This window comes from Lissotriton helveticus, chromosome 1_1 (assembly GCF_964261635.1).
Source record: "Lissotriton helveticus chromosome 1_1, aLisHel1.1, whole genome shotgun sequence".
Classification (NCBI taxonomy): domain Eukaryota; kingdom Metazoa; phylum Chordata; class Amphibia; order Caudata; family Salamandridae; genus Lissotriton; species Lissotriton helveticus.
In genome coordinates, this window is record NC_136057.1 from 74,409,871 (window position 1) to 74,554,049 (window position 144,179).

General features: G+C 48.6%; 3 protein-coding genes across 8 annotated transcripts; 1 reads left to right on the forward strand and 2 right to left on the reverse strand.

The window, feature by feature from the left end:
• Window positions 1–2,103: 2,103 nt before the first annotated feature.
• LOC144830052 (uncharacterized) lies at window positions 2,104–60,251 on the reverse strand. Of its 3 annotated transcripts, XM_078688891.1 has the most exons (5): window positions 59,812–60,251; window positions 56,323–56,423; window positions 36,205–36,269; window positions 25,729–25,793; window positions 2,104–7,703 (listed from the first exon to the last, which is right to left on the reverse strand). In XM_078688891.1, exon 5 carries the CDS (start codon window positions 6,274–6,276, stop codon window positions 5,299–5,301), a length of 978 nt encoding a protein of 325 aa, XP_078545017.1. In that variant the 5' UTR covers window positions 6,277–7,703; window positions 25,729–25,793; window positions 36,205–36,269; window positions 56,323–56,423; window positions 59,812–60,251; the 3' UTR covers window positions 2,104–5,298. The 3 variants fall into 3 exon arrangements, with proteins under 3 accessions (XP_078545017.1, XP_078545008.1, XP_078545028.1); XM_078688882.1 differs by lacking the exon at window positions 56,323–56,423 and having other exon boundaries at window positions 59,812–60,239; XM_078688902.1 differs by lacking the exons at window positions 36,205–36,269; window positions 56,323–56,423; window positions 59,812–60,251 and adding an exon at window positions 29,573–29,641.
• Window positions 55,748–57,885, reverse strand: LOC144758539 (uncharacterized). The gene is made up of 2 exons (XM_078646433.1): window positions 57,133–57,885; window positions 55,748–56,092 (listed from the first exon to the last, which is right to left on the reverse strand). The coding sequence occupies exons 1-2, from the start codon at window positions 57,883–57,885 to the stop codon at window positions 55,748–55,750; spliced, it is 1,098 nt and encodes a 365-aa protein (XP_078502559.1).
• Window positions 60,252–60,791: 540 nt separating the features above from the next.
• Window positions 60,792–115,640, forward strand: LOC144830731 (uncharacterized). 4 transcript variants are annotated; one of them, XM_078688956.1, is made up of 5 exons: window positions 60,811–60,915; window positions 61,243–61,493; window positions 90,269–90,432; window positions 93,766–93,857; window positions 111,176–115,640. In XM_078688956.1, the coding sequence occupies exon 5, from the start codon at window positions 111,889–111,891 to the stop codon at window positions 113,410–113,412; it is 1,524 nt and encodes a 507-aa protein (XP_078545082.1). In that variant the 5' UTR covers window positions 60,811–60,915; window positions 61,243–61,493; window positions 90,269–90,432; window positions 93,766–93,857; window positions 111,176–111,888; the 3' UTR covers window positions 113,413–115,640. The 4 variants fall into 4 exon arrangements, with proteins under 4 accessions (XP_078545062.1, XP_078545071.1, XP_078545082.1 ...); XM_078688965.1 differs by lacking the exon at window positions 90,269–90,432 and having other exon boundaries at window positions 60,824–60,915; window positions 61,243–61,327; window positions 61,381–61,493; XM_078688936.1 differs by lacking the exon at window positions 90,269–90,432 and having other exon boundaries at window positions 60,792–60,972.
• The last annotated feature ends 28,539 nt before the right edge of the window (window positions 115,641–144,179 follow it).

The following is a 144,179-nucleotide window of genomic DNA, read 5'->3' on the forward strand; positions in this document are numbered from 1 at the left end:
AGACGTGACCTTTTCTCTCACAAGTTTTGCACATGGCCTTCCAGCCAGGGCAGTCTTTAACCCGTTGACTGTGGGGCGAATTTCACCGCTGTGCGGGCATATTAATGAGTGGGTGCAGTTCGGACAGCCCCTAGTCGTCCTCCGCACATGCCCACTGTGACGTTAGGGGGCCGTCCGACGCACGCAACGGGTTAAAGTTGGCGATATGGCCAGAGTTGCTACACCTGAAGCACTTCCTCTGAAAATTCTTTGTGTTAAACGGCTTTGAAGTGGTGTTCAATTTGGGTTTAACAAATCTATCCACCACCACCTTGACATTAATGTTCTCCTTTTTATCACCTGTACTGTCTTTGCGTATAATATCAACACACAGTTTTGAATGCCCATGACTTTTGGCTATGGTCAGCACTTCTTGAAGCGATGGTGTGTCTTTTTGCCACAGGGCATGTCTCGTTTTGTCGAGGGCGCATCCTAACATGAACTAATCTCTTAAGCGATCCTCTAAAGCGGCGGCAAAATTGCACGTGGAAACCAATTTGCGCAAGGATGGTATGTACTGTTCGACCGACTCATCCTGCCTTTGCATCCTTCTCCCGAAGTGATATCGTTCAAGGACAGTACTCACTTTGGGGAGGTGGTGCAAGTCCAACTTTTTGAAGCAGATCTCGTATTCATTAAGAGTGTCAGAGTCACTATCAGAGAGTTCAGGAAGGTGTTCAAAGAATTCTTGTCCCTAAGAGCACAAACAATGCATTAACCATGAGGCTTTCCTCTGCACTTAAGGAAGTGCCACAGACACGAGCATAATGTGTGAAAACCTTCTTCCACTTCAGCCACGAGAGAGGAGGAACTCCTGGAGATGCCAACAAGAAGGGAGGGGCAGTGACATTATGTATGATGTACGTACTATGTTTTGACTTAGTTACTACTTAAGGGTGAACTTCAGTGATCTGCTTACAGTGAGCAATATCCACAAGCCTTATAAACTGTGCGCATCAGCGAAACTGCGTGCAACTTCAGCAATTAAAATTTAGGCCAATGAGCGCAATCCCAGAAACTTAATTTGCTGTACGCATCAGCGGAACAATCAGCCCGATTACTGATGGCACATATTTATATAGTGAGGAGTCACTTCAGTCTGGTGCTCAATTACATGTGTAGATGTGAGTCTGGTGATGCCTGATAACTGAAAGGCACATATTTGTTTACCTACAATTTCATATATGTCTGATTTATTATTCCTATTACAGTGCCTTCTACCTTGAGAAGGCCCGTCGTAGACCAGTGTGTGGACAAAACCCATGCAGACAAATCAAGGACAAAGGGATTGGGACATGGTCTAGGGACATTGACAACAAATCCTACATCAAACCTCACGTTTAACTGATGGAGCGCTATGAGCGACCTGAAGCTTAATACTGAGAAAAAGTAACCTGGAGAATTGCTGCAAGTTCAAGTAAATTAAAAAAAACTAATAAAGAACTACATAATCACAACTGTGTGACCCGGAAGGCGATTATTTCTCAACATAGCCCTTCTTTGCGATCACCTTACAGTGCTCAAATTATCATCCGCACTAGAAGAAATGGGAGTCTGGGGTGTCTGGTCACAGAAGCTCATTTACATACAAAAGGGGGTGACAGCCTGTTCACAACGCACAGCACAACTTGTTTACGTAAAATGCTTGTACACAGAACAGGATAAAGTCTTGTGTTTTTTTCTCATTTTCTTTAATATATCCTGCACCTCGCTCTCTTCTTCTCTTTCTCTCATTTCATCATAAATTACCCAATTTCACTATTGCTTTATCAGCACGGCACAAGCCGGGGGATGGGGGGGGGGGTAGCCACAGTTTAAGGGGTTCCCCCACTATTATCTAGAAACGGGACTCAGTTCCACCTAGATCCTTAGTCTGCAACTGGTAATTGTTACTTTGTGCCCCAGCACTGGAGACACAGGCCTCTGAGTGTTTGTTTGTGCGAGTGGTGCAAGAGAGGAACAGAGAACTTGACAAAATTAGCCCTTCTATTGGTTAATACATTGTAAATGTGAAACAGTTTGGGGCTTAAGGGCTGGATAAAGAATAACGTCAGGAAACAAACGCAAATTAAAAGCACATTTTATTTATTCACTGAAAACGGTTTAAAAATGTAATTTCCAAGTTCCACATCTCCGTTTAAAAATATTTACACTTTCAGTCAATTCCGAGTTTAGTTACAAACTGATAGTGGGAAACACATATGATGTATAAAAACTATAACCGAAACATTATTTTTACATTATTTTATATTTCTTGTTTTGAAACTGAGTCTGCTGCGTACAGTGGCTCAATTCTGGTAAAAAGTTTGGTGAGTCACAAAATGAATAGGGAGAGCCAAGTCGGAGAGGAGCCAAGGGTCGCACTTAGTAATAAGGCCTGAGTCACGAGCTGATCCATCAACCGATAACAGTGTGTAAAAGATGCAGCAAACGTTACTTAAAACAAGGTATATGCTCTTTTATATCTGAAAATAGGTTATTTCTTGAACACCTGTGCTTCGCTTTAGTTCATTACAGATACTGCAGTGGCATTTGTTAATAGTAATACATACATTTTACCAATGAAGCTTCCATCTCCAGAGCTCTGACAACATGTCCACTCTGGGTGTGTTGGGTTTATACGTTTTATCACTAATCCGACAAGTTAGCTGAAAATACACCTGTTAGTCCCAGTATTGTTCTGTGTTGCTTTTACAGGTAGTGTGGTCAGGTGCGATTGAGTGTTTTTTTTTGTATCTCTTCTTCACCAAATAAAAATCTTTTAATCCACATTGTGCTGTCTCCCACTGTGTATCCTGGTACATCATGTCACTTTTCTATGTGTACGGAAGTGAACAATCACTGGAAACAAACACTTTTATAATTCTGCAAATACTGTTATCTGTTTTTCTTCTTTACTGCTAGACAGGTCTTCTATCATTGGTATTTTTAAGTCCCACATAATTTGAATTTTATATTTTTCCGTAATTCATTCCTCTCACAATAACTGCACTGTTCTGCTCTTGTCTATGTCCTCAGATGGGTCAATATTATTTTTGATGTTCTTAAATTCTTCCCGGAATCTCTGCATCTCTAGCATTATTTCCATGTGAGTTAAATGAAGGAGTGTATTCACTGAGGGCTGTGTGGGATCTAAAATTGACAAAAGCCCTTCTCACTTTCATTGCCCTTCTATGTTTTCCCCCTGTGTGTGTGTTCGCTGATGACTTTGAAGGTGTGATAACCGACTAAAGCAGTGTTTCCCAAACTGTGGTCCGCGGACCCCCAGGGGTCCGTGACACATTCCCAGGGGGTCCGTAGGCAAGAGTTTTAAAAGCAAAGACACTTTGTTGTATATTTAGCAGCCTTCCAGCAACAATAAAAGTGTCAAGAGAATGCCAGTGATTAATGTACCAGCTGGAGCTGAGGAGAGTTTTGTTCAGTGGTAACTTTGATTGAACTAATGTAGCACAGAGGGTTAATGTGCCTACTGCAAAGAACATGTATCATACATCTTAAAAAGCAGTATTTTTTGTGCATAGGTTCGTGGTTACTGCTTTTGTCACAGAAATTATTTTGTTACTGTGCACTTCATAAGTGACAATCATAATCTAGCATAGGGACCTATAAACTGTCATCAAAGAGCTGCTTGCAAACTGCATGGTACCAGATATTAACTTATATTTTTTCCCAGTTATTCATTATCCTGATGCTGCTAAAAAGATTTATTTGGGTGGAAATGCATTTTTAATGTTAAAGTCAGTGCTAGCCACTCTGTTATGTTCTGAATCCTGAGTTTGTGCTTTTCCAGACTAAGCACTCTTTAAGCATTTTATATACACACTGATTTACATGTATGATTCAATGTCTCTATATGTGTGTGATGTAAAGTGCTCTGACATCCTACAATGGTATGAGAGATGCTATAAAACAAATGAAATACATGTGACAGAGGGGCTATTACTTCAATATAAAATACTGATGCCAGATGTACGATCTGTTTTTATATGCGTGAACGGGTTCGCGAACCCGTTTATGCATGCAAAAACCTATTGAGCCATGTACATAGGCTATTTCGCGAGTCGCAATTTGTTTGCTACTCGCTAAATAGGTTTTGCAACTTGCTGTTTGGAAGGGGTATTCCCAACCAAATAGGGAGTCTCAAAACCATGTACAAATGTTTTGCGGTCGCAAAACAGTCACAATTACCACCTACTTCAAGTAGATGGTAATGCATTCGCAAATGGGAATGGGTCCCTAGGGGACCCCTTCCCCTTTGCAAATGGATGCAAAATTATTTTTTAAGGGCAGGCAGTGGTCACAGGGACCTCTGCCTGCCCTTAGAAAATGAAACAAACACGTTTAATTTTCTTTTTTATTTTAAATGCATTGTAAACAGTCTGCATTTTTGTTTTAAAACTGCTTTATTTAAAAGCAGTCCGAGACATGGTGGCCTGCAGAGCCCAGCAGACTACCATCCCTGGGAGGGCTGGCATTCCCAATGGGCTCGCAAATTGCGAGAGGCTCATTAATATTAATGAACCTCACAATTTGCGACCCCATTGAGAATCCCAAACAGTGTTAAACACACTGTTGTACATTTCATTTAGCGACTCGCAATTTGCCACTCGCAATGTGTCGCCAATTGCGAGGCGCTAAATGAAATGGTCGTACATCTGGCCCCAAAATCCTTAGTACCTTGAGTATTTGTTGTGTGTGCACACGTGTATTTTTTTCGAATTACTGTTTTCATTTTGAAATTTAACTCATACAAATTGCTTGGGGGTCCCCGGCTTCCAGTGGTGACTCAATGGGGGTCCTCAGGAGTCAAAAGTTTGGGAACCACTGGACTAAAGCACTTTGCTCATTCACTGCACTTGAATGGTTTTTCCCCTGTGTGTGTTCGCTGATGTCTTTGAAGGTGTGATAATTGACTAAAGCTCTTCACACATTCACTGCACTTGAATGGTTTTTCCCCTGTGTTTGTTCGATTATGACGTTGAAGGTGTGATAACAGACTAAAGCACTTTGCACATTCACTGCACTTGAATGGTTTTTCCCCTGTGTGTGTTCGCTGATGTATATGAAGGTGTGATAACCGACTAAAGCACTTTGCTCATTCACTGCACTTGAATGGTTTTTCCCCCGTGTGTATTCGCTGATGACTTTTTAGCTTTGATAATCGACTAAAGCTCTTCCCACATTCATTGCACTTGAATGGTTTTTCCCCTGTGTGTGTTCGCTGATGTCTTTGAAGGTGTGATAATTGACTAAAGCTCTTCACACATTCACTGCACTTGAATGGTTTTCCCCTGTGTGTGTTCGATTATGACGTTGAAGGTGTGATAACAGACTAAAGCACTTTGCACATTCACTGCACTTGAGTGGTTTTTCCCCTGTGTGTGTTCGCTGATGTATTTGAAGGTGTGATAACCGACTAAAGCACTTTGCACATTCACTGCACTTGAATGGTTTTTCTCCTGTGTGTATTCGCTGATGACTTTTTAGCTTTGATAATTGACTAAAGCTCTTCCCACATTCATTGCACTTGAATGGTGTTTCCCCTGTGTGTGTTCGCTGATGATGCCTTAATGCTGAAGAGCTGCAAAGACTACGGTCACATTCACTGCACTTGAATGGTTTTTCCCCCGTGTGTGTTCGATTATGACTTTTTAGGTCTGATAACTGGCTAAAGCACTTTGCACATTCACTGCACTTGAATGGTTTTTCCCCTGTGTGTGTTCGCTGATGTATTTGAAGGTGTGATAACCGACTAAAGCACTTTGCACATTCACTGCACTTGAATGGTTTTTCTCCTGTGTGTATTCGCTGATGACTTTTTAGCTTTGATAATTGACTAAAGCTCTTCCCACATTCATTGCACTTGAATGGTGTTTCCCCTGTGTGTGTTCGCTGATGATGCCTTAATGCTGAAGAGCTGCAAAGACTACGGTCACATTCACTGCACTTGAATGGTTTTTCCCCCGTGTGTGTTCGATTATGACTTTTTAGGTCTGATAACTGGCTAAAGCACTTTGCACATTCATTGCACTTGAATGGTTTTTCTCCTGTGTGAGTTCGCTGATGATCCCTTAATGCTGAAGAGTCGCAAAAACTACTGTCACATTCACTACAATGATACGGTTTTTCCCCCGTGTGTGTTCGCTGATGTGTTTGAAGGCTTGATAATTGACTAAAGATCTTCACACATTCACTGCACTTGAATGGCTTTTCTCCTGTGTGTGTTCGCTGATGCATTTGAAGGCTTGATAACTCACTAAAGCACTTTGTACATTCACTGCACTTGAATGGTTTTTCTCCCGTGTGTGTTCTCTGATGTCTTTGAAGGTGTGATACCCGACTAAAGCACTTTGTACATTCACAGCACTTGAATGGTTTTTCTCCTGTGTGAGTTCGCTGATGATACCTTAATGAAAACGAGACGCGAAAACTACTGTCACATTCATTACAATGATACGTTTTCCCCCGTGTGTGTTCGCTGATGTCTTTGAAGGTGTGATAACAGACTAAAGCTCTTCACACATTCACTGCATTTAAAAGGCTTTTCCCCTATGTGTGTTTGCTGATGACTTTGAAGGTATGATAACTGACTAAAGCACTTTTCGCATTCATTGCACTTGAATGGCTTTTCTCCTGTGTGTGTTCGCTGATGTTTTCGAAGGCTTGATAACTCACTAAAACACTTTGCACATTCATTGCACTTGAATGGTTTTCCCCTGTGTGTATTCGCTGATGTCTTTGTAGCTCTGATAATCGAGTAAAGCACTTTGCACATTCACTGCACTTGAATGGTTTTTGTCCTGTGTACGTGTGCTGATGAAGCTTGAGTAGTGATGACAAACTAAAGCTCGTGCTGCATGTGTATGATTCTTCTTTCTTGGTTAGTGTCTCTGGGTCGGGTATATATTTGTCTACATCCCATGACTGCATTTCCTGATGGGCGAACATGGCTGATAAAGCACTTGTGTTTTTCTCACACATTTAATATGTGTGCGGTATTTTACACGTTTGATTTCTGTTTTAACAATAAAATGCAATAGCCACCAAATATTTGCCACACTCCTAATACGTAAAATGTGTCTTTGTAGGCGATTGTGCCTTTAGATTGGATTATGGCTATGCACGCTTGTAGGTAAAGATGTATCTTCCTTCTGGACGGTGCAAATTGGGACAGTCTGTTGTATTATAGATAGACAAACTCCTCTTTCCTTTACCCGTCAATTGTCAGGCTCCACTCTGTTGTGCTCTTCTCTAGTTACTGTGGTTTAGCCAGAAAGAGTTTACAATTCTCCTAGAGCACGGAATGATGGCTTGTCATCAATTTAGAAAACAGAGCACTGTGGTAATCACATCATACCGATCCCATGATCAAAGCTGGTGTTAGGCACTTTTATAAAGGAGGCGGTTTGTTATTATTGTTGCCTTAATTTTCCTAAGGTCATTTCTTCGTCTTGTGGCGTGGAGGTGCACAGCTCAGACTCTTACAATCACTGAACTGCCCTTGATACTTCATCCAGGATCTGTCAGTTTGTGTGCAGGTTCCCCTGTCGCCGACTGCGCTGATGTTTTCCTGAATACTGTAGCTCATTATTTCTGCTATGATTGAAGATTTACAGCATTCGCTTCATTATTGATGGTCATTTCATACATTCAAGGCTTGTTTTCTGTTGGATGTAAAGATATTTCAAATTACTGAATTGAAATGGAATGAGATTTCACAATGTTTAACTAGTTGTAAGAGACATTTCGGGGGAGATTTACCAAATCTCCACACAATGCAGCGCAGCCCTCCCCCGCGAGGCTGCGCTGCGTGGCGCGACAGGAAGGGAACAGGAGAGCACCATATTTTCAAAGATATGGCTCTCTCCTTCCCTTTCCCTTGCGTCGGCACTGATTACAGCGGCCCTGCATCAAGCACACACCTTAGCACCAGAGCGCTAGGGTGTGTGTGTGTGAGTCCAGCATCGGTTTTGTACAGGAAGGACACCGTTCCTGTACAAAATACTATGTCAGACACGAGGGAAGGCTTTTCCCACTTTGTATGCATGTTGCGCAGTGCAGCACGCATGCAAAGTCAGAAAAGGAAACAGAAATTAATTCATTTCTCCTTCCTTGTGTCTTGTTTAAAAGGGTGCAGTTTTCTCACGCTAAACCCAATCTACTGAATTTGGTAAAATGGGTTTAGCATGAGAAATCTTGGGTGGTTGCACGGGAATGCCCATGCACCCCCCTTGGCAGGCCCCCATGGTGCAAAGTAACGTGAAGCAGTGCTATGCGCTGCTTCACATTACTTTTACATTATTTCCAGCGCTAAAAAAGTTTAGCGCTGGAAAGTAAATTAGGAAAAAAAGATTTTGCGCTTTTTTGTGCCACTTTTGTGATGCAAATACGGCGCAACATATTAGTATATCTCCCTCTTCTTCTTTACCGCCTTTAAAAATTAGCGAGAAATATTTCATCATACACAGATATTTAACTAAAGGTTCTGTTGATCAGGTGACATCTTATTAATGTCTGAAAAAGAGGTGATTTACCAGTGTTTACAGAGTAACTTAGCAAAGTAAAGGTGCTCACGGAGCACCCAAGTGCTTGAGGTTTTGCTTAAGATAGACGCATATGGTCAAGATTTCATTTAAACAACAATAGAGTTTAGAAAAAGAGCTGGATCAGGCTGGGCTGCAGAATTTCCAGTAACTCTTTACGAAGTATACATCAAAAGCAACTCCATTTACACACTTCTTCTCATTCTTTCCGATTCACTTAAGATCATCTCAAATGCCAACTCCTGTCTTTACTCGCTGTTCATAAGTCACCTTTGACACTTTCAACAGCTCCCTTGGTTCAAGCATTTCTGGTTCCTTCTAACCTGGAAGATTGGAACATTATTGTGGGTTGAGGGGGGTTGCCTATCGCCATAACATCTGTCCATCTCCCTGAAACTAGTGCCGCTTACAGAGCCTGGTTCTGGCCCTGGAAGACAACTTTAAAAAGCAAGTCTTTAGTTCTTCCTAAAGTAGATAAAGTTCTGTAAGATGCAGCTCCGTCCGGGGCTTTTGTGTAAAACAGAACGAGGGGTTCAATGTAAGGCCCATCCTTTACATTATAAGCGCAGATCAGGCAAACAAAAGTTGATTCATATCATTTAATATTCAATGAGATCAGTCATTTAGTACTTATAGAGAATCCATCACAACCAATAATTTACCTGACATATCCCCGCAGCAGATGTGCGCCTATTACTCGTTTTCCCCCCTTTTCCAACATTACATGGCATCTGGCATGACGTTGTCCTTTTGGGGCCCAGGATGCCATTTGTGACCGGATGGGCATTTGGAAGAGCGGGAGGAGGTGTCAGTTATCCACAGGTGATGCGGCATTTCTACCTTTCCAGATTTCTCATATTCAAGTTGACCTATCGAAGCAAAAGGAGGGGCAGAGCCCTATGATCCTCTAGAGCCTTGGCCGCTCACTAGAAAACGACGACAAAGGACAGGACTCTAACAGGCTAAACTGATTCAACACAAATATGAGGTCAATGTATTATTTATCGCCTTAATGGTCCAAAAGTCACTCTGGAATTAAATCAATACTATTCGAATAATCAATGTTCGATTCATAATAGAGGCATTGCTGTGCTGCAATAAAAGAAATCAGCGGCAACAATAGCTATTCTCACAACAAAGTGTACTTATTTCAAGTTTGGTTTGCATATTTTACAAGAAGGGGATAAAGCGACAACTGATAGACAACATTATAAAGCTTACCAACTTGCCTTATAAAGGTTACGGGTACTTTTAGAACAACACAAAGGTTAAGGAAAAGCCGAAGTATCAAGGTAGACAGTGTATCTGCAATGACGGACAATAACCCCTTATTAATAGTGACCACATACCAACCGTCTCCAGGTAGGAGCGCCTAATTACAAAAGACCTGCTAATACGGCGAACGACTACAGTGCATCAAACTGTGACTATGACATTGTTCTATCAAAACATTTGAATTCTGCGTTTGTTCTTCTCGTTAGGTCTTGATCCTGAAAGATATAGGCTGATGGGGTTCGGGCTTGTGCTTTATGAACGCTTCAGGACTTCGCGGAACGAATGTCACCCAAACATCGCACCATTTGAGGAGGCCATTGGGGTGAGAGTTGGTCGCGTAAAATGGAGAGCCACGATAAAAGAACTGTTCGAAGAAGCACTGGGTCACCAGCTTCTCAAAAGGGCATGATAGCTGTCCAGAGGGCCAGAGAGCTGGGTGGGGCCATCAATGTAAGCAATGGCCAGTAGCCGCCACGGCTAACTTGTAACTCCTGGGTCAGTTTGCCTGTGTGGTGGCAGCACAGTAAAAATATACAAGTCACTATTCATAGTGCACCAACCAGGATTCAAATTTGCGACCCTCCAGTTTGAGACAAAGACATCAGAAATTATAACACTAAGCCCAGTGCCCCAGGCGATCTGAACGGCATCGGAGTTGAGCCCATTTACGCACATGCAGGCCACAGGCTGTGTGTCCAGCAGCTTCATACGAGATCTCAAACTCCCTGACATACCAAGCCGCCTAAACGTTTCGATCATAAAAGGCTACTCCAGGGAGTCAAGTGCCTTATCGGCATCAGCCTACTTCATGTCCCGCCCTCCCGCAGTATTTAAATCGTGTCATTCCTAACAGCGCGCTGATTGCTACCATGCTGTTTTTTCTCTCCCCTGAGGCGGAAGCCGGGGGTTCTCTCAGCTACCTTGCTACTTTTATTTTCCACATTACTGTCATCACGATATTTTAAATCGCCGCATGTTCTCAAGTAGAGTACTTACTTGTTAGAACTTTTAGATCACTTGTTAGCCAGAAAATCGCCTTTACCGATTCCTGCGCAGCCGAGTAGGAGCTGGCGCAGAGAGATAGAAATAGGGCTTACCGCCACTGAAAGCCGCCATATTGAGAGGGGTAAGGGATTTACACTCTAGCAGCAGGACGCCTCCCACCCTCCTAAACACCCTATAAATTCCCTATGTCATCTCGTCCACGCAGCGGGCGGGCGCAGCGGGCGCGCCGGCGGCACCCCAAAGGCAAGCCCGTCTGCGCCCGTCCGTGCCCGACCGGGACCAGAGGCCACCCCCCCTGGTTGCCCCCAACCACTAAGGCTAGCTTATAATAAGGACTTTCTACTTCGATCCTGTCCTCCCATTCCCGATGGCTGCCTTCATCATTTCCCCCCTCTAGAAACCCCCCATGTATGTCCTCACTGTAAACTTGAGCTAATTGACCACCTCACCCAATTGGATTTTAAGGACTACCAAATGTTTCTCCTTAACTGTCGATCTCTGGCCAAGCATAGTCTGGAGATGTCGCTGTTGTTAGAGGAACATATGCCGGATGTGGTATTTTTAACTGACACCTGGCTTACCCAATATTCCCAGCCTGATATAGTGCAAGCCCTCATTCCCGGCTATCAGATAGCCCGGTTAGATCGACCACAAGGCAAAGGTGGAGGGCTGGCTATCATTTATAAAGACATTTACACATGTCGCTGCCTAACGGAATCCATTGCGGACTGTGAAAGTTTCCCTTTTGTCATTGAATTTACACCTAACAATAGCTTCGCTGGCATTCTTATTTACCGTCCTCCTGGTCTCATAAAAACCAGGAGGTTTTGACTGAATTAGTCACCTCCCCTCTCTAATTTTACCTTACTGGGAGATTTTAACATTCATTTTGATAACTTGCTAGACACCACTGCCATGGGAGTCACAACCAGTTTAGCTGCTATGCAACTAGATCAATTGGTGCCAGGACCTACACACAACAAGGGTCATCTTTTAGACCCAGTATTTACCATAGCAAAACTCTAAAGGTTGGCAATATGAGCCATCTTCCTTGGACTGATCATTTTTTAATTTCCTTAACTTGGTCCATTCCCAAAATTTTACCTTCTATCCCCCCTTCTCGTACCACCCGAAATTGGTCAAAGATCAAAACAGACGAATGGATGAGCAATCTTACTGCCACTAATCCGTCACTCTCTCTTGATCCTTACGCTAACAATGAGCTGTTTAACAACTGGATAACAAGCTCCTTGGACTCTGTACTTCCCTATCGAACCTCCGGTGCTAGAAGGAAACAAAAAACCGCCCCTTGGTACTCAGAAGATCTAAGGGGAAAAAAACGCCTCTGTAAAAGACTAGAGAGGAAGTGGCGCCTATCCTATGAGCCTACGGATAAAGCGACCTACAGAGAAGCAATTAGGAACTACAAAAACGAAATCAGAGATAAACAATCCATACATTATACGGAAAAGATTAAACTGGCAAAATCTAAGCCTAAAGAAATTTATCAGATTGTGAAAACACTGACCAGGTTGCTATCACCGTTATCAGATGATGACAACTCATCCTCTCGATGCGAGGAACTGGCCAATGCCTTTTTTCTAAAAGTAAACACAATCTATCTCTCCTTCTCTGACCCAGAAACTGATTTGTCTTTGCAAAAACCTAATCCATCGATTACATCAGCGGTCTCCCTCCATAAATACTCTCTGGACCACTTCCCAATGCTGCACCTTGACACCCTTGAGACCTTGATTAACCAAATCAAATCAGGCTCACCTTGTGACCCTGCCCCCCCCTGAGATGTTGACCCAAGTTAACGAAGTCATTCTTCCCAATCTAATGGTGCTGTTGAGTTCTTCCATTATGAGTAGGATAGTTCCACAGTCCTGGAAACAAGCCATGGTCCGAGCATTGTTAAAAAAAAACACCCTTGACCCAACTAATTTTAATAACTATCGCCCGATATCATTGCTTCCTTGGGCTACCAAGATCTTAGAGAAACACATCAACATCAGTGTAACCCAGTTCTTCGAGCATAACCATCTGCTCGACACCTCCCAGATTGGCTTTCGCCCAAAACACGGCACGGAGACAGCCCTGTTGGCAGTGACAGAAGAGACTAGGCGGATACTCGATCAGGGAGGGTCAGTGGCAGTGATCCTCCTTGACCTGAGTGCCGCCTTCGATACGGTCAACCATAAAATACTTCTGGACCGCCTCCTCGATATGGGAATCTCGGGAGAAGCCCTGGAGTGGTTCAGGTCTTTTCCATCAGACCGAACCTTCCAGGTCTTTGAAGGCACATCGGTCTCCTCGAAGAAGCCTCTGGGATGTGGGGTTCCGCAGGGCTCTTCATTGAGCCCTACGCTCTTTAACGCCTATGTGAGACCGCTGGCTGGAATAGTACGTCCGCATGGTATTAACATCATCACCTATGCGGACGATACCCAGCTAGTGGTCTCTCTTGCACAAAGGAGTACCCCACTACCGCAGTCCAACCTAACAACCTGTCTCGAGCATGTCAAGAGCTGGATGACTAAATCATGTCTGAAGCTCAACGATGATAAAACTGAGCTGATGCTTCTAGGCCCTCCAACTCTTTCCACCTTGGAGATGTCATGGCCTCTGAGCATGGGCACAGCTCCCACCCCTAGAGACAACATCAAAAGCCTGGGGGTGTGGATAGACAAATCGTTGACCTTCAACATGCAGGCAACTAAAGTCTCTGTGACCTGTTTTGGCCTCCTAAGGATGGTAAAGAAAATCCTACCACTTCTCCCCTTTGAGGCAAGACAGATAGTCATTCAGGGCTTAATTCAATCCCGTCTAGACTTTAACAATGCTCTGTACCCTGGGGCGCCGGAATACACCCTACAAAAATTACAACGCACTCAGAATTGTGCTGCTCGCACCTTACTTGGCACCCCCCGGAGAACTTCAATAAAAACTGGTCTAAGATCATTACACTGGCTCCCCATCAGGGAGAGAGTCAAGTTTAAATCTCTGTGCATTGCACATCAGGCGTACTGGAAATCAGGTCCAGAGATCAATCACCCGCTGGTATTGCCATATGAACCCTCAAAGTTCTACGATCTTCACATGCTTTTCTAGCCCAAATCCCAAGAATTCATAGAGCGAGGGCCGGAGGTCGTTCCTTCGCATATAAAGCCCCAAAAATATGGAATACTCTACCACTTCATCTTAGAGCAGATTCTAACCTTCTGAGTTTCCGTAAGAAAGTTAAAACTCTTCTGTTCAATCAATAGTGTTGACTCACTCCTTTTTTTCTTGAGCACTGATGGTAATTTTTAGCGCCTGGACGCCTCAGGGCAGCTGCTAGCGCTCTATAAATATGTTTTTCATTTCATTTCAGTTCATTTCACCTAATGCAGCACTGCGAATACCGTCTGTGTGAGAAAGTGGCTCTATATACGCTGGACCAAAGTAAGGTACAGGGTGGTGTATAGAATCCACAATCCCCAGAGGTATAACAGAGGTTAAAGTCAGGGCTGACCTTACTCTCTAAAGTGCTAGCTTGGTCAAGCAGTAAGGCAGTACCAGAGGACAGTGTAAAGCATATGTTGTACACACTCAGTCAGCAAAAGGTTTCACACACTCAAGGACTGATCTCCAGGCCAATTGTTTTGTATCAAAAGATATAGTTGTTTTATTTTTAGAACCAACAGGTGTCAAAATATACTTTTCTCAATATGAGTGATCTCAGGTAATTACTTTACAAAGAGGCAATAAACTTTGTAAACACAATAGGTACAGGGATTGCAGTAGGCAACACAATTCTAAACACAATTTAACATTGACCTCAATGTGTTCTTCTACATAAATGCAGCTGATTACTTTATTGATTACTTTTGTAACTTCAGGTCTGGATCCTAGATTCAGTCCTGAGGTCTAAGCTGAAAACAGTTTAGAAAAAACGTTTTAGTTATTGCAATGATTTTTAAAGAATATAACGGTATTTTAAAAGTTGACAGAAACTTTTCAGTGAAAAACTAGCAATGTTATCCAATGGAAGGAAATTCAAGTCACAGGTGAAGTAGGTTCTTGTTACTTTTGTAATCCAGGACTGTACTCCTAAGTTCAGTATTCGGGTCTCTACCTAAGACAGGTAAGTAATTACGTTTCAGTATTTGGTACGATTTTTAAGGAATATTTGTAATTTTCAAAAGTAGACAGAAGAAATTTCAGAGAAAAACAGTCAATGGTTTCCTATGGAAGAAAATTCAGGTTACTAGTAAACACGGTTAGGATTACTTTTGCGGTTCAGTACTGGGCTAAAAGGTACAGTACTGGCTTCTCTCCTGATCACAGGTGAGTACTTCAGAATTCGTTATTCGGCTGATTTTAGATGAATATTTTAAAGTTTCAAAACTTCACACTTAGAAAATCTTTCGAGTCAAACCAGTCAATGTTATCCAATAGAAGGAAAGTGAGTTATCGGTTTTCAGGTGAGTACTCGACTGGTGAAGTTAAGATTCTGGGCATAGACTCAGGGGTCCCCCAGGGTCAGGTAGGTACAGTTGGTACACCCTCAGCGGCACAGGGGCAGCCGGGTGCAGAGGTAGTTAGACTCAATCTTATCCCATGAGAGGCAGGGGGCCTTCGGTTGGTGGCTGCTGGCTAGCAGGCCACGCGGTTGTGGAAGCGAGCTCTGGGTTACTTGCTCAGGACAAATGGGGAAGTAGATAGGGACAAAGGTTGCACTGCCAGGGGCACTCAGGCGGCTGGTTGCAGGGTGCTTTTGGGCCGTCGGGCGCTCAATGTTATTCAATGGAGATCTTGAAAAGGGAGCAAAGGCTGCAGGCTCAGGGACAGAGGATCCCCTGGAGCGACCATCACTTGGAGGAGTAAGTTGGGATCTTGGAGGATAGGTAAGCACCCAGAAATTGGGCACAGGGGGCCGTGGGGCGCCGGGTGCAGGGGTGTCTTTTGAGGTCTGGGAATCTTACCACCTGCTGGTTTCGGTCGGCGGGGTCCTTTGTCCTGAGGCTGCAGGCGTCGTCTGGGTCGTCGAGGAGGGTCCTTGGGCACTGGATTCCAAGTCAGAATCGCCGGGGGGACGTCCTCGGGGTCTTAGTTCACTCCAGCACAGGCCAGGCTTGGCGGGTGCAGAGTATGCAGGGTTCGCGGTTCCGGATGCCAGGGCTTGTTACTTGCTTTGAGCAGTACCACGGCTCGTGGGAGACCCAGGTAGTCAGAGTCACAAGGCAGTCAGGTCCTCTGGGGTTTTTGAGGTTCCTGACCACTGGAGACGCCGAGGTTTAGCAGGAGCAGGTTCGAGGGTCGACAGGCCGGTAAGGCTGGGTCAAATCAGTTGGTGTCTTCCTCTTTTTAGCAGCTGCATGGCAGGTCTTCTTGTTTCTTGTTCTTCTTTCTTGTTTCATAATCTGGATCTGGGGAAGAAAGGCTCAGGGTGCCCCTAAATACTAAATTTAAGGGCATTACAGGTAGGGCAAGGGCAGGGACCAATGGGTCGCTGTCCTGGGGTGGGTACACCCCCTAGCCTGCTCCTCTCCTGTGGGAGGGGGGCAGGAGCCTAGCTGTGATTGGGCAGGTCTCCCCATCTTCAAGATGGCCGGAGCCCGGGGTCGTGCATCACCTCTCCTCTCCCACCTGAGGGGTGGAGTTGGCACAGGCTGGCACACCCCCGTTCCTGACGTAGGGTTTCCCACCAGTCTTCCCGCCAGAGTGTGGGTTAGAACTGGTGGGGGCCAGTTGCTCAGTACATCAAGTGGTCTGAAGAAGCACACAAAGGCAAAATGCCTTTGAAGCTTCCCCTGCCCATCCTGGGGGAGGAGGCTTGGTACCTCGTCCCAGGATGTGCATTGTTGCAGGCCCAGGAGAGCGGGGGCTCTCCACCCAGGGGTCCAGCAACATGTCTGCTGTGTGGCAGCCTAGGCAGCCTGTCAGACAAGACGTGGATTGTAGGTTAGGTTTCAGGCGGCATCTCTAAGATGCCCTCTGTAGTGCATTTTAGGTTTAAATTTCTTTTATTGGTCTCAGAGGAAAACAAATACAGTGCAATGCATTGTTGAGTCCATGTAAACATGCAAATGACAGACTGAAGTAACCACTGGGCATGAAGTTGCGCATACCCTGCAAGGGCTGTCAGGCCCCACAGATTTGACATTAAATCCCACACTGGCATCAGTTTTGGTTTAATGTGCTGAGAAGTTTGATATCAAACTTGTCAGTCCTCAGTGTAGCCATTATGGTGCTGTGGAGTTCGTAATGACAACCTCCCAGCACCATATACTCTTAATAGCATCACTACACTTACAGTGCCCAGGAATGGCTCTGGGTAATGTAGGGGCACAGGGCTCATGTACCTGTGCCCACACCATTCGCATAGGGCCCCCAGTAGAGGGGTGGCTGATGTATGCCAGGGCAGTGGGTGTGTGGGCATGGCACACAGGGATGTGTGCCATGTTGACTCTTTGTTTAGTTTTGCACCAGGACACTCAGCCTGCAAAGGCAGTGTGTGTGTGTGTGTGTGTGTGTGTGTGTGTGTGTGTGTGTCAGGGTACATGGCCCCTAAGGGTGGCACAATAAGTGCTGCAGCCCTTAGGGGTCTTCTCTGGTCACAATGCCCTGGGTACCTAGGGCACCATTTACTAGGGGCTGACATGTGGCCAGAGATGCCAATTGGGTTTAGGCTTTAGTACAGTTTGTAGGGAAGGAACACAGGCCATGGGCACCTGATTGGCAGGGACCCAGAGCACACCAAGGAAAAGTGCATCAGGTATCAGGTAAAAAGTGTGTGTGGGGGGGGGGGGTACTGCAACAGAAACTCACTTTCTCACAGTCCGTAGATGAACCGCTGTGGATTTATGTGGGACAAATCCCGACTGTACAGTGGAGACTATTTTCTCTAGTGGGAGGGATAGCCGAGTCGCATCACCTCAGACAGGAATTTATTATCACTGTTACTCAGTGGCAGAGGGCGATAAGAGGTACACTTACAGGGTCTTTCCAGGCTTAGGGGGCACCGATATGATTGCATCACTTATAGACGCAAGCGACACACCGCCCTTCAATGCCTCAACATACACCTCCAGCAGGTATGCATCTGGTATTTGTTTGTAAAACTCAACACCAGACCTTCAGATCCCGGTGCCTTTCCTCCTCCTAGGGCGTCTATAGCGGCAACAATCTGTGGCCCAGAGAGCGATGGCTTATGACGGGATATGAGAGCCAATTTATATAGCGCTGCACAGCTAGTTCAGGAAAGAAGTGTCCTGGCGCTAATATGAGCACATAAGTATCAAAATCCCACAGCCCCTGAACACAAGCAGAAAGGTTTTGATGTATTTCCTGAAAGAACCTATGTTTTCTTGGGTGCACAGGGCAGGTGGGACGGCACTCCATTCCAGGTACCTGCAGTCACCACAGGCAGAGAGCAGCCATCTATTCTGATTTTCCTAAACTTAGAGACTTTACGCAGCAAAGCACGGTGGGATCTCACCCCTCAGGCAGCTGATACCAGGCAAAGAGCGAGGACATATATGAATGAACCCCCTGATTGTAGAGCGTTTATGACATAAAGTGCTTTAAATTGACATCTCTTCAGGACAGGAAGCCGGTGCAATTTGACCCGTTTGTTGGAGATCAACGTTGAATTTTTTATCCTCAGAACCAACCCAGCTGCTGTTTTTGTAGCAGCAGCAATCTACGAAGGCGATACGTATAAAGAGATGCAGAAATTCCTTCTCGATAGAATCAGAACCAGAACCAGGTCCTTCCTAGATGAAGCCGGGATGAACGGAAGTATTTTTCTGATAACTTTCAGCAGTCAGAAGCCTGTAGAGCAGGTGATTGTAAAGTATCCTTTTAAGGACGGATGTGAATCCACCCTAACTCCCAGGTTAATGACCAGATGGAATGTGGTGGACAGAGATCCCAACGACACTGGCCCCACCCTTGTGCCGTGAGGCTCCGGACCCAAATATCACTATTTCCGTTTTTTTACTGTTCAGCGTCAGGGATTTGAGCTCATCCAATCATCAACTTCCTGGCGACAGCTTTTGAAATTACTGGGCATTTTATCTGTATTTAATTCTAATCTAATGCTTTGTGTATATTCGAGTAGAGGTGATATCGAATGACTCGTTCAGGCTGGCCAAGTTGGCCATGTAAAGACTGAAAAGACTGTGGCTCAAAACAAGTCCCAGGGGGGCTCCTGTGGTGATCGTCTGAGGGGCTGAAGTTAGCTGATGCCACCCCTTGGGTCAGATCTTTCAAAGAGGATAATAACCAAGCAGGCACTTTCCCCTAAGACCAACCATCCCAAATCTCTGTAGTAAAGTGGAGTGGGGGGTGGTGTCAAAGGCTGCAGCCAGATCTAATCAATCAGAACCCCCACCTCTCTACCCCTTTACATAATGCCTCTAATATCCCACGTGGCTTTAGCCAACACAGTCTCTGCAGAGAGCTCTGTTGGAGCCCTGGATGGACTTTGTGCAGAGTGGGTGGGACTCAATGTATTTGGTGAGCTGCTTGTTGACCCTGGCCTCAGTTACTTTGGTGAACATCAAGGAACAGAGAGACAGGCCAATCCTTAGAGTTAGAACTGCTGTGACTACTGAAGCAGACATCTGGAAGTAATGTTGGGTGAAACACTATGAATGGCTGCACGTTGAGGTGCGACGGACAGCAAGAACAAGAAGGTTGGGCAGGGATGTGTCCCAGCGTAGTTACGAGAGCCTGCGATGAACCCAAACATTCCATCCATCATTTATCTTATTCCTAAATACGACAGGTGTGCATAGATGCGGGTCCCTTGCTCGCTGCACCGCTGGAATCAAGCCACACCCAACAGTCAGGGCTCAGACGTGGTCCCGTGCTTGCTGCACCGCTGGAATCAAGCTGCAGCCTACAGACAGGGCCCAGATGTGGGTCCCGTGCTCGCTGCACCACTGGAATCAACCTGCACCCTACAGTCAGGGCCCAGATGTGGGTCCCGTGCTTGCTGCACCGCTGGAATCAAGCTGCACCCCACAGTCAGGGCCCAGATGTGGGTCCCGTGCTCGCTGCACCTCTGGAATAAAGTCGCACCCTACAGTGGAGGCCCAGATAGGCTGAAACCAGTCTTGGGTTGCTTCTGTTCCGGTTCAGAAAGGATCTGGACTGGCTCTTCAGCTGGAATGCTCCTATTGGAAGGAGTCTAAAGGTGGCATTGTGGCCAAAAAACAGTTGATCTCCCACTCTGACTTGGCCTGGTTGGGACCAGGAGGTGAGCCGGAGTCTAGTGAGCACTAGCATGTGGGCAGGGCTTGTTATAGACCAGGATGTGAGCCGGAGTCTAGTGAGGACAAGGACGTGAGCCAGGGCCTGGTGGACCAGGACGTGAGCCAGCGCCTTGTGAGGACCAGGCCATGAGCCAGGGACTTGTGAGGACCAGGATGTGAGCCGGCGCCTGGTGGACCAGGAGGTGACCCGGAGACTGGTGAGGACCAGGACATTAGCCTATCACATTAGTGTGGAATCGGGCATCCATCCGCCCACTACTTAAGAAACCATCGCTGGATGTCACCGACCCTAATAGTTATAGGCCAATTGCTAGATTGCCTCTGCCGGCAAAACTGATAAAAAAAATTATGAACTCCCAACACTGTTCCTTTCTGCGTAACTCGAAGGGTCTAGATCCGGCCCAACATGGGTTTAGGGAAGGTCACAGCACCGTGACCGCCCTGATTAAGTCCACAGAGGAGGTCCGGAAGGTGCTTGACGATGGGGGCCAAGCAGTGCTGATCCTACTGGATCTGTCAGCGGCCTTCGATACGGTTCACCATGCTATCCTCCCTTAGCCCCACTTTATTTAATATTTGTGTATATTGCCCCAGTGATTCGTTCCTTCAGGTTCGAGTTAACATCCTACGCAGATGATACCCAGATTGTGGTCTCGGTGCTTCCAGGGAAAGAATTGGGGGTGGCAGCTAGGTTTCAGGACTGCATGTCTGCAGTCAGTTCCTGGATGGCAAAAAGCTGCTTAAAATTAAATTCCTCCAAGACCGAGGTGCTCATTTTCGGGTCGAACACAAATCTTTGGAGCTCCAAATGGTGGCCTACAGATATGGGCCCTCCGCCACCTCCAGCTCAAAAGGTGAAGAATCTTGGAGTCATTAAAGACAACCAACTGACCTTCAAACCCCATGTCAAGGCGCTGACCACTTCCATACATTGGATTCTGAAAACCATCAGGAAGGTTCTTCCATTTCACAAACTTCAGGTCCTACAAAATGCATCTGCCCGCCTGATCGGGGGCCTGTCCAAGTTTTCATCAGTCACTAAGGAATTGGAGAGGTTGCATTGGCTCCCGATGCCGAAAAGGATTTTATTCAAAACCCTCTGCATTGTCTTCAAGGCACTGCATGGCTTGGGCCCGGTGTTTCTTCAGGATCATTTCCAGTGGTACAGACCTGGGAGACAACTGAGGTCTGCCACTATGGGACTGATTAAAACAACTCGGATCAAGAAGGCACGCTGGGGGGGCAGGAGCTTTGTGGGGGGAGCAGCAAAGGCATGGAACTCCCTCGTCTTGACCCTCAAACTAAATACAAACTTGTTAGCCTTCAGGAAAAACCTTAAAACATGGCTCTTTACCCTCTAGCCCGGGATTCTGAGCCTCAGGGAGTTACCACTTTCAGCGCCAGGACACCGATCGGTATTTGTGCGCTCTATAAGTGTTATAAATAAATAAATAAATAAATTAGCCGAAGTATGTTGAGGACCAGGATGCTGAGCCGGGGGTCTGGTGGACCAGGATACTGAGCCAGCTCTCGCTCCCTTTGTGAGGCCAGACTAAACACCCGGTTCGTCCTCTCTTGCAGGACCAGGCACGGGCCAGCACAGTGATCCAAGGACACCAGAGCCTGGGGCGCTGGACTTGCACCCCCAGTTTTTCATTGTATTTCTCCCTGAAACAGATAAAACTTTGTGTACTCTCCTCGAGAGAGATCCACGTTATCTCTGATCTCACTGGACTCACAATCTGCTGAAAGAGGTTGAGAATGAGAGTCCTTGCACATTAACTGTTCTACTCTTCTCTGCCACGTTGCCCAGCGAGGTACCAAATATTTCTGTAGAGTGATGCCCCAAATATTCATGCCTGTACTTTCATATAATTGTTTTTTATTTATTTTTTTATTTTTTTAAAACAAGGGGGACCCAATTGGTAGCTGTGGACCATGGGTATTAGTTATTACAAAGAACAAAAGGTCCAAAGCTTAAAAAGAGAGCATAATTCTATTGTATAGACCACAATAGGCTACTATACGTTTTCCTTGCCCTGCCGGGCAGGGAGTTTTATTATAGGTTAATTCAAATCTTTTTGGTTTTTAAATACATTTTTACAACAAACAATTTTCGCTGTGAGGCATAGTCTTGCGCTATTCATAAAAGGTTGAAAATAGAAGGAAAGAAATAAAGGAAATAAGAGAGAAATACTTCAGGCAACAGAGAAGTGAGCGGTCTGGGCACTGTAAGGATCAAAAGATATAACAATGTTTCCCAGAGCAGAACATACATACAATAATACCAATGGTCAACAGTACGTCTGCTAAGAAAGGTCGACGTTTCGATCCCGCGCTCTAATTAAATGGGATCATCATCAGGACTTTAACAAAATAATTGCCTGGATAGAACACTAAATGCGCCTTGGTGAGGGCTGTGTAAGAACAACAGGAGTAAACCCATAGACCACGTCGGGATGGGTGTGAAGTATGAACAATAACAATTCCCAACAGGTTTCAATTTGAGACAGTTAAGTAATGTATGCAGTCTGCATTACATAAGCAAGAAACAAAACAAGGAGGCTCATATGGTTTGAAAGCTTGTTATTCACCATATTAAAGGAGGGTGTTACACATGGAAATACAGTTAAGCAGCACTGTACAGAGAGAATCATGTGACAACCCTAGGGCACTTGGTGAGTGAAGAATATATAATTAGTGAGAAGTGAAGACGCAAGTGCTAAAGGTGAACAGCGTGAACGGCGCAATGTGACAAGAAAGTAATACAATGATGGCTCCGCAGGGTTAAGTTAAATTCACTTAAATCGTTGAACAAACAGTTTTACAGGAGCACAAAACGTAAAGATGCGCTCTAAAATTGCGCTGTGATGTCGACGGCGTTTCGATCCCTGTGAGTCGGGATCATCATCAGGACAGGGTTGTCGATGTCAGGCAGTGTAGATCACGTCGTGTAGATCCCGTGAGTCACTGGACGCCCAGGCAGGGTCCGAAATTGCGGCGTCTGGATGCGAAGTGTGAAGTCGAGGGCTGGTCCGATTGGGCAGCGCCTGAATCAAGCAAGGCGGCCAAGGGCGTAGAGGGCTCTCGATATCTGGGCGGCTCGCGATTAGTGCTGTTGGTTCCTCGCCGATTAGGTCTCAGGCGCCCCAATCCTCGAGGAACCAACAGCCAGATCAGCTTGCATCGGGACACTGTTCCCAAATTCGCGGAACGATTAATTGGTATCAACCGTCAACCCCTGACACCTAACTCCTGAGGGACCACGAGCACGACCATTGAGCAATCTGCAATTTGCGGATCGACTTCACCATATTGACCGCTATTTGATTGAAACCCCTTTTCCCGCTCACCAGAGAAACAGGAGATACGAGTGCCAGAACTACACGTACCGCACTCCGGTGCCCGTGGCAGCCCCCTATGCCCCAGTCGGGAGCCACACATATCGCTCGCAGAACACAACGTGTTCTTGACGACCAGCCCTCACCAAGGCGCATTTAGTGTTCTATCCAGGCAATTATTTTGTTAAAGTCCTGATGATGATCCCATTTCGCCGTATCGAAATGTCGACCTTTCTTAGCAGACGTACTGTTGACCATTGGTATTATTGTATGTATTTTCTGCTCTGGGAAACAGTGTTATATCTTTTGATCCTTACAACGCCCAGACAGCTCACTTCTCTGTTGTCTGAAGTATTTCTCTCTTATTTCCTTTATTTCTTTCCTTCTATTTTCAACCTTTTATGAATGGCGCAGGACTGTGCTTCACAGTGAAAATTGTTTGTTGTAAAAATGTATTTAAAAACCAAAAAGATTTGAATTAACCTATAATAAAACTCCCTGCCCGGCTGGGCAAGGAAAACGTATAGTAGCCTATTGTGGTCTATACAATAGAATTACGCTATCTTTTTAAGCAATGTACTTTCATATAATACATAAGTGCATTCTGGGGGTTGTAGTATCCATTACTTCACTAAAGACAGTGGTTTAAAAAAGAAACTCCATGCTTGGAGGAGATGTGTGCCTTTGTCATGAGCCATCTGGGGCTCAATAATAACTCCGGATACTTTTCAAAAACTCAGATTATGAGCGCTTAAAATAAAATTATATGTCTGAAAAGAGTATCTCTGGGCGGTGAGAGCAGCGGCTGAGGCATTCCACACTCCTCCTACCCAGAGGACAAGTCTCTCCTCCTACCCCAACATAGCAGGTTTCATAACAACACAGGACAGACCTCACCTCCTTTGCATCACCCCACTAGGACAAGACAGGCCTCTCCTCCTAGCCGCGTAGGACAGGCTTCACCTCCTCTGCATTCCCCTGGACAGGCCTCAGCTCCTCTGCACCCCTGGACAGGATTCGTCTCCTCTGCATCCCCTGGACAGGCCTCACCTCCTCTGCGCCCCCTTGGACAGGCCTCACCTCCACTGTAACCCCTGGACAGGCCTCGCCTCATTTGCACCCCTGGACAGGCTTCATCTCCTCTGCACCCCCTTGACAGGCATCATTTTCCCTGTACCCCCTGGACAGGCATCACTTCATCTTCACCCCCTGGACAAGCCTCACCTCCTCTGAACTCCCCTGGACAGGCCTCACCTGCTCTGCATCCCTTCGACAGGCCTCATCTCAACTGCACCCCCTGTGCACACCTCACCTCCTCTGCACCCCCCTGGACAGGCCTCAACTCCTCTGCACACCCTGGACAGACATCGCCTCCTCTGCACCCCTTGGACAGGCCTCACCTCCTCTGCACCCCCTGCACACACCTCACCTCCTCTGCACCCCCATGGACAGGCCTCACTTCCTCTGCACACCCTGGACAGGCCTCAACTACTCTGCACACCCTGGACAGGCCTCGCCTCCTCTGCACCCGCTTGGACAGGCCTCACCTCCACTGCACCCCCAGCCCAGGACAGGCCTCAACTCCTTTGTACTCCCCTGGACAGGCCTCACTTCCTCTGCACCCCTTTGGACAGGATTCACCTCCTCTGCACCCCCTTGGGCAGGCCTCACCTCCTCTGCACCCCCTTGACAGGCCTCACCTCGTCTGCACCCCTCCTGGATAGGCTGCACCCCCAGCCCAGGACAGGCCTCAACTCCTCTGCACCCCCTGAACAGGTCTCACCCCTCTCAGCACAGTACAGGTCTCACCTCTTCTGTACCCCCTGGACAGGTGTCAGGGTGCAGGAAAAAGGAATCAAAGCTCTTCTTTGTTCCGCAGTATCTTCCATTGAACCAGCATTGCAAAGATTACCCGCTCGCAAACGGTCGCGGGTGATTATAGTGTGGAAACGGGCATTCTCCCCTGTACTACCAACAGGGAGGACCGTGGTGCAAGTTGCTGGTCTAGTCCTGAGCTCGTGTACACAGGCGCGAGGTCTAGACTAGCTGGGAAGTGCGCCGGTTGATTTTAGAACCGAGGCACTTCACCAACTGATTTTCAGAGATTAGTCATGTTCTTTCTGTAGTCTAGTTAGATAGAAATAGTGCAGTTTTGTGCCAGGCTTAGGCGCAGGTTAGAGCGCTTCAGTGCGTCGGTTAGTTAGTAATTTAGAACTAGAGAGAAATACAAATGTAAAGAGAAGAATTAATACTTACCCATTGAATACTTCAGTTCCTGATTTCTTCGTTGCTTGATTGACGGCGGAGGCTCCAGAAGGTTCCTAAGTGAGAAGTAAGAAAAATTCAGAAGATAAGAAAGTAAGGCACAGAGTGAATGAACGAATGAGTGAAAAAGAATAAATTAACTCACAGAGTTAAAGAGTGCTAAAATGTTGTTTATAATGCAGGTTACCAAATAATAAAATACTTATATTAAAGAATAGAAGAGGAGCAAATGCCATAGGCACTCTGGGTGAGGAAATATATATATATATATTATAGAGAGACAGAGAGCAAGAAAGTGGAGAAGGAACTGAAGGAAATTAGCAATGGTGTGCTTTTCTGTTACAGCGATTTCCACTCATGCTTGAAGATAGAGAGGGAGTAAGAAAGGCATAAAATGGAGTACGGCAGAAAGGAAGAAGAAGAGTGGAAGAGCCAGAAGGTCAGGAAGTCTCTTCTCTGTCCCATTCCCCTTTCTCCCGGCTGGGTTCACACAGAAACTAGTTAACTCTTCAGTTGGTGGCTGTGGGAAAACATGGGGTGGAATTTGGAAAATCTCATCGTTCTGCTCCTGGGAGTGTCGGCACTGTGAGTAACCACGACCCTTGACAGAGCGAAGTGCCCACGTCAATACTCGCCCGAGCAGAATGGCTGAAGAGTTTGATTTAAAACATTTAGGAAATATTCTTAAGGAGATTCAAGAAGAGTTAATAGCAGTCAGAGAGGAAAATAAGGTAATCAAATTTGAAATGAAGGCCCACATTTTCTTAACTCAGTGCTCGTTGTACTTCATGTGTCGGCCCACTGTCTTCCCAGTACACAATCTCGTATAGCATTCATCTTGTCGTATCTCAATGGGGACGCAGCCTGTGGTCAATGCCCCTGGTCACCCAAGACTCACCAATTTTATATTACTTTGAGGAGTTCAAGAAAGAGTTTTTGCGACTTTTTGATCGTCGGAAGGTGGCACAGGCTACGAATAATGAATTACTGGAGTTGAGGCAAGGGAATCGAGAGCTTGTCTTCACCTGGCCCAATTTAACAAACTTGTTGTAGAAACTGAATGGCCGGAGGCCAAAAGGGCAGCCTTGTTCTATCGGGGTTTGAAAGATGACTTAAAGGATGCTTTGTCACTGATCCCAAATCGCCCTACAGAAGTTTCAGCTTTGATTGATCTCATTTTAGAGATAGACTATCGACTAATGGAAAGAAGGGGTGAAAGATGACGTGAATTTCGGCCCAGTGTACCACGCTTTGACCGGGTCAGAGCAGAGGTTGTTAAATCTTGTGATAGAGAACATGGAGTCGAACCTATGCAAATTGGAACTATTAGAGGCCCCCTTTCCAAAGAAGAGAAAGAAAAGCGTCGACAGAATAATCTATGGCTTTATTGTGGTATTAGTGGACATTTTGTAAAGGAATGTCCCAAGAAGCCAAAAACATTCAAGAAGGAAAACTCTCTGCACCACCAGTAGAAGGAGTTGGGCTGGTGGTTGCTAACAAGGATATAATTCGAATTTCTCATCAAGTGGCCAATACTCTACAATCTTCCACTCCACACCTCATTCTGACGATGACCCTAAGGTTTCGAGACAGAGTTCTTTCAGGAGTGGCCATGATGCTGGACTCCGGTGCTACGGGGAACTTTTGTGACCTCAATATGCCTCGAAAATTGGTCTGACGGCATTACCTAAAAAGAGAAGTGAGGCAGTTAGGGCTGTTGGCGGTAAAAATTCATCTTCCAGCCCAATAACCAGTCACACGGAAGTTGTGGAACTTGTTTCTGTCGAAGTTCAAAAGGAGGAGATTCAATTTAACTTGATTGATGCTCCTCAGTTTGGAATCATCCTGGGTTTGTCTTGGTTAACTGAACACAACCCAACAATTAACTGGAGTGATCGAACCGTGAAGTTTAACTCAAGTTATTGTTTGGAAAAATGCTTCGGAGAAAAGCGGAAAGAGCAAGATGGAAATCCAGCAGCTTTATTAAGCAAGCAAAAGATGAGGGTGTGTGCGGTTCAAACTGTGAGTCTTACGGTAGAACATCAAGTGTTTGCTGAAGTTTTCAGTGAATCGGAATCAAAGAAGTTGCCCCCACATCGGTCGTATGACTGCAAAATCGATTTGGATCCTGGATCTAATCTTCCTTGTAGCCGAATGTATGCGCTTACTGAAGCTGAAAACCGTCATCTTAAATTTTACATTCAGAAATACAGAGAAAACAGGTTCATACGACCATCATAGTCCCCGGTTTCTTCACCATTATTTTTCTTTCCGAAACGTGACAGAGATCTGAGAATGTGTATAGATTATCGTACCTTGAACAAGATTACAATAAAGAATCGTTATCCTCTTCCCTTGATTTCAGTTCTTCTAGATCATGGGTACTCACAAACTTTCTCTCGGGGGGCAAATTTATAGTGTGGTTTGTGGCCAAGGGCCGCTCCTGAGGGGGCGGGGGCAGTGGGGGAGGGGGGCGTGTCTAAAGAAAAAAAAACTGAGACCATGAGGTTGAACACAGGTCCCGGCAGCGGACGCTTTCGTCCACTGAGTCACCAGACCCAGCACACACACACACGCACACCTCTCTCTCTCTCGCCCCCTTACTCTGACTGTCTATCTCCCTCTCTCTCTCCCTCCCTTTGTCTCCCTCTGTCTCCCTCCCTCTGTCTCTCTCTCTCTCTCTCCCTCTCTCTGCCTCCCTCCCTCCCTCTGTCTCCCTCCCTCTGTCTCCCTCCCTCTGTCTCTGTCTGTCTCCCTCCCTCCCTCTGTCTAACTCCCTCTCTCTGTCTCCCTCTGCCTGTCACCCTCTTTCAACCTCACTCTGTCTATCATCCTCTGTCTCCCTCCCTGTCCCCTTCTCTCAGTTTCCTTCCCTCTGTCTCCTTCCCTCTGTCTCACTCCCTCTGTCTCACTCCCTCTGTCTCCCTCTCCCTGTCTCCCTCTCCCTGTCTCCCTCTCCCTGTCTACCTCCTTCCTCTGTCTCCCTCCCTCTGTCTCCCTTCTCCCTCTGTCTTAAAGTCCTTGCACATTAACTGTTCTACTCTTCTCTGCCACGATGCCCCAGGAGGTACCAAATATTTCCGTAGAGTGATTCCCAGAATATTCATGCCTGTCCTTTCATATAATACATAAGTGCATTCTTGGGGTTGTAGTATCCGTTACATTACTAAAGACAGTGGTTTAAAAAATAAACTCCATACTTGATGGAGATGTGTGCTTTTGTCATGAGCCATCTGGGGCTCAATAATAACTCGGGGTACTTTTCAAAAACTCGGATTATGAGCTCTTAAAATCAAATTATACGTCTGGAAAGGAGTATCTCTGGGCGGTGAGAGCAGCGGCTGAGGCATTCCATACTCCTCCTACCCAGAGGACAAGCCAGGGCAGGCTTCTCCTCCTACCCCAACATGGCAGGTTTCATAACAGCACAGGACAGGCCTCACCTCCTTTGAATCACCCCACTAGGACAAGACAGGTCTCTCCTCCTACCCGCACAGGACAGGCTTCACCTCCTCTGCATTCCCCTGGACAGACCTCAGCTCCTCTGCACCCCTGGACAGGATTCGCCTCCGCTGCACCCCCTGGACAGGCCTCATCTCCTCTTCACCCCCTTGGACAGGCCTCACCTCCACTGTAACCCCAGGACAGGCCTCACCTCATTTGCACCCTGTTGTAGTCTCTATGCTTCTCCTGCCTCTCACCATGGAATGTGGAATCTGGAATCATGCATTGCATGCAGTGGGTTCCAGATTCCCTTCATTCCGACCTGGCGGTTGCTGAGGCAGGAGGCTCAATACTTATCCCAAACTGAATAAACTCTACCTTTATTACTTACCTGTTTCCTGGAGTACTCTTCATCTACAATATTTTGGCGACGATCCTGCGAACCCTGTGAGCTGCCACCTCTGTCATCGCGTCTTCTCCACGGACGATGTTCTTGAAGCTGGCATTGCGACTTGGCACTCTCCCTTGAACCTGCCACCCATCTTCGAACTTCCTGATGATGACAATTGTACCGTGAGTTTTTTTTTGCTGTTTTTCCTGATTGGAAGAACTAAATAGCGCTTTGCCCGTCAACGGTCACTCGCGGCCTGCCCGAGTTCTAGTTGCCAAGCGACATAAACATTGCACGCATTCTTGCTCGCGCTCGGACTTCTCTGTTGTGCACGCACGACATCATTCAGCGCGCATGACGTAATCACGCATCAATGAGCAATCAGCACGCACGGCGGCCATTTTAAAATTTTGCCAACCACGGAAGATTACAATTGCCAACCACGTCGCAAAGCCATAACTCAACTGCTACAATCTGAACCGGAAGCGGTACAAAATACGCCCTATACTCGAAAACGACAGAATTTTGATCAAATGTACGAAAACTGAGAATATGGTATACAATTAAGACGGTTATATATAAATAAAAAAAAAAAATTTTTTTTTTTTTTTTTTCATTGGTTCCACCAGTTCCCAAACTTACAATTTTTATATTGCACTCCTACAGGAACTGTTTCATCAGATTCAGCAGTCATATATTAAACTTACCTATCTGACTGAACATACACAAAATTTTTATCCTGCCTCAGCCTAATTCCGCATTACTCTATACTTCTTACTACAATGGCCACCACAGCGAATTCCACAATTGCACCTCCTCCATTTTTGGCCGAAGGAGATACACCGATCTTAGAATGGGAAGAATGGATTGGTGTCTTCGAGAATTATCTAGAGGCCATAGATGGCCTTAGATTCCCATTATCACGGAAAAAAGCAATATTATTAAATTCATTAGGCAAAAGTGGTCAACATGCATTTAAGTTTTTGCCTGAATTACGTGGTGCTGATGGTGAGCTAGTCGATAATCCATATATGGAAGCGAAAATGAGACTTGAGAAATACTTCGGAAAGAAAGTGAACATTGTTATGCAGAGACACAAGTTTTACACGATGCACCAAAAAGATAAAGAATCCGTTGATCAAATGGTTACACGACTTAGGGAACTATCTCTTAAATGTGATTTTGGACCCATGACTGATCAGATGATCAGAGACCAGTTAATCGTCCAATGCAAGAACAAAAGGATGCAGCAAAAACTTTGGGCTGCAAAGAATCCTAGTTTGACGGAAGCCATAGCCATTGCGAAAGTAGTGGAAGAAGCCGACAAATGCATGGAAGAAATGCACAACTTAGATATGAACAAGGATGATTCCATATGTGTTGTGAACAGAATGGATAAGAATTTCACTTCCACGGATGTTAAGCCTAAGAACTTAGTTTCAACTGATGCTAAACCCAAATTCACTAATTTTAAACAGAGAAACAGAAATACTAGTTCAGTTGGAAGAAGCAAATTTATGGGTTGTTTTCGATGCGGCAGCATGACACATGCAGCCGATTTTGCAGGATGTTTTGCCAGAGACAAAACCTGCATGAAATGTGGAAGGAAAGGCCATATTAGCAAGGCCTGCAGGTCGCCTTCTGTGAACAAGGTTGCCTTTGTAGATGATGAATATGTTCCCAATGAAATGTCTTTATGCATTGAAGGTTGTGATGATATGGGAACGTGTTTATGTATTGGTCTCCAGAGACCTAAAGCCAATTTCAAAGTAAATGGGGCTACCATAACGCTACTTGTGGACCCGGGATCTATGCATTCTATATTTCCCATGTCTTTATTCAAAAAACACTGGCCTGATATGACACTCCAAGTAAGTGACATAATTCCCAAAGGGTATAGTGGACAAATTATTAACATCAAGGGTGTTATGGATGCCTCATTCACATTTAAGGGCAGAAATTCTTATGGTAAAGTGTACATTTCGGATGACGGTCCAGCAATTTTAGGCTGGATACAACAGTACGATTTACACATTATTTTAGACCCGCGTTCTACTGAAAGTGTTTTAGTAATTGATGAATGTCATAGTATTGACTTTATTTTAGATAAATTTGCTGATGTCTTTCGCACAGATTTGGGCAAGTTGAGTGGTTACATGCATGTCATTAAACTAAAAAAAGATGCCTCTCCTGTTAGACACGCTCTCAGGAGAATACCCATTGCTATTCGCAAGGAAGTGAAAGACATGTTAGATGACATAAAAAAACAGGACATTATAGAACCTGTAGAAGTCTCAGAATGGCTTTCGCCTGTCGTCATTCCTTGTTTGGAAGCATGAAGCAAGTTCATTATTTTCAAGATGATGTTTTAGTGACAGGGATTAACGAATCTGAACACAACGATAACTTAACCAAGGTGTTGCATATCTTTTCTGATGCGGGTCTCACCCTTAGGAAAGATAAATGCCAGTTTATGTTAACGGAAATAGATTACCTAGGTTACACTATATCACATGCTGGTGTCAAACCCAAGGAAGATTTATTGAAAGCCATCAGATGTGCTCCCATTCCCTTGAACAAAGAACAGTTGAAATCATTTCTGGGGCTAGTGGAATATTATTCTAAGTTTGTCCACAATTTTTCTCACAAGACTGAAGCGTTGAGATTACTCCTCAAGAAAGGTGTTCAATTTGACTGGGGTCCTCTACAATCTGATTCCTTTGAAACGATCAAGTTGGAGATCGTCAATGCAGGTATTCTCTCCACATATGAACCAGGCAGAGATACGTTTGTAACCGTAGATGCAAGTGCTTATGGCATTGGTGCTGTACTTTCTCAAAAGAAGGGTGACACAGAGAAAACAGTAGCTTTCGCTTCACGCACCTTAACAATTTCAGAACGCAATTATGCGGTCATAGAACGTGAAGCGTTGGCTGCTGTTTGGGGTGTGTCGCACTTTCGTACTTATGTATGGGGCTCACACTTTTCACTGAGAACAGACCACAAGCCCCTTCTCAAAATACTTTCACCTGGGGGAGCGAGTAAAGGTTCTCCTCGGCTCATGAGGTTTGCTGCAAGGTTACAGGAGTATGATTTTTCTCTGCAGCACATCTCTGGTTGGAAGAACGTTCAAGCAGATTGCTTGTCCCGACTCCCTGTAGATTGTGGGGAATCATATGACTTTGATGATGAGACTGTGTGCTTGGTTGATGATTTCTGTGATGTTTGCTCAAATGGTTTTGATTCTATTTCTAGAGAAGAGTGGCATCATGCTGTTTTAGCTGATTCTGATTTTGCTGAATTGGTTAGTGCCATCCGGTTGGGGTGGAAACGTGAGGGTGACATTAAATCTTCTTTACGCAGTTTCATACAGGTACAGGAGGAACTTAGCGTAGGTAGCTCCGATGACTTTGTTTTACGAGGTGAAAGATTTGTACCTCCTACTCCACTAAAGAAGAGATTATTTACTTTGGCACATGAAGGTCACCTCGGTCAGAGTATGACTAGTAAACGTCTCAAGACCAACTTTTGGTGGCCAGGTCTAGATGATGATGTAAGGCGTTGGGTGGAGAACTGTATGATGTGTAAGGAGAGTGAAAAAAGATTAAAAGTACATTCACGTCCTTTAGGGTCTATCTCTAGCTGCGAAGATTTACCTTGGAGCAAAGTTTGTTTGGACTTTATCGGTCCTATGGACTACTTATCTGCTGAGTGTCGGTTTGCAACAGTCCTAGTGGATGCATGTTCTCGTTGGTTGAGTGTTGAGTTCATGAAGAATATAACCACGGAAAGTGTGATTGGGTATCTCAGGTCGGTTTTTATGAAAGAAAGTTTTCCGTGCGTATTGTTAACAGACAACGGTACACAATTGACGTCCTCTTCCATGCAAACTTTTCTTTCCAACCATGGTATTAGACACATGCATACGTCCTTATATAACCCACAGGGGAACGGCATTGTGGAGCGCATGAACAGACTTATTAAGGGCGTTATTCAACTGGCTTTGCAAGGTAAACGGAATGTTCGTACCGCTGTGGAGGAAGCTGTATGGTCCTACAATACCACAGTTCATAGTGTGACTAATAAAGTTCCCTTTGTGACCATGCGAGGTAGAATTCCCAAGACTAAGATGATTCCTCAGTGGTTGTTAGAACTTAAGTCTCAGGGGTTTGAGTGCCCCCCTAATGCTAATTCCATACAGGACAAATGTTCCTTCAAAGGGAAGGTTGGTAAAGTTGATGTTGGTGATTATGTTAAAATTAAGTTAGGCAGAAAGGAGTCTGGAGCAAACAAGTTTTCTGATCCATTCAAAGTCAGAGAGGTACACAAGTGGCATGTTGTACTTGAGAATGGCCAGAGTTGGAATTTTAGAAGGATTGCTCTGTTTGCGAAAGAGAGTGGTGGTGTTGCTAAGAATGACTCAGGTGATTCTGAGAATTCTTCCTGTTCAAATGGTCCTGGTGTCACGACTATTCCCAAATCCGTCCCTAGTGGATCAGGGCGAGTTAACGAGCAGGTCAGTCTGCCTGCACAAGCAGATCCTCGTTCCCTAAGACAACGTAATACTCCCAGGAAGTTTGATAACTTTGTGTTGTATTAATTCTTAAGCTATCTTTATTCCTTACTTCCATTTGCTCTTCTTGTTTGATTATTACATGATACACTGTAAAGTAGGATTGAGCAATGTATATTCATGTAGTACAAGTTTTATTCTTTTATGTATAATGATTTTGTTTCATTCTTTATTAATATTAATAATCCCATTACTTGGTTAATTTCATTGCTTAGTTGCGTGAATTTCACATGATCGTTTTATGTTTTTGATTTGTAATTATATGACTCATACTTTGTTCATTAAGAAGAGAAGATATGTTGTAGTCTCTATGCTTCTCCTGCCTCTCACCATGGAATGTGGAATCTGGAATCATGCATTGCATGCAGTGGGTTCCAGATTCCCTTCATTCCGACCTGGCGGTTGCTGAGGCAGGAGGCTCAATACTTATCCCAAACTGAATAAACTCTACCTTTATTACTTACCTGTTTCCTGGAGTACTCTTCATCTACAATACACCCCTGGACAGGCCTCACCTCCTCTGCACCCCTGGACAGGCCTCACCTCATCTACACCCCCTAGACAGGACTCACCTCCTCTGTACCCCCTGGACAGGCCTCACCTCCTCTGCACCCCTGGATAGGCCACACCTCCTCTGAATCCCTTGGACAGGACTCACCTCCACTGTATCCCCTGGACAGGCCTCACCTCCAATGTAACCCCTGGATAGGCCTCACCTCCTTTGCATCGCCCTCACCAGGACAAGACGGGCCTCGCCTCTTCTGCACCCCCCTGGACAGGCTTTACCTACTCTGTACCCCCTGGACATGCCTCACCTCCTCTGCACCCACTGGAAGGCCCCACTTCCACTGCACCTCTCAGGACAGGCATCACTTCCTCTGCACACCCTCTGGACAGGCTTCACCTCCTCTGCACCCCCTGGACAGGCATCACTTCATCTTCACCCCTGGACAGGCCTCACCTGCTCTGCACTCCCCTGGACAGGCCTCACCTGCTCTGCATCCCTTGGACAGGCCTCATCTCAACTGCGCCGCCTGTACACACCTCACCTCCTCTGCAGCCCCCTGGACAGGCCTCAACTCCTCTGCACACCCTGGACAGGCCTTACCTCATCTGCACCCCTTGGACAGGCCTCCCCTCCTCTGCGCCCCCTTCACACACCTCATCTCCTCTGCACCCCCATGGACAGGCCTCACTTCCTCTGCACCCCTTGGACAGGCCTCAACTCCTCTGCACACCCTGGACAGGCCTCACCTTCTCTGCACCCGCTTGGAGAGGCCTCACGCCTCCGCACCCCTGGAGAGGCCTCACCTCCACTGCACCCCCAGCCCAGGACAGGCCTCAACTCCTTTGTACTCGCCTGGACAGGCCTCACCTCCTCTGTACCCGCTTGGACAGGACTCACCTCCTCTGCACCCCCTTGGGCAGGCCTCACCTCCTCTGCACCCCCTTGACAGGCCTCACCTCGTCTGCACCCCTCCTGGATAGGCTGCACCACCACTGCACCCCCAGCCCAGGACAGGCCTCAACTCCTCTGCACCCCCTGAACAGGTCTCACCTCCTCAGCACAGTACAGGCCTCACCTCTTCTGCACCCCCTGGACAGGTGTCAGGGTGCAGGAAAAGGAATCAAAGCTCTTCTTCGTCTCGCGGTATCTGTCTTTGAACCGGCATTGCAAAAATCACCCGCTCGCAAAAGGTCGCGGGTGATTCTAGCACGGACCCGGGCATTCTCCCCTGTACTACCAACAGGGAAGACAGCGGTGCAAGTTGCCGGCCTAGTCCTGCGCTCCTGGACACAGGTGCGAGGTCTAGACAAGCTGTGAAGTGCGCCGGTTGATTTTAGAACCAAGGCACTTCACCAACTGATTTTCAGAGATTAGTCACGTTCTTTCGGTAGTCTAGTTTGATAGAAATAGTGCAGTTTTGTGCCAGGCTTAGGCGCAGGTTAGAGTGCTTCGGTGCGTCGGTTAGTTAGTTTGGTAATTTAGAACTAGAGAGAAATACCAATTTAAAGTAAATAGGAAAAAAGAAATATAAAGAGAAGAATTAATACTTACCCATTGAATACTTCGGATCCTGATTTCTTCATTGCTCGGTTGACAGCGGAGGCTCCAGAAGGTTCCTAAGGGAGAAGTAAGAAGAATTCAGATAAGAAAGTAAGGCAGAGATTGAATGAACGAATGAGTGAAAAAGAATAAATTAACTCACAGAGTTAAAGGGTGCTAAAATGTTGTTTATAATGAAGGTTACCAAAGAATAAAGTACTTATATTAAAGAATAGAAGAGGAGCAAATGCCACAGGCACTCTGGGTAAGGACACATATATATATATTTATTTATTTAATGCAATTTAAATAGCGCGAACATTACCTGAAGGTGTCAGAGCGCTTTACATAAGAACCAGTAGCGATACATAAGGACTTGGAATTACATGAGTTACATAAAAGATACACCCAGAAAAAAATTGCAAATGTACAAGATGTAGAGTCACACACGGAAGAGATAAACACAGAAAAAACTGCAAACGTAGAAGTTGCAAGTCACTCAAGGAAGAGATACAAATGGATATACTCTAAGAGTCACATAGGAATGGTAGAGACTACAAAGGTCTACTGCACATACTAGTGATTAGAGTTATCTCTATATACATAGGGAAGGGATACAAATGGATAAACTTTAAGAGTCACATAGGAATGGTAGAGAGTGCAAAGGTCTACTGCACATGCTAGTGATTAGAGTTATCTCTATATACATAGGGAAGGGATACGAATGGATATACTCTAAGAGTCACATAGGAATGGTAGAGAGTACAGGTCTACTACATATACTAGTGGTTAGAGTTATCTCTATATACATAAATATACAAATAGTAGATTTTCTCAGGTCAAGACCCAAAAAACCAGGAGAGCAGAGTTCCATTAAGGAGGGGGGACGTAGTCTCAGCACCAAGAGAGGGTGGGAGGGATGCAAGGGAATGGAGAAAAGGCAAATCATAGGATCGTCAAAGGGGAAACGAGGGACAAAGGGTTAAAGGACGAGGGAATGGACAAGATGGCGGGTCAGGGTCCAGAGAAAAGCGGCCGAGAACAGCAGCAAAATGGCGGGCAGGACAAGAGTAAAGAAGTCCATGAGAGTGACCCAGTTAGTATGAATCAAAGTGCCAGAAGAAGTCCAGGGGGGTACACAGTCCAAAAATCAAATTAGTAATGGTGTGTTTTTCTGTTACAGCGATTTCCATCAATCAATCAATCAATCAATCAATCATAGGCATTTATACCGCGCACTACTCACCCGGAGGGTCTCAAGGCGCTAGGGGGGGGGGGGGGTCCGCTACTGCTCGAACAGCCAGGTCTTGAAGATAGAGAGGGAGTAAGAACGGCATAAAATGGAGTACAGCAGAAAGGAAGAAGTAGAGTGGAAGAGCCAGAAGGTCAGGCAGTCTCTTCTCTGTCCCATGCCCCTTTCTCCCGGCTGGGTTCGCACGGCCACTAGTTAACTCTTCAGTTGGTGGCTGTGGGAAAACCAGTGGTGGAATTTGAAAAATCTCATGTTCTGCTCCTGGGAGTGTTGGCACTGTGAGTAAACACAACCCTTGACAACAGGCCTCCCCTGCATCCCCTGGACAGGCCTCACCTCATCTGCACCTCCTTGGACAGGATTCACCTCCTCTGCACCCCATTGGACAGGCTCACCTCCTCTTCTCCCCCTGGACATGCTCACCTCCTCTTCTCCCCAGGACAGGCTTCACCTCCTCTGCACCCCTGGACAGGCCTCAACAACTCTGGACCCCTTGGACAGGCCTAACCTCCTCTGCACCCCATGGATATGCCTTATGTTGGACCCGGCCCCACGGCGAGGTCCTAACCCTCCCGCATGGCGGGCCCAGGACGACAACGGCCCTTCATCAGACCCCGGGCGCCCATTGGCCCGACCTTACACGAACTACCAACAAGAGCAACCCCCCGGACACACCATCGCCCTCCTCCCCTGGAACATGGCGGACCCAGCATATCCCCAACCCTACCGGCCCGACTCCATCCTGGGCCCATCACGTTACGAGCACGAGGCCTCGTCCGACTCCATCTTGGACCACCACGTCCCGAGCACGTGGCCTCGGCCCCGGCCAAGGCCCCAGCGAAGCCCCGACATCGAGGCACCAAGATCCCCCCGGGTGGTAGAGTGGCCACTCAACAGATCCTAGAGGAGGGAAGTTTCGATGGCCCTCTAGTCGTCCCCGGACGCCTGGTATCAATCGCCCTCCGGCCTCCCTGGGCGCTGGCTCCACCCCCCTGCTGGGTGTCTGGACACCATCATCCCGGCCCCTCTGACCCCAGGCGAGAGGGTCCGGACATCAAAGGACTCCAGTCCTATATCTGGGCCAGCCCCGGAGTAGGACGGCAGTTGTATCCTGGAGTCGAGAGCCCTGCTGACGCTGTCGCGGCAGACCCCGAGACGAACTCCTTTTCCCCTGAAACCTGCAACCATCTTTGGAGCCTGCTGGCGCTACCGCGGTCCATCTTGAGCTGACCCATCTTTGGAGCCTGCTGGCGCTGCCGCGGCCCATCCTAACTGAACCATCCTTGGAGCCTGCTGGCGCTGCCGCGGTCCATCTTAGCTGAACCATCCTTGGAGCCTGCTGGCGCTGCCGCGGTCCATCTAAGCTGAACCATCTTTGGACCCTGCTGGCGCTGCCGCGGCCCAGATTCGCTGAACCATCTTTAGGGCCTGCTGGCGCTGCCGCGGCCCATCCTCTTGGAACCCCCCGGCTCGAGGATTGAGAGCTGTGCGCAGGGTATACCTTCCGTCCTCAGGACCAAGACTATCCCGCTACCCTGTCCCCCATTTACGAGACTTTTCAGATCCCTCGATCTGCCTGTCCCTATCGCTGAAGACAAACAACCTTTTATTCTTGATAAAAGCCTAAAGAACTTATCCTCCTGTGTGGTGTCCATTTGTAGTGGTGTGATTGCTCTGCTGTACGAACCTAGGAGAGGACCCTCACCCAGGAGGCCTCTCGCTAACGCTCGGCTACTTCTCGATGGAGGGGTGGACCTAGGGGTGGTCAGTCAGACATCTTCTGCCTCCCCCGGGGCCGCCTTTCTAACAGTGGTGTCAGGCGGTGCGATCCGAGCCAAAGCAATTCGTACAGAGAGTGAGTCAACCGCTACCGAGAAAAACACACCGCGAGCATGACTACTCAAGAAACCAGACCGACTGCAGAATTCCGGAAAGAGAAAATGGAAGAGTTCAGTCATAAGGAGTTGAAACAATTCTGCAAAGATCTGGGCATCGCTACCACTGGCCTAAGCACCAAGGAAGACTTTAAACTGGCCCTACAATCATGGGTGGAAGCCGGAGACTCGCCACCCCAGAATGAAGATAACCCGGGCCCGAACAGAAGTCCGGAGACCAACACATCCCCAGCGGGGGAAAGACCTGCAAACCTAGACACGGGCCTCTCCCACGAAGACGCCCGAGAACGAGAGAGGAACAGGCTGCACGAACTAGACCTAGCCCGACTCCGGCTAGACGGAGAACTACAGCTGGCCGAGAAAAAAATAGCCCTCGAGCAACTACGACTAGAAGGAGATCTGGAGGAGAAACGAAGACAAAGAGAACTCGAAGAAAAGAAACTCACGTACGAGCATGAGCGTGGCTTAAAGGAACTAGAGATCACGGCCAAGACAAATGAGGCCAACGCCTCCGGGGGCAAGACCTCGCTCCCTCCGGTGGACACGAAGGTGCACATACCCAAGGATGTCATCAAAGAATACTATAAGAACGACGACATCCAACAGTGGTTCAAAGCCTATGAGGTAGCCATGACCGCCCATCGAGTACCCCTCAAGGACTGGGGCGCCGGCTTGTGGGGGAAGTTCGTCAACGAAGGGAGGGACGCTCTGCTAGAGCTTCCCGATGCCGAGATGACCTCGTACGAACACATGAAAGCCGCCCTCCTCACTCGCTACGGACTCACCCCCGAAATGTACCGGCAGCGATTCCGAGACTGTAAAAAAATCCCCGGTACCACATGGGTGGAATACCTGAACTTTTTTAGCAGAGCCTTCGAGGGGTGGATCAAAGGCAGTCAGGTCACCACCTTCCAGCAGTTGGCCGACCTCATTATATGGGAACATCTTTCCAACAACTGCTTCATCGAACTCCACCAGCATCTCCTCGACAGCAAACTGACAGAGCCACGAAAACTCGCTGTCGAGGCTGATAGATGGGTGAGCACCCGAGTCCCCTGGAGTCCGATGTGGTAGACTACGGCCGGCGATCCCCGGGGAACCACCGACCACGAGGCGGCGGAGGAGGCCAGAGCAGGGGCCGAGACGCCCCCACGGGGTCCTCCCCTACCTCCACTTCGCCATCCCTGGGCCGAAGGGGGGCCCCTCCAGCACGACCGGGGCCCCGCCCAAACGTTACTTGCCACAGAGGCCAGCGGCTGGGTCACTATGCTAATGACCCTCTCTGCCCGATGAACCAGCGACCCGGCACCACCGGTCCTCCAAACCGCCAGATCATGGCCGCCGCCCTGGGTGAAGACGGAGGCGAGGAAGAGGACGAAGTCCCCGAACAGACCGAGTGGGAGCCCGCAGCCATGTCCCTGGTGTGTCTGGGCGAAAGAGACATGATCCCCCGAGCCCCGATCCCAGGCAACACCCAGAAGTACCGCCAGTGGGTCACCATTAATGGACACAGGGCCCAAGCCCTCCGTGACACTGGAGCCAGCGTGACGGCGGTCCGCTGCCATTTGGTGACCCCTGAACAAATCCTGCCCAACATCCTGTGCCCGGTACGGTCGGCAGACAACTCCGAGAGCTTGTGCCAGATGGCACGCATTCCCTTCGAGTGGGGAGGGGTGTCGGGCATGCTGAAAGTGACTGTCCGGGACGATGCCCCCGTGGACTGCCTCCTCGGGAACGACCTGGAAAGTTCCCCCTGGGCCCACGTTGAGCGGAGAGAGCATCTGGGGATGCTCGGCCTGCCCGAGTGGGTCTGTGCGACCACTCAATCCATGGCCGCCCGGGCCTCCGCCCCGAACGAAGACACCCCGCCTGAAGAACCGGAGTGGCCGGCACCTCCGCCGCCCGCCGTCTCCGAGGACGCCAACACTGAAAACGGGCCCCAGGGATCCGACGCTAAAGATCTCACCGAGCTCGGCCACCTTCCAGAACTAGCTCAATGGCGCCAAGAAGGTGGCCCCACCCGCGAACAGTTCCGACAGGAACAGAAAACCTGTCCCTCCCTCGAGGGAATCCGTCAACAAGCCGCCACTCAAGCCGCCGGAGACCCCTCGGGGTCCCACTGGGTCTATTGGGACCACGAACTCCTCTATAGCGAACAGAAGATTGCCGAACTGGGAGCCAGCCGAGTGCTGGTCGTCCCCCTCCGATTCCAAGACTTTCTCCTGAACCTGGCACATGACGTGCCCCTCGCCGGGCACCTGGGGCAGGACAAGACCTACAGCCGCCTGGTGACCCATTTTTACTGGCCGAAAATGCGCAACGATGTGAATAACCACTGCCAAACATGTACGACCTGCCAAGCCAGCGGGAAGAGCGGGGGGAGAATCAAAGCCCCGCTCCAGCCTTTTCCCGTGGTCACCACCCCCTTCGAGCGAGTGGGGATCGACATCGTGGGGCCCCTGGACCCCCGCACCTCTCAGGGGCATCGCTTCATCCTCGTCCTGGTGGACCATGCCACCCGCTATCCGGAAGCCATCCCCCTCGGACCATCACGGCCCCCGTGGTGGGTCGAGCGCTAATGGGGATTTTCTCCCGAGTCGGCTTCCCCCGAGAGGTCGTGAGTGATCGGGGCACCAACTTTATATCTAAATATATGCAGTCCCTGTGGCAACAGTGTGGGGTCACATATAAGTTCACCACCCCGTATCACCCCCAAGGAATTGGACTTGTGTACGGTTTAACCGAACCTTGAAAGGGATGATCAAGGGCCTAGAAGAGCCGCTACGACGCAAATGGGATGTCCTATTGCCCTGCCTCCTGTTCGCCTATCGAGGTGCCCCAGAAGTCCCTGGGGTTCAGCCCTTTCAAACTGCTGTATGGGCATCCTGTCCGAGGCCCCCTCAGCTTGGTCAAAGAAGGCTGGGAGACGGCTGCCCAAGATGCACCCCCCGGACGTCTACCGGTACCTCCTGACCCTCCGCAACCAGACTCGGAAGTTCCAGGAACTTGCTGAGGCCAACCTTGAGTCCAGTCAGGAGGAAATGAAATGCTGGTATGACCAGAATGCCTCGTCCATCGAGTTCGAGCCGGGCCAGCAGGTCTGGGTCATGTCCCCGGTCGAACCTTGTGCCCTCCAGGACAAATGGACGGGGCCCTTCAAAGTGGTGGAGCGCAAGAGCCCCGTCACTTACTTGGTGGACATGGAGTCCCCCCGGAACCCTCTCCGGGTTCTGCACGCCAACAGGCTCAAGCCTCACTTTGCCCGCACCTCTCCTCTACCCTGACCCCAGAACAGCACCAGGACTGCCGGAAGCTGCTGGGACAATTTGCAGACCTCTTCTCCCTCACCCCCGGAGTCACCCGGTGGTGTGTACACGATGTAGAGACTGGGGACAGCCCGCCTGTACGACACCGGGCTTTCCGAGTTCCCGACCGAGTGCGGGCCTGCATTCAGTCTGAAGTAATGTAATGTAATGTATTTGAGCTTGTAAAGCGCACTGCTACCCGTCCATAGGTTTCCTGGTGCTGTATAACTCTGGGGAACCCGTCCTGGCTTTCCCTGTGGGATGGTCCCTGCTGGGAGTCCCCAAGGTGGAGCCACGCATCCCCGGAATTGATGGGGCCGTTGTGGAGATTAGGCAAGCTAATGCCCAGAGTTGCAGAGTGGAACCCCTGATTAGAGTAAGCACCGAAGCGAGAATTATCGAGTCCGCTGACCCAGGTCCACGACCCTGCCGCGTCGGGAATTGAACCCTGGTCCCGGGCCGACTTCTGCTCTCTGGTCTGCCGCCTCTAACCAGTGAGCCACACTACTCCAAGATGCTGGCTCTGAGGGTAGTCGAACCCTCCAAAAGTCCCTGGGCCAGTCCCGTGGTCCTGGTCCCTAAAGCCGCCGCCCCCGGCGCACCCCCGGAGCTCAGGTTCTGTGTCGACTACCGGGGGCTGATTGCCGTCACCAGGACCGACGCCCATTCCATCCCCCGGGCGGATGAGCTGATCGATCGCCTGGGGGCCGCCAGGTATCTCAGCACCTTCGACCTCACGGCCGGGTATTGGCAGATCGGCCTCACCCCTGGTGCCCAAGAGCGATCTGCTTTCTCGACCCCTGATGGCCACTACCATTTCACCGTGATGCCCTTTGGCAAGAAAAATGCCCCGGCCACCTTCCAGAGACTCGTGAATAGAGTGCTGGAGGGGCTAGAAGAGTTCAGTGCCGCGTATCTGGACGATATTGCAGTATACAGCCTCGACTGGGGCGAACACCAGACACACCTCTGGGAGGTCCTGACGGCCCTCTGACGGGCCGGATTGACAATAAAAGCCAGCAAGTGCCAGATAGGCCAAGGGTCTGTGACCTATCTGGGGCACCAAGTAGGGAGCGGCCAGGTGGCTCCCCTCCAGCCGAAGATTGACGCCATCCGGGCCTGGGAGCCCCCGGTCACCCAGACCGCAGTCCGAGCCTTCCTGGGGCTCACAGGATATTATCGGCGTTTCATAAAAAACTATGGGAGCATTGTGGGGCCCCTCACAGCACTAACCTCCAAGAGACTATCCCACAAGGTACACTGGACCTCAGAGTGCCAAGCAGCCTTCGAAACACTAAAGACTGCCATGTGCACCGCCCCTGTGCTACAGGCTCCTGACTACAGCCGAGAGTTTGTGGTCCAAACAGACGCCTCCAAGCACGGCATTGGGGCGGTCCTCTCACAAGTGAACCCTGACGGAATCGACCTTCCCGTGGCCTTCATCAGTCGGCGCCTGCTGGCTAGGGAACAACGATGGAGCACCATTGAGAGGGAAGCCTTCGCCGTCGTGTGGGCCTTAAAGAAGCTCCGGCCCTACCTCTTCGGCACCCACTTCCGGGTGCAGACCGACCACCGGCCTCTGCGGTGGCTGATGCAGATGCGGGGCGAGAACCCGAAGCTACTGCGATGGTCCATCTCCCTCCAAGGGATGGACTTCACTGTGGAGCATCGCCCTGGCAACGACCACGCCAATGCTGATGGCCTGTCCCGGTTTTTCCGCCTCGGCGAGGAGACCCCCCAAGAAGATGGGTGACTCTCCCCTGCCTTCAGCTGGGGGGGACGCGTGTTGGACCCGGCCCCACGGCGTGGTCCTAACCCTCCCCGCATGGCGGGCCCAGGACGACAACGGCCCTCCATCAGACCCCGGGCGCCCCTTGGCCCGACCTTACACGAACTACCAACAAGAGCAACCCCCCGGACACACCATCGCTCTCCTCCCCTGGAACATGGCGGACCCAGCATATCCCCAACCCTACCGGCCCGACTCCATCCTGGGCCCATCACGTTACGAGCACGAGCACGAGGCCTCGTCCGACTCCATCTTGGACCACCACGTCCCGAGCACGTGGCCTCGGCCCCGGCCCCAGCGAAGCCCCGACATCGAGGCACCAAGATCCCCCTGGGTGGTAGAGTGGCCACTCAACAGATCCTAGAGGAGGGAAGTTTCGATGGCCCTCCAGTCGTCCCCGGACGCCTGGTATTAATCGCCCTCCGGCCTCCCTGGGCGCTGGCTCCACCCACCTGCTGGGTGTCTGGACACCATCATCCCGCCCCCTCTGACCCCCAGGTGAGAGGGTCCGGACATCAAAGGACTTATTGTCCCTTGGACAACTAGATTTGCAAAATATTTCCACATCCCAGATAGGGTCACACTCTATCTACGTTGTGCATTATGGTTCTTTAATTTTCCAGGCCACATATTGATCTGCATACATTTTTGACATATTCTAGAACCAACTTTTCACGCAAAGCAATTGCAACACCCAACTGAACACATTGTAGGGAATGCAAGATTAAGTAAAGCATGTGTAATATAAACTGGAACAACATGGTTACCTCAATACGTTTACACTCACTATTTAGAAATCAAAGCGTGTTTTTTGCCTGAAAAGTAAACACATGGAAGGGACCCGTTTCAATGTCCATTGCTTATATGCTTACATCCTTACAAAACGTAAATAGTATGATTTAAAAAGACCACATCTCTGAACACAGAGCTGTGGTACACATTTTATAAACTAAACAGTCGTTAAGGATTGCATTAAACGTTTTCCACTCCACACACTAATAGAAAGACGAGAAAACGAAAGTACTGTTTCACTGGCAAACTCCGTGAAGTGGCGCTGTAAGTGTTTCTCTCCCTGGTGCTTAATTAACCCTTTCAAACAGTCATTGACAGTAGCAATATCAGCATTTTATTTCAGCGTTTAACAAGATAAATCTCCCCGCATGGCGGGCCCAGGACGACAACGGCCCTCCATCAGACCCCGGGCGCCCCTTGGCCCGACCTTACATGAACTACCAACAAGAGCAACCCCCCGGACACACCATCGCTCTCCTCTCCTGGAACATGGCGGACCCAGCATATCCCCAACCCTACCGGCCCGACTCCATCCTGGGCCCATCACGTTACGAGCACGAGGCCTCGTCCGACTCCATCTTGGACCACCACGTCCTGTCGCGGCTGGCCCCGAGACAAACTCCTTTTCCCCTGAAACCTGCAACCATCTTAGGAGCCTGCTGGCGCTACCGCGGTCCATCTTGAGCTGACCCATCTTTGGAGCCTGCTGGCGCTGCCGCGGCCCATCCTAACTGAACCATCCTTGGAGCCTGCTGGCGCTGCCGCGGTCCATCTTAGCTGAACCATCCTTGGAGCCTGCTGGTGCTGCCCCGGTCCATCTTAGCTGAACCATCTTTGGAGCCTGCTGGCGCTGCCGCGGCCCAGATTCGCTGAACCATCTTTAGGGCCTGCTGGCGCTGCCGCGGCCCATCCTCTCGGAACCCCCCGGCTCGAGGATTGAGAGCTGTGCGCAGGGTATACCTTCCGTCCTCAGGACCAAGACTATCCCGCTACCCTGTCCCCCATTTACGAGACTTTTCAGATCCCTCGATCTGCCTGTCCCTATCGCTGAAGACAAACAACCTTTTATTCTTGATAAAAGCCTAAATAACTTATCCTCCTGTGTGGTGTCCATTTGTAGTGGTGTGATTGCTCTGCTGTACGAACCTAGGAGAGGAACCTCACCCAGGAGGCCTCTCGCTAACGCTCGGCTACTTCTCGACGGAGGGGTGGACCTAGGGGTGGTCAGTCAGATATCTTCTGCCTCCCCCGGGGCCGCCTTTCTAACACCTTACCTCCTCTGCACCCCAGGACAGGCCTCACCTCCTCTGCTCCCGCTGGAGAGGCATCTCCTCTGCACCCCTCAGGACAGACCTCACATCCTCTGCACCCCTGGACAGGCCTCTCCTCCTCTGCACCCCAGGACAGGCCTCACCTCCTTTGCACCCCCTAGACAGGGTCACCTCCTCTGCCCTCAGGACAGGCCTCACCTCCTCTTCTACCCATGGACAGACCTCACCTCCTCTGCTCCCCCTGAACAGGCTTCACCTCCACTGCTTGCCCTGGACAGGCCTCTCCACCTCTGCACCCCAGGACAGGCCTCACCTCCTCTGCACCCCTGGACAGGCCTCACCTCCTCTGCACCCCTGGACAGGCCTCACCTCCTCTGCACCCCGGCACGGGCCTCACCTCCTCCGCACATCCTGGACAGGCCTCAGCTCCTCTGCACCCCTGGACAGGCCTCACCTCCTCTGCACACCTCTCCTTCTCTGCCCCTCCTCTGGACAGGCCTCACCTCCTCTGCCCCTCCTCTGGACAGTCCTCTCCTCCTCTGCACCCCTGGACAGGCCTCACCTCCTCTGCACCCCTGGACAGGCCTCTCCTCCTCTGCCCCTCCTCTGGACAGGCCTCTCCTCTTTGCCCCTCCTCTGGACAGGCCTCTCCTCCTCTGCACCCCTGGACAGGCCTCTTCTCCTCTGCACCATAAGTGAGCAGTAATTGGGCCAAACCATACTCTAAACCGTAATAGGTAAACATTTGATCATCTGATGGCGAGGAATCTTTGGTTTTGGTCTGACATGTATGGTTCAGGACACACTCTTACAAAGCAGACGGCCCTCACTGAAGTACGACTATTATGACAAATACTGGCCACTCAAGATGGAATCATTAGATGCATCAAAGGGTTTTGCCCATTCTGTGTCTATGGCAAAATGTGTTCGTCCATATGGCCCATTGTGGTAAAGCTGCTGCCGAAGTCTAATTCTATCACAGCTCTGTGGTAAGTATTAGCGGTGAAACCTCGCGGCTCCAAACACAGCCGTTTTGATGGCACTGCCTTCTTTTTTGATACCATGTTCATACTGATAACGCAGGATTCATCCAGCGGTGTATCATAAGCATAAAAACTAATTTCCATAGACAGAATTCCTTACAGTTAATTCCAAGGAACATCAAAAGCCTGCTTGGAACAGACAAGATTGATAAGAGTTTCCCTTCCTTAGCCCTGATACCGGCTAATCACGAGTTTAGCCATTTCATATTTGAGCATTGCTACACAACTTGTTCTCGTATCAGTTGTGCCTCGCTAGCACAGGCAATGGAAATGGCTCTGGGATTTAATCAAGCCCTTCAAGACTCTCACGTAGCACTCTCCTTTGGGAAGTTTTAATGCTCTTCTTGACCCACTGTAAAAAAAATGAGGTCTTGTTCGTTGACGATCCTATAAACTCATCACCAAGTATCACTGTAAGTTCTGTTTGGGACCGTTGGTAAGACTGCGATACCTCAGTCATAAACCTGTCTAGCCCGCCGCTTGCCCCACAAGTGAGGTCAGGCTGGGGTACACCAATGAGTTTTCTATATGGCCATTATGTATTGCAATGTCACAGTCATTCAAATGAGAACCCTGAACACACTGTGAGATAATACTTTGCTGTAAGTTGAAATGAAATCTTCAGAACTGTCTCATAAGAAAGGATTCCTCACACCCCTGATGTATTAGAAAAGCTAACCTTCACATTGCCGGAGAAAACAGAGCTGTACTTGAGATACACTCAAACATGTATGTCCATTTCTGACTTACGGCTGGATCACAGATGTTTTGTAAATACCAGCTTGGGTCTGAAATGCTTGTTATTGTATTTTATTTTTTTGCAATACCTTATGCTAAATGTATACTATGTAAATATATGATATTGATTTTCCAGTACAGCGGACACTGAAATTTTATACAACTTTTTTTCCTCAAGCAAAAGCTTCACTGTGTAAAGTCAATATCGTCATAGTCCGCACTACACATAAGGGGTACATTTTTTTGGAAGCCCGTATAATTGATTTATGAAGTAGCCCAGGCATTTTGATTTATTTGCAGTGCTAGTAGATTTCTGTAGCTTATTGTCCCTTGGACAACTAGATTTGCAAAATATTTCCACATCCCAGATAGGGTCACACTCTATCTACGTTGTGCATTATGGTTCTTTAATTTTCCAGGCACCATATTGATCAGCATACATTTTGTATATATTCTAGAACCAACTTTTCACGCAAAGCAATTGCAACACCCAACTGAACACATTGTAGGGAATGCAAGATTAAGTAAAGCATGTGTAATATAAACTGGAACAACATGGTTACCTCAATACGTTTACACTCACTATTTAGAAATCAAAGCGTGTTTTTTGCCTGAAAAGTAAACACATGGAAGGGACCCGTTTCAATGTCCATTGCTTATATGCTTACATCCTTACAAAACGTAAATAGTATGATTTAAAAAGACCACATCTCTGAACACAGAGGAGCTGTGGTACACATTTTATAAACTAAACAGTCGTTAAGGATTGCATTAAACGTTTTCCACTCCACACACCAACAGAAAGACGAGAAAACGAAAGTACTGTTTCACTGGCAAACTCCGTGAAGTGGCGCTGTAAGCGTTTCTCTCCATGGTGCTTAATTAACCCTTTCAAACAGTCATTGACAGTAGCAATATCAGCTTTTTATTTCAGCGTTTAACAAGATAAATCTCTCATAGAAACTCAGTAGCAGTTCAACAAAACATATCGGGTATGGTCGCTGGAGTTCAGGGAAGCAGTTCTCGGATTCTCTTGTCTCGGGCTTACTCTTCCTTGCAAGTCACTCGTATCGACGTTCCCAAAAGGCAAACAGAAAGACACTACCGTCACGAACTGTATAGGTTCTTAAGGCTCTATGCATGCACCCGTCACCAAGATTCTGGGACACCGAGGTTAGGGACTTCCTAACTTGGATGAAAGGTCGGGGAACCAGGGCTACCGGGGAGTGAAGAAAAGAGTGTTCGCATGCAGCGTGCACAACTTTATTTATGCCACAAGCCCAACTGTCCTGTGCCCTCCAACCTCCTCCTCCACCTTTCTCCCCACGTCACTTGCCTGGGGCTACGGTCCCTGGTGACCGTAGCATTGGGTATCGCGGTGTTCTGTTGCTCGGTGGGACAGCCGTATACGAGCGCGGTGTGTGTTGGGGAAACCTCCCGTGGGACAGCTCCGCCGCTCCGTCGAGTCGTCGACTCCGTGCTTTCTCCGTCTCTGGTCTTTACTCCGATGTCACGAACTTCCTTGTCCGGTCTTTGGTCCTGCGTAGTTCCAGCCTCTCCTCTGCCGTCGTCCGTCGCAGCTGTGTCTCCTCCGGGTCTCCAATCACCAGACGGCCCCCACCTGAACCAACGGTTCCCTTTTAACTCCTGTTCGGGCTTCTTTTCCTCTTGTGCGCCGTAGGCTAGACCGCTGGATGTCTCTCGTTGAAGTGGGCCACTGGACACCATCTTGAAGTGTTCATTAACCTGGGTGATAGGGTACTCTCTATCACATTGCCTCTCTTCTGGAGATGGACGATCGGGCCATTCAGCTGTCGGAAATCTGGAGAGATAATCTACATTCCCTTGGAACTTCCCTGGCATGTGCAGAGTCTGAAATGAAAAAGGCTGTAAGGCTAAAAACCATCTTAACACTTTAGCATTAGTTTCCTTGTGGGTTGCTAACCAAGTTAGAGGAGCATGGTCGGTAACTAGAAAGAAAGTTCTGCCCAGCAAATAGTATTGCAAAGATTCCATTGCCCATTTGATGGCCAAGCATTCCTTCTCCATGGTGGCATAGCGTGTCTCCCTCGGGAATAGTTTGCGACTCAAAAACAGTACTGGCTTAAGCAACCCCTGATTATCGGGTTGAGATAATACAGCTCCCAGTCCTTTATCTGAGGCGTCTGTTTGCAGAACAAAGGTCTTTTTGTAATCAGGACAAGTCAAAAGCGGAGCTTGACACAATACCGCCTTTAGGGTTTCAAAACTCTTCTCTTGCGTTGGGCCCAACCCGATTTTTGCTCTTGAAGGTTTTCCTCTCAATAAGTCTGTGAGAGGGCTGGCCACGTCAGATAACTGGGGAATGAATCTTCGATAATATCCAACCAACCCTAAGAAAGCTCGTACTTCTTTTCTGGTGGTTGGTCGGGGAATGTTTTTGATAGCTTCCAATTTGTCTACTTGGGGTTTTAAGGTTCCCTCACTTATGGTGTAGCCTAAATAATTTATCTGATGAGTACCCAGAGTGGTTTTCTTTGGATTTATGGTCAATCCTGCCTGAGCCAGGGTTCCAAATACATTTTCCAAATGTTTGAGATGAGTTTTCCAATCGGGGCTATACACAACAATGTCATCCAGATATGCCACGGCATAATTGTGATGGGTTTTTAGTAATATGTCCATAAGTCTCTGAAAGGTAGCCGGGGCTCCATGTAGCCCAAATGGCATCACTTTGAATTGATATAACCCTGAGGGTGTGGAAAAAGCTGTCTTCTCTTGAGCTGTCTCTGTTAGGGGTATTTGCCATTATCCCTTGGTTAAATCAATGGTGGACATCACTCTAGCCTCCCCCAGTTTCTCAATTAGCTCGTCTACCCGAGGCATGGGATAATTGTCAAATTTCAAGTGAGCATTCACTTGGCGAAAGTCAATGCAAAAACGGATGCTGCCATCCGGTTTTGGTACCAAAACTATGGGGGATCGCCAATTGTTTTGTCCTGAGGCGGAAAGCCGGGACTTTTGCTCCAGATCATTTTTAAAAAAACTGTATTTTGTGTGTGAAACTTACCTGCTTTTAACTCTCACTCACTTTCACCTGGGCACTTTGAGCAGCGCTAGGCTCGGGCAGTAGCCCCCCGCGCGTCCACGCTGTCTCGACCCCCCTCTAAGCCCACAACAACCTCGGCACCGCGTCGACGGTCGCCACGCCCCCTTAGGCCACGCCCCCTTCGCGCCATATATAACGCTGATTACAAGCGTCAGGCGCCCAGAATTGTTTTGTCCTGAGGCGGAAAGCCGGGACTTTTGCTCCTGATCATTTTAAAAATCACCACGCCCCCTTAGGCCACGCCCCTTTAAAACATCACAATAAAATGTGCCTGGCCAGGAAGCGCAGCGGACGAGCGCAGCGGGAGCGCCTAAGGCAAGCCCGTCTGCGCCCGTCCGCGCACGAACGGGCACAGGGCCAGAATCTATGCCGGGGCCAGCTTCCAACAGGGTAAGCTATTCTCGCCGGGACCTTTTAAGCCTCAGATCCCTCAAGAATACTAAGTGCCACTATCTCCATGATTCAGACGGACCCTTTACCAGATGTGCACTCTGCCTTCCAGCCCAGCTACATCTTGCTGATCCCCCCCCTACACTTACCGGCATCAAACTAGCCGTACTGAATTGTAGATCGCTCCCCATGCACGCCCTGCTCATCAATCTCTTACTTGTTGACCACGACCTCGGCATACTATTCCTTACGGAAACGTGGCTCACTGCTCATTCTGACTCGGATGTGGTCTTAGCCTTACCCCCAGGCTTCCTTATCCAGTCTCAACCACGTCCCTCCGGCAGAGGAGGTGGACTCGCTATTCTCCACCGGGATCACTTCTCCTGTAGAATTAATGAAGCCCACATCTCGGACTCTGAAAGCTGCCACTTCTCCATCCAAATGGCCCCGACAAGCTCACTGTCAGGCCTCCTAGTATATCGCCCCCCTGGTCACTCTGGCCCCTTTGCTAGTGCTCTCCTGGAATTAATATCCTCACTGGCCCATTCCACCTCCAACTTTACCATACTAGGAGACCTCAATATTCATTTCGACGACCCACTAGACACAGGGGCCGTCGATTTGATTCAAGACCTGGCAGCCTACGGTCTTCAACTGACCAATTCTGGAGCCACCTACATCAAGGGCCACCTCCTTGACCCAGTCTTCACCAACGTCCCCTCCCTCCAAACCAATGTGTCCCTTCCCCTCCCTTGGACGGACCATTTTCTGGTCCCGTTCTCTCTACCAGGAGTCTTCAGGAAACCCCACAAGCCCGCCACTTTCACCAGGGACAGGGCATGGTCCAGACTCTTCACGGAGGACTGGTCCAGAGTGCTGAACTCTGGGGCCCCCACTCCCGCAGAAGACCCTGTTAGTGCGGACAGAAACTTCAGGGACTGGATTACCACCTCCCTCGACTCCATCCTCCCCATAAAATCTCGTGAGGATAAAAACGGTAAGACAGGATCAGCCCCCTGGTTCAGCACGGAACTTAGAACTCTCCGCAAAGAGTGCAAAAAAGCGGAACGATTGTGGAGGAAAAACTGGCTCCACTCCAGTAAGGAGGCCTATCGAAGTTCGGTGAGAACCTATAAAGCCACCCTTAAAACTACTAAAGCATCACACTACGATGACAGAATAAAAAAGGCTACTAACTCGGCAAGAGAGTCTTACCTCATAGCCAAAGAGCTCCTGAAAATACCAGCCCCCCCTTCCTCCAATGAGATCTCTTCAGGCAGAAGCGAGGAACTGGCTACTTACTTCGACTCAAAAATCTCTGGCATCCTGGCCTCACTCCCCCCTCCCAACGAGTCAATCTACTGCAACATGGATGCTCCCGTGACCCACTCAGGAATTATCCCCCCTCCACAGCTGACGGCATTCACAGCCGTAACCATGGAGGAAGTAGGTAAGACTCTGGCCAGTATGAAAAGCGGTTCCCCCGGTGACCCCGCCCCCATGAGATTCTTGAAAACAGTGGCCCCCGCTATTTTGGCCCCCATCACAGAGCTGATCAACATCTCCCTGTCCAAAGGCTCTGTCCGCCCGAGCTGGAAGGGTGCAGTAGTCAAAGCACTTCTTAAAAAACCTCAACTGGACGCCTCCGACCTGGCAAACTACAGGCCAATCTCGCTCCTTCCGGGCATTAGCAAAATGGCCGAAAAACTGGTCAATGTCCAACTGTCCAAGTTTCTTGAATCTAATAAACTTCTGCGTAGCTCCCAGACTGGGTTCCGTCCTGGCCACGGAACGGACACCGCTTTCCTCGCAGTCATCGAGGAGGCAAGGTGCATTTTAGATTCAGGAGGGTCAGTGGCAGTGATCCTCCTGGACCTCAGTGCAGCCTTTGATACGGTGAACCACCGTGTTTTGATCCACTGGTTGGCCAGGGCAGGACTCGGGGGCACCGCACTTGCCTGGTTAGAATCTTTTCTATCAGGCCGCTCGTTTCAGGTTTGGGACGGCAACTCCAGCTCAACCTCACTCCCTCTTTCTAGCGGAGTCCCCCAGGGGTCTTCGCTAAGTCCCACCCTGTTTAACGCCTACATGGCCCCGCTGGAAGATATAGTTGCCCCATTCGGAATCAAGATAGTGAGCTACGCGGACGACACGCAATTGGTCGTCTCACTCTCACATCTTGACCACCGCCCAGACAATCTGTTGAACTGTCTCCAGGAAATCCACCACTGGATGAGTGATTCGTCGCTCAAGCTCAACGGTTCCAAAACCGAAGTCATGCTCATGGGCAAAAAATGGTCGACTATTCCTCCCTCGGTCTGGCCTGATGTTTTTGGCGAGATCCCCACCCCGAAGAAGGAAATTAAGACTCTAGGAGTCTGGCTCGAACCCGAACTAACCATGAAGACCCAGGCAACCAAAACAGCAGGGATCTGCTTCGGTCTCATGCGCCCCATTAGGAAGATTCTTCCGCTACTCCCCCCCCATCAAGGAAGCTTCTGATACAAGGCTTGATCCTCTCGTGTCTGGACTACAGTAACGCTGTCTATCTAGGAGCCCCCGAATCTACCATGGCAAAACTCCAGCGCACTCAAAACGCTGCTGCCCGGCTACTAATGAACCTCCCCAATAGAACCTCTGCTAGACCAGCTCTCAAGGCTCTACACTGGCTTCCAATGCGACAGAGGATAGAATTTAAGGCCATGTGCATTGCCCACAAACTTCTCAATGGCCGAGGCCCCTCGATCCTGAGCGACATGGTTACTCCCTACAAAGCCCCTAGACTCCTGCGCTCAGACAATGAGCGTTTGGCCAACGTTCCTAAATTCAAGAAGGCCCGCACTGGCGGTCGACGCTTCACAGTGAAAGCCTCCTCAGGCTGGAACTCGCTCCCACGGAGCCTGCGGCTGGAACCCTGCCACCTTCTTTTCCGCAAAAAATTAAAAACCCTCCTGTTCCCCAATTAGACCCTCCTTCCCCCTCCTGGTCATTACAAGTCCTTACAGCGCGGGGATGCCTTCGGGTCACCAGGCGCTCTATAAATCACTAAAATAAAAATAAAAATAAATAAAATTACTTTGAGAAGGTTCAATGATACCTGCCTGTAGCATCTTTTCTATTTCTTGCTCTACTGCCTCTCTCCTAGCCTCAGGTATTCGGTAGGGTCTCACATTCACCAGTCTTCCTGGAGCGGTAACAATATCATGGGCTACTAGGGACGTCCTCCCCAGTTTTCCTGAAGTAAGTTCAGGATACTGGTCAAGTAACTGTTCTAACTGTCGTTTTTCGTTTGTAGTCAATTGGGGACCCATGGCTGGTCGTTCATCCTGTTCATCCCTCCCCATTTCCTGAGGTAACTCTAGGCGAGTGATGGTCACATGATTTATGGATTGGACTACTTCGGTCTCTGGAGATCCTGTACTTGGTTCCTCCCATTTCTTCAGTAGGTTAATGTGATAGGTCTGCCCCACCTTATTAGTGTGTGGTACTGCTACTCTGTAAGAAACAGGGGTAACTCTCTGGGTAACTGTATAATGGCCTTGCCAAGTAGCCAATAATTTCTTATCGGAAGAAGGGAGTAAAATCAGGACCTTGTCTCCTACCCTCAATTCCCTTGGCTGACTTGTTTTATCATACTGCTCTTTCTGTCTACTTTGTGCTTTGTCCATGTTTTGGTGCACAGTATCCCATAGGGTAGCTAAGGTTTCTTTGAGGGTCTGCATATATCCTAATAGTGGTTTCCCCTCATCCTCCTCCTCAGTCCACTGCTCAGCTGCCATGTCAAGTAAAGTACGGGGTTTTCTTCCAAATAACAGCTCAAATGGAGAGAATCCCGTGGATTTCTGTTCGTGTGTCCTAATGGCAAAGCGTACCAGAGGTAACTTTCTGTCCCAATCCTTCCCTGTCTCACTTATTAACTTCTTCAGGATGGTCTTAATCGTTCGGTTGTATCTTTCCACCAAACCGTCGGTTTGTGGGTGATAGACTGCGTCCTAATCTGTTGAACTCCCAAAAGGGAACATACTTCCTTCATGAGTTTTGCCATAAAAGGGGTTCCCTGATCGGTCAACAACTCCAAAGGAAATCCTACTCGGGAGAAGAACGATATCATAGCCTGAGCCACCGTCAGCGTAGTCATGCTTGTCAGAGGTATAGCCTCCGGATATCTTGTTGCATAGTCCACTAGCACTAAGATATATTGATGCCCTCTGGCGGAAGGAATTAACGGACCTACTAGGTCCATTCCCACACGCTGAAAGGGTACATCGATAATGGGTAGAGGACAAAGGGGTACTTTCTTGTCTCTGGAAGGATTTACCAACTGACATTTTGGACATGTAGCACAAAACCTAGCAGTTTCCCTATACACCCCGGGCCAGTAAAATCGATCCAGCAGATACTTCAAAGTTAACTCCTGTCCGTAGTGACCCCCACCCGTCTGGTTGTGGGCTAATTGCAAAGCTTGTTCCCGATAGGCTACAGGTACCAATAACTGTTCTACTTTTCCAGTTGCTCCCTCACTCACTCGATACAGTAACCCTTGTTTTATACAAAAATAGGGTCCTACCTTCTCTGAGTCACTCTCTTGTACTTCATTCCAGGCATTCGTGAGGGTGCTGTCATCTTTCTGAGCTGTGCGGAAGCTTCGTGCAGGAGTGTCTCCATGCTCTGGGGAAGAAAGCAAACATGAAGCTAAGGACTGACATGCACTGTTATATCTCTCTTTGTCTCTTCTCTTTTCATTTTTTGATTTCTGCTCTCGGTCTCTGGGTTGAACTAGGTTTTCATTAACAAACGGAGCCTCCTGTAGCCATTCCGCTCTGGCTTCCTGTTCTGAGGCTTCCATTAGATAGTCATGAAATTTGGGCAGGTCTGTTCCTAACAAAATAGTTTCCGGAAGTCGGGGAACCACTCTCACTCTCCAGACTTGTGGATAACCGTCTATTTCCAACAAGACCTCGGCTAAAGGATATTCTTTAACGTCTCCATGTACACAGGACACTAGAACAGTCTCTCCCTCACATAGAGAATTCAGGGGTATCAAATCTTGTACTACTACCATGTGGTGGCATCCGGTGTCTAACAGAGCTTCTAAAGGTTTCCCATTCAGTCTGATATTTTTCTTGTATGTTTTCCTACCTTGCCCTGTGACCAATACTCGCCCTCGGGACCAACCCACTTCCATTGGTTCGGATCCATCATTGTTTAAGGGACAGTTTCGGGATATATGTCCCCACTCGGCACATCTAAAGCATTGTGGCCCTACTTGAACAGGAGAGTTCGGTTTTGGGAAAGGCTTTGGCGGGGTTCTAATAGTAGGAAAGGAGCGTTTCTCTACACTGTCATTGGAAACTCATGGGACAGGTTTGGGAATTATAATGGGGGTTCTCCCAGTAGAAGCTTTGAAGTCTGGGGACCTGTGATATGCACACGCTAGTTCGATAGCAGATTGGGAAGTTAATCCAGGATGTTGCTTTAACCAGGCTCTAGTATTCACAGGTAACGCCTCTAGATATTGTTCTAGAAAAACTTGTTCTGTAACCTCTTCCATGGTGGCAGTACTAGGTTGTAGCCACCGGCTTCCCAAATCTCTGACTCTGTAAAATAATGCTCGGGGATTGTCACCTGTAACCCACTTCTCCTTACGAAAACGAGCTCTATAATATTCTTGTTCACACCCTAGTCTTTCGAGGATTGCTTTCTTTATCTCTGGGTAGGGAGTTACTCCAGCTGGATTAGCTGCTTGGTACGCAGCCTGTAGTTCCCCGGATAATAATGGGGCTATATATTGTCCCCACCTTTCTGCTGGCCACGTAGCGGTGGTAGCAACCCTTTCAAAATTGGTAAAGAAGAAGTCCGGATCTTCTCCTTCTTGGAACTTTTGTAACACACTACCGGGAATATTGGGGTGGACCCGGGCATTAGAAATTACATCTGTAAGACGGAGGATAGCCGTGTCTTGCACTTTCTGGTTACTGGTTAACAATGTTGCTTGTTCTTTCAAAGCCGTCTGAAAAGCCTCTCTTTCTTTTCGTGCATTCTCATTCTGTTGCTCAAACACTAATTGCAAATGTCTCTGACCTTCTGCCAGCTGCGTTATCATATCTTGCACAGTCACTGGTTGCGTCATTTTGTATCAAATGGCAGTATCCCACTTCTGACACCAATGTAAGCGTTTCTCTCCCTGGTGCTTAATTAACCCTTTCAAACAGTCATTGACAGTAGCAATATCAGCTTTTTATTTCAGCGTTTAACAAGATAAATCTCTCATAGAAACTCAGTAGCAGTTCAACAAAACATATCGGGTATGGTCGCTGGAGTTCAGGGAAGCAGTTCTCGGATTCTCTTATCTCGGGCTTACTCTTCCTTGCAAGTCACTCGTATCGACGTTCCCAAAAGGCAAACAGAAAGACACTACCGTCATGAACTGTATAGGTTCTTAAGGCTCTATGCATGCACCCGTCACCAAGATTCTGGGACACCGAGGTTAGGGACTTCCTAACTTGGATGAAAGGTCGGGGAACCAGGGCTACCGGGGAGTGAAGAAAAGAGTGTTTGCATGCAGCGTGCACAACTTTATTTATGCCACAAGCCCAACAGTCCTGTGCCCTCCAACCTCCTCCTCCACCTTTCTCCCCACGTCACTTGCCTGGGGCTACGGTCCCTGGTGACCGTAGCATTGGGTATCGCGGTGTCCTGTTGCTCGGTGGGACAGCCGTATACGAGCGCGGTGTGTGTTGGGGAAACCTCCTGTGAGACAGCTCCCCCGCTCCGTCGAGTCGTCGACTCCATGCTTTCTCCGTCTCTGGTCTTTACTCTGATGTCATGAACTTCCTTGTCCGGTCTTTGGTCCTGCGTAGTTCCAGCCTCTCCTCTGCCGTCGTCCGTCGCAGCTGTGTCTCCTCCGGGTCTCCAATCACCAGACGGCCCCCACCTGAACCAACGGTTCCCTTTTAACTCCTGTTCGGGCTTCTTTTCCTCTCGTGCGCCGTAGGCTAGACCGCTGGATGTCTCTCGTTGAAGTGGGCCACTGGACACCATCTTGAAGTGTTCATTAACCTGGGTGATAGGGTACTCTCTATCACAGGCGCTAATGTGTTTTGGTGTGAATAAAAGCAATCTGGCCACTTTGCGACACCTCTGTTTTGCTTTACTTTGTTATTTTTCTTATTTTGAACCTTTTTTTCTTTCCATCCCGAGGCTGCACTTTGGAATAGAAAAATTTGAGAACTAGACGACATTTCCAGCAAAAGTGTTTCTTTCTCTTTTGGATCCCTTTCACAGGGGAACAAATGAAGGAAAAGAGAGGAAAGAGAGGGTAAGCGTTGTTTCTTTAAGTCACGCTTTCATTCAGCAAGTGAGGAAGAGCGAGACAGAGACAGAAAGAGAGGGAAGAAGAGGAAGAAAGTAGGGGGCTGCTGACCGCGGCAGAGCAGGAGAAGTGGACACTCTCCTTGTCAGAGTACAAGGCGGAAGGGCCACTTTCTGGCCAGACACAGCCAGGCGCGGCCTGTACGTCGATGGGTGCGTGAGTCCAATCTCAGCAACAATGAGAATGTAAATTTCCCTCAAATGTGCAGGTCAAGAAGTGTGGTGGCAAAGATTCCTCACAGTGCAGTATAAAGCAGTGCAGCGATAAGCATCTCTCCTAGTGTAGTGAACATCAGTGCAGTGTACACATTTTCCTTGTGAATGCCCCCCTGTAGTGCAGTACAAAGCAGTCCATTGTGAACATAATCCTCATAGTGTAGTAAAAGTAGTAGTGTCCTAAGATTTCTCATAGTGTGGTAAAAAGCAGTACATTGCGCAAAGATTTCTCAGTGTGGTAAAAAGCAGTGCCCTGTGCACAGATTACCTCTTTAAGCTGTAAATATCCTTTACAGTGCCCTGAAAAGCAATGCAATGTGCACATATTTCTTATAGTTAAGTAATAAACACGTACAATGTGCACAGATTTCACATAGTATTGTAAAAAGCAGCACAGTTCATATTGATTTCTCATACAGTATTGAAAGTCATGCAGTGTGCACAAATGTAAAGATTACGCTGTAAATACCTCCGTGTGCAGTGAAATGCACAGTAACATGCAGGATTCCCCAGAGAGCAGTAATAAGCAGCACAGGTTTGGAGTCTGAGGGGGTGGGGGCAGATCTGGGGGGGTCGGTGAGGGTCTAAAGCTGAAGCGAGACACTGGGGGGAGGGTCCTTCCGCTGAACACAGAAAGAAGCCGGAAGTTATGATGCTCGGGTTCAAGGAAGGGTTCGTTCGACCCAAAGTGGTTGAATTGGTTTCCAGTCCGAGCTGGCCGGACCCTGCGTCTGCTCGTGCCTGCTCACATACATTGGTGCTGTGGTGCCTCGCAGCCCCTGTGTATCAAAGCTCATTCGGTGACATTGTTTTCCTTGAGGGAAGTCAGGCGAGGGCATCTCTTTATCATGGCTCTCGAGCTCCTGACCTCCCCCGCCCCCAAACAACATAATGACCACGTCTCGTCTCTGCGCATGTGCGGAGTGAAAACACCACTTCCTATCGTTCTCGTGCTCCTGATCTCCCCTGCCCCCCAACAGCATAATGACGAGTCTCATAACTGCGCATGTGCGGAGTGAAGACACTCTTTTCTAACGCTCTCGTGCTCCTTATCCCCCCGCCCCCCAAACAACATCATGGCGGCGTCTCTGAGGCCCAAACCAGAGCCCTGCAGCAGCCCCGGCGGGGACATCTGCCATCCTGGGACCAGGAGCTTAAAAATGATCCTGTCCAGAGAGCAGCAGTGGGCATCTCTTTATCATGGCTCTCGCGCTCCTGATCTCCCCCGCCCCAAAACAACATCGCCCTCTCATGACTATGCATGCGCAGGACCGCGCGTCATCACTGCGCATGTGCGGAGCGAAGACACCATTTCATATCAATCTCGTGCTCCTGGTCTCCCGCCCCCCAAACAACATTTGACCACGTCTCATACCTGCGCATGCGCAGGACCGCGCGTCATCTCTGTGCATGTGCGGAGTGAAGACACTACTGCCTGTCGCTCTCGTACTCCCGACCTCCCCACGTCCCCCAAACAACATCATGGCGGCGTCTCTGAGGCCAAGGAGCTGAGAGTCCCAAACAGAGCCCTGCAGCAGCCCCGGCGGGGACATCTGCCATCCTGGGACCAGGAGCTTAAAAATGATCCTGTCCAGAGAGCAGCAGTGGGCATCTCTTTATCACGGCTCTCGTGCTCCTGATCTCCCCCGCACAACATCGCCCTTCATGACTACGCATGCGCAGGACCGCGCGTCATCACTGCGCATGTGCGGAGCGAAGACACCATTTCCTATCAATCTCGTGCTCCTGGTCTCCCGCCCCCCAAACAACATTTGACCACGTCTCACCGCGCGTCATCTCTGTGCATGTGCGGAGTGAAAACACTACTGCCTATCGCTCTCGTGCTCCCGACCTCCCCCCGTCCCCCAAACAACATCATGGCGGCGTCTCTGAGGCCAAGGAGCTGAGAGGCCCAAACAGAGCCCTGCAGCAGCCCCGGCGGGGACAGCTGCCATCCTGGGGCCAGGAGCTGAGAGGCCTCTGGAGCTGAGAGGCCTCTGGCGCTGAGAGGCCCTCTGGAGCTGAGGGGCCTCTTCAGCTGAGAGGCCCAGACCAGACCCTGCTGCAGCCCCGGCGGGGACAGCTGCCATCCTGGGGCCAGGAGGTTAAAAATGATCCTGTCCAGAGAGCAGCCGTGTGCATCTGTTACAGGTATATTCTTCGTTCTTTGTCTAATGACATTATTACCAGAATTGAGTTATATTTTGACTTCATAAGTGGCCCTGCTTTAAAAGAGTAACTGCTGCTGCAGCCATCAAGAATGTGAACACATTTTGGGTCAGTATAGGAAATGAACATTGGTGAAAGCTTCTGTCAAAAGCGTCCTTACTTTGCACTGGAGGGCAATGGGTTCTGACCAGGGCGATTACAAGAAGAAGGTTATGAAAACGGAAAATGCAAGAAAAATACGACTGAGCTTTCTTTAATGATTTAGAACGTGTCAAACATAAACCACTGAAATTTTACTCATAAATACCCTGAAAGCCTATAAATGTCACACATGGGCCAACTGAAAACCTGTCCACTCTGCCCAAACCATCCAGAAACCAGAGCACCCACCCCTGACTTAAACAACTTACTGAAACTACAGGAAATGAGTTAATTGGCTGCTGAGATCCAGGTTCCCTGTGCAGGGAGAGACACACAGCAGATTAATCACAGGGCTCTCCCTCACGCACTTAAATCACATCCTGTTACTTGCTCAAGTGGCAACTGCTCCCACCAACTGCCATCACCTGTCAACCTGCTGTAGTCAAATCCAAAGTATCCACCAAGCACTCAAAGTATTAAATGAAGTCCACAATATTAAAGTCAGTTTCTTCCAAATTTTTCTTTTCTTTACATTATTCCATCATCCAACGTATTTCTCAAAACACAGCCAACACGTGTTTCGTCTTGTCAGTCTCTGACAAACAGACTTCTTCAGGGCTGTAAACAATACAATAACCATTGTTCAAATCACAATTCTATACTTAACAGTATTTACAATAAAATCAAGGTTCACCGAATATTGTGTCTAGAAAAGGTAAACAAGAAGATACCTGTCACCAAGAAAAAAGCCAGAAGCACCCAATTTGTAACGGAAAGATGCCAGGTTGGCAGTACCTAAGTTAGAATCCCATAAACACAAGAGAAGTCAGGTATAGCTGGAGTGCATACCCCTCAAACTTCAAATTCTTCTATGTAACCTCAGTAAGCTATTCTTAAGTTTTCCTAAAATAACAGAAAAACCCGGTCACAAACAATCCTTCAATATCGAAGTAAATATTAAAATCCAAACAGGATTTAAGTAACTCACCAACAAACAATAACATGAGTCTTGTAGCACGTATATACAAACTCCTTGTCTTTATTTCAACAAATCCTGAAACAAGTAACTATCTGCAAGTGATCATTCCACTCTGTAAATAAAAGTACATATTGTTTAAAGCCTGTAAGTAACCTCTACCTTTATAATACCACAAATTCTTTACATTATCAGTAAGGAACGCGATATTCCACAACAAACAATTCTCAGTCACCGTCTTACCTGTAAATGGCGAAAAGTACATTCATCCATGTACAAAAAATCAATCAGTCATCTTATCCGTATACTAGAAAAGAAAGCAATCACCGCTCAGTATTCGACCGTGTATTAGACATTAAAACGATACTCATTTACGAACTGCACTCCACACTACGGAGAAACTTACCGCATATCAGCTTGAACTAAGTCAGGAAAACTTCCCGTGCTACACGAGCGCCATCTTTCAGTAACTATCGTAAAAAACTAGGCGCGCCATCTTGGAGTGGCTAATGTATAACCTTCACTCTTTATAATATTAATGCTAATGCCACAGTTCAAAATAAGAAATGCGGTGTAAGTAGGTAATATCAAACTCTAAATTACAAAAGCTGAGTACGCTTTCGTAATGATACCGACACTTCGAGGATAACTACTAACAATTTCAGCGTACTCCAGTAACTATTGGTGGTACGAACTGTGCGCACCATCTTGGAAGGGCTAGTGTATAACCATCACTCGCTATAGCAATATAAATAGTACCATAGTTCAAAGATAAGAAATGCGGTGAGAGTAAAAAAAGTATCAACTCTCAATTATAATAGGTAAGTGGGCTAATGTATAACCAACAAACCTTGTAACGATAATAATAGTACCATGATAAAGAAATAGGAAATACGGGGAAAGTGAATATTATATCAACTATCAATTGTAAAAGATGAGTACACCCTCATAATAACGCCAACACTGCAGAGGTGAATGCTTATGAGCTTAACGTGCTACAATCTCTTAATAAGTGTACAAACTAAGCACGCCATCATGGAATGGCTAAAAAGTAACCATCACTCAACAACGGGTGAGTACACCCTCGTAATATCTCCAATATCTCCAACATTCTGAAGATATATGTTTGCATCGGGGTCAGAGTAATCATATAGTCAATACAAGCAGTATTGAACAATCAGACCAGCACAACCAGGAATGGGAAGGATAGGTAACAGGACAAAGGGAAAGGCACAGATCACAGTATAATACAAAGAGTAATATCCAACCTCACAGCTAAGTAATCTATAAAGACATTCAGTTTTTCGCAGATTACATCAGAGCAAATACTTAAACAATATTACACGTTTACAGTTTATTCATTCCCTAAGTAAAACTCAAATTTGTGGTCAATGTTTAAACCACGTTCAACTGCTTTGAGTTTCATCAACCACAACACTTCTCTGCGTCGCAGTTGTAACTGTCTGTTCCCACCGCTGGGATCGCGTTTAATGTGATCAATCCCATGATAACTGAACACATGTTTCTCTTTTTCATGATAGTTTCTAACAATGTGGGAAGCAATAGGATAACGGGTATCCCCTGTCTTTAAAGCTCTAAAGTGCTCCACCATTCTTTCTTTTAATTTCCTGATAGTGCTTCCAACATCGTTTACAAGAGCAAACTATAACATAAACCACAAAGGTGGTATCACAGTTAATAAACATATTTATAGAGTGGTCTCCAGTATCGTTATAGTTGAAAGTCTTTACTTTACTTTTCTGCAAGAACTACATTTGCCACATTTGTAAAAACCTATTGATCTTTCAGTGAGCCAATCAGGCTCTGTTTTCTTCACCGGGTAACTTGGACTGATAAAATTAGATAGGGTGCGACCCTTTCTAAAAGTCAGTCCTGGTCTGTTTCCAATATGAGACACTAGGTCCTTGTCCATACTCAATAGGTGCCAGTGTCTATTCAGTATACTGTACAATTTCGCACTATCAGTACTAAAATTAGTAATCAAACGTATCTTCATATCCCTGTTCTCACATAGTTTTTTGTCTAAAGTTTTAGACCTCTTAAGTTTCTTAGCCCTTACCACAGCATTATCAACCACTTTGCTCTGATAGCCACGCTTCAGAAACATATGTGATAGGTCTGTAAGGTTGAATTCAAAGTCTTTATCAGTTGAACAATTACGTCTTGCCCTCACCATCTCACCATAAGGGATCGCATTTATTTGACTCGCAGGGTGACAACTTCGGGCATGTAGAACAGCATTACAGCTGGTTGGTATATAGACGATTGCCTTTTAATTTGGATTGGTTCAGTGGATGAACTTAAAGGTTTTTTTGACTACTTGAACGATAATAGACTGAACCTTGAATTTACTACTCACTATGATACCAATAGGATCACTTTTTTAGATATTGAATTGTTTATTGAAGATGGCAAAATCTGCAGTCGTATGTATCGTAAACCAACCAGCTGTAATGCTGTTCTACATGCCCGAAGTTGTCACCCTGCGAGTCAAATAAATGCGATCCCTTATGGTGAGATGGTGAGGGCAAGACGTAATTGTGAGTGGGGCCTGTGAGTGGGAATGCGCCTCCTCTGCCGGGGTGGGGCCTGTGATTGTGGGGCAGGGTCTGTGGTGCGTGATCAGTGAATGTGGAGGCGGGGCCTGTGGGTGGGGCGGGGCCTGTGGTGTGAATGCTCCTCCTCTGCCGGGGGCGGGTCCGACGGTGGCATCGCAGCGGCATCGCAGCGGCATTCTTACCACCCACAACAGAACTTAGCTTGGGAACTGCAAAGGGGCGGAGCCTGTAGGTTTGGGGTCTGGGTTTGGGGGGGGGGGTCTGTTAATGAGAGTGCGGGGTCAAAACAATAAACCTGCCCAGACTAGAGGCCCTGTACGACCAGAATTTGGAACTCTGAAAGGACCTTAAAACTCTTCTCTTTCAAAGACACGGCTACCAATAACTCTGATTGTTTCGTGTTCCTCACGGGAGAACTAGTTTGTCCTTACGCTTACATTGTGGAATGTGTTTTTTTGGAACCATAATCGCGCCAACTTTAGTTTGCATTGTGTAATTTTTAGCGGATTTATACTCTGTAAATATGTTACCATAATATCTAATCTTATATACTTCGCTCTATTGTAAAGCGCTCTGACACCTCTGGGTAAAGCATGCGCTATCGAAAAATGCCTAAATAAATCCAATGCGCTGCGACCAGGCTGTTGGAGACTCGTCGTGGCCTTGGGGCTCCCAGTCACACGTCCTCAGGTCTGTAGAGTAAAGACTGTCTGCTGCTTGCAACTCAGAACTGTCGATTCCTCAGGCTCCAGCAGGCTGCTTTTGGAGGCTTAAAGCATGATTATGAATGCCGCCATAGTCGCCGAATCTCAATTTGCACATTCTTACCTTTCTCCTAGGCCACTGCAACCACGGACTTTACCCATTTACTGACCACATCTATAAATGATGTTTTTGACACAAAGGTGTCCACATGAGCATCTTTTAATTTGGCTGATCTGGGACTTGCCATGTAATAGCAATTCCCCTATATTATATCCCTAGGCACTTTTAACATATGCTTTTCACAATAAATACATCCGACCCTATGTTTTTGCATAGCAGATCAGGCATATTGCCTACAATAAAATTGATTTAAATTATTTTAGGAAGCTAGCAGCTAAGCTGAAGCCTTTTTAAAAAAATTACATCCTGTTTGCCTCAGCTTCTCACTCTCCTGCGGTTTGCTCAGTGCTGCGGCAGGCTGGGCAGCGCTCCAAGTTAGCAGACTGTAGTTACTTTAAGTAGTTATGATAATTTATTAACAGGCAGCTGAGATTATCCGTGTTGGGACCTCTCACATCCTGTTTGGTACAGTCGGGTCCAACACAGGCCTCGAAAAAATGTTAGAATACTTGCAGGACTAGTGACTCAAATAATCTACACAACCTAATTATAATGCTCTGACCCCTAAATTGATTTCAAAAGATGTGATCCTGGGCAAGTATTTTAATTTCCGCAGGATAAGACTTGAAACTTTTTTTCAAGAATAAACATTAGCTCATACTTTAGTCAAGGGTACACAGATTTGAAATTGGAATTATCTTTTAATTCCCAACCACGTTGTATCCCCCCTGAGGTTTTGACCTGAAGATGCTGAAGAGGGGCTCTTTGGCATAGATCTTTTGTTCCTTGCCGTTTGGTGCAGTGGAGGTAACGGACCTAAAAAGTGTAGATGTGGTGTAATGGAAAGTGATTAAAACAGGTTGGGTAGTCCAAAGAATTACTTGTATTCAGGTTGGCTCCACCCCTAGTAAAAAGGAAGAGTGGCGACTATCCGAAGTAATGGTTCAGGATAACTGCGCTCTACTCTTCAAGGGGTCGACATGTTTGATGCCTCATAGTCTGGAGGATCAGTAGCAATTCATCAGGACCTAGTAAAAAAAACATCAGTTCGAATGTTACATGCATATTGTGCTGTGTGTTATGTACAGACCCCCCAGGATATAGCGGCATGGATTAGTAAATTTAGCGGCACAAATATGGAAATATGGAAATTTAGCGGCATAAATATGGCAATTTAGCGGCATTTTTGAGGCACTTTATTTTACACATAATCATTCATTTTCAGCCTTATATCAATAGAAACTGTTTTAGCAGAGTATTCCGCTTTGAAATAGGCAACCTGGGATATGGAACAGAGGAAGCAGCCCACAGGTGAAGGCTGTTTTTCCTTGGAAATGCAATCCTCCATTTGTTTTAGTATAGGTTCTGAGAAGCCCATCAAAGATGGCCTGGTAGCAGAGCATCCCATAGGGAATGGCATTCCAGAACCTACCTTAGTAAAATTAAATATTTGCCTAAAATCACACAATTTCAGCATGAAAGCCACGATTTTATCCACATTTTCTGGTTTCAGTCTGTACAAAATAGCAAGTAAGTAGGTATCAATTTGTCTTTCCTTATGTTAAGACGTTGTTTTTAGTTTTAACCTCCTTGTGCATTCTTCTGTAGTTTTTTAAATTATAGCTCCAACTTGACCCGAAGCTATTGAAGCTCTTCATATGTGCACCAGTCACACTACACAATTACAATACACATTGAGAACTCAATTAGCAAAAACCACCAAGTAATCACTCAAAAACAATCACTGAAGTTACATAAATAATTAAAGATTGTATGACTTTCGGTAATATGTGCTAAGTGACATCCTAAACCATGAAAGAACCATCAATTCATGATATCACAACAGATAAACGTATATTATAATTGAGTAGATAGGACAGTGATGTGCACCTGCGGGAGCTTCATTGGGAATCATACACGGCTGAGCTCGGTCAGTCGGGAAGCGCTGGAAGGGAGGCAGATGGTGTCTGCGCGCGTGCACGCTAGCGTGAATGCAAGTGCTAGGCCACCTAAAGCATGCTGTGGCAGTACTTTGAAAACCCTGATACTAAATGTCTCGGAGTAGCGCATGCGCTGGCTCAGCGAGACCTAAAAATGAGTATTGATGGATGACGCTTTTACATACAAACTCTCTGAAGCAGAAGTCACCATACAGTTATCTGATCTACCCCCTATAGAGAGCTGGCCTCGCGGAGCACAGGTGACACCAGTACAATAAGGGTTTAAAATTGGTTACATCAGCGATTGCCATAAGACCCAGATCTAATCGAAGCAAAATTTTTCGGGGTGCTCCGTGGGAGCTTTAACAGCTGTCTCAGGAAGTTTTTCTCTACCTGCGTTAAGTTCTCGGGTCTTGTATAGCCCCGGAGTTCTGCACCATATAACGCCCCTCCCCGGGCTTGGGCCTTATATATTTCTTGTTGTGGATTGAATGATAACCCCAGGTAATCGGCCCCTTTCTCCGTAGTGGAACACACGAGCCCTCGTTCTCCACTCCATACTAAATTCCTTATCCCTGTCTTAGACTAAGGAACACCGCTCCCTGGACGCCCTCCTAGTCCACGTGTCTTCTACCCTTAGACAATTGCCCCCAAGCCATCATTAGGTGAGAGCCCTTGAAATAGATCTACCAACTGCCTAGGCGCCTTCCCATGCCGCACTTCCTTACCCCTTACCTATCACCGCATTTCTTGCACTTTCTCCTTACTGTGGCAACATCCATAAGCATGTCACAGTTTCACCAAGTCTAACCATGTTTTTAGAATGCGTGACACCTGATACATCATTCACGCATGTATGGAAGGTTTCACAATAAGTATGGCATGGTCTATCAGTAATGCAACGCTACGCAGGCTACAGGGTAAACCATGTCCCCTTTTCCTTTACTTCCTTCTTAACAGGCTTGCACATTCAGGCAATTCATTGTTAGTCCTGATGATGATCCCTTATTTTATGTAGGATCGAAACGCCGTCGACAGTTAATGTAGTGACACAACAATTCCCATTTTGTTACCTTAATTGTGTATACTACATGAGGTCAGCTAGACAAACTTTAAACTGGTACTAGCGCCTCCCTTCCTTCCTAATTGCCTGCAAATTCCTACCCTTTGTTTTGTTGCTTATGTGTTATGTGTACTGGATACAGGACTGTATCTCACTGTATAATTGTTCACCTTATCTTATGTATGCTTCTACATTGATTAAATTAGTGTCCGGCTGGCCACATGCTTCCTTATAGTATAGATCGTTGTCTATAATTCAATTTTGGTTATAAGTATTGTAATGTATTAAGGACTGTTGTTGCTTGTTTAAATTATGTATTTCAATGGATGGACTCACTGGTTTCTGGCTAGACATACAGAAGACCTTCATAATGCCACCCGATGATTGTGATCATTTTAGTGACGATTTTTTAATTTGTGCCCCCAATCCATAGTTTCTGTGATTGTGATGCCAAGATAGTCAAACGAGGAAACTCTTTCGAGGCGTTTACCATTTAATGAGGAGTTTTCTTGTGCACTTTTGGGCTATTAAACACCATACATTCGGATTTCTGTAGATTAATTTCTAATCCTCTTTCACTACAGAATACTTCAAATTTATTGGGATCCCCATAGGTGATTTGGATTGCTGGGATTTTTCGGGAGGCTAACTTAGGTGCATCAAGGTCTTTCTCGACTAATAAATGATCTATCAAGTCATTGATGGAAAGACTGAAGAGAGTGGGGGCGGGCACACAGCCCTGAAGAACACCGCGTTTGATCGGGATGGGTGCAGTTAACTTTCCATTCTTGCCAAAACCTGATTTGGGCAAAGTTATCCTCGTGCAGCCACTTGATGAGATGGGTCAGATATGTTGGAATCCCCATCTCATGGAGGACTGTCCAAAGTTTTTCCCTTGGGACCAAATCAAAGGCTCACCTCTGGTCTACAAATACTAAATAGAGGTTGCCACCCTCTAGACACATGGTCTTCCAGTATAACAGTTGAAGCCTCAGTATTTGGCCCAAAGTGGACAGTTTTTCCCTAAACCCCGCCTGTAAAGGAGATACTATCTCCTGTTCCTCCATCCAAGTTTGTAACCTAAACAGCAATACACGTGCAAAGATTTTTTGCGTGATGTCTATCAGGCTAATTGGCCTATAGTTCATTGGTAGGAGCACGGGTTTTTTCCCCACTCCAGCCCAACTGTGGGGAATCGCCATGCCCTGAAGTATGGCATTAAATAGCACCCAAAGATATGGAGCCCAGACAGTTGGTTCACTGCGGAAAAGGTCCCCAGGGATTTTGTCTAGGCCGGGTGCTTTGACTGGGGCAATTTTTACTAAAGCGCACTTGATTTCATTTAGACTTATACTTATACTAAAGCTATCGTCATAGGGTTCTTTAGTTTCCCTCAATTTGGGGGGAATGGTCAAGCCCCATAGGGCATCCCTCAAATATCTCATTAGTCAATGTTTCTTCCTTGAAATAGAGAGATTCGAAATGTTCCCGCCAGACTTCTTCATCCAGATTTGGGTCTACCAGTGATTTAACACCAGAACTACCAGTGTTGACAACTTTCCAAAAGGTCCTCATGTCCCTGGCCCCCAAGGCGCTTCTCAAAGCATCCCACTTATCCTTTTCCCACCCTTTTTTTGGCTTCAAAGATGGCCGCTTTAAATACCGTCCTGGCAGATTTAATTTGCAGGCGATCATTAGCCTGGACGGACGATACCAACAATCTTTTGGCTTTGCGGCATTGATCGTTATACCAAGGGTGGGGGGGCATACTGCTTGGCTGGTTTGTTTTTTTGGGATAGAAGAAGTCCAATGTGACTTCTCCTAATCTAGCATGGTTTATTGTGGCCAACTCAGGATCTGTACCTGCTCCATTGTGAGTTGTTAAGTTGGATGCCGTCAGGAGCACTGGGACCAGGGCTTCATATAAAGTGCTCAATTTATCTTGCGATTGACTGAAATCGGTCCATCGCACTCGTCGCCTACAATTGGAAAGTGTCAATCTGACATCAATAGGGTTATCTGAATTAGGGACGCTACCAGGATTACACTCCTTTAGTTCAAGCAATAGCGCATGATGGTCACTATCTAGCCGTGGAACAACCCTAAAATCGATTAACCTATCCCAGGGTTTGGAGTCAATTAGGATGTAGTCTAATAGAGAGCCACAGTTATTTCTATGGAAGGTATAACTACTTCATGTTTCAGACATAGTTCTACCATTGCAAGCTCTTAGGGAGTGATTCAAGACAAGGCAGTTCGTCTGAATCACCAGAGGGGACCATTTTTTAATTGGTAGACATCTAGTCTCCGGGATTGCCCAAAAATTATCCTCGTCATATAGGCTGTCCAGGAGCATTCCCTCTAGTGGCTCGAACTGGCAATTGAAATCCCCTCCTAAGATCACTATATGATTTTAAGCAATGGTACCTAAGAACATAGTTAGTTCTTCCAATGTAATTGACTCCTTTCCCAGAACCTTAGGTCTAGAATATACTTTTAAAAGAACAACAGAAATCTTTAAGGGAAACTGGAGTATAACACATAGTATATCATTCGATCCTGTGTCGATCTGCTTGGCCGCGCATCCTAGATGAACTCCCACCCATGTGCTAAGGACTCCTGATGGTCTCCCTTTACCCCGGATGTTGCGGGGATACTAAAGGTGGCAAAAACCAACTTGGGGACCTCTCCTCTAGCCCATGTTTCCTGAAACATGCACATCTCGAATTGACTAATAAAAGAGCCCCAGTTAGGATCATCTATCTTATTATTCAGACCCGCGATGTTCCATGATAGGACCCTTGTTTTTTAACAATTAGGGGCATTCGGTGTATCAGGCGCTACGGGGGGTGCTTGCCATACGGACTCTATCTTTCCACTTTCATCCTTGTAATTTGACCCCACAGGTACACAAAATGTAGGATTATCCCTCCGGACCGAGCCACCACCTTCGTGGGTGCAACCAGGGGAGCCACTCATGCTCCCAGAGGTTGGGCCCTCCCTGCGCGGGATACATGGTCCTATATCACTAACCTGGAGCTGGGTTTTTGTTTGGGGTGGATACATTTGTACCTTAATGATAGAGGGGTTTTCCTTTAGCCAGTCTACTCCATCCAAGCAGCTAAATCTATTTACAGTGGGAATATTAAAAATAGGTTGCTTTTGCCAGTGCTGATGAGTCAACTCACGGTTATTGGGGTCATTTCTCCAGCCCCGCTCTGAATGCCTGATGTCATTGTAGGGCCTGTTGGGGGGGTAGAGATAACCCAAAGGGAGTTCTTGAATACCACCCATTTTTCTCCCATCCTCTCTAGCTAAAATATTTTGGGTCATTAACGGATTTCTAAAATTAATTATTATGCAATCTCCATGGACATCCTTATATCGTCTGCCTTTCCATCCCACCCTGCGTGTGGTTAGGATCTCTTCCACATCCTCATAAATGAAATATCTGTGGTTTACAAGCCGTGAACAGATTTGTTCTTTGATTCTTGGTGAGATTCAGATTGAACCCTTCTAAGTTCAGGGATTCCTGCAAGAATGAGGACATGCGCAGTTGATGCGGGTGATGGATTTATAACTGGAGGGGATAAAAAGTGGTTGGTGGCTTCTATGTCTGTAGAGGCGCCTCCCCCAGCCTGCCTATTGTTTGATTGTTGTAGACCTGTGGATTTATACAGTGGAGGTGGGCAATTTGCTTGGTTAGAGGAACCGGTGTGGGCCTTGCAGGGCTATCTCTAATGGCCTCCGACGTGTGAATCTCCCCATTTGGTTTTAGAGGCAGCGCATGTTCCTTAGGTTTGAGGCTAGGATTAACCAACGCATTGCTTATAGTGGTCTGCACTCGTGACCCGCAATCAGGTCCAGCAATTCCATGGGCACCCCCCCTTGTACTTATGCAATCATTAAAAAGTACAGACAGCCCGTCAACCCTCTCTTGTAACGATCTAAGTTCATCCTTAACTATATCCCTCATTTGGATCTGCAGATCCACCACCAACTTTGTAACCCACACTGGCTGATTACTTATGGTTTCCATGCTCTCTTCTGGGTTCCCCATCTCAAGTTTCCCATTATCAGAAGTAACACCCTGGGGCTTCTTCCTTCTTGCAGGTGCTTTCGCCTTAGGTTTAGGTTTTCCTTTTCTATACGGTTGGTTTGGAGTAATAACTCTGGGTGGCTCGGGGATAACTACTTCTATTATTGGTGTTTGTTCACTGGAGTGGTCAGTTATAGAAGACCCTGAGATTTGTAAGATACTCGGGTCAGTCGGGACAATTTCTAGATTTGGGGTCAGGGACAGTCGTCTCTCGGTCCGCTCTGTTTCAGTTGCCACGGCTCCTAGAGCTTTTTCTAGCATCCTGTCAATAGAGGTAGGTTTACTATTTGGTTTGGACAAGACCGGGGCCTGTTTCTTCTCAGCACATGCTCTTCTCCCCATTCTGAATATTTTTAAGATTAGACTCTCGCGTTAGTAATTAGGTTTAAATTTTAGGTGGACGCAAGAGGTTCCTCTTGAAAGCACCACTACGGTGCTGTATACGCAACTACAGGAATACTTAGTAAGTGAACCAGTGCTAGAAAGTACTATCTAAGACCAGCAGGGTAAGCTGAGAAATTTACACATACAAAGTTGCTTCAGTGTTCCCAGTCCAGAGTCAATTTTGATACACACTGTGCCAACTGGGTGCCAATAAAAGAAAGGACAATTTCAAAGGTCTAGCAATCTGGAGGACATAGCCACAGTACCTTAAATACGGGTCCCAGGGATTAGGGGTTAGAGAGCAGGCCCAGCCCAGCCTCCTCTGGCCTTTGACGGCCTCGGATGGCCCCGCCCTTGGCCCAAGCTTCGCCAGGCGCATGCCCGCGTGCGTCCCGCAGTGCGAGAGTCCTACTCTGAATTCCAAGCACCTCCTGACGCTTGCTGATGGCGTCACAGACCGGTGCCACAGGGGGAATGCTGGTGCTAGTGGTCCCCCGAACTTCGCTGAGTGTTGGCGTGCAGCAGGAAAGACAGCCGGGGCAGGGGAACAAAGGTAAACATTGCGGTCTGCCTAGACGTTTAGTGGAAGTATTGCCGTGTCCTCGGAATAGCGTTGGCAGGGCCAATGCAGGGCTTTCAAGGCAGGGGAGATGTCGTTATTTGGTCTTGTGCTAAGCCTTATATAAAAATCCTTATTTTTATAATACTACTGTGTTGTGTCCATTTGTAGTGTATTCACTTTATTACTGTATGTGGTCATAAATGCTTAACGCACTGCCTCTGAGATAAGCCTGTCTGCTTTGCCAAGCTACCAAGGGGGTGAGCAGGGGTTATCTAAGTGTGTGATCCCCTTGCCCTGACTAGAAAAGGTGTGTCCCTATTTGTCAGAAGTGTATACCTCTGCCAACTAGAGACAGCCGCTTCTAACATTGGTGGGTCAGCGGTGAGGATTTGAACTTTGCATTTATGACCCATGTGCAGTGATTAGTGTGCGCTACATAGTGAAAGCAGACCATAGCGCATCCACAATCTACTTGGTTGGATATTCTATTTTTGTTCTCCAAATTTCCTCAAGCTTGATTTTTGAAACTGCCAGTTTTGACCATGAGTGATGCCGGAGTCACTACCCCTGTTGTTGTGGAGGAGTTTGATAGGAGTAAGATAAAGGATTACAAAGTACAGCAGCTGAAATCCTTTTGCAAGCAATTTAAAGTTCCTACAACAGGCCTCAAAGTTAAGGAAGATTTTCTTAAAGCATTGCAGGCCTGGTTAGAGGCCAGAGATTCCTCTGATCCGGTGGTGGTACCGACAGGGGAAGGGGAAGAGGAGGTGCCAGTGAATGGACCCCCCTCCCCTCCTGGCAGCAGTGTTTCCTCCAAAGGTCTTTCTCCTGAAGAAAGAGAAGAAAGGGCGAAGGAGCGAGCATACAACATGGAAATGGCAAAACTTAAGATAGATGGGCAGTTGGAGTTAGAGAATGCAAGAGGCAGGAGAGAAGCTGATCTGGAGATCAAAAGGTTAGAGTTTGAAAGAGAGAAGTTAGCTTTGGAGCGTGATACCAGGTTGAGGGAGTTGGAGCTCAAAGCTAAAGAGTTAGAATTGAATCCCTCTGGTGGCAGCATCCCATCTGTGCCTGCAGAAAGTAGGTTTTATTTTCTCAAAGATGTGATCAAAGATTTTCAGAAGAATGAGGATATTGGTCAATGGTTTAAAGCATATGAGTTAGCATTGTTGGCCCACCGGGTCCCTGAGAAGGATTGGGGAGCGGGGTTGTGGGGTCGCTTTGTGAATGAGGGAAGAGATACCCTGCTAGACATGCCTGTTGAGGATAGGATGTCTTATACTCATATGAAGAATGCTTTAATGTTAAGGTATGGCCTAACCCCAGAAAAGTACAGACAGGCCTTTAGAGAATGTAAGAAGTTGCCTGGTACTACGTGGGTGGAATATGTGTCATATTTTTGCAGAGCCATGGATGGTTGGGTAAAGGGCAGCAAAGTGGAAAGTTATGATGCTCTTTATGATTTGTTTGCTTGGGAGCACTTGTCTAATAACTGTTTTCCAGAGCTGCGCCAGCACCTTATTGATAGCAAGATATCTAACCCTAGAAAACTTGCTGAAGAGGCGGACTGCTGGGTCAGTACCAGGGTCCACAAGGGTCCAGTGGGAGACTCAGCCAAAGGTGGGCAGGGTCCCCAGCAGAAGAGTGGGGGGGACAAGGGTAAACAGAAGGAGTTCCAGAAAGGGCCCCAAAATAATCCCCAAGGGAACCAAGGGAAGGGTTCCCAGCCTCCCCCAGAGAAGAAGTCAGAGGCCCCGACAGGTAAACCTGTTCGTAGGGGCCCAATGACCTGCTTCACTTGTAAGCAGGTGGGACACCGGTTTTATGATCCCCAGTGTCCCTTGAAGAACTCTACTGCACCACCACGTGCAGCTCCCTGTCAGTTGGCGAGTGTAGCCCTGGGAGGGGAGGAGATGGTTGCCCATGGTGGGGAGGGTCCCGCAGAGATGTCCCTGGTCTCTTTAGGAGACATGGAAATGGTCCCTCCACCCCCTCTGCCTAGTAACACTAAGAAATATAGGCAGTGGGTGACCATTAATGGCCATAGAGTGGAAGCTCTCAGAGACACCGGAACGAGTGTGACAGCTGTCAAGTGTCACTTGGTGTCCAGAGAGCAGGTGGTTCCCCACGCATTCTACCCTGTGATAGCTGCTGACAACTCCCAGAGAGCTTGTGAGGTAGCTCAGGTTCCCTTTGAATGGGGGGAGTTTCAGGTACTCTTCAGGTTGCTGTGAGGCCCGCCATGCCTGTTGATTGTCTCCTGGGCAACGATTTGGAAGACTCCCCTTGGGCTAAGGTGGAGAGGGAGACACATTTGAAAATGTTGGGTGTGCCAGAGTGGGTGTGTGCAACCACTCGATCAATGACAGCAAGTAACGGTGTTGATGGGGTTCTGGAGCCTGAAAGTATGGCCCAGGACCCAGCTGTGAAGAGAAGAGGCAGGGGGCGTGGGAAACCGTCCCCCATAGTTCCCGTGGTCCAGGAGGAGGCAGACCTTGAGGGGTATGCCCTGGAACCCACCCGTGAACAAGTTGCTGAACTGGGAGACCTGCCCGAGCTGACCCACTGGCAGCAGGATGGTGGTCCCTCCAGGGGGGAATTCTGTGCAGAACAGAAAGTGTGCCCTTCTCTTGTGGGTATGAGGCAGCAGGCCTCAGCCCAAACCTCAGGTGATCAGTCAGGGTCACATTTTGTTTACTGGGAGAACGATCTCCTGTATAGCGAGCCTAAGGCTGCTGAGCCTGGGTCAGCCCGTGTGCTGGTGGTACCCCAGCGCTTCAGAGCCTTCCTACTGGGTTTGGCTCATGACGTTCCTTTAGCTGGACATCTGGGGCAGGACAAGACCTATGACAGGCTTGTCACCCATTTTTATTGGCCTCAGATGCGAAGGGATACAGATGTCCATTGCAAGACCTGTCAAACTTGCCAGGCAAGTGGGAAAAGCGGGCGGAAGCAGAAGGCTCCCCTCCAACCTTTTCCCGTGGTCAGTACCCCCTTTGACCGGGTGGGGATTGACATTGTTGGGCCCCTGGACCCCAAGACAGCCCTGGACAACAGGTTCATCCTGGTCTTGGTGGACGATGCCACACGGTACCCGGAAGCCATCCCTCTCCGAACAGTGACGGCCCCCGTGGTGGGACGGGTACTGATGGGTGTTTTCTCCCGAATGGGGTTCCCCAGAGAGGTGGTGTCAGACCGGGGCACCAACTTCATTTCCAACTATATGAAGTCTCTGTGGAAGGAGTGTGGGGTAACCTACAAGTTCACCACTCCTTACCACCCTCAAGGTAATGGGTTGGTTGAGAGATTCAACCGTACCCTTAAAGGCATGATTATGGGTCTTGAAGAACCAATGAGGCGTAAATGGGACGTCCTCTTGCCATGCCTGCTGTTTGCTTACCGTGAGGTACCACAGAAGTCTCTAGGGTTCAGCCCCTTTGAGCTTTTGTATGGACACCCGGTAAGAGGACCTTTGAGTCTGGTCAAAGAAGGCTGGGAGCAAGCTCCCAGGAAACCTCCCCAGGATGTATACAGTTACATGCTGGCCTTCAGGAACCAGACTAGGCGCTTCAGAGATCTTGCTCAGGCAAATCTGGAGGCCAGCCAGGAGGAGATGAAGCGGTGGTACGACCAGAAGGCCACTCTGGTAGAGCTTCAGCCTGGTCAGAAAGTTTGGGTCATGTCCCCTGTGGAACCTTGTGCGCTCAAGGACAGGTGGACTGGACCATTTAAGGTTGTGGAGAAAAAGAGCGATGTCACCTACATGGTGGACTTGGAGTCTCCCAGGAACCCCTTGCGGGTCCTGCATGTCAACCGTTTAAAGCCCCACTTAGAAAGGTCCGAAGTGGGCATGCTCCTAGCTACAGATGCTGGAATGGAGGAGGAGAGTGAGCCTCTTCCTGACCTCCTGTATGCCAAAGAGCAAGATGGGTGTCCTCTCTGACACACTGACCCCTGAACAGCAGCAGGATTGTCGCCAACTGTTGGGACAATTCCCTGATCTGTTTTCCTTGATTCCTGGTGTCACTCAGTGGTGTGTCCATGATGTGGACACCGGGGACAGCACTCCTGTCAAGCACAAGGCTTACAGAGTGACTGACAAGGTCAGAGCATACATCAAGGAGGAGGTCTCCAAAATGTTTGCCTTAGGGGTGGTTGAGTCCTCTAGCAGTCCTTGGGCCAGCCCAGTGGTCTTGGTCCCAAAGGCTGCAGCGCCTGGTGCTTCACCGGAACTTCGGTTCTGTGTGGATTACCGAGGACTCAATTCAGTCACCAAGACCGACGCGCACCCCATCCCCAGAGCTGATGAGCTCATAGATCGGTTGGGGGCTGCCCGGTACCTCAGTACGTTTAATCTAACGTCTGGGTATTGGCAGATCGCCTTGACTGATGGGGCAAAAGAGAGGTCAGCATTCTCAACACCAGATGGGCACTACCAGTTCCGGGTTATGCCCTTTGGGATGAAGAATGCCCCAGCCACCTTCCAGAGGTTGGTCAACCAGGTCTTGGCTGGGCTGGAGGATTTCAGTGCCGCCTACCTGGACGACATCGCAGTGTTCAGCGCCAGCTGGGAGGAACACTTGCGCCACCTCCAGGAAGTGTTGTTGGCCCTGCGCAGAGCAGGCCTCACAATCAAAGCCAGTAAGTGCCAGATTGGGCAGGGTTCAGTGGTGTACTTGGGGCACCAAGTGGGGAGCGGCAAGGTGGCCCCCCTGCAACCCAAGATTGATACCATCCTGGCATGGGCACCACCCAAAACCCAGACTCAGGTGAGAGCCTTCTTGGGTCTCACGGGTTACTACAGGAGGTTCATCAAGGATTATGGTAACATTGTCCACCCCTTGACTTCGTTGACTTCCAGGAAGCAGCCACGACTTGTGATCTGGCCTGACGCCTGTCAGACGGCCTTTGACACCCTGAAAACTGCAATGTGCACAGCACCCATACTCCAGGCACCCGACTTTTCTAAAGAATTTGTTGTCCAGACGGACGCTTCAGAGCATGGCGTGGGGGCTGTTCTAGCCCAGGTGAATGAAGAAGGCCGAGACTTACCTGTAGCCTTCATCAGTAGGAGGTTACTTCCCAGGGAACAGAGGTGGAGTGCGATAGAGAGAGAAGCATTTGCTGTGGTCTGGGCGCTGAAGAAGCTAAGACCCTACCTGTTTGGGACTCACTTCCGGGTTCAGACAGACCACAGGCCCCTCAGATGGTTGATGCAGATGAGGGGTGAGAATCCAAAGCTGTTGAGGTGGTCCGTTTCCCTACAGGGGATGGACTTCACGGTGGAACACCGCCCTGGCACAGATCACGCCAATGCTGATGGTCTGTCCAGATTTTTCCGCCTTAGTGATGAGGACTCCCTAGGGTAAGGGTAGTTCTCCCCACATTTCAGCTGGAGGGGACACGTGTTAGACCTGGCATCATTGGCATGAGTCTCTCCTCCATTTTTTCTGTTTGCCTCCTCTGTTTACGATGTTTTGCTGGTATATTGCTTTGGGCACTGTGCCACTGCTGATCAGTGCCACAGTGCAAGTGCTCCCTATGTGAAATTGCTGTATTGATTGACGTCCATGTTTGGCTTATTTGGTTTACTATCAGTCCCTAGTAGCGTGCACCAAGAGTGCCAGGGCTTGTAAATACAAATGCTGCTCGTGGGCTTGCAGCACGTGTTGTGCCACCCACAAGAGCGGCCTCGTAAAAGTATGTCTGAAGGTCTACCATTGCTAGACCGCGTGCAGTCTGACTGTCACGAGGACTGCGCAAGTACACCTACTTGCCAGTCCCTAAACCTTCCCTTAACTTCATGTTAGTCACCCCTATGGTAGGCCCACGGGTAGGGTGCATTGTAAGCATAAGGTAGGACAAGCCTGACAAGGTTGGCATGTCCTAATAGTGAATTGCAGCCATATTCGTTTTTCACTATTGTAAGGTTACCTGCTCTCCATCAGTTAGAATGGGCTGCCAGGATTATTAATGCTATAATCCTAGCGGGCTCGGGGAGCATGGTGCAATGTCGAGTTTGGTATCCCTGAACTCAGGGTTTAATAACGCATCCGTTTGGGTGGATGGTTTTTGGACTCTGTGTTTGAAAATAGCACTTTTAGAAAGTAGCTATTTTCTTGTCTAACTATCTACCGGTCTCTGCTGGTTCTGGTGTGCGTGTGACAGGAGCTGGGTGGCTCCAGAGGTCTGAATGAGTCAGTGTGGGATGAGTGGGGCATTTGCATTGAGAGTAGGGGAAGAGTAGCTCCTGATAGCCTGCCCTGCCTGATACAATGCTGGCTCTGCTCCCCTGCCAGGCGGCTGATGACTCTGTGCCTGCCTGGGACTTTCCTGGCCCACCTCCTGCCGGGCAACTGATGGCCCTGCCCCTGCCAGTGACAATGCTGGCTCCGCTCCTGCTGGGCGGCTGAGGACTCTGCCCTGTCCAGTGAATAGGCCAGGTGCTTCGGCCTGGCAACACCCACAACAAACCCAAGATGGGGGGAAATTCCCCTGCATGGACAAAGGGATCAAAGCCAAAAAGGGGTATAAGAGAAGGACCCCTGAACCAAGAATTTAGATCACTTCTGACAAGGAAACCTGAACCAAGGACAAGAAGCCTGCTGATCCAAGGACTGCCTACCCCTTCTGCCAGAGTGCTGTTTGTTGGGGGAATCCTGCAGTTGCTTCTTTTTTTTTGCCAAGGAACCAGGAGAGAGGAACTGAGTGTGTACTCTCAAACTTTGCTCAAGAAAATCTCCAAGGGCTGGAAGAAGTGCCAGTCTCCTGTTGAAGTCACAGGGTTAAAGGACTTCATTGATTTGCTGAAAGTGCTTGTTGCTGGAACCTGAAATCCAGCACCTCTGAAGAATCCAGCTATCTCGACGCCGACGGACGTCGCCGAATCCAGCTCGACATCGTGAGTAACGGCTCCAGTGTCCCGCACCTTCGACGCCGGTCGCCGGGCCCGATCGACGCCAGTAGCGACGCCAGTGAGTAGCGAGTTCGGCTCCAGCTCCAAGTGACCCTGTGTCGACGCCGCTGCTGATCGCATCAACATCGAGCCCTCTCGACGCCGTGAGCGCTGCTCACTCTTGCAACATCGACATCGACGACGCCGTATCCTGCTTCACCTCGTGAGCGCTGCTCCTGCCTGACTTCGGTCGACGCCGCTGCAGATCGCCCCGACTCCGAGGCCCGATCGACGCCGAAGACGCGACGCCGGACATCTCGACGCCGCTGATCATCGAGTGCTTCACTTTTCCAAGGTACTGTGTTGTTGGGGTCTGTGCAACTCCGGGCTCGACGTAGCGCTCCTCGCGGTCGACGCCGAACCTTTGGATTAACTTTGCCTCGACGTCGTGTGACTCCCGTGTGGGTTACATTGTTGCCAAGAACTGTGTTTTAAAGAAGAAGAGTTGCTTTTGATACTAAAGACTTTGTGCTAAGAAGAAACCGTGCTTGAACTATTATTTTTCCTTCCAAGAGTATTTATTAAGACTGTGGTATATTTTTGTCGTTATTTGGTCTTGTGCTAAGCCTTATATAAAAATCCTTATTTTTATAATACTACTGTGTTGTGTCCATTTGTAGTGTATTCACTTTATTACTGTATGTGGTCATAAATGCTTAACGCACTGCCTCTGAGATAAGCCTGTCTGCTTTGCCAAGCTACCAAGGGGGTGAGCAGGGGTTATCTAAGTGTGTGATCCCCTTGCCCTGACTAGAAAAGGTGTGTCCCTATTTGTCAGAAGTGTATACCTCTGCCAACTAGAGACAGCCGCTTCTAACATTGGTGGGTCAGCGGTGAGGATTTGAACTTTGCATTTATGACCCATGTGCAGTGATTAGTGTGTGCTACATAGTGAAAGCAGACCATAGCGCATCCACAATCTACTTGGTTGGATATTCTATTTTTGTTCTCCAAATTTCCTGAAGCTTGATTTTTGAAACTGCCAGTTTTGACCATGAGTGATGCCGGAGTCACTACCCCTGTTGTTGTGGAGGAGTTTGATAGGAGTAAGATAAAGGATTACAAAGTACAGCAGCTGAAATCCTTTTGCAAGCAATTTAAAGTTCCTACAACAGGCCTCAAAGTTAAGGAAGATTTTCTTAAAGCATTGCAGGCCTGGTTAGAGGCCAGAGATTCCTCTGATCCGGTGGTGGTACCGACAGGGGAAGGGGAAGAGGAGGTGCCAGTGAATGGACCCCCCTCCCCTCCTGGCAGCAGTGTTTCCTCCAAAGGTCTTTCTCCTGAAGAAAGAGAAGAAAGGGCGAAGGAGCGAGCATACAACATGGAAATGGCAAAACTTAAGATAGATGGGCAGTTGGAGTTAGAGAATGCAAGAGGCAGGAGAGAAGCTGATCTGGAGATCAAAAGGTTAGAGTTTGAAAGAGAGAAGTTAGCTTTGGAGCGTGATACCAGGTTGAGGGAGTTGGAGCTCAAAGCTAAAGAGTTAGAATTGAATCCCTCTGGTGGCAGCATCCCATCTGTGCCTGCAGAAAGTAGGTTTTATTTTCTCAAAGATGTGATCAAAGATTTTCAGAAGAATGAGGATATTGGTCAATGGTTTAAAGCATATGAGTTAGCATTGTTGGCCCACCGGGTCCCTGCGAAGGATTGGGGAGCGGGGTTGTGGGGTCGCTTTGTGAATGAGGGAAGAGATACCCTGCTAGACATGCCTGTTGAGGATAGGATGTCTTATACTCATATGAAGAATGCTTTAATGTTAAGGTATGGCCTAACCCCAGAAAAGTACAGACAGGCCTTTAGAGAATGTAAGAAGTTGCCTGGTACTACGTGGGTGGAATATGTGTCATATTTTTGCAGAGCCATGGATGGTTGGGTAAAGGGCAGCAAAGTGGAAAGTTATGATGCTCTTTATGATTTGTTTGCTTGGGAGCACTTGTCTAATAACTGTTTTCCAGAGCTGCGCCAGCACCTTATTGATAGCAAGATATCTAACCCTAGAAAACTTGCTGAAGAGGCGGACTGCTGGGTCAGTACCAGGGTCCACAAGGGTCCAGTGGGAGACTCAGCCAAAGGTGGGCAGGGTCCCCAGCAGAAGAGTGGGGGGGACAAGGGTAAACAGAAGGAGTTCCAGAAAGGGCCCCAAAGTAATCCCCAAGGGAACCAAGGGAAGGGTTCCCAGCCTCCCCCAGAGAAGAAGTCAGAGGCCCCGACAGGTAAACCTGTTCGTAGGGGCCCAATGACCTGCTTCACTTGTAAGCAGGTGGGACACCGGTTTTATGATCCCCAGTGTCCCTTGAAGAACTCTACTGCACCACCACGTGCAGCTCCCTGTCAGTTGGCGAGTGTAGCCCTGGGAGGGGAGGAGATGGTTGCCCATGGTGGGGAGGGTCCCGCAGAGATGTCCCTGGTCTCTTTAGGAGACATGGAAATGGTCCCTCCACCCCCTCTGCCTAGTAACACTAAGAAATATAGGCAGTGGGTGACCATTAATGGCCATAGAGTGGAAGCTCTCAGAGACACCGGAACGAGTGTGACAGCTGTCAAGTGTCACTTGGTGTCCAGAGAGCAGGTGGTTCCCCACGCATTCTACCCTGTGATAGCTGCTGACAACTCCCAGAGAGCTTGTGAGGTAGCTCAGGTTCCCTTTGAATGGGGGGAGTTTCAGGTACTCTTCAGGTTGCTGTGAGGCCCGCCATGCCTGTTGATTGTCTCCTGGGCAACGATTTGGAAGACTCCCCTTGGGCTAAGGTGGAGAGGGAGACACATTTGAAAATGTTGGGTGTGCCAGAGTGGGTGTGTGCAACCACTCGATCAATGACAGCAAGTAACGGTGTTGATGGGGTTCTGGAGCCTGAAAGTATGGCCCAGGACCCAGCTGTGAAGAGAAGAGGCAGGGGGCGCGGGAAACCGTCCCCCATAGTTCCCGTGGTCCAGGAGGAGGCAGACCTTGAGGGGTATGCCCTGGAACCCACCCGTGAACAAGTTGCTGAACTGGGAGACCTGCCCGAGCTGACCCACTGGCAGCAGGATGGTGGTCCCTCCAGGGGGGAATTCTGTGCAGAACAGAAAGTGTGCCCTTCTCTTGTGGGTATGAGGCAGCAGGCCTCAGCCCAAACCTCAGGTGATCAGTCAGGGTCACATTTTGTTTACTGGGAGAACGATCTCCTGTATAGCGAGCCTAAGGCTGCTGAGCCTGGGTCAGCCCGTGTGCTGGTGGTACCCCAGCGCTTCAGAGCCTTCCTACTGGGTTTGGCTCATGACGTTCCTTTAGCTGGACATCTGGGGCAGGACAAGACCTATGACAGGCTTGTCACCCATTTTTATTGGCCTCAGATGCGAAGGGATACAGATGTCCATTGCAAGACCTGTCAAACTTGCCAGGCAAGTGGGAAAAGCGGGCGGAAGCAGAAGGCTCCCCTCCAACCTTTTCCCGTGGTCAGTACCCCCTTTGACCGGGTGGGGATTGACATTGTTGGGCCCCTGGACCCCAAGACAGCCCTGGACAACAGGTTCATCCTGGTCTTGGTGGACGATGCCACACGGTACCCGGAAGCCATCCCTCTCCGAACAGTGACGGCCCCCGTGGTGGGACGGGTACTGATGGGTGTTTTCTCCCGAATGGGGTTCCCCAGAGAGGTGGTGTCAGACCGGGGCACCAACTTCATTTCCAACTATATGAAGTCTCTGTGGAAGGAGTGTGGGGTAACCTACAAGTTCACCACTCCTTACCACCCTCAAGGTAATGGGTTGGTTGAGAGATTCAACCGTACCCTTAAAGGCATGATTATGGGTCTTGAAGAACCAATGAGGCGTAAATGGGACGTCCTCTTGCCATGCCTGCTGTTTGCTTACCGTGAGGTGCCACAGAAGTCTCTAGGGTTCAGCCCCTTTGAGCTTTTGTATGGACACCCGGTAAGAGGACCTTTGAGTCTGGTCAAAGAAGGCTGGGAGCAAGCTCCCAGGAAACCTCCCCAGGATGTATACAGTTACATGCTGGCCTTCAGGAACCAGACTAGGCGCTTCAGAGATCTTGCTCAGGCAAATCTGGAGGCCAGCCAGGAGGAGATGAAGCGGTGGTACGACCAGAAGGCCACTCTGGTAGAGCTTCAGCCTGGTCAGAAAGTTTGGGTCATGTCCCCTGTGGAACCTTGTGCGCTCAAGGACAGGTGGACTGGACCATTTAAGGTTGTGGAGAAAAAGAGCGATGTCACCTACATGGTGGACTTGGAGTCTCCCAGGAACCCCTTGCGGGTCCTGCATGTCAACCGTTTAAAGCCCCACTTAGAAAGGTCCGAAGTGGGCATGCTCCTAGCTACAGATGCTGGAATGGAGGAGGAGAGTGAGCCTCTTCCTGACCTCCTGTATGCCAAAGAGCAAGATGGGTCAGTGGATGGTGTTGTCCTCTCTGACACACTGACCCCTGAACAGCAGCAGGATTGTCGCCAACTGTTGGGACAATTCCCTGATCTGTTTTCCTTGATTCCTGGTGTCACTCAGTGGTGTGTCCATGATGTGGACACCGGGGACAGCACTCCTGTCAAGCGCAAGGCTTACAGAGTGACTGACAAGGTCAGAGCATACATCAAGGAGGAGGTCTCCAAAATGTTTGCCTTAGGGGTGGTTGAGTCCTCTAGCAGTCCTTGGGCCAGCCCAGTGGTCTTGGTCCCAAAGGCTGCAGCGCCTGGTGCTTCACCGGAACTTCGGTTCTGTGTGGATTACCGAGGACTCAATTCAGTCACCAAGACCGACGCGCACCCCATCCCCAGAGCTGATGAGCTCATAGATCGGTTGGGGGCTGCCCGGTACCTCAGTACGTTTAATCTAACGTCTGGGTATTGGCAGATCGCCTTGACTGATGGGGCAAAAGAGAGGTCAGCATTCTCAACACCAGATGGGCACTACCAGTTCCGGGTTATGCCCTTTGGGATGAAGAATGCCCCTGCCACCTTCCAGAGGTTGGTCAACCAGGTCTTGGCTGGGCTGGAGGATTTCAGTGCCGCCTACCTGGACGACATCGCAGTGTTCAGCGCCAGCTGGGAGGAACACTTGCGCCACCTCCAGGAAGTGTTGTTGGCCCTGCGCAGAGCAGGCCTCACAATCAAAGCCAGTAAGTGCCAGATTGGGCAGGGTTCAGTGGTGTACTTGGGGCACCAAGTGGGGAGAGGCAAGGTGGCCCCCCTGCAACCCAAGATTGATACCATCCTGGCATGGGCACCGCCCAAAACCCAGACTCAGGTGAGAGCCTTCTTGGGTCTCACGGGTTACTACAGGAGGTTCGTCAAGGATTATGGTAACATTGTCCACCCCTTGACTTCGTTGACTTCCAGGAAGCAGCCACGACTTGTGATCTGGACTGACGCCTGTCAGACGGCCTTTGACACCCTGAAAACTGCAATGTGCACAGCACCCATACTCCAGGCACCCGACTTTTCTAAAGAATTTGTTGTCCAGACGGACGCTTCAGAGCATGGCGTGGGGCCTGTTCTAGCCCAGGTGAATGAAGAAGGCCGAGACTTACCTGTAGCCTTCATCAGTAGGAGGTTACTTCCCAGGGAACAGAGGTGGAGTGCGATAGAGAGAGAAGCATTTGCTGTGGTCTGGGCGCTGAAGAAGCTAAGACCCTACCTGTTTGGGACTCACTTCCGGGTTCAGACAGACCACAGGCCCCTCAGATGGTTGATGCAGATGAGGGGTGAGAATCCAAAGCTGTTGAGGTGGTCCGTTTCCCTACAGGGGATGGACTTCACGGTGGAACACCGCCCTGGCACAGATCACGCCAATGCTGATGGTCTGTCCAGATTTTTCCGCCTTAGTGATGAGGACTCCCTAGGGTAAGGGTAGTTCTCCCCACATTTCAGCTGGAGGGGACACGTGTTAGACCTGGCATCATTGGCATGAGTCTCTCCTCCATTTTTTCTGTTTGCCTCCTCTGTTTACGATGTTTTGCTGGTATATTGCTTTGGGCACTGTGCCACTGCTGATCAGTGCCACAGTGCAAGTGCTCCCTATGTGAAATTGCTGTATTGATTGACGTCCATGTTTGGCTTATTTGGTTTACTATCAGTCCCTAGTAGCGTGCACCAAGAGTGCCAGGGCTTGTAAATACAAATGCTGCTCGTGGGCTTGCAGCACGTGTTGTGCCACCCACAAGAGCGGCCTCGTAAAAGTATGTCTGAAGGTCTACCATTGCTAGACCGCGTGCAGTCTGACTGTCACGAGGACTGCGCAAGTACACCTACTTGCCAGTCCCTAAACCTTCCCTTAACTTCATGTTAGTCACCCCTATGGTAGGCCCACGGGTAGGGTGCATTGTAAGCATAAGGTAGGACAAGCCTGACAAGGTTGGCATGTCCTAATAGTGAATTGCAGCCATATTCGTTTTTCACTATTGTAAGGTTACCTGCTCTCCATCAGTTAGAATGGGCTGCCAGGATTATTAATGCTATAATCCTAGCGGGCTCGGGGAGCATGGTGCAATGTCGAGTTTGGTATCCCTGAACTCAGGGTTTAATAACGCATCCGTTTGGGTGGATGGTTTTTGGACTCTGTGTTTGAAAATAGCACTTTTAGAAAGTAGCTATTTTCTTGTCTAACTATCTACCGGTCTCTGCTGGTTCTGGTGTGCGTGTGACAGGAGCTGGGTGGCTCCAGAGGTCTGAATGAGTCAGTGTGGGATGAGTGGGGCATTTGCATTGAGAGTAGGGGAAGAGTAGCTCCTGATAGCCTGCCCTGCCTGATACAATGCTGGCTCTGCTCCCCTGCCAGGCGGCTGATGACTCTGTGCCTGCCTGGGACTTTCCTGGCCCACCTCCTGCCGGGCAACTGATGGCCCTGCCCCTGCCAGTGACAATGCTGGCTCCGCTCCTGCTGGGCGGCTGAGGACTCTGCCCTGTCCAGTGAATAGGCCAGGTGCTTCGGCCTGGCAACACCCACAACAAACCCAAGATGGGGGGAAATTCCCCTGCATGGACAAAGGGATCAAAGCCAAAAAGGGGTATAAGAGAAGGACCCCTGAACCAAGAATTTAGATCACTTCTGACAAGGAAACCTGAACCAAGGACAAGAAGCCTGCTGATCCAAGGACTGCCTACCCCTTCTGCCAGAGTGCTGTTTGTTGGGGGAATCCTGCAGTTGCTTCTTTATTTTTGCCAAGGAACCAGGAGAGAGGAACTGAGTGTGTACTCTCAAACTTTGCTCAAGAAAATCTCCAAGGGCTGGAAGAAGTGCCAGTCTCCTGTTGAAGTCACAGGGTTAAAGGACTTCATTGATTTGCTGAAAGTGCTTGTTGCTGGAACCTGAAATCCAGCACCTCTGAAGAATCCAGCTATCTCGACGCCGACGGACGTCGCCAAATCCAGCTCGACATCGTGAGTAACGGCTCCAGTGTCCCGCACCTTCGACGCCGGCCGCCGGGCCCGATCGACGCCAGTAGCGACGCCGGTGAGTAGCGAGTTCGGCTCCAGCTCCAAGTGACCCTGTGTCGACGCCGCTGCTGATCGCATCAACATCGAGCCCTCTCGACGCCGTGAGCGCTGCTCACTCTTGCAACATCGACATCGACGACGCCGTATCCTGCTTCACCTCGTGAGCGCTGCTCCTGCCTGACTTCGGTCGACGCCGCTGCAGATCGCCCCGACTCCGAGGCCCGATCGACGCCGAAGACGCGACGCCGGACATCTCGACGCCGCTGATCGAGTGCTTCACTTTTCCAAGGTACTGTGTTGTTGGGGTCTGTGCGACTCCGGGCTCGACGTAGCGCTCCTCGCGGTCGACGCCGAACCTTTGGATTAACTTTGCCTCGACGTCGTGTGACTCCCGTGTGGGTTACATTGTTGCCAAGAACTGTGTTTTAAAGAAGAAGAGTTGCTTTTGATACTAAAGACTTTGTGCTAAGAAGAAACCGTGCTTGAACTATTATTTTTCCTTCCAAGAGTATTTATTAAGACTGTGGTATATTTTTGTCGTTATTTGGTCTTGTGCTAAGCCTTATATAAAAATCCTTATTTTTATAATACTACTGTGTTGTGTCCATTTGTAGTGTATTCACTTTATTACTGTATGTGGTCATAAATGCTTAACGCACTGCCTCTGAGATAAGCCTGTCTGCTTTGCCAAGATACCAAGGGGGTGAGCAGGGGTTATCTAAGTGTGTGATCCCCTTGCCCTGACTAGAAAAGGTGTGTCCCTATTTGTCAGAAGTGTATACCTCTGCCAACTAGAGACAGCCGCTTCTAACACCCCTGTATTGGAGTTTCGAGGATAAAAGGTCTGCCTCTGCTGTAAAATCTGCCCGTTCTGTACAATTGTGGCGTATACGGAAGAATTGACCCACTGGCAAGTTGTCCCTAAGGGACTTAGGATGGAAACTGTCAAATGCCAAATAGTGCATTCTTGTCGGTGGGTTTGTGGAACACCTTGGTCTGTAGCGTCCCTCCTTTTGGTTCTATCAATAAATCCAAAAAGGGTAAGCTTGTTTTGGTGACAGTCGAGGTAAAGTGGCGGAGGGGATTTCTTAGATTGAGCCACTCCAAGAAGAGGGCAACAGATGACTCATCACCCTCCCACACCACCAAAACGTCATCAATATAACGACGCCACAACTTCAAGTTTGATCCCCAAGGGCAGGTGGTATCAAAAATCACTGTATGCTCAAAGGCCCCCACATACAACCCCGCCAAACTTGGCGCAAAGACACTACCCATCGATGTACCATGGGTTTGCAAGTACAGTTTTCCATCAAATTCAAAAAAGTTTTTAGTTATATTCCGCAGAGGGAAACTCTAAGGGTACTGGAAGATATCCTATATGCGGAAGAGTGGTCAGACGCCCAGATCCTTTGTTTAACATCTGGCGGAGATCGCCCTAACTAAAAACTTTTTGGGATTTGATGGAAAACTGTGCGCAACTAAGTCAGGCCACGCTGCTTGTAATAACCAAACTCAATTAGCCACTAGAGTTGAAAGCTCTAGTTAGTTGTTGCACCCCATTCAAGATTTTGGTTTCAAATAAGAAAATAACAGGTGTGCACCCCCATTTACAAAATGTATATAAAATTTCAACTGTAGTACGGCAGGTAGGGTGAGAAGTGGATCTAAAATTGTCACAGAGAAGTGCTGCGTATTATTGCAGCTGCAGATATCTTATATACTCTTTGGGGATAGTATTGAGATATTATATGAATGCCATGGCACAAGACATGGAAGCTTACTATTATTGGTCGTGCTTTATTGTAGAATTTTTTTTCCCTCGATGGTGGGACTCTCCTCCATACGTGTTTGATCGATTCCCGATCCAGCATATTCTTTCTACCAGCCGGACTTCGGCGAGGTGGACGCTAGGACTGGGATGGATAGACGTCCTGAAGAAGACCGGGGTGACCAGTGTATTTTTTGGCACAGTAAGTCCGTCGAAACATGTTGGCACAAGTAGTCTAGGGAGGGGTGTTTTGGGATCCTGAATTCTCTTTAAAACACTGCCCATCCTTCTATATTTTAATCCTGGTCGTGGAACCCATAAATAAAGTTTCATGAGGGTATCCATGAGCCAGTTTTAAGCAATTCCCATTCTGCACTTTGTTCTATCACGATACCCAGTCACAGGGTGACATTCACCGTGTTATAAGTTTTCTGGCACATTTGTGTTGTTTTGTATACGTTTCTGTTTATTTGTACTGTTTTTTTGTTTTCCCCTCCCTTATGCTCCGTCCTGAGCGTGGCTACGCCAAGGCGTATTGCAAGCAGACCCGACGATTAAGCATGTCACCCACATTTGTGTGTGAGTGAGGGCAGTTTTCTAAACAGATTTATTTTTGCCTTATTCGAGTCTGTTTTGTCTTGTTTGGTTCTCCCTATCCCTTTATGTGTGTACAGATTACTCTAGGGGGTTCAGGATAGTGGAGACTTATGTTTGACCCTCTCCCCTTACAAGTGAGTTAGGAATCATACCTCCCACACAGTAAACAGTGTGGGAGGTAGGATTCCAGGCAATGTAAAGGTCCTTCAGTAGGCTCTCAGTGCTTCTGGTACCTTCCGTCCAGAACCGTACAGCAAGCTTTGACTGCTGCTGCCCTGAGAAACGATTCTGACCTCCTACTGCTGAGCCAAGCTGGAGCACGGGAAGGCAGACAATAGGTATCCTGTCACAGGGTGGTGTGACCACCTCCCAGACAGGGTTTAGTGTATTGGGACAGGGTGGGGGTGCTTGCCAGCGACACTCCGACTGCTTGAAGGGCACATTTGGTGCCCTCCTTGTATACGCCAGCTCAAACCAGTTCAGGGAGCCATTGGGTCCCCTCTCTGGTGCAAATCTGGCCAAAGGACATGAGAGTAACCTCCCCACTGCCCAGCCCGTCCATTCGTCTGTTTCGCTAAACAAAGTGATAGATTTTCAATCGTACGAGTATTCTGTATTTCCAGTAGACATCGCTTACCTCTTCTCTATCACAGAATTTTACAGTCGCCGATAAAGTAGCACCACTTCCTCTACCTTACCCTTCACTCAAGCTCGGGTTAAGCTCTATTACTCTCCCAGCGCTAAATTTTAAACCAGGATACACATTAATCCCTATGCTTGAAAGCCAAGACTTCATCGACTGTCCTCGCTATGCATTTATCCTTTCACACGTAGAGTCCCTAAACAGTGATATACGACGATACCACCGCAGTATACGACAATACTACTTTTTTTTAAACAGACTCTGCGATGTGTGACTTCACTTGCCACACTTCCTCTGCCTGCAGACAGAGTGACCAGCTTCACGCAATCCTCTAAAGCCTTTTCAGGGCTACATATAACGTAATACGAATTCAACAGATGTTAGTCGTAATTCTATACATTAACTTCTGTATATTTCTTTCTGTACATTATCCTGGCTAATTCCATAGCAACCACTACTCTGCTACCAAGTTATGTAACTGATGCAGCGCTACTCCAAAAATAATTTCTAAAACCTCATCATCTTTCCCTGAAGTCACACATTACACATATATTCACCAGTGGGGCCCATAACACTGATTTCACTTACACACTTTCTCTCTCTTCATTGATTGATGAGATTCAAAGGAGAGCTACTGGATCATAGCGGAGTGCCTAAATCAATCCTATCTATTTACAATATGTACGTCTGCAGTTTAAATTCACTTACCATGGTATTCATTTTCTACGATAATTTTATTAGACACGCCACCATTTTATCTCATGCGATAGATCTACTAGTGGAAAATTAGACCAAGGATGAACAAGACCAGCTTAATTCTTCATTTAATCTAACTTTATTTCTAGGAGATTCTCTCGTCATGACTTTAAATTTTATTCACGTAGTCTAACTGATTAAGTTCAAAAAAGGTATTTCACACATTAAAAGATTAACATTTAAATCTCAGAATGGAGTTAAGAAAAATATGACATTTAATAAGATTCAAAGGACATAGGTATTAACAAAAGACATAATAGTTCCCCGGACTCTGTTCTACCTTCCTAACTACCTTCCTTGCCTAAAAGTGCCATTTCTACTCGCTCTAAGTCCCAATCCTAAAATATAACTGGCAGAGTTATTACGTGTCAGAGTCCGATCAGCAGTTTGACAGCATGTCAGGGTACAAAGATGAAATCAGAAAAGAGAGTTTTTTCTATCATCCAGATGCAGTCTTTTAGACCCTTTTTCACTAACTAAACTATCTACATTTTATATCATCTAGGGTCCAGCAAAGTTCTGATTGGCTCTCCCAAGGGGTGGAAAGCGAAATGTTCAATATGTCACCCCATGACTTCCTGTAGAGTCAGCAAAAACTGAATCGTCCATTGTTTTTAAAGTTTTCTTCGTCTATGTTCGTTAAGTCGATAGTTTCACAAAAACTCTCACGATCCCAACACGGACTTCCATTTTGTTGGCAGACATTCAGGGTTCCAGGGCTAATCGTCCTTGAACTACAGAGCGTAGGCACAGGCCATTCTTTTCCGACTGCAGCATCTTACAAACCCATCGCCTGCGCATTTTGCTTCAGTTACCAGGCCTCAAACTGCTGCCATTTTCAAGAAGGCCTCAGAGGCCCACTCGGGAACTATTATCAAAACAAACACAAATAACTATTAATTATTGAATTAAAACCCATTCTGTTAACCTCCTCTTTTACTGAAGTATCCCTGTTAGTTGTTACCTAGCAATAGAATGCACATTTATGCGTGATATACTCACTTATGTCCAGGTTTTGGCCACAAACAGACGTAAACAAAAGCACATTTATGCCGGATTCGATTAATTTAATAGCTGCTTATTAATTAGGAACATGACAATATCACAAAATTAGTTAATTACGATTGCAACATAGGCAAGATTAGTTTCCCACGTGTACATGTGTTGGTGCAACTTTAATCTAGATTGGTTAGTTTTGCAAACCACACGATTAGTTCATATTATTGTTATGAGAAAGTGACTTCACAAGGGGCATACAAAATTTTGTTTCTACCCTCGCTTCATCACATGTAGCAAGTCCTCTTCTCTGATAATGCACATTGAAAATAAGATGCATAGGCTTTTCTGTTTTCAGTTTCTATGGGTTCTAAATTATGTTTTTTTCCCAGTGTTTTGCAAACTTTTAAAACATTTTTTATTTTTTTGCTCTGTAAAAAATCACATGGCTAGTGAGTTTATTTCATTCTCTTGCTCGTCCCTATTGTCATTTCTAATATCCTTCTATCTTCTCCTTACTATTTTTTTAATTTGTTCTTTCAGGTAATGTTTCAGTGTTTTGCTCACCTCCAAACCATTCTCATTTCCCATCGATCTCTTTCCAGCAGTCTAGTCCCAGGATGTGCAGGATGGAGGTATGTTTGCATCTCACTATCTCATAAATATTTGATTGCATTTTATATTCTTGTATAACATCAACAAGTGGAAACTCTTTGAGTGATACAGGTTGCAGGGAACATCAATTACATAATATATATGGCATATGTAGAGCCCATTATGGATGGGAAGCATTGCCAGTTACATTATGTCAGAGCAAGATCTACTAACCCCTTCCATGCCTTGGACGTAACGGTTACGTCCAAGGTTGTTGCGCTCCGGTGCCAAGGAAGTAACTGTTACGTCCAAGGCCCACTATTTTGAAATCCCTCTGCTGCAAACAGCCTTGAGAGCTGGTGAAGAGCTTTCCCAGCTGCCGAAGGCACTTTTTTTCAGTGTACTGACAATCAGCACGCATGGCGTGCTGAAGTCACAACAGTGAAAGTGAAAATTGCTGATCGGCTCATTTCACTTTCACTGCCTACATGCTCCTGGAGCTATCTCACCCGGAGCACGTAGGCAGACAAGAGAGGTATTTTTTTTTTTTTTTTTTGAGTAAGACATTTATTGCACATTGTCATAGGAATATTACAAACATATCGCCTACATCCTGTGAAGGCCGGCTGTACATGTTTCATACAAGTAAAGCAGAGGTTCATCCATACACAGCCCATCAGCCGACAACACTAGGTCCGGCGGCGCGTTATTAGTGTCAGTGTAGGCTTGGTGTTCGACAATGCATCAGCGCGGTGTTTATGCCTGATCAGTCTCACATTTTCAGTATTTCCAGCCACAACCCCTGTAACCTCAGGGGAGTGACCCAACAACAAAACAGTAACCCCCTTTAAAACTCTAAAGCACTGTGTCACAACATTCTCCCTCCCTCATTGCCACACCATGTATTGCACAGAGTAGCTAATGACCTGTAACAGTTAAGCGCTCAGCATGTTTCATCGTCAGCAGCCACCGACACCAGATATTGCCTGAGAGGTTCCCAAAAGTCTCTGGGGCGGGACCCCATAGGTAACTCCTCCTCGTATGTGACTAAAGTGTCTCTGCAATAGGTCAGATCCTCTAGCCAGTTTTTCACCTTTGGTTTCCGCGTACTGTTCCAATGTATGGATATTCTCCTCTTAGCCATTAGTAGTGCAATTACACATAGTTTACGCCGACTCGCTCTCAGTTGTGGTACCAACCCCAGGAGGCAGACTTTGGCAGTACAGGGCAGTGCGGCCCCCAAGATAGTGTTGAGTGTCTGCACCACCTGATCCCAATATTGCGCCACCGCCTCACAGTGCCATGCTAAGTGTATGAAATCTGCGTGTTCCTGTCCGCACCTAGTACAGTTGGAGTTGTCCCGCAGTCCGTATCTATGTAGTCTCTCAGGCGTGTGATACATGTGATGTAAATACTTATAATGAATCAGCCTAAGATTTCCGTTAGGTGTCAGCATCCCCGTTAGCATGCAGGAAGCCTCCCATTCCTCTTCCGTGAGGTCGTCGCCCAGTGCTGCGGTCCATTTCTCCCTGGCTTTTGTGGTGTTGCCCCCTTTGCTAGATTGCGCGCTGCGGTACAGTCGAGACACCAAGTGTGATGCTGTGGGGGTGGTGAGCACTAGTGTCAGCGGTGCGAGAGCCTGTGGTTCTGCGGGGAATGTCGTATAGTGTTCTTTCACCGCCCTCTGTAATCTGTAGTAATTAAAACTAAACAACAGTGTTGGATTTTGTATGTATGTCAGTTGATCCAGCGTTACAAAGTGCCCGTCTCTATATAAATCACCTAGGGTGTCAATTCCAGCACGTCTTAGAAGGTCCATCCCCACCTGCTCCTGTGTGACAGACAGTGCTGGATGGTGAGCCAGAGGGAGTGTTGGTGCATAGAGTGGTGTGCATCGTGCCATCCTACTCAGTGTCGTCCATGCTTCCACCGTGGTGTTCACTGGGTTAATGTCGTGTCCGTGTAATCTGGGACGTTTGTGCGTTAATATACTCTTCAGTGGGATGGGATCAGCCTCTCCTTGTTCTACCGCAACGTGCGTCAGAAATGGGATCTCATGAAACCAATAATGCGCGAATTGAGCCTGCGCGCACTGATAGTATAAATAAATGTCCGGCACCTTGAAACCCCCTTTATCATATGGCAGCGTCATAGTCTGCAGGTCCAATCTAGCCTGTTTCCCCGCCCAGATTAAGGAGAGCATGAGAGATTTTATGTTGCGAAACACCTCCGCCGGAGGCTTGATAGGGATATTATTAAAAAGATATAAAAATTTAGGCAGGAGTACCATTTTTACTATGGCGAGTCGATCTGCAAGCGAGAGCGGTAGCCCAGTCCATCTCTTGACCTTATCTGTCAGCGTTGAGACGGTTCTCCCGTAGTTGGTGCGAATGACCAGTTCTGGGTCCCGATGGAACCAAATGCCTAGGTATTTTGTCGGTTCCTCTTGCCATTCCAGGGGGTAATCCAGTGCTATGGGCTGGGTACCGTCCGTCAGCGGGAGTATGAGGGATTTGCTCCAGTTGATGCGGAGACCCGAGTATTGGCCGAATTTAATGTATTCCCGCAGCAGCGGGTTCAGGTTCGTCTCCGGGTTTTTTACGTAGAGGACCATGTCATCTGCGTACAAGGCTATGTGTATGGGTCTTGTTGGCAACTGAATAGCTGAATAGTGGTGGTGCTGCCGTATTTTACACGCCAAGGGCTCCAGTATGAGAGCAAATAGCATTGGCGATAGAGGGCACCCCTGTCGAGTGCCTCTCCTGATGTCTATCGGGGTCGAGAGATGTTTGTTCACCCGTATGCGGGCTGATAAGCCCGAATACAGCATTGTGATCCAGCCGATGAACAATGGGGGGAACCCCATTCGGATTAGAACTGCGTGTAGGAAGGGCCAGTCAATCGTATCGAATGCCTTGGCCGCATCCAACAAGACAGCAACCGCTTTGGTAGTCGGGGCCAAGTAATGTGCCAGAGCAAAAAGTGTGCGAGTGTTGTGGGTGGTAGACCTATCCGGGATGAAACCTGCCTGGTCCGGTCTTATTAACATCGGCATGAGCGGCTTCAGTCGGTCCGCTAGTATGCTTGCCAGTATCTTAGTGTCAACGTTGATCAATGAGAGGGGGCGATAGGAATCGCAGTGCTCTACGTCTTTGCCCGGTTTCAAAAGAGCGATAATCAACGCCTCTCTCATGGATGGTGGAAGTGTTTGGGCTTCGTGCGCGGCTTCATACAGATGTACCAGGTGTGGCGCTAGCTTGTCCGCATATGCTTTATAAAATTCTATGACGAAACCATCCGGACCCGGTGCTTTGCCATTTGGGAGTCTTTTGATAGTATCTATGACTTCTTGTGTCGTGAGAGGCCTCGCTAAATATTCCCTGTGACTGTCTGCCAGCCAGGCGAGCTCTATGTCGGCCATGTATTCCAATATTTCCTCCCGTGGTATTTGAGCCCTAGCCTCGTACAGTGCCCCATATGTTTCTCTGAATTCACCCATAATTGTCGGTATGTCGTGTGCACGTGTGCCATGTTTAGTTTGTATAGTCGCTATATGTTGTGGCGCCCTACCAGAGCAAATCTTTTCCGCCAGAGCTCTGCCCGGCCTGCCCCCTTCCCCATATCTCCTAGCCGTTGTCCTCTTGAAGATGTACTTAAGCTCATCTTCAGCAAATGCGTTGTATTCCAACAGTAGTATCTGAATGTCACTCAGTAATGCCTTGTCCCCAGTGTTTGTGTATCGCTGTTCCAGTTCCCGAAGCATCTCCTCCCTCCTCTGAAGCTGGTGACGGATATCTTTTAATATACCTGCTGATGTGCAAATGCACACGCCCCGAATTGTTGCTTTAAAAGCTTCCCATAGAAGGCACGGGTCCTCCGTAGTGGGGGCATTAAGCTCAAAATAGTCAGTAATTGCTTTCAGGATTATATCAACGTATAGGGGATCTCGCAAAGCCTGCGCATTAAATCGCCAGGTGTAGGGCGGCGGGACATAGTGTGGGATTCGTAACCTTAGGAGGACCGGGCCGTGATCAGACAGTGTTCTCGGGAGATGTGTTATCTGCTCTACCCATGTATGGACGTCCTGTGTGGCTAGCCAGTAGTCCAGTCTGGACCAGCTCCTATTCGCCGCATTGATGTGTGTAGCCACCTGTTCGCCTGGGTGCAGTACCCGCCACACATCGCTTATGTGCAAATCAGATATGGCGTCCAGCAGCATTTCCCTTGCCTTGGTATGTTGCTCAAGTGCGTGCGGTGCCCTGTCAAGCCCTTCGCTAAGTGTGACGTTGAAGTCCCCCCCCCCAGATTACATTGTCTGCTTGTATATCTGCTATTATGTGCCATAACCTTTCAAATAAACCTGCATCATCCACATTCGGGCCATACACATTCACTAGTGCCATTTTTTGCTGTCTCACCTCGCCCACCACTATGACATAACGTCCCCCTGCGTCAGTGTACGTGTCTTTGATATTGAAGTGAGTCCCTTTCTTGATCAAAATGCTGACGCCCCGGGAGTATGTCGAGTAATATGAGCCAGTGGCGGATTCCGCCCATTTGTTCCCCAGCCTGGATGTGGAAGTGGGTGCCATGTGTGTTTCTTGCAGAAATGCCACATCCACCTTAAGCCTGTCAAGGTATGCGAACATCTGCCTTTTCTTTCTTGGGTTCCCCAGCCCCCTGACATTCCATGTGAGGAAGTTGAGTGTGTCAACGCGTGCCATTAACATGTGAACAGGTTTATCCGTGTGCCGCGTGTGCTGTGTACCCACCTGAGGAAAAGCGCGCTTTTAACATTAATAGTACAGGCAACAAAAGAGGTCGCAATGCTTCTCAGACACAGTGCAAACATATGGAACATATTCAGCTTCCCTACCCCCCCACCACCCACTTCAGCGCCCAAACTTTGCCAAAGCCATTCCCCCCCGAACTTTAGAACTGGGAATAAACTTGTTGTGGGGTACACCCTCCTGGGGGTGTCGCCCGAAGCACACATCTCCATCCACAAAGTGGATGTGGACGGGCGCGATTTTGCATATTGTTATCATCAAAATGTTCCTCCTCTCCATCTCCCCTTCCCATCCCCCCGCATGTATTTATGACAGTCTTTTCCTCCCCCATCCCCCTTCGAGGCCGCAAAGGGAATACAGGCAGTGCCTTTCGCCCTCATAGTCAGTGTCTCGGGGCTGCACATAGACAGCGCATTTAGGACAGCCTGCCGGCCGCATGTTCTTAGTCAGGTGACACACCAAGCACGGGTGTGGGTATTACAACTACGCTCCCCAATTGTACTCACTGCGTAACTGCCATGCATGTCCCCCTTCCAATGTTCTCCAGCAGCAATGACCTCAGCCTCGTGAAGCGCAAAGTACAGTCTCGCTCCAAATTCAACGTCCGCCGCCTGGAGCCATCCTCGAAGAAGCAATCCAGCGTTACGCATAGGCCAGCCATCCCGTCGTTAGTCGTTGTCGCTCATTCTGCCCGCATTCTCCCGATCTTTCCGACGCTTGGTGAGGGTCTTGACGTACTCCTGCGCAGCTTGCACCGTCGTGAGAAACACCGGCTTGCCATCCGTCAGGATTTTAAGTTTTGCTGGGTATAGCATCGCATATCCAATTTCCATCTCGCGAAGCTTCTTTTTCACTGGAGCAAACTCCTTTCTTGCCTGCTGCACCGCCATGGTGTGGTCTGGATAAAACTCTAGTGAGTTGCCGTGATGAGTAATGGCGCCTTTTTCCCTCGCTAGTCTTAGTACAGTATCTCTGTCCCTATAGTTGAGCACTCGGGCAATGATTATTCGAGGCGCAGCCCCTGGTTTTGGGATGAGGGCCAGGGAACGATGTGCGCGTTCGACCAGGAAGACGTCGGAGAAACTTGCAGCTCCGAATATATCCTTCAGCATGTTTTCCACGTACGTCTCCATCCTGCCGGTGTTGGTGGATTCCGGCAGGCCCGAGATGCGTACGTTGTTGCGGCGGGACCTCGCTTCCTGGTCCTCCACCTTTGCCTTCAGGGTCTCCAGGGTCTTTTCGATGGCGCTGTGTGTTGTCGTGAGGTCTCTGGATTGGTCTTCCACCGAGGAGATCCGTTGTTCTGCCTCCACCAGTCTCTCTTCGTGATTTTCCAGCCTGGTGGACAGGGAGTCCACCCTTGCCACGACATTGTCCATTTTGTTATTCATATCCTGCAGACTCTGCTGGATAGCCCGTAGTACTTCCTCCATGCCGGCGCCGTCCCCCAGTATCTGGCCACTGTCCGCCTCTTGATTAGCTCCTGATTTTACCGTTTGTTTTCTTGCCTCGAAGGGCAGCTTCGACTGCTGCTTGTCTGGCTTGCCCATCTCACCCGGAGATGCAGATGGGCTAGCAACTTGCGAGCTTGTGGGAGTCACTGGCTTGGTCGTCGTCCGTGTGCGCCGTACCTGAGCACTAGCCGCCCCCTGCGCTGTAGATCTATACATCAGACGTTCCACTCAGTCATATACACGCATATTGTAGCTCCGCGCTCGATGCAGGTGTGCCCCGTGGCGTCGCATTAACTGTGGGATCTTGCCATCGCCTGGGTACTCCCCTGCCTGCCAGTTACGGACCCGTGGTGGACGGCGGTTCAGGTTCGCGCCTTTTTTTTTGTTTTTTTGTTTGTGGCAGTACGTAGCAGCGTTGTGAAGCCCCGCACCTCGCTACTTTCCCCAGTGCACCCCCAGCCGCCGCACTCTCTTTCCCGCCTTTGCTGTTATGTAGTGCGGCGCTTCCCCACCCGGTCTCACGCTGGGTTATTGCTGCGGGGGGCTGGCGGTGCCCGGAGCAGGGTCGCCGATCATGCGTTCCACCGCCGCCGCCATGTTGGTTTTCCTGGAACGCACAGTGTCCGCTGCAATAAGCCCTTGCAGCACAGGCATATCGTACCTGGTTTTCGCCTGCTCCTGAACCACGCTGCTAGCGCTGCGGGTTGGGGTCAGCCCTGTGAGTGTCTGTGGGCGACATCGCTCGTTTTCAGACGTGGTCGTCACGGTCGTGCGCCGCCATTTTGTCCAGTCTCGCAGTGTCGCTCGGTTATCTGCTGAGTACTCCGGCGCTCCGTTAATCTTCTGGCTGATATCTCCACATCTTGGAGCCGGGGCCGTCAGACTCACATTCAGCTAATTTGCGCAGGATTCGGGGATCGAGGGGATCAAGGGGACCAAGCAGACGCGCCCGTCCGGCGGAGCCGACTCAGCAGCCAGCCATTCCGCAGTGCGCCCTCTAGCGCCCCGCAGACAAGAGAGGTATCATTGAAAAGGGTAGAATCGAGTGGATCTCAGCTTGGGGATCGCCGCAAAAAAATTAAATTTTTCTCACAGTTCTGTGTGGGTACACCATGCTGGCACAATTTGCCTACCACCTGACGTTCCCCTCGGTCTCCTGAAAAAAAATGATGCCTCACTTGTTTGGGTAAAAACAACAAGTGATGGACTGAATGGTGATCAATGTCACACACTCCCCCAGTCAAAAGATCTGGGCCCAAATCCATCGTTTTTTTGCACTCCACACCACCCTGGGTTAGACAATGGCGATATGCAAATCAGCTCTGACCCTGTTGCCCCATGGGAACAGTCCAGTCCAAACTACAGAAGCCATGTCCTTCCCAGAACGGAATCAAGCATCCGAGGACCGGACCGGTTTCGAGGTAACACCTCTCTTCAGCCCGGCTAGCTTGACTCCAAGTGGTGTGGAGTGCCTGGGACCCACGTCTGGGCATCCCCAGCGCACTTAGGGCGGCAATTGCAAAAACAACAAGTGATGGACTGAATGTGGATCAATGTCACACACTCCCCCAGTCAAAAGATCTGGGCCCAAATCCATCGTTTTTTTGCACTCCACACCACCCTGGGTTAGACAATGGCGATATGCAAATCAGCTCTGACCCTGTTGCCCCATGGGAACAGTCCAGTCCGAACTACAAAAGCCATGTCCTTCCCAGAACGGAATCAAGCATCCAAGGACCGGACCGGTTTCGAGGTAACACCTCTCTTCAGCCCGGCTAGCTTGACTCCAAGTGGTGTGGAGTGCCTGGGACCCACGTCTGGGCATCCCCAGCGCACTTAGGGCGGCAATTGCAAAAACAACAAGTGATGGACTGAATGTGGATCAATGTCACACACTCCCCCAGTCAAAAGATCTGGGCCCAAATCCATCGTTTTTTTGCACTCCACACCACCCTGGGTTAGACAATGACGATATGCAAATCAGCTCTGACCCTGTTGCCCCATGGGAACAGTCCAGTCCGAACTACAAAAGCCATGTCCTTCCCAGAACGGAATCAAGCATCCGAGGACCGGACCGGTTTCGAGGTAACACCTCTCTTCAGCCCGGCTAGCTTGACTCCAAGTGGTGTGGAGTGCCTGGGACCCACGTCTGGGCATCCCCAGCGCACTTAGGGCGGCAATTGCAAAAACAACAAGGGAAGGACATGGCTTTTGTAGTTCGGACTGGACTGTTCCCATGGGGCAACAGGGTCAGAGCTGATTTGCATATCGCCATTGTCTAACCCAGGGTGGTGTGGAGTGCAAAAAAACGATGGATTTGGGCCCAGATCTTTTGACTGGGGGAGTGTGTGACATTGATCCACATTCAGTCCATCACTTGTTGTTTTTTCACTTGTTTGGGTGGCCAAGGGTCTGCGAATGGGAAAGGCCAAAAACGTAGATATTGAGGAAATAGCACTGTGAGCTCTAAGTACCATATATATTTTAACATTTATTTAGGCGATTCTGCATTGGACACCCAAACAAGTGAGGTGTCATTTTTATTTTTTAAAGGGAACGCTGGGTGGTAGGAAATTTGTGCCGGCATGGTGCTCTCAAACGGAAATGTGAAGATAATATAATTTTATTAGCAAAATTTGAGATTTCTAGGGGATTCTTGGTGAGAAAACATTGGGAAATCCACTCAAGTCACCCCTCCCTGGACTCTCCCGGGTGTCTAGTTTTTAAGAAATGTCTGGGTTTGGTAGGTTTCCCTAGATGGCCGCCAAGCCCGTGATCAAAAGCGCAGGTGAGTCCCTCGCAAAACCTTGCCTTTTTGTGATCGATAATTTTGAAGTCTCCACAGTATGTTTTGGGCAATTTCCTGTTGCTATGTTTCCCTAAGTGCCGGGTCCAAAATGCACAGGTAGGCACATTGCGAAAAAAGGGGAGAGGAGTTGGCCTAACGGCTAGGGCTGTCGCCCTCCAACCTTGGGAACTGGGTTAGAGTCTCGGCAATGACAGCTGAACATCCTGTGATTCTGGGCAAATCACTTAATCTACCCGTGACTAACAAAACTGAATGTGTCCTCATGTAATGCAACTGTAGCGTTCTAAGGCGCTCTGATACCCAATTCGGGTCAAGTTTGCGATATATAAAACTCTGTAAAAAAAAAAAGTGTCAGTTTTCCTTTAAAAAAATATGTGACCACTTTGATTTTGTTTTTGGGCTGTTTCCTGTTGCGGGCACTAAACCTACCCACAGGTACCAATTTTATCGAGAGACTTGGCGGAATGCTGGGTGGTTGCAATTTTGTGGGTCCCCACAGATTCCAGAACTTTCCATCACAGAAATGTGAGGAAAATCTTTTCTGTTTTATAAAGTTTGAGGTTTGCAAGGGATTCTGGGTAACAGAACCTGGTGAGAGCCACACAAGTGCCCCCATCCTGGATTCCCCAGGGTGTCTAGTTTTCAAAAAATGCCCATGTTGCATTTTAACCCATTATCTGTCACCGGCACTAGGCCTACTCACACAAGTGAGGTGCCGTTTGTATTGGTAGACTTAGGGGAACCCAGAATAGTAGAACAAGTGTTATTTCCAGTTGTTTTTCTACACCTTTCTGCCTTCCAAATGTAACACAGTGTGTAAAAAAGAAGACATTTTGAAAAATGCCCCCTAATTCACATGCTGGCATTGCTACGCACAAATTCCGAGATGTGCAAATAACCGCTGCTTCTAAACTCCAAATCTTGTTCCCAATATGAGAAATACATAGGTTTCCTTGATACCTATTATTCACTCTTTATATTTTACCAAATGAATTGCTTTTTCCCCGGTACACAATGAATGACCATTGCAAGGTGCAGCTCAGTTATTGGCTCTGGGTATCTCGGGTTCCTCGTGGACCTACACGCCCGATATATCCCCACAACCAGAAGGATCCTGCGAATATAACGGTATACTGCTTTAAAAAATCTAGCATAGTTAGAAGAAGTTACAGGTGAAAATGTAGGCACAATTGGCTGTAGTTTTGAACTAATTTTCAAAATTTTGTTATTTCAACTGTTAATTTCTATAGGAAAACCTTGAAGGATCTACACAATTGACCCCTTGCTAAATTCAGAATTATGTCTTTTTAGGGCTCGGCCTACGCCCACGAAGTGGGTGGAACTTCGAGCTCCTAATGTTAAAGAGAAAAAAAAGTATCTCTAGGGCTTTGGCCAGACACATTCCTTAGTGTGTTATGTCATCTGGCCAGTGATTCGTCTTCGCTGTGGTGTCTTTTGAATAGCCTTGACGTGATAGGCTAAATGTAGTTTTCGTCCGCCATGTTTGGCATTTTTTGTGCGTGTGCGCGCACAGAAGTACATTAATTATAATTAGGAGCTGTCAGGGTGCCTCCGTAAGTGAATCCAGATGGCCGGGCGCGTTCACCATTCAGCAGCGCTCAGCGCGCAGCTGCTGCATGCCATGCCGGGAAAGGGCTTCATTAGCCTCATTCATCCGGCGCTGAGACAGCAAGACACGGGGGCCCACGGCCCCCTCCCTCATCTGTATCGGCGAAGCTCGGAACGTCCTGCCCCGGCACTTGGTAGAATACACAGATTCCAGCACCAGTTGCACACAGACACAACCAATATAGAAACCATGGGCAGAAGTAGACACTGGCTGAAGAACCATTAACTCACTAATGTACTCGACCAGCGTTCAACCCTGTTGCCTCGTGAATATACAAAGATTGCAGCAACATTAACCAACTGAGCTATCTTACCCGGATACGAGGGTGTGATCTGCAAATTAAACACAGAGCTTAGAGAATGTACAGTCGCTCACCTAGGTTTGTCCGTTGGATTCTTCCCTGAGACCTGCAGGCTACACCCATACCTCAGCAGCAGGAGCATTAACCCTCAGGACTGTTTTACCAGCTAGTGCGCTTCCATTTGTTTTCGGGCTTCCATAGCCGCCTGCGTGTGATGGGACTACGGGCAGTGCAGAATCAGAGTGCAGAATCAGAGTGCAGAATCAGAGTGCAGAATCAGAGTGCAGTTTGAGAGTGCAGTTTGAGAGTGCAGTTTGAGAGTGCAGTTTGAGAGTGCAGTTTGAGAGTTCAGATGAGAGTGCAGTTTGAGAGTGCACTTTGAGAGTGCAGAGTGCAGTTTGAGAGTGCAGAATCAGAGTGCAGAATCAGAGTGCAGTTTGAGAGTGCAGAGTGCAGTTTGAGAGTTGAGACTGCAGTTTGAGAGTGCAGTTTGAGATTTGAGAGTGCAGTTTGAGAGTGCAGAGTGCAGTTTGAGAGTGCAGTTTGAGAGTGCAGTTTGAGAGTGCAGTTTGAGAGTGCAGTTTGAGAGTGCAGTTTGAGAGTGCAGTTTAAGAGCAGTTTGAGAGTGCAGATTGAGTGCAGTTTGAGAGTGCAGAGTGCAGTTTGAGAGTGCAGTTTGAGAGTGCAGTTTGAGAGTGCAGTTTGAGAGTGCAGAGTGCAGTTTGAGAGTGCAGTTTGAGAGTGCAGATTGAGAGTGCAGAGTGCAGATTGAGAGTTGAGAGTGCACGTTGAGAGTGCACATTGAGAGTTGAGAGTGCAGTTTGAGAGTTGAGAGTGCAGTTTGAGAGTTGAGAGTGCAGTTTGAGAGTTGAGAGTGCAGTTTGAGAGTTGAGAGTGCAGTTTCAGAGTTGAGAGTGCAGTTTGAGAGTGCAGTTTGAGAGTGCAGTTTGAGAGTGCACTTTGAGAGTGCAGATTGAGAGTGCAGTTTGAGAGTGCAGATTGAGAGTGCAGAGTGCAGTTTGAGAGTGCAGAGTGCAGTTTGAGAGTTGAGAGTGCAGTTTGAGAGTTGAGAGTGCAGATTGAGAGTGCAGATTGAGAGTGCAGATTGAGAGTGCAGATTGAGAGTGCAGTTTGAGAGTGCAGTTTGAGAGTGCAGTTTGAGAGTGCAGTTTGAGAGTGCAGTTTGAGAGTGCTGTTATAGAGTGCAGTTTGAGAGTGCAGTTTGAGAGTTGAGAGTGCAGATTGAGAGTTGAGAGTGCAGTTTGAGAGTGCAGTTTGAGAGTGCAGTTTGGAGGTGCAGTTTGAGAGTGCAGTTTGAGAGTGCAGATTGACAGTGCAGATTGACAGTGCATTTTGAGAGTGCAGTTTGAGAGTGCAGTTTGAGAGTGCAGTTTGAGAGTGCAGTTTGAGAGTGCAGTTTGAGAGTGCAGTTTGAGAGTTGAGAGTGCAGATTGAGAGTGATGATTGAGAGTGCAGAATCAGAGTGCAGAGTGCAGATTGCAGTTTGAGAGTGCAGATTGAGAGTGCAGATTGAGAGTGGAGAGTGCAGATTGAGAGTGCAGATTGAGAGTGCAGTTTGAGAGTGCAGTTTGAGAGTGCAGTTTGAGAGTGCAGTTTGAGAGTGCAGAGTGGCAGTGAGTGCAGACTGAGTGCAGAGTGACAGTGAGTGCAGACTGAGTGCAGAGTGACAGTGAGTGCAGAGTGACAGTGAGTGCAGAGTGACAGTGAGTGCAGAGTGGCAGTGAGTGCAGAGTGGCAGTGAGTGCAGAGTGGCAGTGAGTGCAGAGTGACAGTGAGTGCAGAGTGAGTGCAGAGTGAGTGCAGAGTGACAGTGAGTGCAGAGTGACAGTGAGTGCAGAGTGAGTGCAGAGTGACAGTGAGTGCAGAGTGACAGTGAGTGCAGAGTGACAGTGAGTGCAGAGTGACAGTGAGTGCAGAGTGACAGTGAGTGCAGAGTGACAGTGAGTGCAGAGTGACAGTAGAGTGCAGAGTGACAGTGAGTGCAGAGTGACAGTGAGTGCAGAGTGACTGTAGAGTGAGTGCAGAGTGACAGTGAGTGACAGTGAGTGCAGAGTGACAGTGAGTGCAGAGTGACAGTGAGTGCAGAGTGACAGTGAGTGCAGAGTGAGTGCAGAGTGAGTGCAGAGTGAGTGCAGAGTGAGTGCAGAGTGACAGTGAGTGCAGAGTGACAGTGAGTGCAGAGTGACAGTGAGTGCAGAGTGACAGTGAGTGCAGAGTGACAGTGAGTGCAGAGTGACTGTAGAGTGAGTGCAGAGTGCGTGCAGAGTGACAGTGAGTGCAGAGTGAGTGCAGAGTGAGTGCAGAGTGAGTGTAGAGTGAGTGCAGAGTGAGTGTAGAGTGAGTGCAGAGTGACAGTGAGTGCAGAGTGACAGTGAGTGCAGAGTGCGTGCAGAGTGACAGTGAGTGCAGAGTGACAGTGAGTGCAGAGTGACAGCAGAGTGACAGTGAGTGCAGATCGACAGTGAGTGCAGAGTGACAGCAGAGTGACAGTGAGTGCAGAGTGACAGTGAGTGCAGAGTGACAGTGAGTGCAGAGTGACAGTGAGTGCAGAGTGACAGTGAGTGCAGAGTGACTGCAGAGACAGTGTGTCAGGGTGCACATTGTGTGAGTGTGCAGAATGAGTGTGTAGGGTAAACAGTGTGTGACTATGCAGGGTGACATTGGGAGTGTGCGGGTGAGCAGTATGTGAATGTGTAGGGGCAGTGTGTGAGTGTGCAGAAAACACCACACACACATACACCACACACACATAACGCACACACAAACCACACACCTCAGTCTCTCAACACCACACACTTGTCACCACTCAACACAACACACTCACCACCACACTCACTCCCCAGGCTCACCCCCACAGACTCACCACCACACACTCACCAGCACACAGAAAACAACACACACAACAACACACCCCCAGCCGTCAATGAATGCTTTCACCATGCACAAACACCAACAACCATCATCCATCTGTGCACGCTTTTACCAAGCACACACCCACCAGCCGTCAGTGCACCCTTCCACCAGGCACACACACCTCCAGCCGGCAGTGCACTTTTCCACCAAGCAATCGCAGTATGGTACACTTTACTTTTAAACATATTCATATAAAGCACAGCATGCCACCATTGGTAAAATTACAATTCAACCAACATACTTCCACTACACACCACATGCACACACTCCATAACACATGGCAAAAAGACATTGGCATTTACAATGCCATTAGCGCAAACTCAAATAAATCCGAGCCCGATTGCATTTCTAATGCTTGTTTCATAAATCTATTGCTTTCTGGGATCCATTATTGGTTTTACACCCATTTCTACCACTAACTTGAAGGAGGTTGAAAGCACAAAAAATAGGAAAATAGCTTATTTCCTAATAAAATGCCAAAACCTTGTAGAACATTTGGTTTTCTGACAAATATCTGCCTGTTCGTGAAATCTGGGAAGATGGTGATTTTAACCAAAAAAGGGAGTGGCACAGGGGGGAAAAAAACCTGGCAGCGAGGGGGCTAAGGTAAAGGGTGATCGCAGGGCATGGAGGATGGTGAGGACTATAAAACATGCCAATCCTAATGGCAGACAGCGCGTCAATAAAACAATACATTAGAAGGAAGTAGGATGTAAGGGGGAGGCTGCCGGGAACACTTAAGTGTAGATCAACATAATGTATAATCCAGGCAATCTGCCAGCACGGCTCCAAGCCCCACTGTCCACAGGGGAACAGAGATCACATGAACAGGAGGATAAACACCATACTTGGGTACAATTGTACATGCATCAACTCACACAGGCTGCAATGGCAGGCCTGTAGTCAGAGTTAGGAGGGACCCTTATGGGTGGCATAACACATGGTGCAGCCTATGGGGGTCCCCTGGAATACCTAGGCCCTAGGTACCTAGTACCATATACTAGGGACTTACAAGGGTACACTAGCAGCCAATTAGGAATGTACCAAGGTACTCACCATAGCCAATTTAGGAAGGAAGCACAGTGACTGGGGCCCTGATTAGCAGGATCTCAGTCAGACTCGTCAGAAAAACAGTATGACACCAGCACAAAGTGGGGGTAGCCATGAAAGCAGATCCTACTTTCCCAACCCATCTCCCCACTCCTCTAGAGAGTAGCATGTGTAGTGTATTGTCCTCTGCTCGTGCACAGTGCAGGGGAGTATGCAGCCACCTCTTAGTGTCCGGCACAGGCCGCTTTCCAAGACATTGCTATTTGTCACTTGAAAAGTACGTATGCAAGGTCTATGAACCCGTGTACGTGTTTGCCCCCTCTTTGCTTTAGGGTGAAGGCCTAGCAGGCAGGATTCAGGGGTAGTTGACAGTGTATGATCTGCAAGTTCTGCTATGGTGGCTGTAACCTTGAGCCATGACACCTGTAGTGGTGGGCACTCCCACACCATATGTTAGAAACCAGCATCAGCCAGTTTACAGCACGGACACTCTGGTGTCGAATCAGGAAACGCGCTCTTGATGCGGTGGGGGGAGAGTTAACTGTAATGTGTGTAGTTAAATTGAGTGAATTGGAATCGAGGGTTCCAGGACACTTGGCTAACATGTTGTAGCACCTGTATGCATGACTTGAGCGGTTGCGGGAGCACAGCGTTCATCTAGCCAATGCCGTCCCCTGTGTGCAGCTGGTGAAAGGTTGATTGTCGGCATTTAAAACACCTTCTCGTTGCTCTGTTCTCCAAACAATCGTTAAAGATTGGCTGAGGTGGAGTGCTCAGTGCTGTGTTATTGGAAGCCAACATCCTACTTTCCGCTTCTATATCTCAGAATATTACTGAGCTATAAATGTTTTATTTCTGAGAGATCTTGGCCTGCACACGCTCTACATGTCATAGAGGAAAAGCTTCTGAGGAATTATCACACACGCTGCTAGTTTCAGGCTCTTCGATCAAAATGCTGTAACAATCTACTATCTCGCCGCCTCACCTATCACTCGTTGACTCTGTCCCTGCCTTGGACCGGTAGGGAGCTCAGCTTCTTTTAGGTTAGGTTTGTGCTGTACAAATACCACATGCATAGCACCTTTTTCAAAGGAAGAACACTTTGGTGACAACAAACGTTGCTGCAGTAGAACGCAGTTGAGATAGTAAAGAACCTTGGTGGCATGCTGCACACGTTGGATCATTTGGCGGTGCATTTCACACTGTGCCTATGGCATTTTGTATTTGAAAAGCAGTGCTAAGCTTGTGGCCCTTTGTGAAAGCTGTGTAGGGACTGTGTCATTGTCAGGCATGTGTGAGAGTCGCAGAAGGCACTTTATCTTTATCTTATGTGCAGCATGCGCTGTTCTGGCGCATTCTCCATCTTGTGTAAACAATGAGCGCACCTCAGTATTGTTCCATTAAATGTGGCCACAGTGCTTTGTACAGGTGATATTGAATTGCATGAGTAGGAGGAGAGACCCATGAAAAGTCATGGGAATTACATGGTTAGAAAATGTTGTTTGCAGGTTTTGTGCTGGAAAAGGAATGTTGAAAGCAGGTCTATGCATGTGAGGTGCAGGTGAATACATTTGAGAACAGGCCCTTCCTTGTATGGAGGGCAGCAGAGATGTAGGAGATATGGACAGAGCAGTTTGACTTAAGAGATGTTTTTAAGATTATTTCGGGTGCTGAGCAAGATCCAGAGGTGAAAGGGTGCTAACAGGCTTTGGCTTTGGAGCTCCATCTGTGCTCTTGCTATGCTTATACACCACAGCTCTCAACTAGTGTGCCACCAGGCTGGTGTGCTATCTCAAGCTCTAAAGTTAGAGGTGGAACAACTAAACCACAGAGCAGCCCAGCTCAATCTCCTCGTCCAGCTGGGAATTCCCACCCCAGTGGATAATACTGACAAACTTAAAAATATTTGAGAGAAGTAAAACCACAAATTAAGTTACAATCATTAAACTACTGCTCTGCTGCATATTGTGGGTGTAGTGGATGAAGCCAGGCATCTCTGCGAGCAGTAATATTTGATTTATGGCGCAACATCCTGATGTCCACCCTTCTGTCTCGAGTCTTCCTGATCCATCTCCCATCTCTTACTCAAAGAGCTGTTCTTGTTTTACAAAACCTTGACCATACGCATCTACCTAAAGCTGTAACTAGTGTATGAGTGCTATGCGAGCGCCCTTTTTTTTACTTACTTACTCATGAACACCTTTGCTGAAATAAGTAAGATGTTACTTATTCAAAGCAACTTTTATGTAAATTCCTGTGTATGGTTAAATATGCCATCATAAGTTTCAGAAATGGTAATCAAGAGATATTTATACAATCAATTAAAAATTGTATATGCACATTCCGTTATGTTTCCCTTTAAGTAATTTTAAATCTTTTTACATCCGACAGAAAACAATCTTTGATCGTACGAAATGTTTCAAAATAATGAAGATAACACTGTAAATCTACAAAGACGAAGTCCGAAATATTGAGTTCCAGTATTCAGAAAAACATAAGTGCCGTCAGAGCCAGCCGGACCGAACATAAACTGAGACATCCTGAAAGAAGGGACAAGAGAAATTCAGTGATTCCACGAGTCTCAGCTGTGCACCTCCGTGCCTCAAAATGAAGAAATAACCTCTAGAAAATTAAGACAACACTGATAAACCTCCTCTTGTGTAAACATGTCCAATAACAGCTTTGATCATGAGGTCGGTATGAGGTGGTTACAGCAGAGCTGTGCTTCCTTAAATAATACCAGGAGAACATTAAGTGCTAGAGGTGTATTGCAAACTGTTTCAGACCAATCCACAGCAACCATTGAAAAGCGCAACGGAGTGGAGTCAGACAACTGAAGGTTAAAAGAAATAGGGGTTCTGCTGTCTAAAATACAGAGCACTGTCCCAGTGTGCACCGACCAGAAGGACGTTGGATCTTTACCCGCATGCGTGCCGAACCATTATTCAGTCTAAAGACACAATCGCCCACGAAGAAGCCTTACACACGTTTTGAGATTGGAAAGTAGTTGGTGACCATTGCACTTTATTCTTTAATTGGAAAACAAACGTGCAAAATACGACTCACACAGGGAATGCAAGAATAACACAAGTGCTTTATCAGTCATGTTGGCCCTTCAGGAAGTACAGTCAAGGGATGTAAACAATTATATACCAGACCCAGAGACACTAACCAAGAGAGAAGTCTCTGACACATGCAGTGAGGGCTTTAGTTTGTCATCAATATTGAAACCCCATCAGCAAACACACACAGGAAAAACACTATTCAAATGCACTGAATGTGTAAAGAGCTTTATTCAGTTATCACGCCTACAAAGACATCAACGAACACACACAGGGGAAAAACCATATAATTGCACTGAATGTGTGAAGAGGTTTAATCAATTATCACACCTAAAACAGCATCAGCGAATACACACAGGGGAAAAAACATTCCAGTGCAGTGAATGTGGAAGATGTTTTAGTGATTCATCAGCATTAAGGAAACATCTGCGAACACACACAGGGGAAAAACCATTCCAGTGCAGTGAATGTGGAAGACGTTTTAGTGATTCATCAGCATTAAGAAAACATCTGCGAACACACACAGGGGGAAAACCACTCCAGTGCAGTGAATGTGGAAGAAGTTTTAGTGATTCATCAGCATTAAGGAAACATCTGCGAAGACACACAGGCGGAAAACCATTCCAGTGCAGTGAATGTGAGAAGAGGTTTATTCAATTATCAGACCTAAAACAGCATCAGAGAACGCACACTGGGGAAAAACCATTCCAGTGCAGTGAGTGTGGAAGACGTTTTAGTAAATCTTCAACATTAAGGAATCATCAGCGAACACACACAGGGGAAAAACCATTCAAGTGCAGTGAATGTTTGAAGAGCTTTAGTCGATTATCAGACCTAAAATACCATCTGAGAACACACACAGGAGAAAAACCATATAATTGCACTGAATGTGTGAAGAGGTTTTATCAATTATCAAACCTAAAACAGCATCAGCGAACACACACTGGGGAAAAACCATTCCAGTGCAGTGAATGTGGAAGAAGTTTTAGTGCTTCATCAGCATTAAGGAAACATCTGCAAAGACACACAGGGGGAAAACCATTCCAGTGCAGTGAATGTGAGAAGAGGTTTATTCAATTATCAGACCTAAAACAGCATCAGAGAACACACACTGGGGAAAAACCATTCCAGTGCAGTGAGTGTGGAAGAAGTTTTAGTAAATCTTCAACATTAAGGATTCATCAGCGAACACACACAGGGGAAAAACCATATAATTGCACTGAATGTGGGAAGACCTTTATACATTTATCAGGACTAAAACGGCATCAGAGAACACACACAGGGGGAAAACCATTCCAGTGCAGTGAATGTGAAAGTAGTTTTAGTGAATCTTCAACATTAAGGATTCATCAGCGAACACACACAGCGGAAAAATCATTCAAGTGCAGAGAATGTCTGAAGAGGTTTAGTCGTTTATCACAACTAAAACAGCATCAGAGAAAACACACTAGGGAAAAACCATATCATTGCCATGAATGTAGAAGTAGTTTTAGTGAATCATCAACATTAAGAAAATATCAGCGGGGCGTGGCTAGCAACCAGGTAATATGGCCGCAGAGTAACTGAGCTCTGTGATAGACGGGGCCTTCCCGCATCAATCCAACCATTTATCCTGAATGAAATTCAGTGCTGCAGCAAGATAATTGCATAAGGAACTTCTATCACCGACTGTACCGCTCCAGACCTCCGGAGCTCAAGGGACTGCGAAGATTTGCGGCAGAGGTGATCGCGGCCTCGGTCCACGTTGCAGCCGGGACCTCAATTAGGCACCCACCCCGGAAATGAGGTAGGCGACGCTGACGGGGGTGACATCGGGCGCGGAAGTTTTGGAGGCACGCAGCTCCTGCCGCGCAGTGCCGAAATACCTTTCAGCAATATACCCGCGGCTAGGAACACAAACAATGAAGGGCTAACCATGCGGGAAAGGTCCGGCAGTGCTCGCTGAGGGCCCTTGCGGCAGGACTTGCTGATACACCTAGAACGGCCCCAGCGCCAACGAACAGAACCGGGGGCAGCAGGGATTGTGGTGAATACGGCGCTGCACGGCCTGAACCCCCAGAGTTAAAGATTATCAAAGGGCACCGCCAAGGGGGCCGCGGCCTAGACCGCATTGAAGCTGGGGTCTTGAGTAAGGGCCGATCCCGAACTCGGCAGGACTAGTGCAGGACGGTGGAGGACGGCGCTTGCTGGGGCGTCGCTGAACATAGGACTTGTGAGGTGCAATCCCGCCACGCAACAACAGGACGTGGTCTGCCGCTGACCCCGCAGCCGGAGGAAGTAGACAACGTGGTGCACATCAGAAAGGGAAACAACAAGAGATTAACCGGACCCTGTGCAGCGGGGACTTATTCTACCAGTGGGACTAACCCGGCACCCATCCGGTAAGAAGAGCAAGACGCGGGGAAGACTGCCAGTGCAGAAGAGGGAGCACAACTTTTAAAGCGCAGCAATAGGAGTACCGACATTGCTCAAGGGTTCTCAACTCCAGTCCGAAAGCAGGAGCCTGGGAAAACAGACAGTGGGGTCCACTGGGCCCACCATCACAGCACAGTGCCGGGGAAGGCGAGATAGCGCGTGACCGCAGACAGCAGACCCATAACCCTCGGCTGGAATATACCTAGAGGCACTGGGCGGTAGACCTACAAAAGACGCAAATTGGCTGCAAATATGAGTGGAAGAGGGCCGAAAGTACAGCAGACCCACTAGGCTAGATAAATACGCCTACACGAAGGACTCCTCCGGAACGCAGGCCAGTGCCTGACCTCCAGACACGCCAGAGGTCACAGAGGAGGTGACCCTCCAGGATGTGACGCGGCTCTACGAACAATGCAGTCCTCGATGGGCACGATCTCCACAGATGTTGCCCTAATACGGGCGGACTTTGCTAAAATGTCGGACAGACTGGTGGAGGTGGAGAAGACAACTGCGGGGCTCTCGACGGACACTGTAACACTGCAACAACAAGTGCAGAGACTAGAAGAGGACAACAAAATGATGAAAGCAAAACTGGATGACCAAGAAGGCCGCTCGCGGCAAAATAATGTGCGCCTTGTAGGCGTGCCGGAAACTGCAGGGGCGCCAGCCTTAGATCTTTTTGTAGAAGACCTGATTCAGAACCAACTACAGCCGCGGGGGCTCTCCAAATTCTTTTCAGTAGAAAGAGCGCACCGTGTACCAGGAGGTAAACCGCGTCCAGGAGCACCATCACGGCCGATATTGGCACGAATCTTCAACTTTAGAGATAGCGACGCTATCCTGCAGGCCGCACGCATCGCACCGGCGATAAATGTAGATAACTCGGAAGTCACCTTCTATCCTGACTATACAACGGCCGTCACACAACAAAGACGTAGTTACATGGAGGTTAAGAAAGAATTACGTGCCAGGGAACTAAAGTACTCTATGCTTTTCCCGGCGAAGCTCCGGGTTGAGTCTGAGGGAAAAACATTGTTCTTTGAAATGCCGGGAGAGGCACGAGACTGGCTAGAGGGATGGAGACCGGCCCATGGGACCAACACCAGGGAGAACGTGCACGCGGGCCGCTAAGAAACTTACAGAAAGACCCCAAAGAAGAGGTATACCACCGAGAGGTTGGGACCATGGAACCCTACAAGACGAACACGACGCAGACAGCACCAGCTAAAGCACTACGGTGGGACACCTATTTCTCGGAAGAGAACCCTTTGTTGAACACTGCTACACGAGATGAGACATCGCTAATGAATGAACTGGGGCATGGACATTCGATTCACGGACCCTGAACAAGGAGTAGGGCCCCACAGGTAGGATCTAACAGATGGGGGGCAACACTGAGTAGACAGTTCGTAAAGGGAGGACTTTGTTCTGAGCACCGAAGACTCACCCCCACGAATGTTGTGGTTTGTTTGGGACTCAAAGCGCTCTGCTCAGTTTGGGGGGCGGGCTGTTTTAGAACCGCCGGGCAGGGAGGCAGGGTGGGGGGTTCGGGTTAAGGGAGTTAGGGGACTTGATTGGGTCTGTTATGTTTTTCTGGTTAACAGAGCTCTCTGGAAGAAACTGTTGATAACTGTACGATGTGCTCACATACATGACATGCACCCGTGCTTTGACACTACTAAGAGAAACACTAGCTCTGTAACCCCATATCACACATACTATGCCACGGCGTGAAGATCTGGATGCTGGCTCACAGCCGCCACAATCACTAGGCCCTCCCCTGTCTGTTATATCGTGGAATGTGAATGGACTAGGGCACAAGATTAAAAGGGGGTTGGTTCTTCAATATCTAAAGCGGAAGTTCCCTACGGTAGCATTACTCAAAGAGACACATTTAGTGGGTACGGCCTGTAAAGCGGTCAACCGTTGGGGATTCAAAATGGTAGCCCATGCAGAGTTCACGTCTGGGTCCCGGGGAGTGGGTATCCTGGTACATAGGAGCTCGCCCTTAGTGGTAAAGAAGACCCGGACTGATGACCAGGGTCGATTCGCTGCATTGTCCTGTCAATGGGAAGGCCGCATGTACAAAATGGTGTCGGTATATGTCCCCCCGGCACTTCATCAGACAGCATTCCAGGATCTTGGAATGTTCCTACTGGACCTTCTTGAAGGGGAACTGATCATAGGCGGGGATTTTAATGCAGTAATAGACACCACTAAGGACAGAAGACCGCCCAGAGACACAAATAGTTCCAATCAGGCCCTGAGAGAATTTATAGATGCAATGGGGTTGACGGATATCTGGAGAATTAAACACCCTACAGAACACCAGTCCACGCCCCTGGGGTAGCCAATCAGAGCGGGTGAGGAGTGGAGCTGACATCCACACCGGATACTTATGCCGGCAAGATCGCGGGAGCGCAGCGGACACGCGCAGCGGGCGCATAGCAGGCACGCCGAAGGCGAGCCCGTCTGCACCCGTCAGCGCACGTAATGCGCACAGTGCCAGCAATGCTGCCCGTCCGACTAAGGTATTGTATTACTCCAGCCAGGCACTGCGGGCGCTAGGTGAGAATGGTGGTGCTGGGGTGGGCATGCCCCTTTTTGAGACCTCGGCCAGCCCGAAGTCCTATTTTATCAGGATGAAATCACTGGTCTGTGGCCTACTTAATGTAAGATCTCTCCCCAAACACGCGGTAGAGATCCAATTACTTACTGAAGCACACCATCTTGACCTATTACTTATGACTGAGACCTGGTCCAGTACGAACTCCTCGTTCGAACCAGGACTGGCGTGCCCGTCAGGGTACAAAATCTTTCATAAGCCGAGAGCTACAGGTAGGGGCGGTGGAGTTAGTCTGATGTTTAAAGAAGGGTGGGACTTTGCCCCTTTTGAGATTGATGCAGTGGAGGGATTTGAGCTCATGGGCTTCTCTTTAAGAGGTACCAGGGGCCATTTATTGGACGGTATAGTGTGCTACAGACCCCCGGGTGCAATGAATTCATCCCAATTACAGGCGCTGGTAGATGTGTTCAACAATATGGCTGTTACTCATTCAAGAATGCTTATTTTAGGAGATTTTAACCTCTGGCAAAATGGGACCCTTGATACGGGTCAACATATGCTCCTCCAATCATGCGAAAATCTGGGCCTCTATCAGGGAGTGACCAGCTCTAAGCACATAGGGGGACACATGCTTGAACTAGTTTTTACTGAGGAAAGGATTATTGATCACATGCAGATTCTCCCTGTAGACTGGACTGATCATTATTTGGTCAAATTCCTAATTGCCATCCCTAACCGTGGTGCTTCTGCCTTGAGGGTGGTCGGGAACTTCCTCGGTAGGGATTGGAAGAGACTTCTGGAAAAAACGACACAGTCACTAATGATCCCCTCTGAAGAGGATTTTGGTGCACATAGCTCAGTGGAGGAGAACTATGTGCTCTTCTGTAATCATATAAGTGCTATTGTTAATCAAATTGCCCCCCAAAAAGTATGTAAAAACAAAGGTAGACCCTCCGCTAGGTGGTTCAACGAAAAACTTAAGGACCTTAAACTGAAATGCAAACAGGCAGAGAGAAAATGGAGAAAGCACTATGCAGACGAGGATAAACTAGCCTGGAAAGTGGATATCTCCCTTTATAAAAAAGAAATTGCTGCCGCCAAACAGGAGTACTTCGCTGGAGTTATTCTGAATTCGTCAAATAAGGCTAAATGCATTTTCAAACTAGTCGAGGATCTTGCTAATCCTCAATGTTTACACAATCAGATTCTGACCTCCCAAGATCTCTGTGATAATTTAGCAGTTTTTTTCCAGGATAAAATCACCACCATTATCGCTGGGCTAATAGATGACATGTCTGGGAGGGGAGAAGGTACGACCCCTAAGGCAGCAATCCTAACGGCTAGCGTCGGTACAATGCCCCATGAAGACCTTTCGAGTGATGATGGGCCCGTTATAATGAGCCCTCTTGATCACTTTGAGCCCCTCTCGGAAGAGGAATTTGATAGGCTGGTCATGGGTGTGTCCTCAGGCTCCCCACTGGACCCCCTTCCACATAGAATTTGGAAGGAATTGGCATCAGAGCTTTTCCCTAGGCTCCGAAAGATTTGCAACCAATTACTTTCCAGTGGATTAGTACCATCTGGTTGGAAACGGGCGATAGTCACTCCACTCTTGAAAAAGGCCACTCTTGACCCCAACTGTCCGGGGAATTATAGGCCCATCTCGCTCCTCCCCTATCCAGTGAAGGTTCTGGAACGTGGGGTTAGCAAATCTTTGTCAGCTTTCTTAGAGCGCTCTGGTTGCCTGGCAGATGTACAGTTCGGATTCCGTCCAGAACATGGAACTGAATCAGCCTTGGTGACCGTGATGGACGATCCGCGTCAGATGGCAGACAGGGGACAATCAGCAATACTTGTATTGCTCGGCCTGTCTGCCGCGTTCGATACGGTCAGTCACAACATTCTGCTGGCGCGTCTAGAGGAAGTGGGAGTAGTGGGCACAGCCCTGGCCTGGTTTCAATCCTATTTATCTGACAGGTTTCAAGCAGTGGCCCTTCCCCCATTTCAGTCAGCCTTCACAAACATCTGTCACGGGGTTCCGCAAGGGTCGGCTATTAGCCCAATTCTATTCAACATTTATCTGAGCCCTCTGATTAATACCATCCGTTCCCATAATGTGAAGGTAGTAAACTATGCTGATGATACTCAGATCATCCTTTCTCTTGATGGAATCCATTCTAACATCCTAGAGGATTTTCATGCATGTATGCAGAACACTGCGCAGTGGTTACGTGACAACTCCCCTACAATTCAATTCGGGCAAGACCAAAATGTTATACTGCGCAGTTGGGAAGATTGCCCGGCCTCTTCCTTGTAACTTCTGGCCTTTGGATACTTGCACCCCTCTGACGCCATCCACGGCGGTTCGTAACTTGGGTGTCATGTTTAACACCAACTTGTCACTGGAGACTCAAGTGAACAAGACAGTGGGGTGCTGTTTCGACCTCATGAGGGCCCTAAGGAAGATTCTTCCATTGCCCCCAGTGATGGCTAGTGCCTTGATTATTCAAGGCGTTATTTTGAGTAGACTTGACTACTGTAACGCCTTACTATTAGAATCTCCTAAATATTTAATCCAGAGACTGCAGCGTGTTCAGAACACAGCAGCGAAATTGGACTTGGACTTGTCCAGACCACTGGCTTCCGGTGCAGCAAAGAATACTCTTCAATTCACTGTGTATTGGATTCAGGGCACTGCATGGATTTGGCCCTAGGCCACTGCAGAAGAAAATGGTCCTGTACATACCCACCCGGAGTCTTCGCTCCTCTTCTGCCTACCTGGCAAGTGTCCCCAGGTTTCACAGGGCCAGACTGGGTGGGAGATCCTTCAGTTCAGTTTCGCTGCTGCGAAACTTTGGAATGAGCTTCCGCTGGAAATTCGACAATGCAGTACTCTGTCCCAGTTTAGGAAAAAGATTAAAACATGGCTGTTCCCTAGAAATGAATTCTGTTGGGCCGTAACAATGCTCATGTTGGCTGTATTCCTTCTTCAGCCATTTCTCTTGCTCCTGCTGGTCTGCATCTCACGTTTCCTCTAGCGCCAGGGTACCCGTAGGGTGTTTGTTGCGCTTTATAAATGCCATATACAATACAATACAATACCTTTCACTCCGGAGAACACAACAGTCTTTCCTGATTAGACTATATCCTGACCCTAGCAATAACCCTGGAGAGTGTGAGCGAAGTGGTACACTTACCAAGGGGCATTTCATATCACTCGCCTATACAATTCATATACACCGCACAGATTTCTGGACGGAAAATAATTTTTCCGCTCTACCGGGATACTTGAAGGATCCTAAAATGTCCAAAACCCTCGTGAAATCCACTGATCTGTACTTTACAGAGAACGCACGGACAGTGGAATCGCCGAGTATTTTATGGGAGGCGTACAAGTCAGTGATAAGGGGTCAAGCCATCTCGGTCATTGCCAGAAACAAACGAGACCACAGGCAGAACTTAGACACTCTAGAAGAGGCAGTGAAGAGGGTGGAGGAAGCTCATGCCACAAATCCCACTGAATCCACAGCCCAAACCCTGACATTAGCGACTCAAGAATTTAGGGCTTACACGTGGGAAACTGCGAAAGCCAGACACTCCGATACCCTACATAGGATATACGAACTAGGTGATAAGACTGGGAGAATGCTTGCATGGCTGGAAAGGAGGGAAAGGTGAATAGATGGATTGCCCAAGTGACGTTAGGTGACTGTAACACAACGTTAGATCCCCAACTCATAGTGGAGGTGCTGGCAACATACTATGAAAAGGTTTATACACCGCGTGCTGAAACCACAATGGAAGAAAACATACAGTTCCTCCGAGTTATAGAAATGCCTACATTGTCACTGGAGGCCATGCAGGAACTGGAAACAGACTTTACAGCAGAGGAATTAGGGGTGGCACTGACAGCGCTACAAAAAGGTGACAGGCAAGATCACGCCCCATCTACTCAAGATGTACAATAAATGCCTAGAACAGGGGATGTTACCCAGAGACCAAAGATTAGCCACGATGTGGCAATACACAAACCAGGTAAACCCGCAACATCAGCCTCTTCCTACCGCCCAATATCCCTAATAAACGCAGAAGCCAAGATACTGGCCAAAGCATTAGCAATCCTGCATCCTGGGACCGGTTTCGGATTCATAATCCTCATCAGCCAGGCTATCTTGAATCCTGTGGCCAAGTGAACAAGGGACTCACGTCTGAGCATACCCTGCCACACTTAGGGCGAACAAAGCGATACAAAAGGGGATGATGGACGGAGCGTTTGAACAAATCAAACACTCACCCCCAGTCAACTGATCTGGGTTTAATCCATCACCATTCTTTAGTTCACTCAGCCATCCCAGTTCAGACATGGCTATATGCAAATCAGTCTGACCCTGTGCCTCATGGGAACAGTGCAGCACGAACTGCCAAGCCATGTCTTCCCTGGACCGGAAACAAGCATCCTGGGACTGGTTTCGGATTCATAATCCTCATCAGCCAGGCTATCTTGAATCCAGTGGCCAAGTGAACAAGGGACTCACGTCTGAGCATACCCTGCCACACTTAGGGCGAACAAAGCGATACAAAAGGGGATGATGGACGAAGCGTTTGAACAAATCAAACACTCACCCCCAGTCAACTGATCTGGGTTTAATCCATCACCATTCTTTAGTTCACTCAGCCACCCCAGTTCAGACATGGCTATATGCAAATCAGTCTGACCCTGTGCCTCATGGGAACAGTGCAGCCCGAACTGCCAAGCCATGTCTTCCCTGGACCGGAAACAAGCATCCTGGGACCGGTTTCGGATTCATAATCCTCATCAGCCAGGCTATCTTGAATCCAGTGGCCAAGTGAACAAGGGACTCACGTCTGAGCATACCCTGCCACACTTAGGGCGAACAAAGCGATACAAAAGGGGATGATGGACGGAGCGTTTGAACAAATCAAACACTCACCCCCAGTCAACTGATCTGGGTTTAATCCATCACCATTCTTTAGTTCACTCAGCCACCCCAGTTCAGACATGGCTATATGCAAATCAGTCTGACCTTGTGCCTCATGGGAACAGTGCAGCCCGAACTGCCAAGCCATGTCTTCCCTGGACCAGAAACAAGCATCCTGGGACCGGTTTCGGATTCATAATACTCATCAGCCAGGCTATCTTGAATCCAGTGGCCAAGTGAACAAAGGACTCACGTCTGAGCATACCCTGCCACACTTAGGGCGAACAAAGCGATACAAAAGGGGATGATGGACGAATCGTTTGAACAAATCAAACACTCACCCCCAGTCAACTTATCTGGGTTTAATCCATCACCATTCTTTAGTTCACTCAGCCACCCCAGTTCAGACATGGCTATATGCAAATCAGTCTGACCCTGTGCCTCATGGGAACAGTGCAGCCCGAACTGCCAAGCCATGTCTTCCCTGGACCGGAAACAAGCATCCTGGGACCGGTTTCGGATTCATAATCCTCATCAGCCAGGCTATCTTGAATCCAGTGGCCAAGTGAACAAGGGACTCACGTCTGAGCATACCCTGCCACACTTAGGGCGAACAAAGCGATACAAAAGGGGATGATGGACGGAGCGTTTGAACAAATCAAACACTCACCCCCGGTCAACTGATCTGGGTTTAATCCATCACCATTCTTTAGTTTACTCAGCCACCCCAGTTCAGACATGGCTATATGCAAATCAGTCTGACCTTGTGCCTCATGGGAACAGTGCAGCCCGAACTGCCAAGCCATGTCTTCCCTGGATCGGAAACAAGCATCCTGGGACCGGTTTTGGATTCATAATCCTCATCAGCCAGGCTATCTTGAATCCAGTGGCCAAGTGAACAAGGGACTCACGTCTGAGCATACCCTGCCACACTTAGGGCGAACAAAGCGATACAAAAGGGGATGATGGACGGAGCGTTTGAACAAATCAAACACTCACCCCCAGTCAACTGATCTGGGTTTAATCCATCACCATTCTTTAGTTCACTCAGCCACCCAAGTTCAGACATGGCTATATGATGCATGGTCCTACTCCCACACTCCCTCGAGGCTGTGAGTTGCAAATTGTTACCAGAGGATTTAAATATTTAGGAATATATGTTACCATGCAGGAAACTATTTTTTTGGGAGGAAAACTTGCTGAAGCCACTGGCAAGACTCTGGGCGGACGTCAAACACTCGAGGTCCCTTCAACTGACATTACTGGGAAGGGCGGCTCTCTTCAAAATGCTGGCGTTGCCAAGGTTCCTCTACACCCTCCAGAATACCACATTCCCAGTCCCCCCTCTTATTTGAAAGCAATTGAAGCAGAAGTATCCGCACTGCTGTGGGACCGGAAACCGGCCCGCATAGCACAACACAAACTAGTACGTAGCTGGTACGATGGGTGAATCGCATTACCAAATGTTAAATTATACTATTGGGCCTCCCAAATAATGGTGATAAACCCATGGCTGCACGTCCCAAAGGATGAACCGGCGTTCCGAATAGATAGATTCCTACTACCCACAGAACGTCTGATGAAAGCCCCATACAACAATAGGCGAAACGCACTCACAGGACCGACAGCACACACGATTAGAATATGGCACACTGCACAAAGGGCGCTGGGTCGGGAAAGAGTGCTTAAACTCGCCTCTGGGTGACCAGGCGTTTGGGCACCTTGGCTAACACTAAGGGATTTCGGCAATGGTATCTTATCAGTATTACTAAAATCAGTGATCTCTGGGTGAAAGGCAAAATTATACCCTTCACCACACTGCGGGAAAAGTATTGGATGGCAGAGACAGAACTCTACCGATATATCCAAATTAGACATCGCTCCAGAGCGCTTTTCCCCCGGATACCCAACTAGCTGAATCATTGCCCCTAGAAGACAGAATTCTCACAGACTATATGGACAAAAAAGCCATCTCACAGACATATCGTAAGCTAGTTAATAACCAACCAGATCCCATGATGACTCTGAAGGACAGGTGGCAGGCAGACTTGGGAGACATGGAGGAGTCAGACTGGATGGACGCATTGGCATCGGCCCGGGAGGCAGCGATCCCCTCTAGGCTAAAACTCATACAACTCAAAGTGCTACACTGTGTTTATTATCCACGCACTACACTACATAAGTTTGGGCACACCCCTGACCCACTCTGCCTCAGAGGTTGTGGGCATACTGGAACATTTTACCATATAATATGGGACTGTCCGAATATACAATCCTACTGGGAACAGGTGATGACTGAGATCTCGGAGGTAGGGGGAGCAGAAGTCCAGCGTGATCCCAGATGCTGCCTCCTAAATGTTTGGCAACCTACTGATCTAAATTTGGCATTGCAGAATTGGGCCACGCTCGGAAAAACAATTGCAAAGCGGAATATAGCCAAGAATTGGGGCTCTGGACTGGTACCTACGCATCAACAGTGGGAAAGGGACATGGATGTCGCAATGGTGGCTGAAAGAGCGGTTTACACCCACAGGGGATGCCCCAAAAAATGGTCCAGAATATGGGGCAAATGGAACGAATTCCGGGGGAATATATGTGAGCCCCCACAGCCGGCCTCAACCCCTGAAGCTAGCCCGTGAATACAAGAGGGGCTGAATGGGCTGATCTATTGATATGACTGATTGATGTTGGGTGTGGGTGGGATGGGTTGAGAGTAGTGTCACCTGTTGCAATGTAAGTTAATACGATGTGAATTATTTGTCATGTACGCCATGGAATGTATGATGTACAGCTTAACTACAGATGGAGATGTTTACTGTTTTAATGATCATATAGATGTGTATGGAACAAAATAACAATAAAATGTTAAAAAATAAAAAATAAAAATAAAATATCAGCGAATACACACTGTAAAAACCATTCAAGTGCAAGGAATGTGACAATGGATATATATATTTATATATATATATCAGGTCTAAAACTGCATCAGAAAACACACACAGGAATCATTCAAGTGCAGCGAATATTGAAGTAGATTTAGTGAATTGATCAGGGAACACACACGGGAAAAGCCATGTCATTGCAGTAAATGTGTGAAGATCTTTCGTCAACTTTCAAAGCTACAAAGACGTCAGCCTCTCTTCAGAAGAGTGCAGGATAAATAATGAAGGTCACAGAGCTGCAGCTGTGTGATAGCCAGGCCGAGTACTTCACTTCAGAAGAGTGCAGGATCAATAATGAAGGTCACAGAGCTGCACCTGTGTGATACCCAGGCAGAGCACGCTTCAGAAGAGTGCAGGATCAATAATGAAGGTTGCAGAGCTGCAGCTGTGTGATTGCCAGGCCGAGCACACGTCAGAAGAGTGCAGGATCAATAATGAAGGTCACAGAGCTGCAGCTGTGTGATAGCCAGGCCAAGCACACTTCAGAAGAGTGCAGGATCAATAATGAAGGTCGCAGAGCTGCAGCTGTGTGATAGCCAGGCCGAGCACACTTCAGAAGAGTGCAGGATCAATAATCAAGGTCACAGAGCTGCAGCTGTGTGATAGCCAGGCAGAGCACACTTCAGAAGAGTGCAGGATCAATAATGAAGGTCACAGAGCTGCAGCCGTGTGTTGGACCCGGCCTCGTGGCGTGGTCCTACCCCTCCCGCATGGCGGGCCTCAAACGACATCGGCCCTCCATCCAGCCCAGGTCGGCCCTGGGCACCCCTCTGCACGACCTACAGCCCACCAGATCCGCTACCCAGCGGCCCCACAACCCCAGACACGGCACACTCGGGCCGCCCCAGCATTGCCGGTCCGGTGCCATCACGGACCCACATTCCAGGTCCGACGCCATCTTGGGCCCATCACGTCACAGACACGTGGTCCCGGCCCAGCCGCGGCCATGGCCCCCGCGAGGCCGCCATCGAGGCACCAAGAACCTCCGGGTGGTAGAGTGGCCACTCAACCAGAGACAAGGAGAGGGGAGTTTCGATGGCTCTCCAACCGTCCCCGGACGCCTGGTATCGATCGCCCTCCGGCCTCCCTGGGTGCTGGCTCCACCCCCCTGCTGGGTGTCTGGACACGATCATCCCGGCCCCTCTGACCCCCAGGCGAGAGGGTCCGGACATCAAAGGACTCCAGACCTATATCTGGGCCAGCCCCGGAGTAGGACTGCAGTTGTATCCCGGAGTCAAGAAGCCCTGCTGACGCTGACGGCTGACCCTGAGACGAACTCACCTTGCTGTTCTACCTGGAACCTGCTGGCGCTGCCCCGGTCCATCTTCGCTGTAACCACCTTGGAGCCTGCTGGCGCTGCCGCGGTCCATCTTCGCTGTAACCACCTTGGAGCCTGCTGGCGCTGCCGCGGTCCATCTTCGCTGTAAACCACCTTGGAGCCTGCTGGCGCTGCCGCGGTCCACACTCGCTGAACCACCTTGGAGCCTGCTGGCGCTGCCGCGGCCCATCTTCGCTGTAACCACCTTGGAGCCTGCTGGCGCTGCCGCGGTCCACACTCGCTGAACCATCTTGGAACCTGCTGGCGCTGCCGCGGCTCATCTTCGCTGTAACCACCTTGGAGCCTGCTGGCGCTGCCGCGGTCCACACTCGCTGAACCATCTTGGAACCTGCTGGCGCTGCCGCGGTCCACACTCACTGAACCATCTGAGAGCCTGCTGGCGCTGCCGCGGCCCCACCTTCCGGAACCCCCCAGCTCGAGGATTGAGAGCTGTGCGTAGGGTCCCCTTGCAAACGACCATCTATAAGACTGTCCCGCTACCTCACCCCTGGTCACGAGACTTTCCAGATCCCTGGATCTGCTGTATATATTGAACCGATACGTATTGCCAGATAAAGCTTGAAAACTCTACCTACGTGTGGTGTACTTTTGTAGTGGTGTGGTTACTCTGCTGTACGATTCTAGGAGAGGGCCCTCACGTCGGAGGCCCCTGGACATCGCTCGGTCTCTTCTCTGAAGGAAGGGTAGACCTAGGGGTGGTCAGTCAGACACCTTCTGCCGCCCCCGGGTTCGCCTTTCTAACATTGGTGGCAGCGATGGGATCCGAGCCCACGCAAAATCGTACAGAGAGGGATCTACCCGCTACAGCGAAAAAACACACGGAGACCATGACGACCCAAGGAACAAATCCACCTGCCGAATTCCAGAAAGAAAAGATGGAAGAATACAGCCACAAAGAACTAAAACAATTCTGTAAAGAGATGGGTATCGCTACCACTGGCCTGAACACAAAAGAGGACTTCAGATCGGCCCTACAAGCCTGGGTGGAAACTCGAGACGGGCCACCCCAAGAGGAGAATAGCCCGAATGGACAACCAGAAACCAGCGCACCCCCGACGGGGGAAAGAACCGCAACCCTAAACGCGACCTCATCTATGACGACGCTCGAGAGCGAGAGCGCAACCGGCTACACGAACTAGAGCTTGCACGACTCCGGTTAGACGGAGAACTCCAGCTAGCGGAGAAAAAGATAGCCCTCGAGCAACTACGGCTGGAGGGGGATCTAAAGGAAAAACGGAGACAACGTGACCTCGAAGAAAAACGACTAGCCTATGAACACGAACGAGGCCTGAAGGAACTCGAAATCAAAGCCAAGCTAAACGAAGAGAGCGCAGCCGGGGCCAAGACCTCGGCCCTCCCGTGGTCGCCAAGGTTCACCTACCGAAAGATGTAGTCAAGGAATACTACAAGAACGACGACATCCAGCAGTGGTTCAAAGCCTACGAGGTGGCCATGACCGCCCATCGGGTGCCCCTGAAGGACTGGGGCGCCGGCCTATGGGGAAAGTTCGTCAACGAAGGGAGGGACGCCCTGCTGGAACTCCCTGATACCGAAATGACTTCCTATAAACACATGAAAACGGCCCTACTCACACGCTACGGACTCACACCCGAAATGTACCGGCAGAGGTTCAGAGACTGCAAAAAAATCCCCGGTACAACTTGGGTGGAATATGTGAACTTTTTTAGCAGAGCCTTCGAGGGGTGGGTCAAAGGCAGTCAGGTCACTACCTACCAGCAGTTGGTCGACCTTATATTATGGGAGCACCTCTCCAACAACTGCTTCATTGAACTACGACAGCACCTCCTCTACAGCAAGTTGACCGAGCCGCGAAAACTAGCGGTCGAAGCAGATCGGTGGGCGAGCACCCGTGTCCACCGGAACCCCACAGGAGAATACAGACAAGGGTCCCCGGGGAACCACCGGCCGCGAGGCGGCGGGACTGGCATCAGCCGAGGCCGAGACCTTCCGTCGGGGTCTTCGCCCGCCTCCGCTACCCCAGCCTCCGGCCCGAGGGGGGCCCATCCAGCCCGACCGGGGCCACGCCCCAACGTTACGTGCCACAAATGCCAGCGGCTGGGTCACTATGCCAATGATCCTCTCTGCCCCATGAACCAACGGGCCGGCACCCCCGGTCGACAAATCACTGCAGCCGCTCTGAGCGAAGAAAGAGATGAAGAAGAAGAGGTCCCTATGGAACCAGAAGAATGGGAGTCCGCGGCCATGTGCCTCGCCTCCCTGTGCAACAAAGACATGATCCCCCGGGACCAGATTCCGATCAACACCCAGAAGTACCACCAGTGGGTCACCATCAACGGACGCCGGGCCGAGGCTCTCCGTGACACGGGGGCCAGCATAACCGCCGTCCGCTGCCATCTGGTGACCCCAGAACAAATCTTGCCACACGTTCTGTGCCCTGTCCGGTCAGCAGACAATTCCGAGAGCCTGTGCCAGATGGCCCGCATCCCCTTCGAGTGGGGAGGAGTGTCCGGCATGCTGAAAGTCACCGTCCGAGACGATGCCCCAGTAGACTGCCTCCTAGGGAACGACCTGGAAAGTTCCCCCTGGGCACAGATCGAACGAAGAGAGCATCTGGGGATGCTAGGCCTTCCTGAATGGGTTTGCGTAACGACCCGATCCATGTCCACCCGGGACGCCGTCCCCACCGAAGACAATCTGCCCGAAGAACCGGAATGGCCGGCACCTCCGCCACCCGCCACTGCCACAACCGAACCCGAACTGGGGCCGCGGGGCCCCAGCCAGGAAGAACTTTCCGAGCTCGGGCCCCTTCCCGAACTAGCCCAGTGGCGCCAAGAAGGGGGCCCCACCCGTGAGCAGCTCCGTCAGGAACAAAGGACCTGTCCTTCCCTTGAGGGACTCCGACAACAAGCCGCCACACAAGCCACAGGAGCCCCCTCGGGGTCCCATTGGATCTATTGGGACCAGGACCTCCTGTACAGCGAACAGAAAATCGCCGAGCTGGGGGCCGGCCGAGTGCTAGTCGTCCCCCTCCCCTTCAGGGACTTTCTCTTAAACCTGGCACATGATGTGCCCCTCGTTGGGCACCTGGGGCAGGACAAAATCTACAGCCGCCTCGTGACCCACTTTTATTGGCCGAAGCTGCGCAGCGATGTGTACAACCACTGCCGAACCTGTCCGACCTGCCAAGCCAGTGGAAAGAGTGGGGGGGAAAATCAAAGCCCCACTCCAACCGTTTCCCGCGGTGACCACTCCCTTCGAGCGAGTAGGGATCGACATCGTGGGGCCCCTGGATCCTCCAACCTCTCAGGGGCACCGCTTCATCCTCGTCCTGGTGGACCATGCCACCCGCTACCCCGAAGCTATCCCTCTCCGGACTATCACAGCCCCCGTAGTGGGGCGAGCGCTCATGGGGATCTTCTCTAGAGTCGGCTTCCCCCGAGAGGTCGTAAGTGATCGGGGCACAAACTTTATATCCAAATATATGCGGTCCCTATAGCAACAGTGCGGGGTCGCATATAAGTTCACCACCCCGTATCACCCTCAAGGGAATGGACTGGTGGAGCGGTTCAATAGGACCCTGAAAGGAATGATCAAAGGCCTGGAAGAACCCCTCCGGCGCAAATGGGACGTTCTGCTACCGTGCCTCCTGTTCGCCTACCGGGAGGTACCCCAGAAGTCCCTGGGGTTCAGCCCCTTTGAACTATTATATGGACACCCTGTGCGAGGCCCCCTCAGCCTGGTCAAAGAAGGCTGGGAGCTGGCCGCCTCCGATGCTCCGCCTGATGTTTTCCGATACCTCTTGACTCTCCGCAACCAGACTCGGAAGTTCCGGGAACTGGCCGAGACAAACCTAAAAGCCAGTCAAGAGGAGATGAAGCGCTGGTATGATGAAAACGCCTCGTCCATTGAATTCGAGCCGGGCCAGCAGGTCTGGGTCATGACCCCAGTCGACCCCGGCGCCCTCCAGGACAAACGGACAGGGCCCTTCCGTGTGGTGGAGCGCAAGAGCCCCGTCACCTACCTAGTGGACATGGAGTCCCCCCGGAACCCCCTCCGGGTCCTACACGCCAACCGGCTCAAGCCCCACTTTGTCCGCCCGAACTGAGCCTGTTGTTGGCTACTGATGACAGGGCAGAGGACGACTCCGAGCCGCTACCAGACCTCCGGAGCACCTCCGAGAAAGATGGTTCGGTCGAGGGGGTCTCCCTCTCTCCCACGCTGACCCCCAAACAGCGCCAGGACTGCCAGAAACTGCTGGGTCAATTTGCGAACTTATTTTCCCTCACCCCCGGGGTCACACAGTGGTGTGTTCACGACGTTGACACCGGGGACAGTCCGCCCGTGCGGCACCGAGCCTACCGAGTCCCCGACCGAGTCCGGGGATGCATCCAAGCCAAAGTTTCCAAAATGCTAGCCCTAGGGGTAGTCGAACCCTCAGACAGTCCATGGGCCAGTCCCGTCGTCCTGGTCCCTAAGGCCGCCGCCCCCGGGGTGCCCCCGGAGCTGCGGTTCTGTGTCGACTACCGGGGACTGAATGCCGTCACCAGGACCGACGCCCATCCCATTCCCCGAGCGGATGAACTGATCGATCGCCTGGGAGCCGCCAGGTACCTCAGCACCTTCGACCTCATGGCCGGGTACTGGCAAATCGGCCTCACGCCAGGAGCACAAGAACGGTCCGCTTTCTCGACCCCGGATGGCCACTACCAGTTCAAAGTGATGCCCTTCGGCATGAAAAACGCCCCGGCCACCTTCCAGAGACTTGTGAATAGGGTGCTGGCGGGGCTAGAAGAGTTCAGTGCCGCCTATCTGGACGACATTGCAGTATACAGCCTTCAGTGGGATGAGCACCTGTCCCACCTCTGGAAGGTCCTGACGGCCCTCCAACGGGCCGGACTAACAATAAAAGCCAGCAAGTGCCAGATCGGTCAAGGGTCCGTGACCTATCTGGGACACCAAGTGGGGAGCGGCCAAGTGGCTCCCCTTCAACCCAAGATCAACGCCATCCAGGCCTGGGAGCCCCCCGTCACCCAGACCGCCGTCCGAGCCTTCCTGGGGCTCACTGGATACTATCGGCGGTTCATAAAGGACTATGGGAGCATTGTGGGGCCCCTCACAGAACTAACCTCCAAGAGACTACCCCCGAAGGTGCACTGGACCCCCGAGTGCCAAATAGCCTTTGAGACACTAAAAACTGCCATGTGCACCGCCCCTGTGCTCCAGGCCACCGACTACAGCCGAGAGTTCATCGTCCAAACTGACGCCTCGGAACACGGCATTGGGGCCGTCCTCTCCCAAATGAACTCTGACGGAGTCGACCTTCCGGTGGCCTTCATCAGCCGGCGCCTGCTGGCCAGAGAACAACGATGGAGCACCATCGAGAGGGAAGCATTCGCCGTCGTATGGGCCCTAAAGAAGCTCCGGCCCTACCTCTTCGGCACCCACTTCCGAGTACAGACCGACCACCGGCCCCTGCGGTGGTTGATGCAGATGCGGGGCGAGAACCCCGAAGTTGCTACGTTGGTCCATCTCCCTACAAGGGATGAACTTCACCGTGGAGCATCGCCCTGGCAACGACCACGCCAACGCTGACGGCCTCTCCAGATTCTTCCGCCTTGGCGAGGAGAATCCCCAAGAAGATGGGTGACTCTCCCCTGCCTGCAGCTGGAGGGGACGTGTGTTGGACCCGGCCTCGTGGCGTGGTCCTACCCCTCCCGCATGGCGGGCCTCAAACGACATCGGCCCTCCATCCAGCCCGGGTCGGCCCTGGGCACCCCTCTGCACGACCTACAGCCCACCAGATCCGCCACCCGGCAGCCCCACAACCCCGACACGGCACACTCGGGCCGCCCCAGCATTGCTGGTCCGGTGCCATCACGGACCCACATTCCAGGCCCGACGCCATCTTGGGCCCATCACGTCACAGACACGTGGTCCCGGCCCAGCCGCGGCCACGGCCCCCGTGAGCCCGCCATCGAGGCACCAAGAACCTCCGGGTGGTAGAGTGGCCACTCAACCAGAGACAAGGAGAGGGGAGTTTCGATGGCTCTCCAACCGTCCCCGGACGCCTGGTATCGATCGCCCTCCGGCCTCCCTGGGTGCTGGCTCCACCCCCCTGCTGGGTATCTGGACACGATCATCCCGGCCCCTCTGACCCCCAGGCGAGAGGGTCCTGACATCAAAGGACTCCAGACCTATATCTGGGCCAGCCCCGGAGTAGGACGGCAGTTGTATCCCGGAGTCAAGAAGCCCTGCTGACGCTGACGGCTGACCCTGAGACGAACTCACCTTGTTGTTCTACCTGGAACCTGCTGGCGCTGCCGCGGTCCATCTTCGCTGTAACCACCTTGGAGCCTGCTGGCGCTGCCGCGGTCCATCTTCGCTGCAACCACCTTGGAGCCTGCTGGCGCTGCCGCGGTCCATCTTCGCTGTAAACCACCTTGGAGCCTGCTGGCGCTGCCGCGGTCCACACTCGCTGAACCACCTTGGAGCCTGCTGGCGCTGCCGCGGCCCATCTTCGCTGTAACCACCTTGGAGCCTGCTGGCGCTGCCGCGGTCCACATTTGCTGAACCATCTTGGAACCTGCTGGCGCTGCCGCGGCCCATCTTCGCTGTAACCACCTTGGAGCCTGCTGGCGCTGCCGCGGTCCACACTCGCTGAACCATCTTGGAACCTGCTGGCGCTGCCGCGGTCCACACTCACTGAACCATCTGAGAGCCTGCTGGCGCTGCCGCGGCCCCACCTTCCGGAAACCCCCCAGCTCGAGGATTGAGAGCTGTGAGTAGGGTCCCCTTGCAAACGACCATCTATAAGACTGTCCCGCTACCTCACCCCTTGTCACGAGACTTTCCAGATCCCTGGATCTGCTGTATATATTGAACCGATACTTATTGCCAGATAAAGCTTGAAAACTCTATCTACGTGTGGTGTACTTTTGTAGTGGTGTGGTTACTCTGCTGTACGATTCTAGGAGAGGGCCCTCACGTCGGAGGCCCCTCGACATTGCTCGGTCTCTTCTCTGAAGGAAGGGTAGACCTAGGGGTGGTCAGTCAGACACCTTCTGCCGCCCCCGTGTTCGCCTTTCTAACACCGTGTGATAGCCAGGCCGAGCACGATGCTTCACTTCAGAAGAGTGCAGGTTCAATAATGAAGGTCACAGAGCTGCAGCCGTGTGATAGCCAGGCCGAGTACTTCACTTCAGAAGAGTGCAGGATCAATAATGAAGATCACAGAGCTGCAGCCGTGTGATAGCCAGGCCGAGCACACTTCAGAAGAGTGCAGGATCAATAATGAAGGTCACAGAGCTGCAGCTGTGTGATAGCCAGGCCGAGCACACTTCAGAAGAGTGCAGGATCAATAATGAAGGTCACAGAGCTGCAGCTGTGTGATAGCCAGGCCGAGCACGATGCTTCACTTCAGAAGAGTGCAGGATCAATAATGAAGGTCACAGAGCTGCAGCTTTGTGATAGCCAGGCCGAGCACACTTCAGAAGAGTGCAGGATCAATAATGAAGGTCACAGAGCTGCAGCTGTGTGATAGCCAGGCCTAGCACGATGCTTCACTTCAGAAGAGTGCAGGATCAATAATGAAGGTCGGGAGCTGCAGCTGCGTGACAGACAGGCCGAGTACTTCACTTCAGAAGAGTGCAGGATCAATAATGAAGGTCACAGAGCTGCAGCTGTGTGATAGCCCAGCCGAGCACACTTCAGAAGAGAGCAGGATCAATAATGAAGGTCACAGAGCTGCAGCTGTGTGATAGCCATGCCGAGCACGCAGCTTCACTTCAGAAGAGTGCAGGATCAATAATGAAGGTCACGCAGCTGTGTGATAGCCAGGCCGAGCACACTTCAGAAGAGTGCAGGATCAATAATGAAGGTCACAGAGCTGCAGCTGTGTGATAGCCAGGCCAAGCACACTTCAGGAGAGTGCAGAATCAATAATAAAGGTAATAGAGCTGCAGCTGTGTGATAGCCAGGCCGAGCACACTTCAGAAGAGTGCAGGATCAATAATGAAGGCCCCCGAGCTGCAGCTGTGTGATAGCCAGGCCGAATACTTCACTTCAAAAGAGTGCAGGATCAATAATGAAGGTCACAGAGCTGCAGCTGTGTGATAGCCAGGCCAAGCACACTTCAGGAGAGTGCAGAATCAATAATAAAGGTAATAGAGCTGCAGCTGTGTGATAGCCAGGCCGAGCACACTTCAGAAGAGTGCAGGATCAATAATGAAGGACACAGAGCTGCAGCTGTGAGATAGCCGGGCTGAGCACACAGTGTCTGTTCACCAGATACGGATTATTAATGAAAGTCTCCAACATGCATGCGGTGTGATAGACAGGGTGAGCACGCGGCTTCTCTTCAGGAGAGTGAGGAATCATTTATAAAAGTCACTGAGCCGCATGTTGTGTGATAGACCAATCACTATTTTACATTCTCGGACGACGATTTTTTGATGGCTGATAGAGCCGAATTGTGACTTGATTGTTCCACAAAAGAAATGAAAAAAAGATTGATTGCACAAAAATAATATAAAGGTAGAACCAATCACGATGCTATAAAATGTACACAATAATGACTACGTTTTACATATTAAAAAGAAAGGCATGGTTGTAGATATGTAACAGAATAAAAAAATATTTGGATTTTGGCATTTGACTGCTGATTGTAAAGAATTGAGATTGTTCCCCTAAACTCAAGATAATTTGTGGTCAGCAGGGAGTCTAATAGAGGAGGCATTAGAAGGAGGTCCTGTCTCGACAGCGTGACTGCTGTCAGCAGGGAGTCTAGCAGATTTGGCATTAGAAGGGAGTCCTGTCTTGACAGTGTGACTGCTGTGAGCAGGTGTCTGGCAGAGGTGGCATTAGAAGGGGGTCCTGTCTCGACAGCGAGACTGCTGTGAGCAGGTGGTCTGGCAGAGGTGGCATTAGAAGGGGTCCTGTCTTGACAGTGTGACTGCTGTCAGCAGGGAGTCTGGCAGAGGTGGCATTAGAAGGGGGTCCTGTCTCGACAGTGTGACTGCTGTCAGCAGGGAGTCTGGCAGAGTTGGCATTAGAAGGGGGTCCTGTCTCGACAGTGAGACTGCTGTCAGCAGGTGTCTGGCACAGGTGGCATTAGAAGGAGGTCATGTCTCAACAGTGTGACTGCTGTCAGCAGGTAGTCTGGCACAGGTGGCATTAGAAGGGGGTCCTGTCTCAACAGTGTGACTGCTGTCAGCAGGTAGTCTGGCAGAGGTGGCATTAGAAGGGGGTCCTGTCTCGACAGCGAGACTGCTGTGAGCAGGTGGTCTGGCAGAGGTGGCATTAGCAGGGGTCCTGTCTTGACAGTGTGACTGCTGTCAGCAGGGAGTCTGGCAGAGGTGGCATTAGAAGGGGGTCCTGCCTCGACAGTGTGACTGCTGTCAGCAGGTAGTCTGGCACAGGTGGCATTAGAAGGGGGTCCTGTCTCAACAGTGTGACTGCTGTCAGCAGGTAGTCTGGCAGAGGTGGCATTAGAAGGGGGTCCTGTCTCGACAGCGAGACTGCTGTGAGCAGGTGGTCTGGCAGAGGTGGCATTAGCAGGGGTCCTGTCTTGACAGTGTGACTGCTGTCAGCAGGGAGTCTGGCAGAGGTGGCATTAGAAGGGGGTCCTGCCTCGACAGTGTGACTGCTGTCAGCAGGTAGTCTGGCAGAGGTAGCATTAGAAGGGGGTCCTGTCTCAACAGCGTGACTGCTGTCAGCAGGGAGTCCGGCAGAGATGGCGTTAGAAGGGGGTCCTGCCTCGACAGTGTGACTGCCCTCAGCAGGGAGTCTGACACAGGTGGCATTAGAAGGGGGTCCTGTCGCAACAGTGTGACTGCTGTCAGCAGGGAGTCTGGCAGAGGTGACATTAGAAGGGGGTCCTGTCTCGACAGTGTGACTGCTGTCAGTAGGTAGTCTGGTAGAGGTGGCATTAGAGGGGGTCCTGTCTCAACAGTGTGACTGCTCTCAGAATGGCTCTGCTTTCGGCGTTCACATGACTGACAAGGTTTCTTTGAGATGGGACTAGCTCTCTTGTGTTGATGGAAAGAGAAGTGCTACTTGTGATACAAAGATCTGGGCTTCACGTCTTTTAATTCAGTCATTTTTGTCCAACCAATGTATCATTTCTTAGGTAAGTTAAAAATATGTCTGTGGCTTGGCACTCCTCTTTTTAACAATTCATAAAAATGACATAAAATGTTCAGTACTTGTACGTATTCTGCTACAAGAGAGATGTAGACATAGATTTGTCATATTCCAAAGAGACTTTTTTTAAGGGTCTTATTTAGTGCAACTTTATATACTGGGTGTTAGATTGTGTTATATCTAGAACAACCGTGTCTGTGATGGACGTGGAATAAAGGAGTCGAGTACAAAGAGTTTCTCAGAAAGCTGTGAGCACCTCGAAAGAGTGAACAGTTATAAAGCTAAGGTTATTTAAGGGTTGGCTTTTTTGTCGACATTTTTATGCCATAATCATATCCAGAATGTCGGTCTTCCTGTATCCAGGTCTAACCAAGTGTTTTAAGCTTTTTCTTAGTATGGAAGGAAGGCTGTTCCTTAAAGCCCCTCAAAGAACATACAGTGCTAAAGTCTGAGCAAAAGCAATCTATGGAGCCCTCCGCTGGTGTTACTGAGCAGCACCTGCTTGAGCTGTTGTCGTATGTAACTTGTGAAAGAGAATTCTGTGGGTTCCTCTGGGGAATAATCATTCCATAGTCCTACAGAAGCTTAACTTTAAATGTATAATTGACTATAATGGAACTGAAAGCCCTCCTGGACTGAGCCTAGATAGGGATAAGTAAGTAGTCTGTACTGATGATTGTCTTTGTTACCTAACGAGCTCGAGTGTGGATGATTGGCACAAGGATCGCTGTCATCACACAGTTTATCCAGCTCAAATCTGTGTATGGAATTGTGTTAAAATGTCCTCATTTTGTGCACATATTCACTCCAGTACTTCTAAAGCCAGGGCACCATATCTAAATATTCATACAATTGAATATAAATACTAGTGAGGCTGAGTCATTTGGAAATTTTAGAGAACCATTTGACACAAAAAATAGTGATATGAAATTAATTGCATTTGGTTCTTTTGATTGCGTAAAACTTTTCTGCCCCTGGTTCTCTTTAAAACAGGTGCTAGCCGAAAAGCTAGTTTGAGATACAGCCTAGCACACTAGTTCTATGACCGTAAAATGCCAGAAAGAGCATAGCACATCTACAGCGCCAGAGTTCCATCCACCTTGGCACTTTTGGTATGGAAGTCTTTGTGAACCAATGATATTCAAGTAAAGAAAGATGGCTCCCTATCGACTTGGCTACCTGTCCTGTATGACATGGTGGGTGTTCACCGAGAAATGGTTTCTCAAGCTAGGTGGCGGGCACGCGGATGCTCAAACTAATTTAAAAGGTAGTTTGATTGATGAACAAGACAGCTGTCCCTAGCTTTCACTGCAGTGTACAGAATAAAAAGGTCAAACATTTCTGAAACACCTAGTTGCTGACTCCGGAGGGGAGGATCAAATGATAAGAAAGTGGCAATTTGCCAACAGTTATGTATTGAGATACATTTTCACTGTATTAAAGCCCTTAAATGGCTTGTAATTGCTGGTAAAAGTCCGGAGCTCCAACATTCCAATGTTTGTCTTCATGTTTTTCTCTTTTTAATTTAGAACATTCTACCCTTAGTGGGTGGAATCTTCTAATTGCCTTATAGCCCTTCTGCCTCTGGATATACGGTCGTTAAAGGTCCTGAATCCGCTACGGGCACGAGACGCAGACCCTCGTCAGTGCGCCATATTAAAGCCTGCCTGATCAGAATAGTGTGTTTGTCAAACATGTATTTGATTGCATTCTTAAAACAGTAATTAACTGCAATGTTTAAATGAATCTAGACATATTTAAACATTGTCAATTGAATAGAATAATTATGAAAAATTCTGAGGGTAGCCCGACGATGGCTGTGGGGTTGGGGGCATGGCATTAAAAGGTTTTAAGACCACTGGTCTAGGGTGTTCCTCATCGGAGAGGTGTGAGGGGCCTGATGTAACACTGTTGAGTAGTCAACTCTTAAAGGGAAGGGTTCAGAGACTCAAAGCCGATGGATTTCAATGTCAAACCTGTTTATCACCACCTAATCATCCTTACAATCGCAATAAGTGACAGGATGAGGCCCCCTCCTCCCATGTCCAGATGGGCTGCTGGCTGAGTATATCCAGCACAGGTTTGGAAATCAAGGTTTGAGATGTAAAACATGAAAGTAATAGAAACATGTACGCTTTACAAAGGAACGATGATTGTGATGCCAAGCCCTGTGTGGCACTGTTAGTACTGCTAGCAAGAGTGTGTACATTTATCTACTAACAGCGCCGCTCCATGGGAAAGGTCAGCCGTCCCTCATCATACCTGCAAACCCACCCTATTCTAGACCCTCTCCAGCAGCACCTGTAGGCGGCTTGCCAGTGACCAGTAAACTCTCTCTCATAAACCCACCCTATTCTAGACCCTCTCCAGCAGCACCTGTAGGCGGCTGGTGAGTGAACACTAAACTCTCTCGCATAAACCCACCCTATTCTAGACCCTCTCCAGCAGCACCTGTAGCAGACATGGGGTGAACAATTCAGGATAACGCAACAAAACTAGTGATGCTGATCGACCCTGATCACAGGCACAGAGCTGCTGGTCCTAGAGATCTACGAGGACTAGTTTGATCCCGTGTGGGGGCAGAAACTTCACTGGTTCCTGTCCAGAAATGCTGAGTGCTCACAAGGGACAGACAGACCTTCTTCTGGAAGATCATGGGCGTTGAATGCGTATGACCGATGGCCCTCTCAAAATAATTTACTGACAGTACATATGCCACTAGTACAGCGGCTGGTGTCAAATTCTTGAAGGGGGGAAGAGTCATTTTCCCTAAACCGCTGCAGTTTGAGCTGACCCTAGAAAACCACTCAAACTTCAAGCAACTTGGATTCCACTGGTACTTTTGGTCGGGCACCGCCAGAACCTCCTTTAGGCTTACTTCAGGAAGTAGTGGGTTTGAAACTCTGACTTGGATTACAGTCCCGCTTTGTGTAAGTATTTATTTATTTTGTTTTTATTTTGAAGGTGTTATATAGCACGAAGCAGACTTGCGAGTATCAGAGAGCTTTACAGGTCATCAATAGAAGGCAAGATATAGTATACAAAGACACAACCAATAAAAGATACAGTCATATATACAGGCAAAAATACAGTAAGTAGTCATAGAGTTCACATGAATTTAGCCATGAGGATAGCTTTCACTTCTCTTTTGAAGGAGGCAGTGGAAGGGTTCATTCTTGTTTCACTGGGCAAAGCGTTCCATATCCTCGGAGCCATACCAGAAAAGGACCTGTAATAAGTTTTTTTTCTGGGCAAATCGTTGAGGTTGTAGGAGAAGAGTATTGGCACTCCTGGAGGCTCTGCTGCCCGCAGAGACCACCAGTTTCTGAGCTAGGTATTGTGGGGCGTTGTGGCAGAGGGCCTTGTACGTCATGCAAGCGATTTTTAGATGAATTCTGGCTTCAAACGGTAGCCAGTTGAGGGCTCTCAGGTCTGGGGGGCTGGGGGTCAGCGGGGCTGTTGATGACCTTGGGAGGCCGCATAAGGTTACTGCTCCATATTCCACGCGGGGGATTACTAGGGCTTGAACTGCTTGTTTGAAGTTGTATGCGGGCAGAAAGGGTTTCAGTTTTTGAAGGGTCTTTAGATGGAAGTTGCCTTTTGTTGAGGCACTAATGTGTTTCTGCATCTTTAAGTTATTGTCCAGCGTTACCCCCTAGAAATTTCGCTGAGTCAACTATGAGCGGTTGTCCATTTAGAGCTGTTAGGTGCTTCATCCAATCCATGATAGTGTGAGTTTTGTTAGGGGGAGCGATTAAAATGAATTCCGTTTTGAGGTATTTAAGTTGCAGATAGTTTTCGGCCAGCCAAGTTTTAATTTTTTTTGTAGTGTGCGGTTTGATGTCCTCCAGTGAGTATATCTTGATGTATATTTGGGTATCGTCTGCATACATGTGGAAGTATATCTTGGTGAGGCTGAGAAGATCAGTAAGAGGTTCCATGAACAGGTTGAACAGGTTGGGAGAGAGGGAGGAGCCTTGTGGAACTCCCAGTGTGATGGGCATGGGGATGGACAGGGGTTGGTTGACCTTGAATCTTTGGGATCTATTTTGGAGGAAGGAGGCGAACCAGTTAAATACATTTCCAAACATTCCCATTCTGTGTTTCAGGAGATCAAGCAGGTTGTCGTATTTGACGGTGTCAAGAGCTGATGACAGGTTGAGTAGGATTAGTAGACAGTCTTCATTTTGGTCGAGGATTTTTAGAGCGTCGTCTAATATATGTGTCATGGCCGATTCCGTGCTGTGATGTGCTCTGAAGCCTGATTGAAATTGGTTCAACAAGTTGAATCGATCAATGTGCTCAGATGTATATTAATGCATTTTTCCAGGAGTTTGGCTTACATAGGGATATTAGAGATCAGACAATATTTATTAGGGTCCGAGGGGTCCGCTGTAGTTTTCTTAAGGATAGACGAGACCTGCCCAGTTTTCAGGATTTCTGGAATGGATCCTTGAAGAAGGGATGTGTTAATGATCTTGGCCCAGAGGGGTAGTAAGAGAGGAATTACGTTTTTTAGGTAGTTCGCAGGGAGCGGGTCAGTGAAGTGATTGGAGGGTTTCAGCGCGTTTAGTGTCTTTAATATGGTGTCTTCACAGTAAGTGTTGAAGTGGGACCAAGTTGCTTTGTTTTTTAGTTTAAATAATGGGAGGTTATTCGCAAGAGCATCAGCCAGGGGCAGTGATGGGCTCTTTTTCAAGTCTGAGATGGATATTAGGTCCTTGAGTAGATCTGATTTAATGGATTCCGTCTTAGAGGCGAAGAAGGAGGCAAATTCATCACAGTTGGGTAGAGAGAGTGGGCTGGCGTTGAGGACATTAGGTAGGCTCTTAGTTTGGGATTTGATAAGATCCAATAGCTTTTTGGGGTGGTTCTTGGCTGGGTCTAGTTGACATCTGAAGAAATCGGTTTTGGATTTTCTGATCTTTCTAAAATAAGCATTTCTGGAAGTTCTTAGAAGTGTGAGGAGGTCGGCTGAGGGTGTAGCTCTCCAGCGTCGTTCAATTACTCTAAGCGAGCATCTGTCAACGTTCAGTCTCCCATCATACCATGGTTTTGAGTCTTTTGCGGATGTTCTTTTCAGTTGCAAAGGGGCCATTTTGTCTAGCAGGTTGTTCATGGAGTGAATAGCCATAAAGTTGTAGGGTGCTTCATAGGGTTAGCATTAGAGTTGGAATAGGAATGTCCCTTGCATTTATTTCGGATTTCATGAAGCTCGCACTCGACCCAGAGGTATCGGGGATCAGAGTGCTTTATATGAGCACCAATTGCATTACAGATCAACACATTCATTTTTGTTAGGCACGTGGATATTGAATGATTTTGCCCAGAATCACAGGATGTCTCATGTGATGGATCGGAGTACTGTGCCTGAATGTAGCTAAACCAGAAGCCTTAAATGTACGAGATCAGCTTTGCTCAGTTTGACTTCTAATTATTATAGCAGCGCTCCAGCATTTGACAGCTCAGAAAGCTATAAAAATGTGTGACTGCATTTCATTACAGTGATGCGGACCACCACATTGAAATGTGTTAGTCTAACCCCTGATGCGTGGTGCTTGTCAGGCCTGTTCCCCTCAACGCAGGAATCCTTGCACTATGGGACAAGGCTGCCTGCATTGACGCTACGCAGCTAAATGTAGCATCTATGATTTGGCTGCCTATAAGTGCCACTGAGAGGCATAACAGTGTTGGTTGACTGACCACCCGCTTCACCTGACTCAGACGTATAACGCATTGCTGACACCTGCTCTTCTTAAGGAGCTGCTTGGAACAAAGTATGATCTGAACTCCGATTACACAGTGGAAGACCAGAGGGATACGCTCTGTTGACAATATAGTAGGGGACGGTGAGTTGGCCCCCTTTGCTACTCTCATGCATGATTATGGGCTGCCACAATCGCATCACTGACAGTACCAACAGCTCCTGCATAGCCTGCGACACATGCTGGGTGCTCCCCCTTATGATCTTGAGACTACCCCAAAGTTGCATTATATCCTGATGTGGAAAGGATATAAGGACACCATGGTGGGATTGTATGTTACAGCTGTGGACAGCCTTTTTTCGAGCACCACCACCCACAATTGATGCTGTTTGTTGGAGCAGAGTCTGTGCCTCCTTCTGTCTGAGCAGGACTGGCACGACCTTTGGAAAGACCATGGCAGTTTCCTCGAGGAGGTCAGGTTGAAATTCAGTTATGTCAAGGTCCTACACCACTGGCACTGGACGCCGGAGTAGATCTATAAAGCACTTTTCCGACGATTCCAATCCTGGAGGTGCTGAAGGTGTGGTGCACGGCTAATGACAATTTGCATTTCCTCCGGACTGTACAGTACTTTGTGCTACTGGGGCACCATTTTGTATAGCTTAATCACCAACCTAGGGGTGGCACCGCAATTCATGGCCCGTCTGACCTTGCTTCACAAAATGTAAATATTCCAGTATTTAACCGACCATTGGAAGAGTTAGCTGTCTATGGCCTTCGTAGTGGGAGTTGTCTTTTTGGGGGGGCGACCATGGGGCCCGGCACCCTGACATTTTATTTTCCTGTTCCCATGTGCATTCCCTTGTGTTCCCCCTCGTCCTCCTTCCCTGATCATCTGCGGGATTTTCTGAGCCACATCACCTCTATCTAGAGGGGTTATTTCATTTATTGTTTTTCCTGTTATCAATGTTGTATCACAAGTTCTAGTTTACACAGTATCTTGAACTCTGCTGAATCAATAAACTTTCATACCTGTTATATGCTCATTGTATATGAAAAATCAATAAAGAATTGAGGTATATAAAATATACACAGGGAGTGGTGTCACTTAACATTTGACTTTGACAATTCAAAAGGAAGAGACATTACTGAATTTATAGACATGATCAGAACACATGCAATGTGATAAGATTGACAACCAAGTCTCACTAAAATAGACATTCAATGTAACATTCAACGGAACTGTGTGCAGTACTTATGGTGAAATATGAGAAACGTTTTGCCAACAAAATGTGGGACAGAGGGTCTGCTCTGTGCTGCGTAGTTACGTGTGAAGTTCTAGTTAATCCCCATAGTTTTGAAGAATGGGCCAGGTTTGAGTGAGACTTAAGACCAACCTCCAAATGTGTTAATGTAACTCGTGATGTGTGATTCTTGAGGGCTCTGATGTATGCACCTCCGAACTAATGTCACTGTCGAGGCACTCAAGGCTGCTTGCATGACAATGCTACAAAGAGATGACAAATTCAATGTTCAAAGGTGAATTGATGGCAAGTGCTGTATGATATAGGAGCCTCTGTGAAGGAGTAGAATATTGTAGAGTATTGAAATGCCCCTCCCCTGTTCTTCATACCAGTAATACCCACTCATTTTTATGATACAATGCAAAGTGTGTGAGAAATTTGTGGTCTGGTTCATATTTGATATCTCTATCTTAGGAATTAATTCTTTCAAAGATAAATAGCTTTATTGTTTGTCAGTGAATCTTTGTTGAGAGAGGGAGGTGGTTACTGTAAACAAAATAACAAAGCCTGGAAGAGGCCGCTATCTTGATAATTTAGGAGACAGTTGTACTCTTAAATCAGAAACTCGAAACCTAATTAGTGCCTACATTTCAGTCTTGTGCGAGGATATAAAACCGTATCAAATTTAAGAAATAAGCCACATTCAGAGAAAATTAGAAATAAGCTGTTCCTTTCATTCCTGCCAAGTACCATGCATCAGGCGCTAGACTAACGCATTTCAGTGTGGTGGTCCGCATCACCGCACTGAAATGTGAAGTCACGCATAAAGCGCCTGTGCCAGTCAAGCGCCGTGGATTGAGTGGGGGCTGGTCTTAAAATAATACTAGTGTTAGTGGGCCAGGCAGGCAGCCCGCGCTATTCAGAAGACTGCTTGGGAGCTGGGCTCTGAGCTGCCTGCTTGCTACAATGTACAGACTGGTTCGAATCACTGCGCAGTAACGCGGCTTACTTTCACTTGTCATGGGCTGCCTCCCGTGACACGTGGTCTCTGCTGCTGGTG

Bases quoted from the DNA above. Each gene is read 5' to 3' on its own strand.
- LOC144830731 (XM_078688936.1), top strand. From the start codon at position 111,889: ATGTTGGCCCTTCAGGAAGTACAGTCAAGGGATGTAAACAATTATATA.
- LOC144830052 (XM_078688891.1), bottom strand. From the start codon at position 6,276: ATGCATCAGCGAACACACACAGGAGAAAAGCCATTCAAGTGCAGTGAA.
- LOC144758539 (XM_078646433.1), bottom strand. From the start codon at position 57,885: ATGACGCAACCAGTGACTGTGCAAGATATGATAACGCAGCTGGCAGAA. The intron at 56,093-57,132 runs ATAATTCCCAAA...GTTTTGTGCTAC, and splicing joins CTACTGGGAGAACCCCCATT to ATGTCCAAAATGTCAGTTGG.